Below are 121,417 nucleotides of genomic sequence, written 5' to 3' on the forward strand. Positions count from 1 at the left end.
TTTCTGATGCTGAGAAGAGCTTTCTTAAGAGAGAAACACAACTACACAGGCAGAGAAGAAAGGCTAGGAAGATCCTCTTTTGTAAATACCCAAGAGCCATAGGGCTCCTGGCTGTAGAATTGACATTTGTTCCTCAAATTACTGAAATGGGTACAGATCTGGACCTTCTGTTTTGTCTCCATACCTCTCAATGGCTGCATCAAGCCTGTCTGAATCTGAGCGAATCTCTCAGGGTCAATGCTTTTCTGCCACCAACTTTGAGGTCAGTAGCTCTACACAGGGGCAGGATAGAGTCCTCGTCTCAAATGGCCCAGCCTGGCCTTGTGGCTCAGGAGGTCTGCAGGGTGGCCATGAAGATGCAGTTTCCATAGAAACCGAAGAAGCGGAACTTGGAGCACTGGCTCAGGGTAGGCAGGATGCATAAGATCTCTGAATCAGTGATACAACATCACTCCTGGGCCAGAGTCTCAAGGGTGTGGGCTACATGCTCCAGCAGGGCTTGCAGGGGCTCAGGACTGACGTCGTCCATGAACAAATGCCTCAGACGCAGGTGCTTGAGCTGCCTGGTGTAGCGACAATGGGACAGAAAAAAAGTTTGGACTCCATCATCATACAATGACTCAGAGACAAGGCCTACAAACGTGGCAGGCTCCTGAGGGTGGAGGGCATGTTTTCATGACAGAAGATGGTAACTTGCACATGAAGCTCCTGTAGATGCTTCAGCGGCTCCAGATATGCCTCTGATTTGGGGCTGAAAGTGTAGAAACCTGCACCCATCATGGAGAATTTGAGGATGTGAAGCTATTTCATTTGACTCAGGTAAGCTGCCAATTTTTTCATGGCCATCTTTGCTAGTCAAGTCTATGGTTATGATCAAGGCTTGTTCTTCAGTCATCCCCGAAGAGCAACTCAGTGTTGTCTTCTCATTCAGATTGTCTGGATAGGATATTTGGACCATGGAGGTATATCCTTGTGTCCAGAACTCAGGGTACTCATTCCGCAGGTTGAACACTTTTAGTTTCAACCTACTGTGGCGCTCCTTCTTGGCAAGAAGCAGATGGAGCAGATGGAGCAGATGGAGCGCATCCGGGACAGCCTTGAAGGTTTCCAGTTCTGGTGACTGTTACAGGGCCCCCAGGAGAAGGCAGGGGAAGGGCCAAGCCTGAACCATGGCCTTCAGCACCTCTCTGTGGTCCCCTGTGTATACCTCCATGAAGAGTGAAGGAAAAAGCAGCACCAGCAAATCGTCCAGGGCAGAGATGGCCATGACTGGGTGGCTCAGCAGACTCTGTTTGGTGAGATGCTGGAGCGAGGGTGGGGTCTCCTCGGTCATCTTGGTTGATGAGATGTGGATCAGGTATGCAGGGCTCTCTGGATCCCAGCAGGGCCAGGCACTGGCTGTGAGCTCCAGTACTCTACTTTTGTTCTCTGATCCCTGGGCATCTTTATACCCCCAAGTCCCAGCCTCCCTATCCCATCTCAACCAATCAGAGAGCAGCTTCTGATGGGATTTCTGAGCGACACCTGGCCTGCATAGACAAGGTGTCACTTCTGGATTAATTCAAACTGAACTCCCAATGCAAGAGTGATAGGGTTAAGGGCATGTTCCCAACCTGCTCTTGGCAACGTACCTTGAAGCAAAAAGGGATTCCCACCCTATCCCTCAATCCCTCCATGCATTCCCATGATACTTCACTGCCCTGGGCCTGTGAAGGAACTGAAGATAGCACCCAGCCCAGCTCTATAGCATCCACAGAGCCTGCTGGACATTCCGTGTCTGTGTTTTTTCCCTTCAGTACCTAAGTTTTTCCTTCCTTTCTTCCTTCCTTCCTTCCTTCCTTCCTTCCTTCCTTCCTTCCTTCCTTCTTCCTTCCTTCCTTCCTTCCTTCCTTCCTTCCTTCCTTTTCCTTCCTTCTTCTTCCTTCGTTTGCTTTTCTTCCTATTCTATTTCTTCTCCTTTTCTTTTCCATCCTTCTTTCTTCTATTCCATCTTCTATCTTTTGTTCCTTCCTTCTTCTTTCCTTCCTACTGTTTTGTCCTTTCTTTTCCTTCCTACCTAGTTCCCTACATGCTTGCCAGCCTTCATACCTTCCTTCTTTCCTACCTTTCAGGTTTCCTTCCTTTCATTTATTTCCCTTTTTCCTTCTTTCTTTATTTCTTCCTTCCTTCATTCCTTTCTCTTTCCTCTTCCTTCTTTCCTCTCCCTCTCTCTCTCTTTTCTAAAATAGATTTATGACTTAATTAGTAGAGTGTGGTCATTTCCCACAAAAGTTCATGGATGGTACCCAAGTCCTGAGTTCCATCCCCAGGGATGGTTCAAAAGTAAAATTTGAACAATGACACATTTCCAAAGACAAAAATATCTAGATCAAATGTTGGAGAAAATGTGTGTGTGTGTGTGTGTGTGTGTGTGTGTGTGTGTGTGTGTGTGGTATGGGGGGAGGATTAATATCAAATAGGAAAGAACCTCCCACGAGAGCAAGAGAACTATTTCTTCATCTCCTACACATTTTAGGTTGAGATTCTTCCATTGTTCATGCAGTCATTGTTGAGATTTGGTGAAAATAGCATGAGAATGTGGGTAATACTTCAATTGCTTTTCTATAAGAAATATTCACTACCTATCTACCCAGGTACAGCAAAAGAAAGAAGGCAAGGAAGAAAAGAAGAAAAGAAAGAAAGAAAAAGAGAGAGAAAGACACAGAGAGAGAGAGAGAGAGATGGGGTTTGGGAAAGAGGGAGGAAGGGAGAGAGGAAAAGACACAGAGTTGCAATACCCTGAAGCCTGTGGATGCTGTAAATTTGGGCTAGGTACTCTTTTTGTTTTTTTTCAGGGTCGAGGCAGTGGGATGTCTGTGCAAATTCTGAAGAGATTAATGTATAAGAGTGGAAAGTCTTTTTGTGCACTGTATTTTGCATTTCAAAGAGAAGCTGGGCAGTGTGGTTGGAGCCCCTAATCTTATCTATTTGTATTGGAAACACAGTTGGAATTAATCTGGGGAGTGACACCCTATCTAGGAGAGTGACACCCTGTGTAGGTGTGCTGGGTGTGGCTCTGAATTTGTTGACTTGTTTTGTCTTTCTGTCTACCTATCTTGATCTGTCGCTGTATCTCTGTCAGTCTGTCATCTCCTCTCTCTGTCTGTGTCTCTGTCACTCTGTCTCTCTGTGTCTTTCTCTATCCATGTCTCTCTCATAACTTTCATGGCAAGGTTTTCAGCCAATGCATTTTGTTGAGGTTATTAATACCCAGATATAGTTCTTCCTTCCCCCAAATAGAAATTTGTCTTTCAGTAGTTTTTTGTCCACTTTCCGGCTGGTTGGTACACAGCTGACTCTACTAGAGAAACTGATTTTTGTTCACACATTTCAGTTTCGTGTATTGAATTAAAACCAAAATGAGCAAGGTCTTCGATTTTATTGGCTTAGCTCGTGAGTTGGCATTTCACTCATCCCTCTTCTGCTGTGAGGGAGGAATTACAGGGCTAGAATTATTGGTTAATGTGGTAGGACGTGAACAAAACATTCTAGAGTGGTTTTTGCAGCCTTAGATGGTCAGAATTATCCAAGTTTCTCCATCAGATTACAACTGGGTGCCTGGGAGTGTTTCTTAAATGTGGACATTATGAACAGCAGTGACTTAGGCAGGCGTTGAGGTCTGCACTAATGTAGTTTCAGGCTTTGCCCTCTTTGTTGAGCCAGAACTACATATCCCAGAATTCCCTTGTTCAAAATGACCTCCAGCTCCATGGGACTAGGATGGTAGAACAGACATAGTAGCTACTAGGCTCTGATGGAGCAGGTCACCAGGGCCAGTGTAGCTCATATCAGGTCTCCTGGCTCTCCTGGAGCAGAATCAATAGTTTTCTGGCATTCTGAAGTCTACATGCGGATCATAGGTGTGTGCATTGTCAGGGTGTAGGGCGCCATCTTCTCAGTGAGGTCATCACTTCTTAGAATTTGGAAGTAATGGAAGATCACTGCAGATTGCAGTTTTCCCTCCTGAGCTGTAGCTCATCCATGCTCTCCTTTCTACCCAGTTTATATATTATTTGTTCATTTATTTAATCTAATTTTTAACCATCTGCAAGTCCCACTGTGTGTAAGTGATGTTTGCCACCCTACTCCCCGGCCCCCAGGTAGGACAGAAGCCTTGAAATGCTCAAGTTGGGATCCCCAAAAGACCACCAGAAACCAAGACCAATGCAAGCCGCAAAAAGGGCGTTTATTTCTGGCTAGTTCAGTCTTCCACAAACTCAGTAAACTGAGGATGCTAAGAGGCCCTGAGCCTAGGGCTTCCAGCTGTTGTATACATTCTTTGGGAAAGGCAGGGACTTAGCGTACATCATAGCATTTTTTAATTAGATACCAGAAACCACACCTGGGTGGGGGAGTTCTGGAATAATTCCAAAACTTGATTCTCTTCTCTGCTGGTCAATCTTATAGTTGTTTACGGTTTTTCTGTGAACTCTCTGTAAGATTTTATGGTCTTTACTGGGAAGTGAGGGGTGGGGAGTAGGGCTTACAGTAAGGTCAGTCAGATACAGAATGGGGTCTTAGTACAATATGGAGTTACTCTGGTCCTTCACTGTGGCTCTATAGCCTTTCTGTAGAGCTGTGCACTCATCTCGAGCCTACTTGCGTACTATGCAAATCTCTGCAATAAGTATCTGTTCCAGGTTATCATGGCACTTTTGGATTTCCTGATAAAACCTTGACTTGTGGTTCACCTTTATGAAGCAGGGCCACATTTTAAGGTGCAGCAAGTTTTGGACTATCATGCTAAAAAGGAAGAATCATGATGAAACCCTGACTCAAGTTGAAAGAGATGGAAAAAGGAGTTACACAAAGGAAAAAATTGTCAAAGTGAAGCATCTAGAAAATAAAACCAAGCCAGATGCAGGGGTTCTCAGTGCAGATCTGAGAGAGGGATTATGAGTACCAACAGGTCCTATCATATTGCAGAAAAAAATTTTCCCACAACAACCAACACTACCTTCAGCTTCATTTTTATCCTCAGGACCAGAGATAAAGGAGTATGAAATGATCTCAGGAAGGTCCCCAACACAACACTACATGCCAGAATTTCCCAGTTGAGTCCTGTGCATTTTCTATGTGTATCAAGTGTATTCCAGTTGACTTAACTTTTTTTTTTTTTTGGTGCCCAAAATCTGTGGTGCTGAGGAGGGATAAGGAACAGAGGGGGGCGGCACAAGGAGGAGTTCTGGCTCAGGGCTTTGCCACATGAATCAGGCTCATAAGCAAGGCAATCTCAAAACACTCAGCTGACCAGAGACATGCAAAGGTGGTGGTCCTGGGAGGGAGGGGAACTTGCCATACTACGTTTGAAAAAAATGCTGGGCACGAGTAGCTCACAGTTGTCTTCATAGCAACTCAGGAAGCTAACATCGAAGATCAAGTTCAAAGCCAGCCAAGGCAGAAACATTCTACTCAGAGAAAGCTGGAAGTAGTGCTGTTGCTCAAGTGGTAGAGACATAGGCTTGAACAAGAGAAGCTCAGGGACATCACTCAGGCCCAGAGTGCCAACCTCAGTACTAGAACACACACACACATAGAGAAAGGCTGCAATTCACCATGTCACCTTGTGAGTGCAAGGCATCTTGGTCCATGACACCACTTACATCTTTCTCCCCCATCTCTCCCAACCCACCCTCTCATGTGTGATAGTTTCATTTCCACATTTAGGCATTGAATATGAGAAATTCATTTGCCCACCTTCCCTCTGTCCATTAATTTACCCTGATTCCCCTTGACCTCCTTCTTCTCCCCCACACCACAAGTAGTGGTATTTTTTCTCTCTCTCTCTCTCTCTCTCTGTTTGTGTGGGTGTGTTTGTGTGTGTGCCTGTCCTGGCGCTAGAACACAAGGACTGTGCATTATCATTAAGCAAGTATGCTTAAGGCTAGTGTTCTACCACTTGAGACACAGTTGCACTTCCAGCTTCTTGGTGGGGGTTTATTGGACATGGAGTCTCAGAGACTTTTCCTGCTGGGGCTGGCTTTGAACTGTGGTCCTCAAAGAGCAGTCGGCCACCTGATCAGCAAGGATTTGAGGATTGACAGTGTGCCAAGAGCTGATATACTTTGGTTTTCTTCAAATATCTCTGAACCATCAGAAAACTAGAACTAAGTTCATAGTAAATAGAAAGAACCAAAAATATATGAAACGAAATTCAAATTGACCTGTCTCTAGCTACAACTTCTCACTGTGCCATTACTAGAAAAATGAGTAAAAGCTGCTTATTTGTTGAAATGATTCCAACTATGTAAACTAATATCTAATGGCAAAAAATACCCGCTTGAACAAATATGTAAGATTCTTCTTAGGAGGGCTTAATTTGCCCAGGGAATTTTCTATCCCTAAAGCCATGCACACAATTTATATCAGGCCTTATCAAGATGATGTAGCACTTGGGGACAAAGATGCAGCCCAGAAGCCCTGCACTGGAGGCCAAGATGGAGAAGACCTCCACAGCCACCATGACCTTGCCCTTGGCACTGTGGTAGACAGGCAGGAAGGTGAGCCACACACTGCAGAATACCAGCATACTGAAGGTCAGGAACTTGGCTTCATTGAAGGTGTCAGGCAGGTTCCTGGCCAGGAAAGCCATAGTGAAGCTGGCCAGGGCCAGGGAGCCCAGGTTTCCCAAGACACAGTATAAGGCAGCAAGGGAGCCCTCGTTACACAGGATGATGATGTGTCCATGTTCAGAGTTTGCATCTGTGTCAATGAAGGGAGGAGAGGTTCCCAGCCAGAGTCCACAGAGAGTCACCTGGATCAGGGTGAAGATGGGAATGATGAAGTTAGGAGCCCCTGACACCAGCAACCACCTCATCTTTGTCCCTGGAGAAGTGACCTTGAAGGCTAGAACCACAGTTACAGTTTTGGCTAAAACAGCAGAAACAGCGACAGTGAATACAACCCCAAATGTGGTTTGCTGTAAAATGCAAGTGACTGTGTTGGGACGGCCAATAAAGAGCAAGGAACAGAGGAAACAAAAGATGAGGGAGAAGAGCAGGATGTAGCTGAGAGCCTGGTTATTTGACTTGACAATGGGGGTGTTGTGATATTTCACAAAGACCCCAAGAACAGCTACTGTGAGTGTAGATAAACCAAAGCCATGCAGGCCAAGGCCATCCCCAAGGGCTCCCCATAAGCCAGGAAGCTTACAGTTCTTGGGAGGCACTGGTTTCTCTGTGTGTTGGCATATTGGTGATCTGGACACTTCACACACTGCTCCATGTCTGGTGAGGAAGACAAATAACCATTAGTTCCTTTCCAGTGCTTAAAATTAAATTAGGAAATCGCTACCTAGAAAAAAAAGTCTGACATATTGATAATTACTAGCATCAACTTCATTTGACCAAGTATAACCAGACATGTATAGCATTATTTTTTCATCACTTCATCATGTTCCTACACTTGGCTCCAAATTATAGTTGAAACTATTAATTTGCAATGAAATTCATTCATTTTCTTCTTTGCCATTCCTAATGTCCTAATAGTTTTAGACATCTCTTCATTCTTCCATAATATTTTTCAGCCTTTTTTTTACACAACTCAAATTCCTTATTTAAAATGAAGACTAAAAGATGTTGCATTTTTTTCTGTCTCTGTGTCATATAGATAGGAGCAGTGTGGTCCTTCCTTGTAATTGTGATATTTGCTTCTCCTACTCACCTGTAAAGCACTAGAAAACAGAGAATATAATCATTCTTTGAAGTCAGGCCATGTACAAGAGTTGAACCAAACGAGTGCATTTTCTCTTCTTTAATAACAGTTCTGGACAACTAGGAAATAAAGATCTGTGTTTTCTTTATAATGTAAAAAATTTGCAAAACATAGAGGCCTCATTCTTAAAAGGATTTTGTATTTCATAAGATAGAAAATATGCTAACATTACTGAGTATTTAAATAAACATGCATACATTGTATAAGAAAAAGTTAATCCTATACACAATTCAGAGCCCATGTTTTTTTTTTTTTTTTTCAAGAAGCAGTATCATCCATTGTTGTAATTAAACTACTAAGTGAATGAAGGAAGACTTTGACTACAATTCCAATACATAACATTGGTAGTGCTTTTCATGGTTTTGGGGGCACTAGGATAAAACCTGTATTTCTCTCTCTGCCGTGAACTTACCTGTCTCATTAGCCATCTCATTCTCTGAGCAAGGGGTACAATCAAAGCAACAGGCAGCTTTTCCCTCCTGAAGGGATTTCCTGAATCCAGGACCACAACTCTCACTGCAGACAGAATGAACAGGCTGAGGAACATCAAATATGTGTCAGAAACTATTAAGGCTTTTCCTAACATTCCCAAAGTTTCCTTAGTTGAACGACTTTGATTCTTTAGAGTAGTATATCAATACACATAAATCCAGTCAGTGAATTGAATGCTGCTATGGATTCCACATCCTGTCACCACAAAAGTTTTATGTGTTACCTAATTCAATTATTCCTCTCATGAAAGAGATCTAAGTAGCAGCTCAATTAATCATTAAATGAAACTACCAGCAAAGGGAACTAAGTAAACCTTTCAAATACATAAAGAAATTCCTTTGGTACTTCGTTGGTGTTAGAACTCCGCTAAGAAACATGCAATGTGTATTTTATGACAATATTCAAAATTCACATTTAGAAACAAACTGAATTTTTCTTGGAGGGTGCTGATCCAGGGGCTTGAAGTCAGTGTCAAAGCAATGTCCTTGAGCTATTCTGTTTTCAAGATAAATGATCGTCCACTTGATCCACAGCTCTAGCTTAGTTTTGAGGTGTTTTAGTGACATAGATTCTCACATATTTTTTGCCTAGTGGGGCTCTAAAATGAGCTATAATCTGAGATCCGAGGATGTCAGCCTCCCAAGTAGAGAGAATTAGAATCATCAGCCAGCACCCAGGACCTCTTTTGTGGTGGTTAAATGAAGAAAAGGGTCTCACAGGTATTCCTGATAGGCCTGAATTCAAACCATGACATTCAGAACTGAAGAGCTACTATTGAGGTGCCAGACTTTGAAGTCAGGCCCCACCACGTGAACCCCATTTTAGAATCGAACCCTGAGCCAATCAGATTTGTACCTGTGTTCTAATCTTGCTTGCACAGCTGATTGTTGTAACCTTGTTCTTTGCCTTTATAAGCCCTGTGTAATCACAGCTCGGGGCTTCCTCCTAACCTCCGCTGTGTCGGTGGGTAGGACGAGGCCCGAGTTGGCAGCTCGTTAAATAAAGCCTTGCCTTGCTTTTGCATTTTGGAGTGTCTGAATCTCGGTGGTCTTCTTGGGGGTGGTCTTGCGACTTGGCACAACACTATTACAGGAGTCAGTGCTGGCATTCAATCAGGTATACAATTGACTTACTTATATGCTCTTAAAATCGTTACAATTAAGTAACAACTCACCTCTGTAGTTCCTATGGCCCACTCTACCAAATCTTCAGATAAAGATAGTTGATGATCATGTAGAGCAAATGGAGAAAAATGTCCTATTTTCACCTTAAGATCAAGACCTTGTGGAAAATTCCAAATGTTCACAATGTCATACTCTGCCTCCAATTTTTTTTTTGTTATCTAAAATCACCTGATCTCCAGCAGGATTCTGAAATTGGGTGTTCTTCAGAAAAGGGTGCAGCTACAAGAGACACATCATCTTATGTTGAAGTATATCCCAGTGGTTAGACAGAAACGCTAAATTAAGAAAAGCTCCTGAGAAGGTTGGGACTAGATTCAGATCCACTGCATCAGTGACAAGCGTGAGCCCAGGCTTAAGCTTGCAATAAAGACTCTAATGTGCTTTAAAAAATAGAAAAAAGAAAAGACATAGCAAAGCTCCTGAGTGTCTTTAATCTCTGATTCAGAATTCAAGAGAAGCACAGACACCTGATAACACACTCCAGAAGAAAGTCTTTGGAGGAATAAGAATAATTTTCCTGAAAGCTGGTCACACAGCAAAGTGCTAGAAGGCCTCTTTTCAAGAGTACCCTATTTCATTTAAATAAGCATAAATGCATCAATTTTCAGGTGCCTAGAGTTTTCCACAACAACTAATTTTATGGGTGTCAGTAGTTATAGCTTGAGCTTGTTCAGGTTATATAATACCTAAAGGAGAATGAATCTAGATAACTTATGAAAAATAGAGATACTTGTGCTCAGCAGGTCATCCTTAGAAACTCATAGGGAAAAGGTGATTATACTGTTTTCACAACATTACCTATGTGTATGTGGAAATTATTAGTTACTAGAATAAGGTATACAAGTATGGAATTGATTTCTTTCTTGCTACTGGCCTGTTTTCCATAAGAGCACAGGAGTATGTCTAGAAAACCTCACAGATATTTATAGAAATTTAATTTTTTTTACTTTGGGGAACATAACTAAAAGATTTATTTTCATGTGGTAAGGAAGTCCGCTAGGAATAGACTGTGCTTATTGTGCGTGCCATTCAAAATAGAAGGTCTTACCTGTGCAGGGGAAGGCACTGTCTCATTCCTGTTTTCTATTGTTTGTACTTCTGTTTCATGTAGTAGCATCTCATGGAGAGCCTGGGCCACAGCATACACAGCATTGTATATATTGTAACTGTCTCCAGACAGTCATGTCAAAAATGTGCCCTGGCAACCAATCCAAGGAGGCTTTGTGAGGACAGTTCTCCCATGTTACACAGTCAGACTCAGAATCTGAGCAATTAAAAGAGTGAAACCACAGCCGAGCAAGGAAAAAGTCTTCTCGGTATGTGGAAGGGTTCACTGCCTTGACAAAATCTGTGAATCCGGAAACATCTGGGTGATGGTGTGAAAAAGTGAAAGGGACATGGAATGAAACTCGCATGAAAAATCTCCTCCTCATGGGTAACTCCCACTGTGAGTTCAGGATACATACTTTACCTTTTATTAAATACTGCTCAATAAACTCCATGAAATCTAGTGCATATTCCTTATCACCGTATATGATGAGGACATTTGCTGAAGATTTGTTAATCTGGTTATACCGTGCCATGGTTTCAAATGATAAGCTATAGTTTTGGATTGCTAGCTCGAAGGCTACACAAACTCTGTTCTTGTCCATCTCTTCTTTCAGTAGATGAAGAATCCACAAGCCATTATCATCTAGAAAGGTTAACAGTCCCACCCAGTTCCATCTGAAGTAAAGCAGTAAGGAGACCATGGCAGTGGCTATGGACATGTCCTTTGAGGCCATCTGATAGAGAGCAGGGAACTTCCTGTGGTCATTCAAGGCCTGATCAAAAGGCCCAATGGTGAGCTAAAAGGCATGAAAATTGGATGCTCCATGAATGAGAATATTTCTATCCATCACAATCTCAGCCATGATGTATATTAAATAACCTGTCAAACTAGGTGACAGGATTTTCTTTTACTGTTTGAAATAACATTAAAAATTTTAATATATGTGCAACATGTCAATTTGTTACTAAATTGTCTCTTTATCTCTGTCACTACTTCCAATGAATCCTCCTTTCTATTACACTCCCAGCTATATATTCCTAGTTCCATTTTTCTATATGTACCTGGAATAGTATGTTGTATTTTGCCACCCATCTATTTCCTATTCATTTGGTCCTTTGCACATCTCCTTAACACCCGCACCCTTCAGACAATACTTGCTATATTTGTCTGGTGTTCATTTGTATATAATTTGTTATTTGATTAGAGAGATTGTAGCATGGAATTCCACATTTATGGTTTAACCTACTTCATAGGTTAATCATATATATATATATATATATGCAATCACCTATATAACTGATATGTGTTCTACCCTTATATCATATTTCATATTTGTATGTTAGATTTAATATTTATAAGTGAGAGAACAAATGCCTCCTTTCTCTTCCAGGGCCTCACTTTCTTCTTTCAACATAATATCTTTCACATTCTGCTGGGCAGGTGTGTGTGTGTGTGTGTGTGTGTGTGTGTGTGTGTGTGTGTGTGTGTGTGTGTGTGTGTGTGTGTGTGTGTGTGTACAGGACTATTAACTGTCAGAGCCCCATGCACTTTCTTGGATTTTTCCTCAAGATTTGAACCACACGTTACTTCCTGATTTTTGCAGGGTAATTAGATATATGTTTCCTAAGTAGCTAGGTTTACATGTGTGAGACACCAACACCCAGCTCAGCATACCTTTACACTTTAAAGTCATTTCCCATATCCTAAATTTTTAAAAACAATTATTCATAATTTAAAAAACTCCAAATAGTCCCTTTTTATGCTCTGAATTTTTAATCCTTTTCCAAATGACGGGAGCATAGATAGCCCATTTTCTTGAATACTTATTCCTTGATATCACAAAATTTGGTAGAATCATGAATGCAGTCACTATTTCTCATTCTCTTCTGAACACCTGAAATAGCACCAAATCAGACACTCCTCCCAACCTCACCTGTGGAAACCTGTAGAGGTTCAGCAATGTGCCTATCTGGGCAGATGTTACTCCTGATGGTCCTGTAAGTGCTCCTATAGATTTGCTGCCAATTATACACGAGTAGTTAGGAACAGTGTAATTCCCAAAAAAGCAAATGAAGGTATTTTTAAATGTTGTTAGCAATCCTTCTTCAATATTACAGATATCAAATCCCAGAGTTAAATTATGTAAAAGAGCAGGAGTTTTGTTGATCTCTTCCATAGCAAAAGTCAAGGCCAAAACAAACTGATAGTTCTTGAAGGTAAGCCTGTGTAATTAGCATAGAAATTTCAGAGTAGTTGAAACTTATTATTTTGGTGGACTGAATCCTTGCTTTTCTGCCTAGGAATATGTTAAAACACCACCCATAATGGAGATGGAAAGTGTATATAGTGTCTAATGATGCATATAAATTAGATAAGGATATACAGGTAATTTGTTATGAGATTCAGAAAGTCACTTATGCCAAGAATAAGAGACTATTTGTTCCCTGCTACTTCAGGTACAGCAGTGAAAACCTCTTGCACACTAAAGAAGGAATAAGCTATCATGAGACACCACATATTCATTTTTTGCTCATCAGACAATATATTTTTATTAATTTAGTTATTTAATTTTTATTATTATTATAGAGGTTATATAAAGAGGGATTATAGTTACATAGTTCAGGTAATGAATAAAGAGAATAATCCTTTTTGAACCATGTCTCCCCTTATGTCGTTTTCTCCTGGTATTTTCCTTCTGTCCCTACCCACAAGATATACACTTCATTTTCCATCTACTGTCTAGTGGGCACCACTATTGTACTTGTTCACCTTTCTTCAACCTTTTATGTACACTGCATTATCCACTCAAATACAAACAGGACAAAAGGAAAAGAAAACAAAAACAGCAACAATGGCAACTGAAAATGTCTCCTTTCCTTGGAGTTCATTTCATAGAGCATTATTTTCTATAACCATCTGCACATAGCTATTAAGGATTTGTCAACCACTCCTACGCCTATACTCTTTTGGCCTCAGTGTGTGAATGCCTAGAGTCCTACAAAATTATCAGAGACACCAAATATTCTGTTGTGGTTTTCTTGGAGTAACCACCTCCACCTGTCCCAGGGCCAGGCCAAGTAACAAATCCTCAGTTGAAGAGCATTTTTCAGAAGCATAGTGTCATTTAAAATTCCATAGCAAGCTCTGCTCACAGACCCAACGTATTGAACAGCTTCCTGTGACATTAACCAGGACAAAAGCTCAAATATGAGACATGGAATTTTATTTTCTCTTATCTAACAAAACAAAAGGGATGCATCCAACTTTGAGGACCTCATCTTGGAGAAAGGAGCCTCCAACATGGGGGATGAGGAGAAAATTGTAAGCAAGCTTTATGTTGAAATGCCAGTTCTAAGGACACCATTGTAAAATGCAATGATCACTACTCTCTTCCTAATACAGTTAGATTGAGAAACTGGAAAGCAAAAATACAGGGGAGTAAAAATGACCAAAGTAACTTTCTATCTGACATGTCTGTGAGTATAAAGGTATGTGTGTGTAAGCCCATACATTCTTATGAAATTAAAAACTTGTTGTTTTCAGAAGGAAACAATAGAGGAAGGGTGGAAATCCAAATGATAGGATAAAGTGATTAAAAAGAAGCGTTTATATAAGTGAAATTTCATAATGGAAGCCTATCATGTTAATTTATGTCTTCTCAGGGTGAGAAAATAGTGAGCTTGAAGAAAATCTAATTGAATGTACACATATGGAGGATATGTTGATAAGGTTTTGTGAAAAGTTGACAACAGTATTACAAAAAGCAAATAATACCATTTGGGGGCTTTAGTTCTGCTGATGAAAGGGATAGGAGGCCAGGGGAGAGGAAATAGAGAGCATTCATCTAGTGTGCATCTAGAGTTCCCTCAGAGATTTAAAATCCTGAGAATAAAACAGGACATGGAAATAAGATGACATGTTACTTACGGCTTGTCTTCATATTTGGAAGCATCGCTGTTACTGCGATCTGTTCCCAAAGTGTAGAGAGGGAAAAACGCAACAATCATCACATCTCCATCCATGTGTGCTTGTTGCTTCATGGTGGAAAAGCAGCTAGTGCCAGCCAAGGAATTGACAGGGAGTAGAAACTGGAGGAAAACGAGTATGAAAATCAAAGGGCACATCCCTGAAGCATCTGCCAAGCTGAAATTCTGGCTGGAACCGAGACAGACAGTGTCCAGTATGTATAGTCATATATCTTTGTACAGGTGCACATGTGTCTTTTTATTAACCGGGAGATACACTGTTATCCATCTTTCCCTGTAGCTACTTGTGAATCCCCAGGGACAATGTGTAAACCCTTCTCTGAGGCTCTTCATCTGAGGCCTTGCATCCAGGAGAAAAATATTATTTGGAAAATGTGTTTGCCATTCTCCTTCTTCATCGCAGGTGCTGTGATTTCTCTCACATCACAGATAGTGAGGCCCCGGGGATGAAGTTATTTTTGATATCTATGTTTTCACATCTGTGTCCAGAAACTTTTTGCATGAAAGCCATTTGGGATGAGCAACTGAATTGCAGCAGAGGCTGCATGGAAATGGCCAGAATATAATCTACGTCAAAGTTCCTAGTACATTGTACACACAGGGTCGGTTCACACACCCAATGTCCATTACAGCCACTAGATATTACTGGTGGATTCAAGCAGGTTTCAATAAGAATTCCATGTGCAAAGCCCGCCACAAAAGCACCCATTTACTAATGCCCAAGTAAGCAGCAAAGCCGCCAAAACCAGCAATTTCGCTTCAAAAATTCAAGGTCCATGCCCAAATTGAGTTGCCCATTTCCATTCTGCACTTTTATCTTCTAACAGGTCATGTGTATTGAACTTTCAAACATAGATCAATTATTCCCCTGATATACCTGTCTGAAAACATGTAGTGATGGATGAAATTCCTCTTTATCATAAGGCTTAATCCATATTGAAACCAAGTCTATGTTTTCTGCTTGTTAAAATATATTAGAACCAAATTCCATGCAGACTTTAGTGACCCTGGAGAAGACAGCTTGCGCAGGGCAGTGAACACACTCTGCATGCCTGCAGTGTTAGGTGTGTATTATGGTACACTTGTCTATTGACATGGAGTGGCTATCACAAAATACTTATCACAGTCTGCAGGAAGGACTTGGCAGTATAAGAAATTTAAAAATGAAGGAGAAAAAAAAACGCTTTCTAATGAGGTTGATAGTGGTCTATTATACCTGACTATTCATTACAATATACAGTATTTTATCACTGAATTTATAGATTCTTGGTAGCATATATATATAGAGAGAGGTCTTCTTGAGATATGAACATGTATGCATGCAACGAGCCTAAGCCTCAATGTAATAGTTGTGAATGATATCACAAATATATGTCTTGTGGAACAGACATACAGATTTGCCTAATGTGTCCATGCAACTAAATTCCCATGATTTGTGTGTAAGTGCACTTTTGTTCATTCTTGGCAGCGTTTGTTATTAGTCTTGTTGATGATAGATACTGTCACTGGAGTGAGATAAAATTCAATGTCATTTGGTTTTGCATTTTTTTTCTGCCAAAGATGTTTAGTATATCTTTGTATGCTTTTTTGAAATCTTTGTATACTTTTGTGAGCCATGTATACTTCTGTTTTTTTTCTATTTCCAGGAGTTTATTTTGATAAATATTGTTTTGTAAGATCAGTTGCACATAGGCATTGCACCTAGCTTTTTTTTTTTTAATCAAAACTATTTATTTCCAACTTTCTTCAAAGTCAGAGTGAAATTGCAGCCCCTATCAGCTTCACAAAATGATCATTCCCTCTTCAGTGAGGGAGATAAACAATCACTATTGGTAGAAGTCATGGCAAAAATTATTACTGGCCTTGGCTTAACAAAATTTAAGAAGCATTTCTTTTCATTTTGGAAAGCATGATGCTTTTCAAAGATATTTGTAGGTGTTTGGTCCATGGCCTAAGGATAGATGTTACATGGATTTTATTTTTTGTTTTATTTACTTATATTTTTGTACTGGACTAGGGCTTGAATTCAGGGACGGGGCACAAACCCGGAGGTTTATTTATTTATTTATTTATTTATTAAATTTTGTTGACAAGGTGTTGTGCAAAAGGGGTACAGTTACATAATAGGGCAGTGTGTACATTTCTTGTGATATCTTACACCCCCGTTTTTCTTTCCCTTACATAGATCAGGTAGATATATACATAAAATACACAGTGTACCAAAAACATATACAGAATCCACGTGGCATACGCCAAAAGAAATTCACCTAGAACTTTAAATATAACGTCAACAATAGAGTTTGCTTATCATTGTCTTATATGATCATACATACATAGCTTTTGAGCTATTGTGATCCACAGAGAGGTCTATTTTAGACCTTTTTATGTTTAGTAGTGGTTTGGTTTTAGTTACATAATGTAATGTCACTGACACAAACCTGTGGGAAATACCATTTGACAAGAAGTAATTTGTTTCACAGACCTGGTCTCTACTGTCTCCCCCTCCCCCTACCTTAACAGTCATATATCAAGGAGACCATGCCCCTTTGTTTGCTGTGTTCTACGCTTGTCTTGCTCAACATTATTTGTTCAAGTTCTTACCATATCCCTGTGAATACCAATATTTCATCATTTCTAATCGCTATGTAGTATTCCATTGTGTATAGGTACCACATTTTTTGGATCCATTCATCTGTAGAGGGGCACCTAGTTTGTTTCCCTATTTTGGCTATTGTGAATTGTGCAGCGATAAACATGGATGTGCAGATATCTTTTTGATATCCTGAGACCTGTTGTTCAGGATCGATACCTAGGAGTGAGTGGTATGGCTGGGTCTTTTTGAGGAACCTCCATACTGTTCTCCAAAGTGGTTGTACTGATTTGCACTTCTACCAACAATGGAGAAGGGTTCCTCATTCCCCGCATCCCCTCCAGCATTTGTTGATGCCAGAGTTCAGAGTATAGGACATTCTAACTGGAGTAAGGTGGTATCTCAGGGTTGTTTTTATTTGCATTTCCTTTACTGCAAGGGATGTTGAACATTTCCTCATATGTTTCTTTGCCATTTTTATCTCTTCTCCTGTGAAGGCTCTCTTTAGCACCTTTGCCCATTTCCTAATTGGTTTACTGGGCTTGGAGGGGGTTAGTTTTTGAGTTCTCTATAGATGACAGATATTAGGCCTAGTCTGTTGCTGTGCTGGTAAAGATCCTTTCCCATATGGTTGGCTGTCTTTCTGGTTTGGTGGCTATGTCTTTAGCTGTGCAGAAACTTTTTATTTTGTAGTAGTCCCATTTGTTGAGACTCTCCCCTATCTGTTGTTCCCCTGTTGTTCTTCCTGTGCCTATAAGTTCTAGCATCTTTTCTCCTCTGTCCTTCAGTAGTTTCAAGGATTCAGGTCTGATGTTGAGGTCCTTGATCCGTTTTGAGTTGATCTTCATGCATGGTGATAGGCTAGGGTCTACTTTGCGTTTTCTACATATGGCTGCCCAGTTATCACAGCACCAGTAGTTGAAAAGGCTATGTTTTTAACATTGTATGTTTTTAGTTCCTTTGTCGAATATCAAATGACTGTAAGAGTACGGCTTTATTTCTGGGTCTTCTATTCTATTCCATTGGTTTTCAAATCTGTTTTTATACCAATATCAGGCTGTTTTTGTTATGATGGCTCTATAATAGAGCATGAATTCTGGTATTGTGATACTTCCTGCATTGCTTTTTTTGCCTAGAATTGCTTTGGCTATTCTAGGTCTTTTGCTGTTCCATATGAATTTATGGATTGCTTTCTCTATTTCAGTGAAGAATGTAGCTGGGATCTTGATGGGGATTGCATTGAATTTGTATAACAATTTGGGAAATATGGCCATTTTCACTATATTGATTCTGCCTACCCATGAGCATGGGAGGTCTTTCCATCTCCTTGTGTCTTCTTTGATTTCCCTTTGTTAGGTTGATCCTTAAGTAATTTATTCTTTTTTAGCTATTTAGCCAAATTTATTCCTTAGGAGTTTATGTTTCTGTGCTTCCAGCATATTCTGGTTACTAATCCCTTACCATGTGTTTAATATGCAAAATCTGTAGGCCATATATTCAGTCTAATGACTCTTTACTTCATGTGCCAAAGGTTTTAGTTTGATATAATCCCCTTTGCCAATTCTTGCCTTTATTTGCTGCCTATAGAAAATTTTTCATTGTTGTTGTCATTTGTGCTGTAGTGCTTTACCTTAAGCTTGTACTCTTTAATATTTGGGGGCTCGAAAATCAAGGTAAAAAACAAACCCCAAGGTCATTCGCAGTTTAACGTTTCCTAGGAACATTATTTAGGAGAAGACGGCCACAAGTATGATCACAGAGAAAGAAACTCTGAGAAGGGAGCCATTCAATTAGCACATGAACTGGCCATGTGGGTCCCTGTGTGGGGCCTTTGCAGCCAGAGGGAACCTGGCTGGCTTATAAACCAGAAGAGCCTCTGTAGCCAGCCTCACTCACAGGACTGTGAGAAAATTCAGTTCATGAATAGACCAAGAAAATGTGGCATATGAACACAATGGGAGTCTACACTTACATCACAAAGAAAGATATTGTACCATTTGGGAGGAAATGGGAAGACTTGGGAAAAAAATTATCAAGCAACATAAGCCAGACCCAAGTAAATCCAAGGTTTCATGGCTTCCCTCATTTGTTGTAATGACAATTATGCCTGCAATTTTACAAATAAACACACTCAATAGTAAAAGTCAAAAGAATACACTTCCACAACATAAACAATACAGGATTCTAGGTAAGAGACTCACAATGGCTCAATTGCTATGTGCATGAGAGAAAGAAGACTTATTCAGGAAGGCAGTACCAGATTCTATATTGAAAGATAAGCCTTAACCTAGATACACACATAGCAAGGATGCTGAGATAAGGAGAGACTCTAGCCACACAGGATTATCTGACAAGGAGCTGGTTGTCCTTACACATTGCAGAATATAAGTGTGCAATGGCATTGCTCCAGCCACTGAGCATAGCACTCACATGCACGCACACATACACACACACACACACACAAACTAGGCTAAGCCTCTCTCTATCTCTCTCTCAGTATGTATGTATATACAGATATTAGTTGTGACAAAACTATATATGTATACATAGAGAATATATGTATGTGCATCTATATCTATATCTACATACATATATATGGCTCATATATATATATATATATATATATATATATATATATATATATATATGGCTCATGAAATTAGACAGCCATGTGGTTCAGGCAGAAAATAGTTTATTTGGGAAGGCCAAATTTCAGAGTTCTACTCCAGAGTAGGGTCTAGCATGTAGCAGCCTGACTACTCATGGAGAGACATGCCACAGGGGAAGGAAAGAAGTATGGCTCAAGTGAAGGAGGGAGGGACCTCAGAGGAGGTGGAAGTGGCCTCAGAGCCTGGAGGACCTCCACTGCCCTGCAGGCGGGCAGTAACCGTTTACCTTGGTTACAGGTACTGGGTGGAAGACCAGGTGCAGTCCTGAATGGAGAGGGAACAAATGGGATGGAGGTCTATATCTACTTATACATGGAGAGAAAAAGAAAAGAAGGGCTAATACTCCTGGGTGGACCAAAGTGTGTGTGTGTGTGTGTGTGTGTGTGTGTGTGTGTGTGTATGTGTGTATAGATACAGAATATGAAGGGGACATACACACACACACACACACACACACACACACACACAGAGCACCAAATAGAAATAATTCTGTCCTCTGATAATTTTCTATGAGCCCAGTGTGCCTTGGGCCTCTCTACCTTTCAAACTTAATTCAGCTTTTGGCCTACTGAAGCTTTTGGCCTACAAGTTGTTGTTGGTTTTCTTGGGTTATATTCTCACAAGTATTTCCTTGATTTTTTTTTCTAGAGACAGGGAGAATGAGGGCAAAACCACCCAATTATCTTCCCTTGAAATTGTACTAACATTCTGAGGCACCATATTCTGAGGCACTTCTTTTTCTAAGCTAAAGAGGAGTCACTGCTTTCCGTCCTCATTGGGTCAACTTTGAGATGTTTGAACTCGTTTTCATTTTCATCTGTGATAACTTGTTACCATTTTCCTTTGTGATCTCTTTGGTATTATTCTCTTTACTTGGTGAGAGGCTCTGCATAGTGTATTCTAATGGGAGATTCAGCTATTTCCAAATACAAGGTTGAGAGGAATAGTCTGGCTATTCCACCCTTTATATAGTTCACCATAATGGTTTGTGATTTATCCTCAAAACAATTTTTTTTTTTTTTTTTGGCCAGTCCTGGGCCTTGGACTCAGGGCCTGAGCACTGTCCCTGGCTTCTTCCCGCTCAAGGCTAGCACTCTGCCACTTGAGCCACAGCGCCGCTTCTGGCCGTTTTCTGTATATGTGGTGCTGGGGAATCGAACCTAGGGCTTCGTGTATCCGAGGCAGGCACTCTTGCCACTAGGCTATATCCCCAGCCCCTCAAAACAATTTTTAAAAGCATCTGAGTAGAATTTTACTATGTGATGTGGGGCAATATATTGGGACTTGAAAGAGGTCCTTCCTAAGAAGCAAGTGTAAATCAGGGGGTGTGATTTAAGAGACCCATAAAATGAGAAGTTTGAGGTGACATAGTAGCAAAATAGTCATGAAACATCAAGACTTTAATTACAGCATGGAATTAGATTTTGTACATTTACATTTAACTAATTACATTTTTAATTTTAAACAGAGTATGTGAGATTTGCGATAGTATCTCAAGTCTCCAGTAGAACTATATTCACAAAAAAATTTCATCAAAATCTCTGCATTACCTTAAGTTATTCCACTTCTTCAACATAAAAGCTATTTAAGTTGAAATAATTAAACCTAAAGTTTCCCCCAAAATATGAATAAAATCTAGATCAAACTCCTTTCTCTCTGAGACATTAATTGCTTAGAAAATAAAAATAAAACAAAAATGTTCTATCCATTGATTAAAAAAATATTGTATTTACACAAATGTGGAAAGGCTTAGCTCAAACTCATATAATGCTGGAGGCTCACTAAAATGAGACTTAAATTTTAAGAAAATAAAAGCTGTGCTATGGAAAATGCAGACTTTGGACAGCTCTCTGTCACCTAGCCAAAGAAGAGTGTGATATTCTACTGGAACTAAATTAAAAGGTGTGGCTGATTTATCATATCTAGTAGCATGTTGATAAAGCACAACAACTTCTGGTGAACAGATAAAAACGGGAAGAAATAGCCAGGCCACCACCCAGTGGCTCACGCCTATAATCCTATCTTCTCAGTAGCCTGAGATCTGAGGATTTCAGTTCAAATCCAGAATAAGCAGAATAGTCTGTGAGACTCTTATCTCCAGTTAATCACCAAGAAGTCTGAAGTGAATGTGTGGCCCATGTAGTAGAGTACTAGCCATGAGAAAATTTAAAAAAAAAACAAAACTCAGGGACAGTAAACAGGCCTTGAATTCAAGCTGCAAGATTGGCACTAAAAAAATAAAAAAGAAAAAGAAATTAAAGGAAGAGCCTATGTACTTTGTGACTAGGCATTCACAAAGAGTGAGACCGATGGAAGATTTTCTTAGGAGAGAAACATAAAGGCACAATAGCTATGTGCATCTCATGACATAAAATGCTGTTTATTGAAATGAATTCAAGTAAATGGAAACAAACTTTTGGGGTTTTTTGGTTGCTGTTTTTGTCTTCTTTCCCTTGGGTCTTGTTTATTCATTTATTGTCTCGAGGAGTGTAAGTGTGGGCACAGACATGGAGGGACCAAGGGTAAAGAAACTAAGTGGGAGAGCATGCTGGAAACTATGTTGAAAAGGAAGGATAAAAATTGTGGGTGGGGATGGGAGAGAAAAAGTGGCACAGAGAAAAAAGAAATGTACTGGGCTGGGAATATGCCAGTGGCAAAGTGCTCACCTTATAAACATGAAGCTCTGGGATGTATTCCTCAGCACCATATATATAGAAAAAGCTGGAAGTTGCACAGTGGCTTTAGTGGTAGAGTGCTAGACTTGACCAAAAAGAAACCAGGGACAGTGCTCAGGCCCTGAGTTTAAGCCCCATGAATGGCAAAAAAAGAAAAAAAAAGAAATGTACTCTTTCTATGACTTTTGTAATTGCAAATAACAATTAAACAATGCAAAGAAAGGAATAACATCTTCCTAGTAAAAGCAAAATTGATAAACATTTACTGTGAATGATCTGCCTTCTGTGTGTACCCAAAGTAACAATACATTGTGTCTCATTTCTCTCTTTCTCTTTGTTTCTGACATCTCTATCTCTGTCTGTCACTGTCTCTTCCTCCTCTCCCTCCCCTTCATTAATCTCTCCTATCTCTTTTTTTCTCTATGTTCTTCTTTTCTCCTTTTCCCTCCTCACTTTATTCACAGTAAACCTACTCTCCACAATCATTACGCAGGTCTTTATCCTGTGAAATGAATGGCCACCTCATCCCCCTCAGATTTCTTGAGGCTATCTTGGTAATATGATGTTGCTCTCCTTCTGGGTTCCCTAACACCCTGCTGGGATGAATGTACCACGAGAAGAGAATTTACCACTGTTATGTGTCACTATGTGTACACGTAGCTCTTCACCTAGGATTTAGTCCAAAATGCACTAAGAAGAGGGAATAAAGATTAAATACATATTAAGTAGAAGGAATGAAAAACTCACAAGAAAAACTGAAAGCAATAGTCCCTATTCATTGGAGTAAAACATCCATAATATAAACAAATATAGGACTGGAAATTTACCGTAGATTTAGTTCAGAAATTCTATATAGTAATCAAATATATAAGTTTAGTCTTACTGATGCTTATTTCTGCTTCCATGTCTTTTATCCAAGTAGCCATGCAGAACATTCCTATCTGGCCTTACCAAGATGATGTAGCACTTGGGGACAAAGATGCAGCCCAGGATCCCTGCACTGGAGAACAATATGGAGAAGAATTGCACAGCCACCATGACCTTGCCCTTGGCACTGTGGTAGACAGGCAGGAAGGTGAGCCACACACTGCAGAATACCAGCATACTGAAGGTCAGGAACTTGGCTTCATTGAAGGTGTCAGGCAGGTTCCTGGCCAGGAAAGCCATAGTGAAGCTGGCCAGGGCCAGGGAGCCCAGGTTTCCCAAGACACAGTATAAGGCAGCAAGGGAGCCCTCGTTACACAGGATGATGATGTGTCCATGTTCAGAGTTTGCATCTGTGTCAATGAAGGGAGGAGAGGTTCCCAGCTAGAGTCCACAGACCGTCACCTGGATCAGGGTGAAGATGGGAATGATGAAGTTAGGAGCCCCTTACACCAGGAGCCACTTCATCCTTCTCACCAGAGAAGTGACCTTGAATGCCAGAACCACAGTTGCAGTTTTGGCCAAAACAGCAGAAACAGGACAGTGAATGCGACTCCAAATGTGGTTTGCTGTAGAATGCAAGTGACTGTGTTGGGACGACCAATAAAGAGCAAGGAACAGAGGAAACAGAAGATGAGGGAGAGGAGCAGAATGTAGCTGAGAGCCTGGTTATTCACTTTGACAATGGGGGTGTTGTGATATTTCACAAAGACCCCAAGAACAGCTACTGTGAGTGTAGATAAACCAAGAGCCATGCAGGCCAAGGCCATCCCCAAGGGCTCCCCATAAGCCAAGAAGTTTACAGCTCTTGGGAGGCACTGGTTTCTCTGTGTTTTGGCATACTGGTGATCGAGGCACTTCACACACCGCTCCATGTCTGGTGAAGAAGTCAAATAATCATTACTTACTTTCCAGTGCTTAAAATGAAATCCTTACATAGAGCTGATTCTAACATGTCAAAACATATTAGCATAATATTACCGGATATGTTCAGTATTGTTTTATGCCTTCATCATATTCTGACACAATTTCCAAATTCTCACTACTTTAATCAAAGTGACTATGACACAGACTATTTCTTATCCTTTCTAACATGCCACCAAAATTTTTCTATACCTCTTCATGCTGTCATCATTATACTCACCCCAAATTGTTCACCATAAAGCTTACATTTCCCTGTATGTCTCTGTGCAATATAAGTAGGAGTTCTGTAGCCCTTCCTTGCCATTGTTACTTTTGTTTCTCCAACTTACCTGTGAGGTGTTGGCAACAGAAAATCAAATTGCTCTTTGAAGATCTAAAGTCATATTGTGCACAATCCCCTTGTGCCTGTTCTTACACAAAACTTAACCCAGAGGACTTGATCTGTTGCAAGAACATTTCTCAGCACTAGGAAATAAAGATATCAAAGATCACTGTGTTCTTTGTATGCTCAAGTTCATTTTTAAAAACATAAAACCTTATCTTTACAAAGGCTTTGTACTTAATATGACAAATATGAAACAAACATCAGTGATTATTTAAATAAAAATGCATGTAACAAAGTGGAAATAATTAATCCTTTATGTAATTCAGAGCCCATGATCTTTTGTTCAAGGAGCAGTATCTCCCATGGTCACAAGTAAATTACTATCTGAAGGCAGAAAAAAATATGATGCTTCAATCTCAAAACAGAAATATTACATTCTATGGATTTGGGGACACTAGGAGAGAGTATGAATTTCTCCCCGAGTCATGAACTTACCTGTCCCATTAGCCATCTCATTCTCTGAGCAAGGGGCACAATCAAAGCAACAAGCAGCCTTTCCCTCCAGAGGGGATTTCCCGAATCCAGGACCACAACTCTCACCGCAGAAAGAATGTGGAGGCTGAGGAAAATCAGACACGTGTCAGTCACTACCTTTAAATGTTGGAGATTCATAGTGAGAAAGTAAGTCCTAGAGGCCAATGCTATGAAGTTTTCTTTAATTCATGTCATTAATAATTACCTCCTACTCAGTTGTTACTGGGAGGAGTAGAAAGAATCCTCTTTGAAGCTTTAAAATGATGCTGGAAGGCAATACACAAGTCTCCCTTTTTTTAAGGTTAGTTGAACCCCAAGCCTATCATATCTTCTTACTTTTCCAGTGGCCATACTGTAAGAATTGTCTTGTGGCTCAGTCTCCTTCATTGATTCATCACACCAAGGATGCCTAATTAGAAGGCAACTAGCCATTGAATGGAACTTCCACAGTGGAGCAAAATAAACCTTTAAACCATGTAAAGTGATACCACCAATACCTTGTCACCTCACAGAAACCAGCTAAAAGATGTATTTTATATTGTATGATGACATCCTCAATAAGTATGGTCCTAGAAATTGAACTCAGAGTCTGAGGACTACCCTTGAGATTTTTTTTCCTTCAAGATTAGCATCTACCACTTGAGCAAAATTTCCTCTTGAGCTTCTTGGTAGTTAATGGAGATAAGTGTCTTCTGGACTTTTCTACCCTTTTGAGCTTTAAACTGGCCAGTAATCTTAGATGAGAGGCAGTCAGCTGCCCAAGTCGACAGGATTACAAGTATGAGCCACCAGAGCCTAGCCCTGTTCAATTATTTTGTTCCTTTCCTATCCAACAGTAAATCAATACAATTTCTTAAGTTGTAAATTCTTAAATGTATAACACTTGGTTGTTAGTAAGTACACAGGGTATGAATTTGTGTGTGTGTGTGTGTGTGTGTGTGTGTGTGCATGTGTGTTTGTGTGTTTTCATGTCTTAGTATTGAACTGAGAGCCTAGGCTGTGTATCTGAGCTTGGTGCTTAAGGGAACACTCTAATGCTCCACTTCCATGTTTATTGATTGTTAATTGGAGATGCCTCTTACATGCTTTCCTACTAGGACTGATTTGAGTATATGATGATATTCATATCTCAGCCAGCTAAGTAGCTAGTATTACAGGAGTAAATTGGTGGCACCCAATAAGATACTAATTTTAAGGGTAATGTTTGATTACTTATATGTCCTTAAAGTCATTACAAAGAAATCCAACATTCCTCTGTCAATTCTATGGCCCACTCTACCAAATCTTTAGATAAAGATCGTTGATAGCCAGAATGGGTATATGGAGAAAATTTTCCTACTTTCACTTTTAGATCAAGACCTTCTGGAAAATTCCAAATGTTCACAATGTCATACTTTGCCTCCAATTTCCTTTTCTCTTGAAAAATCACTCGATCTCCAGCATGATTGTGAAATTGGATGTTTTTCAGAAAAGGATGCAGCTAAAAGAGATACAACATATTGTGGTGAAGTACATACAAGGGTTAAAATGGAAAAGCTAAACTAAGTGAAGCTCCTGATTGGCTTATATTTCTGATCCAGAATTCAAGAATAGGAGAGACACTTAATGAAGTATCCCAAAAGGAAAGATATGGAGGAATAAAGATGTTTCTAAACCCTGGTCACTCAGCCAAGCACTAGAAGGCCTCTTTTTAACATAATCAGTTATAAATAAGAGAATTTTCATCCCACTAGCTAGATTTCCACATTTACTAATATGATTGTCTCTAGTTTAAGCTTGATACATTTTAATATGTAAAGTAGAACAAAACTTAATCACTTATGAGACATACATATAATTCCCATGCAGGAGGTCCTCATTTGAAATTATTTAAGAAATACAGAGGGAAATGGCAATTTTACACTTTTCAAAATATTAGTTATTGCCACGTTGAAGTTGTTTGTAAATAAGAGAAGTTTTAGAAAAGTGGAGTACATTTTGTCCTTGTTCATGGCCAGCTTTTCCTGAAGAAGACATGTACAGAGATCTCACATATAATTAAAGAAGTATAGTCTGGGGGTTTTGGGGAAAATACATGAAATGTTTAATTTCATACAGTAAGAAAGCCCTCTATGTACTGATGTTCTTCTTGGTGTGTGCCATCTAAAACAGAAGGATTTACCTCTATAGGGGAAGACACCATCCCTTTTCTTTTTCCCATTGTCTGTACTTCTGTTTGGTGAAGAAGCATCTCATGGAGCAACTGGGCCACAGCATACACAGCCTTGTATATATTGTAACTGTCTCCAGACACAGTCATGTCAAAAATGTGCCCTGGCAACCAATCCAAGGAGGCTTTGTGAGGACAGTTCTCCCATGTTACACAGTCAGACTCAGAATCTGAGCAATTAAAAAAGAGAAACCACAGCCTCGCAAGGAAAAAGTCTTCTGGGTATGTGGAAGGGTTCACTGCCTTGACAAAATCTGTGAATCCGGAAACATCTGGGTGATAGTGTGAAAAAGCGAGAGGGACATGGAATGAACCTCGCAGGAAATATCTCCTCCTCATGGGTAACTCCCACTGTGAGTTCAGGATACAAACTTACCTTTTATTAAACACTGATCAATACAAACTAATAAATGTAATGTGTATTTCTTATCACCGTATATGATGAGGACATTTCCTGAAGATTTGTTAATCTGGTTATACAGTGCCATGATTTCAAATGATAGGCCATAACTTAAGATTGCGACCTCAAAGGCTATACAAACCCTGTTCTTGTCCATCTCTTCTTTCAGTTTAGGAAGAATCCACAAGCCATTCTCATCTTCTAAGGTTATCAGTCCCACCCAGTTCCATCTGAAGTGAAGCAGTAAGGAGACCATGGCAGTGGCCATCGATGTGTCCTTTGGAGCCATCTGATAGAGAGCAGGGAACTTGATATGGTCACTCAGGCCATGATTAAAAGACCCAGAGGTGAGATAAAGGGAATGAAAATTGGATTCTCCATGAATGAGAAGATACCACCCATCATAATTCCAGTCATTATGTATATTGTATAAGCATGTGAAACTGGTGGAAACTAGATTTCTCTTTTCATTTTTGAAAGAAATAATCTTTTAAAAATTAATGTACAATGTATCAATAAGTTTGTACATTGCCCCTTGATCTCTGTCACCGTTTACATCAACTGCTGTCATCTTTATCAACCTCTCTTATTCCCTGAGCTTACTAGTTCTATTCTCCCATATGTACGTTGAATACCATGTTGTATTTGCCCAGCCATCCACAGATTTATTCCTCTGACTCTTACCACATCCCCTTAACATCTCTCCCTCTGTTCAGAGAAGATATGCTTCTGTTTTCTGATGTTCATTTTTTATACTGTCTGTTTTGCAGAGAGGGTACACCAAGGAATTCTATCCAATTTGTAACATAATTCAGTCAGATTGATTACGTATATTTACAAGTGGATATGTATATGTTCCATATATGTTTTGAATGGCTCAGGTTCCTATTTTCTACCCAACATTACCTAGAAGAGAAAATTTACCTCGTTTCTTTTCCTGAACCTGACTTACTTCATTGAATAGATCTTATTTTGAGTGTGTGTGTTCAGGGTAGGGGTAGTAGAACAGGGCCATGAACTTGGGGCATCATGCACCTCAGGGCTCTTTCTCTCAATGCTATCATTCTACTACTTGAACTACACAAAACTGTATGCTATTTTTCGGTTAATTAGAAATACCTCTCCTGAGTCACTGGGATTACAGGTGTGTGCCACCTGCATCCAGCTCAACATATTTTCTTATTTTAAAGTCATTTTCCTGACTTTTAAAATAAATATAAAGCTGAAAACTCCGGAAGTGTCAGGCTATCTGCTTTCAATTTTCCATGTCCTTTTCAAAACCCGTGGTACTATAGATACCTCATTACCTATGAATACTTACTTTTTGATATGGCAAAAGTTGATAGATTCATTAATCCAGCATCTTTCTACCATTGTCTTCTAACAGCTGATGTGATTCCAAATTAGACCTTTTTAATATCCTCAACCACTCCATTCTCACCTGTGGAAACCTGTAAATGTTTAGCAGTGTCCCGATCTGGGAAGATATTGCTCCTGACGGTCCTATAAGCACTGCTATAGCCTTTATCTCTCTCATACAGTTATAGTTTGGGATCTTGTACTTCCCAAAGAGGCAAATGAAGGGATTTTTAAATGCTGTCCAAACTCCATATTGAACATTAGAGACATCAAATCCCAGAGTCAAGTTACGTAAAAGGTCAGAGTTTTTGTTGATCTCTTCAACAGCAAAAGCCAAGGCCAAAACAAACTGGTAGTTCTTGAAGGTAAACCTGCATAACAAGCATAGAAATTCAGGAGGAATATTTCCAACTTACGAGTTTGATGGATTCAATCCTTGCTCCTCTGCCAATAAATATGTTAAAACATTATCATTAATTGGGATGGAATATGAATCTAGTGTCTTGTGCTTGTATATAGGATGATGTAAGGTCATGAAGGGAGACTGTCGAGAATCACATTCAGAAACTTACTTAAGCCGAGAGAGAAAGAGACAGACAGAAAGACAGAGACAGACAGAAAGACAGAGACAGAGAGAAAGACAGAGAGATTGTTCGATCTCCACTACCACGTACATGGAATGCAGCAAAATTTTCCAGTAAACATGGAGTAGGTTTTCATGAGACACCAAATTTCTGTTGCATTCACCTTGGGTAACTATCTCTACCTGTGTGAAAAATCTTGTTTTTCAGGACACCAGTTCATGTTGTGTGGTTACATTGTAGGTCAAACCAACAAATCTTCAATTGAATAACATCATTCTGATGCCAAGTGTCATTCAATGAAGATTCTATACCAAGCTGTGCTCACAGACCCAACAACATGAACAGCTTTTCCCGTACTGTCAAACAGAAAAATAGCTAAAATGTCTTATTTATGCAATGAGAAAGGCAGTCATCCAATTCCAAGTCATTCATTATTGAGAGAGTAACCTCCAAAATGAGGGATGAGGAAAGAATTGTGAGGAAGTTTTATATAGAAATCCAATTTTTCCTAGGCCAGCATGGGAACTTGCACTAATCCTACCCTCTAACCAATATAATTAGATTAAGATACTGAAAAAGAATAAAGAAGATCAAAGTACATTTCTTTTTTGGCATGTCTATGTGTGCAATGGTTTTGAGTTCCATTTCTAAAAACATTAGTATAATGTAATCACACCACATTGTTCAAAGAAGTAAATAATGGAGGCAACAAGGGAACACAAATGATAGCAAAATAGAAGGAATCCATCAAAATACAAGAAAAGTAGCAATTAAAGGAAGCTTAATTCTTACAGAAAATAACCAAGTTATAGGGCAGGCAGTGAAAGACCTAGAAATAGTTGTAAAAATGATTTAAAACACTGTGATAAATATGTTTATGAGAGAAAGAAAACATACACAATAAAATTCATGAGCATGATGAGAATAACTAAAGAGTATTAGAAGAATTCATGGCATTTACAAAGAGAAACTTAAATGAATACCACAAGATGGATAGGGGTCCAATAAAAATTTAGTCTCCCAGCAAAAGATATGAGGAAGACAAAGATAAATTGAAGAAGTAAAGGAGTCTTTATAAGATTAAAAAGAAAACTTCAGTAAAATGATAGAAGCCATAAAAAATGACCAATTAGAAGGGGAACAAAAAAAAAAAAAAAACAAAGTATGGACAGTCTGATTCTAATTTTTTCCTTTTACTATTTTTAAATTTTTATTCTAAAAGTGATGTAAACAGAGATTACACTTACATAAATCAGGAAATGAGTACATTTCTTTTTGAAGGATGCTACCTTCCCCTCATTTTCTCTCAGTTTGCACTCCAGACCCATTCCCTGAGAACTTATATATTTCAGTTTCAAAGCAGTGTCTAGTGAGTATCACTGATGCAATTGTTTGTCATTTGTACAACAATTTCTGTGGTTCCCCTTACCCTCAGAAAAACATACAAGATAGAAATCAAATACAATAACAAAGGAGAAGACAAACAATCAACAAGAAGCGAAATAACAAAAAAAAATTCTTTTTTCCATTTCTTGGTGGTTCTTTTTAATAAACATCAGCTCATTATCATATGTATATAGCTATTGAGCCTATGTTGTCCTCTTCTGTGAGAATATTCTTCTTTAGTTTCAGTGTGTAAATGTTTAGAGTCCTGTATAATTTGTATGCAAGGTTTTGCCATCTACTATCTGGTATGTTTATGTGTGTGTATGTGTGTGTGTGTGTGTGTGTGCAATGAATGAAATAGGCAGCCAAATGAGTGGCTGGAAGTACTGCTACCTATTCATCTGACAAAGGATTAATACCATAGTATAAAAAATTCTGAAATTTAAATACCAGTAGGGAAAAGTCCAGTTATGGACCATGCACATGAGTAGAAATTTTAAAAATTAAAAGTTGCAACTAGAAAATAAATATAGAACAAAAAGTTAAACCATTTAAAAAGAACAATAAATATGAAAGCTACAATGAGTTGCCCATCAAGACAGACAAAAATTGAAATTTCACGAGAAATGAAAAATGGGTGTGGGTAGGCAATGAGGAAATGGAAAACATCAGGCTGAAATTTTAGGGCCAGGAAAGTTTAAGTTGAATTGGAAGCTGGCAGTATGTGAAGAAGAAATATGCATTTTTAAATGATGATATCAAGCAAATAAAAACTCAGGAGTGAGGTCTGAATTGGATATGCATGCTAGAAACATGGCATTTAAATGCTGCTCCCTTGTGGTAGCCATTAAGAAGCAGTAACTTCATATATATCAATTTCATAATGAATTACATACCTGCAGATTCCAGTTTGAAAAGAAAAATAAACTTTTAAAGGAAAAATCTTGGCTCTGGGTGCCTTAAAGAGTGTCATTGAGATAGAATGAGTTTGCATTTTCTTTGCTTATTTCTGTCTTGGTAAATGTCTTCTCATAATGCTATGGGAACTAGGGGCTTCACAATTCAGTAATTACTTTTCCAGTATATTCACATGTGTATAGTATAGACTCCTATTTGTCATTCATGAATATTTGTACCTGGATCTACATCTGTATATATCAAATCATATAGTTATCCATGCAGATGACATGGATCCAAGACATAGCTTCTGAAATTTGCTGATTTTTTTTATTAGAACAACCAAACGTGGGAAGTAAACTTATTTCAAATGTTCTGTGTTCTTGTATAGAAGTATCACAGGGGATCCCCATGTCATTATTTTTTTTTACACATTCTAAACAAAATATTTTTAAATTCCCCCAATATTGCAGTGTTGGTTTTGGTATATAGAAATTAAGAGATGGGAGAGATCTCAGAAAATTAAAACTAAATCAATGAGCAACCAGTGAAGCTTGCTCATGCCTGAATTTTTAGCATATTAGGAGGGGCAGACCTGTGGATCCTGAATAAAAGGCAACTAGGGCAGAAAAGTCCATGACACACTTAAACAACAAAAAGCCAGAAGTCGTGTTGTGGCTCCAATCTTGAGCACCCGCCTTGACAGAAAAGACCATTCAAGAGTGCCAAGTAAGCTAAACAGGGATGGCTCATACCTGGAATCCTAGCTACTTCAGGAAGCTGAAAATGATCAGAAGAAATTAGAGAAACCATCTTGATATAACAACCAAAAAGTGCGCAGTGTAGAGCTGTGGCACAAGTGCTAGAGCACTAGCCTTGAGCAAACAGCTCAGGGAGAGTGCCAAGGCTCTGAGTTCCAAGGACAAGTACAAAAGAAAAAAATCAAAACTGTAAGCGAACATACTAGAGACTAGTTAGTGCTCCCATCTATGGGTAGCTGTCTTAGGCTACACCACTCATACCAGCAATTGAAAAGGAGTGCACATGATAGAGGCAATGACATTTTCTCTTGAAATGAGTATCCAATAGGATGCTAGGGTGCCTTGAAGGTTTGCATAGTAATTTTTCTTTTTTTTTGTTATCTTTTTTCTTGCATAGCCATTTATTAGTGAGACCATACAGACCATAGCCAAAGATCTGCAATTGCATGAGAAAAACACATCTCAGGTAGATAAAATTCTCCCATAAGGACTCTTTGACCATTCTTGGTAAACCTGGATTGTGGAGCATATGTGACCGAAAATAAAGACACGTTGCTTAATTTGGGTTTGTTAAAGTAAAAGACTGAGAAAGAAAGAAGAAACAGACAGAGGGTCAGAAAATGCTTATAAGGGTTTGAAATCAGATGCAGACACCGCAATGGCAGTGGAGAATAGAGCTACTTCAGGGCAGTGAACATAATTCACAGAAGGCTGCAAATGTAGATGCACATATATATCACAGTATAAACAAAGCAGCATCTGAACTTTAAAATTGTAAGAAAAAAAAACAACCTTCTAATGAGGCCTGCACTGGCCTTTTTTTTTTTTTTTTAAGTTTTTATTATAAAACTTATGTACATAGAGGTTACAGTTTCATACGTTAGGCATTGGATACATTTCTTGTACTGTTTGTTACCTTGTCCCTCATACCCCCCTCCCTCCCCCCTCTTCCCTTCCCCCCCCCCCCCCGGAGGTGTTCAGTTCACTTATACCAAACAGTTTTGCAAGTATTGCTTTTGTAGTTGTGTCTCTTTTTTTACCCTGTGTTTCTCAAATTTGGTATTCCCTTTGAATTTCCTACTTCCAATACCCATAAACACTTTCCAATATACTCAGATAAGATTACAGCGATAGTGTAGGTACAACCACAGGAAGGTGATACAAGAAAATCCTCAATAATAGAAGCTACAGATAAACATAGGATGTTGAAAGTAGTTACAACTGTGATATAACAATTGTTTCCACAAAATGGAGTTCATTTCTCTTAGCATCATCTTATGTGTTCATAAGAGTATAGCTATTGGGCCTTGTGATGCTCTGTTAAGAATTGCCTAAACCTGTACTAATTATTCCCAATAAGGGAGACCATAGAGTCCATGTTTCTTTGGGTCTGGCTCACTTCACTTAGTATAATTTTTTCCAAGTCCTTCCATTTCCTTACAAATGGGGCAATGTCATTCTTTCTGATAGAGGCATAAAATTCCATTGTGTATATGTACCACATTTTCCTGATCCATTCGTCTACTGAGGGGCATCTGGGTTGGTTCCAGATTCTCGCTATGACAAATTGTGCTGCGATGAACATTGTTGTGCTGGTGGCATTACTGTGATTTTGTTTGTGGTCTTTTGGATAGATATCCAAAAGTGGGGCTGCTGGGTCATACGGGAGTTCTATATTTAGCCTTTTGAGGAATCTCCATACTGCTTGCCAGAGTGGCTGAACCAGTTTACATTCCCACCAACAATGAAGTAGGGTTCCCTTTTGGCCACATCCCCTCCAACAATTGTTATTATTAGTTTTCTTGATATATGACATTCTTGCTGGGGTGAGATGGAATCACAATGTTGTTTTGATTTGCATTTCCTTTATGGCCAGTGATGTAGAGCATTTTTTCATATGTCTCTTGGCCATTCTCATTTCATCATCAGAGAAGTCTCTTTGTAGGTCTTTAGCCCACTTGATGAGGGGGCTATTGGTTCTTTGCGGTTTTGTTTTGGGAGAAGGTAGTTTTTTTTAGTTCTGCATATATTTTAGAGATGAGGCCTTTGTCTGTTGAATGTCCAGTAAAGATCTTCTCCCAGTCTGTGGGCTTTCTGTTTATCTTGCGAGCTATGTCCTTTGCCGTGCAGAAGCTCTGCAGTTTGATGCAGTCCCATTTATCCAACCTTTCTTTGATTTGTAGCCTTTCTCTGTCTTTGTTAAAGAAGTTCCGTCCTGCGCCAAGGAGCCCAAGTGTTTCTCCTACTCCTTCCTTTAGTGTTTTCAGGGTGTCTGTTTTGATTTCAAGGTCTTTAATCCATTTGGAATTGATTTTGGTGCAGGGCGATATATAAGGATCTAATTTTATTTTGTTGCATGTGTTGAGCCAGTTTTGCCAGCACCACTTGTTAAAGAGGCTATCTTTCTTCCATACTATTGTTTTAGCTCCTTTATCAAAGATTAAGTAGGAGTAGTTCTGTCGGTACATTTCTGGGTCTTCAATTCTGTTCCATTGGTCTTCAGGCCTGTTCCGGTGCCAATACCAAGCTGTTTTTATTACTATAGCTTTATAATACAGCTTGAAGTTGGGTATTGTAATTCCTCCAGTAGTGTTCTTTCTGCTTAGGATTGTTTTTGCTATTCTAGGTCTTTTATTGTTCCACATGAATTTCCGTATTGCTTCCTCTATTTCATTAAAAAATAGTGTTGGGATATTAATGGATATTGCATTGAATTTGTAGACAGCCTTTGGCAATATTGCCATTTTGATTATATTAATCCTCCCAATCCAGGAGCATGGGAGGTTTTTCCATTTCCTTAGTTCTGACTTAATTTCGTTTTTCAAGGTTTTAAAGTTCTCCTCAAAGAGGTCTTTCACTTCTTTGGTTAAGGTTATTCCTAGGTATTTTATGTTTTGGGGCCTATTGCAAAAGGAGTTGCTTTCCTGATTTTAGCCTTGGTCTTCAGGTCATTAGCATAGAGAAAGGCCGTTGATTTTTGAAGGTTTATTTTATATCCTGCAACTTTGCCAAAGTTTTGGATCAGCTCTAGTAGCTTGGGGGTAGAGTCTATGGGATTCTTTAGGTATAGGATCATGTCATCTGCAAAGAGAGAAAGTTTAACTTCATCTTTACCTACTTGGATCCCCTTTATATTTTCTTCTTGCCTGATTGCTCTGGCTAGGAATTCTAGTACTATGTTGAAGAGCAGGGGAGAGAGTGGACATCCCTGCCTTGTTCCTGGTTTTAAAGGGAATGGCTTTAGTTTTTCCCCATTTAGAGTTATGCTTGCTGTTGGTTTGTCATAAACTGCCTTGATTATATTCAGGAATGTTCCCTGGAATCCCAGTTTTTCCAGGGCTTTAAGCATAAGTGGGTGCTGGATTTTATCGAATGCTTTTTCCACATCCACAGATAAAACCATGTGGTTCTTTACCTTGCTCCGGTTGATGTGGTGGATTACATTAATTGACTTGAGTATATTAAACCAACTTTGCATCCCTGGAATGAATCCAGTTTGATCATGGTGTATGATTTTTTTGATAACCTGTTGAAGTCGATTGGCCAGAATTTTGTTGAGAATTTTTGCATCTATGTTCATCAGGGAAATCAGTCTATAGTCCTCTTTCCATGATGAGTCCCTGCCTGGTTTGGGATGAGGGTTATACTGGCTTCATAGAATGAGTCTGGTAGTGAACGTTCTCTTTCAATTTCATTGAAGAGTTTGAGAAATATTGGTGTGAGATCTGTTTTGAAGGCCTTGTAGAATTCTGCAGTGAATCAGTCTGGACCTGGGCTTTTCTTGGATGGGAGATCATTTATTGCTGTTTCTATTTCAATATTGGATATGGGTCTGTTTAGAAGGTTTAAATCTTCATGTTTAAGTTTGGGGATATGAATTTTTTCTAGGAAATCATCCATTTCTTCCAAGTTCTCGAATTTGTTGGCATAAAGGTTTGAATGAGAGGTTGGCTGGGGACAGAATTCTTGGTTGGTAGTTATTTTTATTTAGTGTTTGGTATACTTCATTCCAGGATCTTCTTGCTTTCATGGTCTCTGCTGAGAAGTCTGGGGTAATTCTGATTGCTTTTCCTTTATATGTGATTGTTTTCTTCTCCCTAACAGCTTTAAGGATTCTTTCCTTATACTCTACTGATCCTGTTTTGATCACAATGTGTCGGTGGGATGTCCTATTCTGGTCTGGTCGGTTTGAAGTTCTAAATGTTTCTTGTATCTGTATAGGCCTTTCCTTCTGGATATTTGGGAAGTTCTCAGCTAATATTTTGTTAAATAGGTTGCCTATACCATTAACCTCTTTCTCCAAGTTTTCCTCAATACCTATTATCCTTAAATTGGGCTTCCTGATCGTGTCTTGAATCTCCTGTAGCGATCTGTTTTGTTGATTGGACTGGATTTGTATTCATTTTTGATCTTTCTCCATAGAATCTAAGGAATCTTCAGCTCCTGAAATTTGATCCTCTGCTTCTGTTAGTCTGGGCTGTAGCCTAGCTACTTGATTTCAAATCTCTTTTCCTTCTGACTGGTCTTTCCTGATGGTTTCCATGTCATTTCTTAGGTCCTGTATGGACTTCTTTACTTCATTAACTTCATTACTTTGGTTTTGAGTGTTGTCTCTCAAATCTTTAAGCTGGTTAGCTATCTTTTCATTTCACTCTTGAAGTTCATTCATCTTTCTATTTGTGGATGCCATGAAATTCTCCATTAATTTTTGCTTTGCCTCCTCATGCTCTAGAATAATTGAGTGAAGAGATTCACTCTTTTCATTTATCATGTTTATCAGTAGACTTTGTAGAGCATTTTGGGGTTTCTCTTCTATGTCTTTGATTGACTGCTGTGCTTCCTGCTTGTTTTGAGTGGGGGATAAGACTTCATTGTTTGCCATCTTTCTTGTGTTCCTTCTGCCCATTTGGATTGGGAATGCCAGTCTACCAGCACCTGTGAGCACCGTTTAAGACCCAAAGCAGCCCTTACCAAGCACTGTTGTGTAAATCTTACAATTTCACAATTATATACAGATACCCTGTATGCCTGTCTATAAAATTATATTTGGTGTTCCTAAAGAATACAATTTCAATATAACAACCGATCCTGTGCCTGTATTCAGTAGTTACTTATTAACTGTTACAACCCTATAAGCAATTCTTTTTATTATATTACGTTCTTTTAGGACTGGCTTTCTCTATGAACCCCTTTGGTTCACTCGGATTAAGCAGGGATACCCTCTATCCAATAACCAGGAGTCGATGGAAACTGGAGGTCCAGGCAGTAAGTCAGGTGGATAAGTTGGAGGTAGTAAAGAGAATAGAGTAAAATGTATTGGGGAGGGGGCAGGTGATTTTGGTTTAGTTTCAGTGATGTGGAAATGTGGAGAAGAGTAGAATCAGTAAAAAGAACAATGTTAAAATGATAGACAATGGAGAGTTAGCAGAAAAGAGTGCAGGTGCTATTCATAGGAAAGTAATTTTTAAAGACAGAGAACGCAAAGAGAAAAATAAAGTAAAAATAGTTGAGGACAGATGCACAAAACAGAGAAAAATTATTTTAAAAAGAAAAAATAAATAAAAAGGATAAAAAAACAGAAAAGGAACAACCCAAACAAACAGAAAATAAAAACACTTGATAAAACAAACAGGTAAAAATGGAAAACAAAACAACTTAACAAACAAAAAAAAACGACTACGTTTCAGAAGTGAAAAAAAAAATGGAGTCCTCCTTGTTTGGGTGGTCTTTCCCCAGTCTCTGGTTTCCTCGCGATGGTCTGCAGTCTATTTTGCTGATTGGCTGTGTTTGACTTGATTTCAGTTTGAATGGGTTGTTCTGTTCTGATCCTTCACCCCTCTTGGTGCAATCCTGAGTCTCTGTCTTCTTTCTTTCTGAGCTTGACTTCATTCAACATAATATCATGCTTGAGTGCCTGTTTGTGCATATGCAAGCTAGCCAGTAGAGCTCAATGAACTCAGGGCCTCATGCATTACCTTGACTTTTTCCACTTAAGGCTAGCACTCTGCCAATGGAACCACACATTCACTGTCTGCTTTTGGCTGACTAACTGGACATAACATTTCTTGAGTTACTGGGATTAGAGGCGTAAGCTACCAGCACACTGGTCATCATATCTCCACAATTTAAAATCATTTCCTATTTCTTGCTTTAAAAAAGAATCACTTTGGTTTTTTTTTTCCTCTCTAACTTTTCTATCCTCTTTTCTACACATGGAACTATAAATATCCAATTATTTTGAACTCTATCTTTTTGGATATCACAAAATTCAATAGGCTCATAAATCTAGTATCTTCCTAGCGTTCTTTTCTCTCAAGTGAAATAGCACTAAATTAGACATTTATTTAATATCTGCCCACTTTCTCACCCTCACCTTTAGAAAACTGTAGAGGCCTAGCAACATTCCAATCTGGGCAGATGTTAATCCTGATGGTCCTGTCAGCACTGCTATGGACTTGCTCTCTTTCATACAGTAGTAGTTTGGACTCTTGTACTTCCCAAAGAGGCAAATGGAGGGATTTTTTAAATGCTAGCCAATGTCCAAATTGCACATCATAGATATCAAATCCCAGAGTCAAGTTGTGTATAAGATGAGAATTTGTTTTGAATTCTTCAACAGCAAAAGCCAAGGCTAAAACAAACTGGTAGTTTTTTAAGATAAACCTAAATAATGAGCATAGAAGTTTAGGATGAGTAATTAAAAACCTATGATTTGATGGATTGAATACTTGCTTTTTTTTGCCAGGGAATAGGTTAAAACATTGCACTTATTGAACATGAGGTAATACTTGGATTATGGACCATATCTGACATGAAATAATGATTTACTAATTTCTTGTCTACAATAAAAGAGACAGAGAGAGTGTGTGTGTGTCTCTGAGTATGTGTGTGTATTTTGGGGTTTGGAAACAAAGCCTGGACACTCTAATCGAACTTTTTCGCTCAAGGATAGCAGACTGCTACTTGAGCCAAAGCCCCACTTCCAGTTTTTGGCTGGGTAATTGGAGATAAAATTCTCAAGGAAGTTTCTGTCCAGGTTGGCTTTAACCCACAACACAGCTATCAGCCTTTTGCTTAGATAAGATTACAATCAAGAACCACCAGACTACAATAAGAATTTCAATCAATTTCCTCAAAATATGTGTCACAAAAGAAAATAATTTCAGACACTGGCCAGTTGGGAAGGAAATGTTTCTGTAAGCTTTGGTACAGAATTCATGCCACCGACACAGGTTGGGTCTAATAACATCCCTTCATTATCAACCATGATAGCTGGGATGCAAGAGATACAGGGATGTTCAAATAAAGTGAACAACTTACACCCTGGAAAGGAGAAGGTACACTGCATGAAACAAGAGTCTTCTACTGATAGGGAGAAAGTCACCCAGGAGTACTTGTAAAATAGAATAATGAAAGTGAGCTGTTTCTGGTACACTAATGATGGGAGAACAAGGTACAGAAGACAGAGGATATTGCTTTGCAGACACAAGTTACCTCAGCCACTGCCAATCCTGGAAACAAAACAATAAATGAAAATAAAATGATAAGTTTCTTACGGCTTATTGTCTTTTTTCCTGGGAGCATCACTGTTACTGCCATCTGTTCCTAAAGTGTAGAGAGGGAAAAATCCATCCATCAGCACATCTCCATCCATGTGAGCTCAGTGCTTCATTATAGAAAAGCAGCGAGTGCCTGCCAAGGACTTGAGAAGGGGAAGCTGGAGAAGAATGAGTATGAAGATCAAAGGGCACATCCCCGAAGCATCTGCCAAGCTGAAATTCTGCCTGGAAATAAATATTGCAGTGCCAGGTATGTATACTCTTATATGTCTGTATGTATGCATATGTGTCTTTTCATTGGCAGAGATTTACACTATAGCTAATGTTCTTTCATCTAAGCCTCTTGTGAATCTCCTGGGAAGAATGTGTAAAACTCTTTCCTGGGGCTGTGAATCTGTGGCCTTCTATCCAGGAGAAAAACATGAGTTGGAAAATATGTTTGCAGATTCTCCCTCTTCATGCAGGTGTTATGATTTCCTCCAAGAGGACAGATAGTGAAGCCCACAGGGAAGAAATTTTCTTGGATAGCTTTCATCCCACATCTGTGTCCAAAATCTATTTGAATGAACACCAGTTGGGATGATGCCACTGGATTGCCTCTGAGAATGCCATGTCAACTACAGATGAAATGGCAAGAAAAAATTACTGTGCCAATGAGATGACAACCAACGATATGAGGGTATCATGCTCATAGGGGCAAATCAAACACACTATATTCCTTAGAGCCACAGAGCATTGCTTGTTGACGCAAACAGGTTCCAGCACGTATTCCATATGCAGAGGCCTCTGCAAATGTACTCATTTCATATTGCCTAAAGAAGCAAGGGTGCTGCTGACACAAGTAATCAATCAATATCAAAATTGAGTCTCACAATTCCATTCTGAACTTTCACTTTCAAACAGGTAATTTTTACCTTACACTTTCTAGTATAGATGAAGTTATTTTCATGATGCGCTTGTCTGAGAACATGTGGTAATCATGGCATTCTGTATCCTATGCCTTAATCAAGATAAACAATTCTATGCTTCCACTTGTCAAAATATATTAGATCAGAATTCTATGCACAGACCTCAATGGCTTCAGAGAACGGGGCCATTGTATGTCATTTTTTGGCCATTTTCACCCAATTATCTCTTTTCAAAATACTGAACTCAGGGCCTTGGTGCTGGCCCTTAGATTTTTCTGCTAAAGGCTGGTGCTCTACCACTTGAGACACAGCTCTACCTCTGGCATTTGTTGGTTAATTGGAAATAAGAGTTTCATGAACTATTCTGCTCAGGCTGGCTTTGAACCTCAATCCTCAAATCTTAGTGTCCTGTGTACCTAAGGTTATAATTGTGAGTCATTACTTGCCATCTTGAATATTTTTTTTGGTATGCAACTGAAATTCGGCTTTTCCCTAGTGAATTTAATGAATTTCATGGTTCAACCACCTCCCTTCCCCCCTAATCATCTTCTATTTGTCTTTTAGTAGTTTTATGTGGCCAAGTTTCCTGGGTACACAGCTGACTCTACAAGAGAAGCTGGTATTTATTCACACATTCCAATTTCATGTATTGAACAAAAACCAAGATGAACATGCCCTTTGATTTTATTGGCTTAGCTCATGAGTTTGCTTTCACTCATCCTTATTCTGATATGGATGGAGAAATTCCAGGGCTGGAATTAGTGATTAATGCGGTAGGAAGAGTACAGACATTTCTAGAAGGGCTTTTGCAGCTTTAGATAGTCAGAATTAGCCATGTTTCTCCACCAGATTACAATCAGATGCTGAGAAGTGTTTCTTAACTCTGGACATTATGAGCAGCAGTAACTTTGGCAGGCATTGAGGTCTGCACTAATGTGGTTTCAGGCTTTTCCCTCTTTGCTGAGCCAGAACTACATTTCCCAGAATTCCATTGTCAAAAATGACCTCTAGCTCCATGGGACTTGGATGGTAGAACAAAAACAGTAGCTACTAGGATCTGAAGGAGAGGTCACCAGGGCCAGTGTAGCTCACATTAGGTCTCCTGGCCCTCCTGGAATAGTGTCAATAGCTGTCTGCCATTCTGGAATCTACATTCAAGTCAGAGGTGTGTCCAGTGTAATTGTGCAGGGTGCCATCTTCTTTGTGAGGTCATCTCTTCTTAGAATTTGGAAGTGATGGAAGCTGACTGCAAATTGCACTTTTCCCTCCTGGGCTATAGCTCATCCACGCTCTCCTTTCTACCCAGATAAATTATGATTTGTTCATTTAATCTAATTTTTAACCATCTGTGAGTCCCACTGTGTAACAGTGATATTAGGAACCCCAGGCAGGACAGAATCCTTTCCATAGAGCTGTGCGCTAAACTAGACCCTACTTCCATAATATGCAAATCTCTGCAATAACTATTTATTCCTGATTATTCTGGCAATTTTGGATTTCCTGGTAAAACCCTCACTGGGGGGTCATCATTATGAAACCGGGCCAAATTTCAAAGTGTGCATGGGGTCAGTGAATTTTTGACTACCATGCTAATAGGGAAGAATCACTATGAAGCCCTTGATTCATGTTGAAAGAGAAGAGAAAAGGAGGGACAGAAAGGATAAAATTGTCAAAGTGAAGCAGGCAGAAAATAAAACCAAGCCAGAAGCAGGTGTTCTCTGTGAAGATTTGAGAGAGGGATTATGGGTACCAAGCAGGTGCTGTCTCAGATTGCAGAAGATATTGCCACCTTCAATACTACCTTCAGCTTCAGTTTGGTCCCCAGGACCGGAGATAAAGGAGGATATGATGATCTCAGGAAGATCCACAATGCAACAATAATTGTGAGACTTTCCCAGTTTAGTCCTACTGACCTGAGAAATGAATCTCTGCTCCTATGCATTTTCTACCTGTATCAACGGTATAACAGGTGGGTTGACATATGCGTTTCTGGTGCCCCAAATCTGTGTTCCTGAGGATCGACATGGTACAGAGGGGCGTGGCACAGGGAGTTCTGGTGAAGTGTTTTGCCCTCATGAATCAGGCTCATAAGGAAGGCACCCTCAAAACACTCAGCTGTGGAGAGACAGTCAAAGGTTGTGGTTCTGAAGGGAGGGAGATCTTGCCATACTACATTAAAAAAAACCTATGCTGAGTACCAGTAACTGACAGTTGTATTCTTAATCAAATTGTATCAAGGATTTGGGGCATGCTGTTTACATTCTTAAAAATGCTTGCCTTTCCAGATGTTTTGAGACAGTGCAAAAATTTCTGTTTATTTTAGCATGGGAATTTTGAGGGAAGGGTGATCATGACAAATTATTGAATGTGCTACCTGATGCCTGTGTGCTGGCCTGCCTGACTGTCATGATCAGCCTTCCCTCAGAAATCTCAGGCTTCAATAACAGAAAAATTTCACAAGAAAACACAGCTAATATTACATCACAATGTACATTATTTGCTCAATGAATCTGATTGCCCTTAAGCACATATATAAAGGATTTGGAGGCATGTTGTATACAGCATTTAAGAGGTTTGGCTACCCAGATAGGTAGAGACCGCACAAAGTTCTGTTTATTATAGCCTGGGATTTCTGAGAGGAGGATAATCATGACAGGATGTTGACTGTACCTCCTAGTGCCTGACATTCTGCCTGCTTGCCTGACTGCCTGAGTACTTGTAATTATCACCATTCTCTCAGAAATCCCGGGCTGAAATAAACAAAATATTTTCAAGAAAACCTAGCTATTATTATGTCAATATTAACATTATTTGCTGAACCAATCTGGCTGCGCTTAACAAATGTATAAAATATTTGGGGGACTGTTGTTTACCTTATTAAAAACGCTTGCATTCCCAGATGTTTTGAGACAGTGCACGAATTTCTGTTTATTGTAGCCTGGGATTTTTGAGAGAATGTTGATCATGGCAGAATGTTCACTGTTCCTCCTAATGCCTGCCTGCCTGCTTGCCTCCCTGCCTGCCTTTCTGACTGCCTGCCTTCCTGTGATGCTCATCCTTCACTCAGAAATCCCAGGCAACATTAAAAAAATTACAACAAAACATAGCTACTATTGTGTCATTGTGGACATTATTCACTCAACCAAGCTGTCTGCCCTTAAGCACAATATATAACAAATTTGGGGGCATGTTGTATACATTATTATAAACACTTGTCTTTCCGGATGTATTGAGACAGTTCAGCAAGTTGTGTTTATTGTAGCCTGGGATTTCTGAAAGAAGGGTGTTCATTACAGGATGTTAACTGTACCTCCTAATGCCTTCCTGCCTGCTTGCATCCCTGCCTGCCTGCTTGCCTGCGCCTTCCTGTCAGTCACCCATCTTTCAGAAATCACAAGCTACAATAAACAGAAAAATTTTACAACAAAACATAGTGAGTATTATGTCATAATGGATATTATGTGCTCAACCAATCTGAATGACTTTAAGCACAATTTATAAAGGATTTGGAGGCATGGTGCATATATCATTTAAAATTCTTGCCATCCCAGATGCGTTAAGGCAATGCATGACGTCTGTCTAATGTAGCCTGGGATTTCTGAGGGAAGAGTGATCATGACAGGATATTGACTGTACCTCCTAATGCCTGCCTGCATTCCTACAACCTTGTCATGATAAAACTTCTCTCAGAAATACCAAGATACAATAAAAAGGAAAAATATAGAAAATCATAGCTACTATTATGCTATGATTGACAATATTTGCTCAACCAATCTGCCTGCCCTTAAGTACGAAGTATGAAGGATTTGGGGGCATATTGTATACATTATTAAAAATGTTTTCCTTCACATATGTGTTGAGACAGTGCACGAAGTTCTGTTTATTGTAACCTGGGATTTCTGAGAAGGGTGTTTACGAAGGCGATTGACTGTCCCTCCTAATGTCTGACTGCCTGCCTGCCTGTGATGATCATCCTCTCTAAGAATCCTAGGCTACACACAAGAGAAAAAATTACAACAAAACATAGTTATTTTATGTCATTGTGGACATTATTTTCTGAACCAATCTGGCTGCCCTTAACCCCAAGTTATAATGGATTTAAGGGCATGTTGTATACATTATTAAAAATGATTGCCTTCCTAGATCATGACAGAATGTTCACTATACCACCTAATGCCTGCCTGCCTGCCTTTCTGCCTGCCTGCCATGATCACCCATCTCTCAGTAATCCCAGGCTACAATAAACACAACACATTTATAACAAAACATAGCTACTATTATGTCATAATGAACATTACTTGCTTAACCAATCTGACTGTGGTTAAGCAAAATGTATAAAGGATTTGGGGGCATGCTGTATATATTATTATAAATGCTTGCTGTACCAAATATGTTGAGACAGTTTAGGAAGTTCTGCTTACTGTAGTCTTAGATTTCTGAGATAAGAGTGATCTTGACAGGATGTTGACTGTACCACCTAATGCCTGCCTGCTTGCCTGCCTGCCATGATCACCCTACTCTCAGAAATTCCATGGTAAAATCAACAGAGAAAATTTGCAAAACTACATAGCTACTATTATGTCATGATTGACCTTATTTGCTCAACCAATTTGTCGATCCTTAAGCAAAATGTATAAAGAGTTTGGGGGCATGCTGTATACACTATTAAAAATGCTTGCCTTCCAAATGTGTGCAGACAGTTCACCAAGTCCTATTTATTTTAGTCAGTGATTTCTGTGAGAAGGGTGATCATAAGAGCATATTGATTGTACCACCTAATGCCTTTCCACCTTTCTGCCTGCCTGAGATCCTGCCAGCATGCCTGCCTGCCTGTGTGCCATACATGCTCAACCTTCTATCAGAAATCCTACGCTAAAATAAACCGAAATAATTTACAAAAAACAGAGCTACTATTATGTCAACATGTCCATTATTTGCTCAACCAAACTGGTTGCCCTTAAGCACAATGTATAAAAAACTTGGGGGCATATTGTATACAGCATTTAAAAGGCTTGCTTTCCCAGATATGTAGAAATAGTGCACGAAGTTTTGTTTATTGTAGCCTGGAATTTCTGAAAGAAGGGTGATAATGACCAGATGTTTACTGTACCTCATAATGACTGCTTGCCTGCCTGGCTCCGGACCTGGCTGCCATGATCACCCATCTCTCAGAAATCCCAGGCTACAATAATCAGGGAAAATTTACAACAAAACATGGCTACAATTATGTCAAAATAGACATTATTTCCTCAACCAATGTGATTGCCCTTAAGCACAATTTATAAAGGATTTGGAGGCATGTTATGTACAGCATTTAAAGGCTTGCCTTTCCAGATATGTAGAGACAGTGCACGAAGTTCTGTTTATTGTAGCCTGGAATTTTTGAAAGAAGGGTGACCATCAAAGGATGTTGACTGTACCTCCTAATGCCTGTCTTCCTTCCTGCCTGCCTGACTGCCTGGGTGCCTGTAGTGATCACCCTTTTCTCAGAAATCCCTAGCTACAATAAAGAGGAAATATTTTCAAGAAAACCTAGCTATTATTATGTCAATATTGACATTATTTGCTCAATCTGGCTTCCCTTATGCACAATGTACAAAGGTTTTCCAAGTATGTTGCATACATTACTAAAAATGCTTTCTTTCCCAGATGTGTTGAGAGAGTGCAAGTCCTGTTTATTTTATCCTGGGATTTCTGAGAGAAGGGTGTATATGAAGGATGTTGATTATTCTGCCTAATGTCTACCTGCCTGCCTGTGATGATCATTCTTTTGTAAGAAACCCTATGCTACAATAAACAGAAGAATTTATAACAAAACATAGCTATTATTATGTCATTATGGACATAATTTGCTCCACCAATCTGGCTGCCCTTAAGCAAATGTATAAAAAATTGGGGCTCTGGTGTTTACATTGTTTGAAATCCTTTTATTCCCAGAGGTGTTGAGACAGTGCACAATGTTCTGTTATTGTAGACTGGGATTTCTGACAGCAGGGAGATAATGACAGGATGTTTACTATACCTCAAAATGCCTGCCTGCCTTCCTGCCTGCTTACCTTCCTGCCTGCATGCCTGTCATATTCACCCTTCTCTCAGAAATACCAGGCAACAATAAACAAAAAATTACAACAAAATATAGCTACTAATGTATAAGAATTTGGGGGTATATTGTATGCACTATTAAAAATGCTTGCCTTCCCAGATGTGTTGAGACAGTGGACAAAGTTCTGTTTATTGTAGCTTGGGATTTCTGAGAGAAGGGTGATCATGACAGGATGTTGACTGTACCTCCGGATGCCTGCCTGCTGTCTGCCTACCTGCCTACCTGCCTGTCATGATCACCCTTCTCTGAGAAATACCAGTCTACCATAAACAGAAAATGTTACAACAAATCATAGCCATTATTGTCATAATTGACATTACTGATCAACCAAACTGACTTCCCTTAAGCACAGTATATGAAGGATTTGGGGGCATGTGGTATACATTGTTAAAAATGCTTGCCTTCTCAGATATGTTGAGACAGTACACCAAGTCCTGTTTATTGTAGCCTGGGGTTTCTAAGAGACGGGTGTCCATGTCAAGATGTTGACTGTACCCTCAAATGTCTGTCTGCCTGCCAGCCTGCTTGCCTGACTGCCAGCCTGTCATGAGCACCCTTCTCTCAAAATTCCATGGCAACAATAAACAGAAAAAAATTACAACAAAGCACACCTACTATTATGTCATTATGGACACTAATTGCCGAAACAATCTAGCTTCCCTTAAGCACAAAATATAAAGGATTTGGGGGCATGTTGTATACAGTATTAAAAATTCTTCCCTTCCCAGATGTTTGAGAAAGTGCACAAAGTTTTGTTTATTCTAGCCTGGGATTTCTGAGAGAAAGGTGATCATCACAGGATATTGACTGTGCCTCATAATGCCTGCCAGCCTACGTGCCTGTCATAATCAACATTCTCTCAGAAATCACAGGCTACAATAAACAGAAAAATGGACAACATAACACTATTAAATCATTATGTACATTCTTTTCTCAACCATTCTGGCTGCACTTAAGCACAATACATGAAGGATTTGGGGACATATTTTAAAAATTGTTAAAAACACTTGCCTTCCCAGATGTGTTTTGACAGTGCATGAAGATCTGTTTATTGTAGACTGGAATTTCTGAGAGAAGGGTGATCATTACAGGATGTTGACTATACCTCATAATGTCTCCCTCCCTGCCTGCCTGCTTGTCATGATCACCCTTCTTTCAGAAATCCCAGGCTACAATAAAAAATAATTTACAACAAATCATATCTATTATTATGTCATAATTTACATTATTTGCTCAGTCAATATATCTGCCTTTAAGCACAAAATACATAGGATTTGGTGGCACATTGTATACATTATTAAAAAGGCTTGTCTTCCCAGATGTAAAGTTGGGACAGTGCCTAAGTTCTTTTTATTGTAGCTGGAGATTACTGAGAGAAGGTGATAATGACAGGATGTTGACTGCACTTCCTATGCCTGCCTGCCTGCCTGCATGTCATGATTACCCCCCTCTGATTAATCCCAGGCTTCAAGAAACAGAAAAAGTTACAACCACACACAGCACCATTTTGTCATTATGGACATTATTTGCTCAACCAATCTTGCTGCCCTTAAGCACAATGTATAAAGTATTTGGGGGTATGTTGCATACATTAATAAAAATGCTTGCCTACTGCTTTTGCTCAGAAGGTAGAGACAGCTGGAGAGACATGTCAACTTACCTTTTAGCTTAGAAAGTCAACTCCATTTCAGCTGTCCTTTCCCCTAATCCCTGCTGCTGGATCCCCAAGTACTTGCCACAGGACCTGGCTGGGCTGGCCTGGGCTGAGGCCTCTGATGAGTGTGCTGGCCACATGCAGTGTGAACTTCCAGCATGACTTGCTCCCACAGCTTTATGTGTACACGTCTTATTTCCCACACCCCGATGAGAGAAAGTTTCTGAGTTCTGCAACCCTTCTTGGAATAGCTGTGATCTTACCCTTCAGGCATTATTTTGGGGCCTTCACACAAAAGCAGAGTCTGTGAAGAATGGTGCCTATCCTGTCAGCCACTCTCCTCCAGCCCTGCCTAGTACTCCAGCTGGAGGCTGTGGCCTCCACTTGTGGCTGGCCAGAGGGAAGGGAATTCTCCTCTGCCTCACAACTCTCTAGCCTGCTCAACCAGCCAAAGAAAAACTGGTCCAAGATTCTGCTAGAACTGTAGCTAGGCAGGAAGCAGAAGGGAATGGCAGGCAGACTAGAAATTCAGACTCTCTTCACATGTGTTTGGGTGCCATCATTATCCCACTGAAATTCTGAGGATAAGCTGAAACTATTACGTTGTGTGGGTAACCTGGGTCTCCTTCATGGAGGGAGAGGGCTGGGGCGATGTTCTTCAGTAGTTGGGTATGGTGGTACCATCCAAGGCATTGTTCTCAACTCTGCAAGGTCAGCATTCTGTTTTAAGTTTTCTCTGATGACCATGCGGGTGCCCATGGCTTCATTGAATGCTCTGTGCTGTATTGCCTGTTGAGTCTCAGCTGCATTCTACCCCATGTCACACATGACTGCCACAATAATGGGGTGCAGCTTGCTGGGTACTGGCTAATCAGGACCCACGCCACATACCGTATCATCCAAGGGTGTTCCAGTATTTGTTCAACATGGGGCCTTTGACTGCAGTCCACAGTTAGAAGTGGGAAAGTAGGTCATGTCCCTTTGCATTTAGGTATAGTGGAGGGCTATTCTTGGACTCTATGACTAGGACCTGTATGTTAGCAAACTTCCTCCCCTCAAAGGGGAAATTTCGCTGTCATCACATACTAAATGATGCCCAATTTCCAAATGTCTATCTTGTAGGCATCATATATTTTGTGTAAGAACATATCTAGGGGTCATAATATCAAGGCTCCACAAGCTCCCTTTATCAACTGCCCTGTGGTCGTCCTGACACTCAGCCTAAAATCACTGACCTTGACATTGTGTTTAGCTTCCAACAGGATGTTGTTGGGCTGGAGGTCCCAGTGTGCAATTCCATTTTATTGAAGGTAGTGCACGGCACTCATGATCTGTTTGAACAGCCTCCTGGTTTTATTCTCGAATATGTGGCTTCAGCTGGATTTGCACATCGACCCCATGAGGTGTCCCCACGTGGCCAACTCCATGACATGAGATAGACAGTCTTTATCCTCCATGACCATAAAAACCAGATGATGTGTGGGTGAGGTATGCTGTTGACAATGTCCACCTCATTTTCTATGCCATGGCTCTTCAGGTCTCTCTTCAGGAGAACTTTCACAGCCAGCCTTTTGTCTGTGAGGCAGTGATGGGCCACCTTCAGATATACAAAGCTACCATGGCTGATGGTGTCCTTCCGTCGATACTGTAAGATGATAGTTATCTCCTCCTCCCCTTCTGAGGAAGAATTAAAGGAAACTTTGTTGTATTTTGACATCTCTCCACTGGGATGGCAAGTAGTCAATCTTATAATTATCTTTAATATTCTAAATGAAGATAACACAAGGAATTTTAACCAAAATGAGCTAAACTAAAAAACAAACAAGGAAATACAAACACCAGAATAATGAAAAGAAATACCAAACCCAAGCCAACCAACACAGCTCTCTCCCAAACCCCAACACAAATAAAGCGTTAATTCGAAGTTAGTCCAGCAGGTCACCAAGAAAAGCTCCCAGTGCTGTAACTGACAAAAGTGGATAGCAGCTTCTTATATACCCTACTGGGGATACCTCACAATGCCTGGTGATAACAGGGATCAAATTGACCAATCACAAGTGGGACCAGTGACGTCAGTGAGGAATGGACCAATCAGGGATCAGTAGGCACCCACTGATAAGTATGCTCTTGAGCCTGGAGGACTGTTGTTGCCAAGGAAGCCAGGTACATGGGATGATGCTACTGCTTCCATGGCAGCCATGTGGGAACCATAAGAGGACAGTGGCCACTACCTTATCATATATGATATGATTGCGTGTGATAAGATCACGCATTCTTTCATCCATCGAACATGCAACATGCGGCCCTGTATCTGAATTCACTACTGTGACATTATAGTGTATCATGACACGTCATAGGGTGATTGCACACAACGTCATGATTGCACCTTGTGTGTAGTGTTATATGTTTATGTTATATTTTAGAAAATAATATGTTATGTATTATGTTATTATATATTATGTATTATAATTATGTATTATGTTATATATTATATTTTTAGTATATATTACATATTATACAATATGTAATGTGTTATTTTATATTATATATTGCGTTTTGTATATCATATATTATGTACTACATATTATTATACAATATATGTCATGTATTATATGTTACTATACATTATATATTATATGTTATGTTATATATTATGTATGTTATATATTATATGTATGCTATATATTATATGATATTCTATGTATTATATCTTATGTATTAGGTTAAATATTATGTATTTTATGTTACTATATACTATATGTTGTATATTCTATGTTATTATCTTATATATTATGTATGACATATTATGTATTATATGATATCATATATTATATGTGATGTGTTATGGTATTACATAATATGTATTATATGAAATTATATACTATGTTATTATAAATTACTTGCTGTATTGTGTTTTTATACATCACATATTAGATATGTTCTTATATATTTTGTATTATATTATATATAATTGTTTATAATGTGTATTACATATGATTATATACATATGTAATTATATGTTATATATAGTGATATATGTATAATATATACAATTTTATATACATTATATTATTTTATGCATACGTGTAATGTAATAGTGACACATACTATGTTATAGGTCATGATCACGTGCATATAAAATGATATGTTGTGTAATGAGCATGTAGGCTTATGTTACATGATACAATGTATGGGATCATACACAACGTCATCATGTGATGCTTCGTGAACTCGTCACAATACACATACACACATATCTCAGATGGGCACAGGCATGTCACACACGAATGCCCACGTCTTGCACGCACTTGTCTTACACATGAACGTCTATCATGTGCATGCACACCCATCATGCATATGCATGCCAATCTCTTGCAGACGTACACCTATCTATCTTGCATATGCATACATATCTCCCCATGCACACATATCTTGCACATGCATACCTATGTATCTTGCTCATACACATCTATCTTACACATGCACATCTCTCTCGTGTATGGACACCTATGTTGCACACACTCACCTACAACTGCCATGCACACTCACAGTGTCCAAACACACTCATGCTTACCCCGTATATTCATACTCATACTTTTATATGCACACACATCATTTTTGCATGATGATCACCTGGATACACGCCTATATTGCACACTCCAGTGTACCATGCACATTCATACTTTCCATGCACACTCACACCAATTTGAACATTCACGCCCATGTCTGGCTTGCACTCCCATCTCATGTATACAAGCCTGTCATGCACCTTGCACACTCACATACATTGCACAGTCACACCTTCCTTGCAAACTCACACCCATTCTCTGCACGCACGCCCATATTCTAGTAGCCCCACAATGACTCCTGTGGGCACACCTGCTTGCGCACCCCCCTTTGCCCACACCCCTTGCTCGCTCACCCAAGGTTGACATTCTCCAGGTCAGCGGGCAGGGTGCAGGGCATGGTGCGGAGGCCGCGGAAGGTGCAGTGGAGCTCAGCCTGGGCATAGCAGGAGCAGGGTCGCCGGCAGCCGGGGGGCTGGTTGGCCAGTGGGGATGCAGACCAGCAGCAGCAGCAGCAGCAGGCAGAGCTCCGGCGCCACATCCTGGAGGCCGGGACTGAGAGGCCACGGATGACACGGAGGCCACAGGGCACCGTGGCTATGGCTATGAGAGGGCAGAACTGACTTGTGCAAGGCGGGAAGAAGAAGTGGAAGGTGAGTAGGAAGTGGAAGGTTAACAGAAAGGAGAAGGGGAAGCAGAAGAAGAAGGGTAATGGGAATGGGAAGGGTAACCAGAAGTGGAAGAGAAAATAGACATGGAAGAGGAAGTAGAATGGGAATAGAAAGTGGAATGATAACAGGAAGTAGAAGGGAATGTGGAAGTGGAAGGATTAGCAAAAGAGGAAGCGGAAGTAGATGGGAACTGGAAGTGAAGGGATAGCCAGAAGTGGAAGAGGAAGTTTGCGTGGATGTGTAAGTAGAATGGGAATAGGAAGTGGAAGGGAAGAGGAAGGAGAAGGGGAATAAGGAAGAGGAAGCAGAATAAAAATTTAAAGAGAAATTGAAAATAGAGAGGAACAGGAAGGGGAAGTGGAAGGGTAATCGGAAGCAGAAAAGGAAATAGGTGTAGAAGTGGAAGTAAAAGGGGAATGTGAAGTGGAAGGGGACAAGACAGTAGAAGGTGAACAGGAAGGAGAGGGTAAGCGGGAAGAGAAGAGGAAGCAGTAGAGAAAGCAGAAGGGGAATCAGAAGTAGAAGGGGAAGTGGAAGGGGAAGGGGAAGGTTAACCAGAATCAGAAGTGGAAGAGTGGAAGTAGACGTGGAAGCAGAAGTAGAAGGGAATGAGAAGTAGAAGAAGAATGAGAACAGGAGTAGAAGGGGAAGAGAAAGGGGAATAAGAAGCAGAATGAGAAGTAGAAGGGGAACAAGAACAACAAAGGGAAGGGGAAGGAGAAGTCGGAGGGGAAGCCAAAGCACAAGAGGAAGGGAAGAGAGAGTAAAAGGAGAACAGGAAGCAGTGGGGGAAGTTGAAGAGGAAGAGGAAATAGATAGGGAGGTGTTAGAGCAAGGGGAAGCAGAAGAAGAAGGGGAATAGGAAGGAGAAGTGAAAGAGGAATTAGAGGAAGAGGAAGCAGGAGTGGAAGGAGAATAGGAAGGGGAAAATGCAGGAAAAGGAGAGGAAGAGGGAGGCGATGAGGTTGAAGTGGGAGGAAAAGGAGAAGAGGAAACAGAATGATGAGAGCAAGTAGTTGGCAAGAAGAGGAAGACAAAAGGAGGGAAACAGGAACAGGAAGGAGAAGGATGGGAGAGGGAAGGAAGAGCATAGGAACAGGGAGGAGGAGACTCATAAGGAAAATTGGAAGAGGAATATGAAGAAGAGAAAGAGGAAGTAGAGAAAGCAGGAGGAAATGGAGAACAAGACAAGAAAGAGGAAGGACATGGGGAAGGGGAAGAGGAAAAGAAGGAAGAGGAAGAAGGAAGGAAAGAGAAAAAGAAATGAGAAGAGGAAGAACACGTAGAGGCAGAGGAAGAGGAAGCAGGATGGGAAGAGGGAGAGAACGAATAGGAAGGAGAAGACATAGAAGTGGAAAGAGAGGAAGAGGAAGGAGGAAGGGGATGGGGAGGAAGGAAAAGGAGAGGAAGAGGCAGGACAGGCAAAGGAGAGAAAGGACAAGAGGAACCAGGAAGACAAATACGGGGGAGAGGAAGAGGCAACAGCACAAGAACAGGAAGAGGAAGGAGGAAGAGCAGGGGGAGGAAGAGAAAAGGAAAACCACAAACAGCTCTGTCCATTCCGTTTACTTCCGCCCACGGCCACTTCCGCCATCTTCATCATCTTCATCTTCATTATCCTTATCCTCATCATCCTCATCCTCATCCTCATCTTCATCCTCATCTTCTCCCTCCTTATCACCATCCTCATCCTCATCTTCCTCCTCACCATGCTCACCATCCTCATCCTCATCTTCATCATCTTCATCCTCACCCTCCAGATCCTCATCTTCATCCTCATTCTCTTCATCTTCATTCACTTCTTGTTTATCCTTTCTCATCCTCACCTTCCTCATCTTCATCTTCATCATCTTCATCCTCACCATCTTCATCTTCATCCTCACTCTCATCTTCATCCTCACCATCCTCATTCTCATCTACATCCTCCTCCTCCTCATCATCATCCTTATCCTCATCTTCATCATCTTCATCATCTTATCCTCACCCTCCTCATCCTCATCCTCATCTTCATCCTCATCAATTTCACCCGCATCGTCCTGCATAACTAAATAATAATAAATAACAAATAATAACTAATCAATAACAAATAATGACAACAGATAATAAAATAAATAATAAATAACAAAATCAATAATAATACGAAGCAAAGAAGGATACATAAGAAATCATCAACCATAAAAATCAGAGCAATAAATAACCATAATAATAGCAATGAATAATAGCAATCCCTACCAATGAGGAATAATAATAATAAATGATAAAATAGTGTATAATAAAAAATGATTCAGAGTATAATAAAAACCAATAGGAAATAAATATTAGCAAGTAATGCATGGTCAGTAATAAAAAATGATACCACTAATTAATAATAATCATAAGGATAATAAATAATAATGATAATAAATGACAATACATAACCATAACTAATAATAATAAAATGAATAGAAAGAAACATATGATTAAATATATCAAAGAATCAGCCATGAGGGGCTGGGGATATAGCCTAGTGGCAAGAGTGCCTGCCTCGGATACACGAGGCCCTAGGTTCGATTCCCCAGCACCACATATACAGAAAACGGCCAGAAGCGGCGCCGTGGCTCAAGTGGCAGAGTGCTAGCCTTGAGCGGGAAGAAGCCAGGGACAGTGCTCAGGCCCTGAGTCCAAGGCCCAGGACTGGCCAAAAAAAAAAAAAGAATCAGCCATGAAAATTAGAGCAATAAAGAATAAAAAAGAATAAAAGTAAATCATAATAGCAGTCAATGATAATAATAAATAACAGTGGATAATAATAGCTAACACATAATCATAAGAAATTAATACTGAGAATCAATAAAAATCATAGCAATAAATAATAAAAAATAAATAAAAAGGAAAGTAAATACTCATAGCAATAAATAACAATAAATTATAATAAATAGCAATAATCAATATTAAGTGAAATAATAATAAATATTCAACAATTACATATTGAGACAATAAATAATAGCAATAATAAACAATAAATTATAATAATAAATAATAATACCTAATATAGGAGATTATAAAAATATTTAATTAATAATAATAAATAATCAACAATAAAATCACATCGATAAGTAATAATAATAAATAATGAGAATAATAATAAATAATAGCAATGAATAACCTTGGTTAATAAAAAAACAAGAAAAATAGAAGTACATAACTATAATTAATAATAAAGAAAATGGTAATAAGAAATAAGTAATAATAAGTAATATTTAATCAGCAAATAATAAAGAATAACAAAGACAAATAATCATAGCAATAAATGATAAAAATAAATAACAAATAATAACAGTATATTATAAATAATTGTTAACAAATAATAAGAAATAAATAATAATATATCAGCAATGAAAATCACATCAATAAATAATAATAAAAATAAATAATAAAAAGGGCAATAAGTCACAGTACATAATAATAAATAACAATAGATGATAATAAATAATAACTAAGAATGAAAGGAATAATTAGAAATAAATAATAATAACAGTAAATAATTAATAATAAAGTCATATAGCAATAATGATAATTAAAAATAATAAAAATATAAAATAATTATAGCAATAGGTAACAATGAGTAATAATAAATAACACTAAATAATAATAGACAATAAATAATATCTAAGAATAAAATAAATGGTAAGAAATAAATAATGAAAATTATACCAATAAGTAATAATAAAACACAGTCATAAAAAGAGAAAAATCACAATAGTGGTAAATAACAATAACAAATAATAAAGAATAAATATAGATGATCATAAATAATTAATAAAAATAAGTACAATAACAATTAATAAAATAATAGCAGTAAAAACAAAGGATAATAATAAACCATAGCCATAAATAATTACTAAAAAGAAGCAATGATAGGAATAACAATAAATAATAATTAATGATGAAATAAATAAAACTAGTTGATGAAAATAATAAAAATCGTAGCAATAAATAATAGTAAGTGATAATAATAAACCACCCTTAGTACATCATAATTAAATAAATAATAATAAAAAACGACAGCAACAAATAAAATTAAGCAGCAATACATAACAGCAACAGAGAATAATAGAAATAATAGGTAATAATAAAATTAATTATAAATATAATAAAATAATAACATTTGTGATTGCATAATAAATGATAGTCAAATAAATAATAGCAATACATAATAAAAATGGAAATAATTGGGTAATCGACTGACTCAATGATAATTATAAGATAATTGACTGAGTATTTGACGGTATCTATAATGATATGGTAATGGAGTGACTATATATAAGTATATAATTGACTATGATAACTGACAGATTCTATGATAATTATATGATAATTTACTCTTTGATGGCATATGTGATAATTGACTGTATGGCATAGATGATAATTGTATGGTAATTGACTGATTATGAGGCTATATATAATTGAATGACTATGATAATTATATGATAACTGAGGACTCTGTGACTCTATATATGATAATTAAATGATAATTGACAAACTCTGATGTTACCTATGATAATTATATGACAATTGTGTGTTTCTGTGGTGGTATAATAATTGTGTAATTGACTGACTGATAACTATATGATAATTGACTATTTGATTGTATCTATGATAATTACATGATAATTGATCCTATCATGGTATATATGAAAATTATATGATAATTGATGGTATATGTGATAATTGACTGTCTCTATGACAGTATCTATGATAAATGACTATTTGATAATTATATGATAATTAACTGTTTGATGATTTTTATAATTGACTATTATTGACAAAATCTGGGATATTATATGATAATTGACTCTATGACGGTATAATGAGAATTGACTTTCTGATGGTATAGATGATAATTATATGATATTTGACTCTATGATGATATCTATGATAATTTTATGGTAACTGACTGATTCTATGATGCTATGTATAATGATTGACTCTGTGAAGGTATCTATGATAAGTATAAGGCAACTGACTATTTTACAGTTTATGATAATGGTATGATAGACTGACTCTATAATAATTATATGATAATTGATGGACTCTATAATAATTATGTGTTAATTGACTGTCTCTGTGATGGTATAATGATAATTATATAATTGACTCTGTGATGTATCTATGATAATTATATGGTAATTTATTGACTATTTGACGGTATATATAATTGACTGACTCTATGATAATTATATGAAAATTGACTGACTCTATGATGGCATCTGTGATAATTATATAATAAGTGACTGACTATGATAATTATGTGATAATTCATCAACTCTGTGATTGCATATATGATAATTATATGGTAATTGTCTGGCTATTTGATGGTATCTATATTTGACTGGCTTTATGATAATTATATGATAATTGACTGGCTGTGATGGTATCTATAGTAATTATATGATAATTTACAGACCCTATGATAATTATATAATAATCAACTGACTAGTGTATGGCATACATGACCACTGACTGACTCTAGGACCCCAGTCTCTTCCTGAACTTTGCCCCCCTTGACTTTTTCCCTCCCCCAACCCCTCCTCACACCCACCCCAGGCTCCTTTGTTCCCCTCAAGGCCTCACCTTCCTCCTTAGGCCTTGGCTGCTTCTTCTTCTTCCTCTTTACAGGTTTTGTTCTCTTCCCCCCCAAGGAGGAGGGTGTCCATGAGCTTTTTCCAACAGCTTCAGGCTTCTGGGAGGAAGCAGGGGAAGGAAGTGGGAGGAAGTCCAGGAAGTGGGAAGCAGGGATCCTTTGATATTCACAGCTTAAGGCTTTTGGAGGGGCACAGGCCTTGGGCCAATGGCAGGCTGGATAGGAGTTTGAGAAGTTCCTTCCTTCAGGATTAGGGGGTGAAGAGGAGGGACAAGGGGTTGGGGGAGGAAGCCCAGGAAGAGGTATGGGAAGTTGGAGACCCCTGGGAAGCAGGGCATCCTTTAATATGCAGAGCTGAAAACTTCAGGAGGGGCTTCAGGTGGGAAGAGGTTCCTTAGTGACAATAGCACATGCATGCAAGGGTGAAGGGAGGAGGGGCGAGAGGAGGGGAGGGAAGTTGGGAAGTTGGGAAGGAGGGAAGTATGGAGGGAAGGAAGGAAGGAAGGAAGGATGGAGGGAAGGATGGAAGGAGGGAAGTCTTATTGCATTTATTTACCTAATTTATAATTTCAGCTCAGTTGATGTCATTTCCTTTATTTCAGTGTATTTTGTGTCATTTATCTATTTCATTAAACTAAAATAAAATGAAATGAACTAAACCAAATGAAATGAAAAAAATGAAATAATGTGACACAAAATGAAATAAAATAAGATGAAATGAAATAAGGTAAAATGACATAAAATGAAATGTGAAATGAAATGAAATAAAAAGAAATAAAGTAAAATAATGTGAAATAGAAATTAAATGAAATGAACGAAATAAAATGAAATAAAAAATGAAACAATGAAACAAATGAAATGAAATAAAGTGAAATAAACTGAAATGAAATAGAAGGAAATAATGTGAGATAAAATAAAATGAAATGAAATAAAATGAACTAAATAAAATGAAATGAAAAAAATGAAATAATGTGAAATAAAATGAAATAAGATGAAATGAAATTAAATAACGTGAAATAAAATGAAATGAACTAAATAAAATGAAATGAAAAAATGAAATAATGTGAAGTAAAATGAAATAAAATAAGATGAAATAAAACGAAATGCAGTGAAATTACATAAGATGAAATAAAGTGAAGAAAATGAACAAAATGAAATAAAATAAGGCAACTAAAATGATATGAAACAATAAAATAATGTGAAATAAAATAAGATTAAATGAAATAAAGTGAAATGACATAAAAGGAAACAAAATGAAGTAATGTGAAATAAATGAAATTTAATGAACTAAATAAAAAGAAATAAAATAATGTGAAAAAAATGAAATGAACTAAAAAAAATGAAATGAAAAATGAAACAATATAAAATAAAATAAGATGAAGTGAAATAATTTGAAATGATATAAAATAAAAGGCCATAAAATGAAACAAAGTAAAAAAAACAATAAAATAAGATGAAATGAAAATAAAATGAAATAAAATAAAATGTATATATTGAAAAATATATAAAAATATAACATGAAATTTGTAAACATATAATATGTAAAATATATAAAAGCATAAAATATATAAATTGTATATTACAAAATATATAAAAATATAATATATAGAATATAAAATGCATAAATATATAAATAAAATATACCATGTAAATGTATTACATATATTTACATACATTTTATTAAAATAGGACACATGCAATGCATATGCTATATGTAATATATGTTATAATATATATAAAATATAACACAATCTATGTCAACTATAATGTGTATGATGCCATGATAGAGGTAATATTTCTTAAACTATAATATATAAATACATAACACCAATAAAATGCATAAATATATAAAAATAGAACATATTAAGATATATTATCTATCTGTAAATATATCAGACTATACTACATATCATGTATTAAATACATCAGACTATACTATATATCCTATACATATAGAATATTATGAAGTATATAATATATAAGGCTATCTGTAGACATATTTATAAAACATACATGAGACAACATATGACACAGGAAACTATAAACTATATTAATATACTAAACCATAATATATTAAATTATAATATAAAAATATACACAAATATATAATACATACAATAAACTATACTATATTAAACTATAATATATATACATAAACATATAATACATATGAAATCACAAATATATTATATAAAATATAATACACTAAAATATGTTCTCTATCTAAAAATAAATATATAAATATTATCTATCTATAAATATATCAGAGCCTCCCTGGGGAGACTTGTTTGCCCAGCTGCTGCAGGGAAAGCTTTTTACAGTAAATAGGGAAGTCAATGGTCTAAGATAATTAGGCTCCAGAAAATAGTAGCTAGGTCACAGAGTTTTGCCTTGACTGGTTTGACCCTTTGTAATAGTGACACCCTTTGTTGTAGCCACATACTTTGTAGTAGAGACATCATCAACTTTTGTATTGATATGGATATCTTTCTGTATTAAATTTACTATGGAAGTTGTGAATTGATTTCTAACCCTATATAAACCCTGGCCCTCCTAAAATAAAGTGTGCATTGGTTCACTCGCCTCTGTATACCCCGTGTCCTGACTTTTGGCTGCAGTTATCTGGGTCCAACAAAATGTAACATATATATGTATATATGTATATATATGCATATATGTATCTTATATATGTATCATATATATGATATATATATCGTATCATGATATCATATATACATAAAAAGATTTTAAGAAATAAAACAGATGGAAATAGTGCATGTCAAAACATATAAAAACACAACAAATAAAATATAATCTGTACGGAATCTATGAAAATACAATATATGAATGTATTGTGTCCTTAAAACCTGGAGCAGGTTACAATGCAATGCTTGCAGAATCAATAAAACACGAAGAACCATATAACACACATGAAATCATATGGAATGTAACGTATGTGAGTATATATAAAATATAAATATATAAATATAAAACATAAAATGTATAAATATAAAATATAAGCATATATAAAGATAAATTGTAAGTATATAAACATAAAATGTATAAATATGAAATATGAGTATAATATAATATAAATATACATATAAAATACAAATATACATAAATATAAAATATAAGTGCTTATAAATATAAGTATATATAAATATAAAATATATATAAATAAAAATTATAGATAGGAAATATAAATATAAAATATAAATAAATATAACTATAAAACATAAGTATATATAAATATATGTAAATATAAAACACAAGGTATATAAAATATGTTAAAATACAGACATATGCATATATTTTACTACATTTTATATTTGTATACATGATATTTTTATATATTCTGCCCATATTTAGTGAAGGGACAGGGATGGGACTCAGTTTCCCCAGCTGCTTTTGGGGCGGGGGGAGGACATAGCAATCGGCACCCTCCCAGGCAAATGGACAAGCAGACCCCATAGATAGGCAGACAGACAGACACATAGACATAGACAGGAAGACGGACAGACAGACAGAGGGATCACAACAGGCCTGTCTACCCATCTGTCTGTTCGTCTGTCTGTCCCTCCACCTCTGTGTCTGTCTGCCTGTCTGTCTGCCTGTCTGTTTCTGTCTGTCAACCTGTGAGTCTGTCTCCTTGCCTGTATGTCTGTCTGTCTCTGTGTCTGTCTGTCTGTCTCTGTCTCCCTGTCTATCCGTCTTCCTGTCTATCTGTCCATCTGCGTCCACTTGTCTGTCTTCCAGTGTATCTGTCTGTTGTCTGTGTACCTGTCTGTCTGCCCTGTCTGTGAGTCTGTCTGTCTGGTCTCGTTGTCTGTCTCTGTGTCTGTCTTCCAATGTGTCTATCTGTGCATTTGCCTCCATTTCTGCTTGTCTGTCTCAGTGCCTGTCTTTGTCTACCTGTGAGTCTGTCTCCTTGTCTGTCTGTCTTCCTGTCTATGCCTGTATCTCTCTGTTTGTCTTCCAATGTATGTGTTTGCCTGTCTGTCTCCTCATCTGTTTATCTCTGTGTCCATCTGTCTATGTGTGTCTGTATGTCTGTTGCTATGTGTTTGTGTGTCTCTGGGCCTCCTTTCTACACTTACCTCTCTCTGTGTCTGTCTTCCAATGTATGTGATTGTCTGTCTGCCTGTGAGTCTGTCTCCTTGTCTGTCTTCCTGTCTATTCCTGTGTCTGTCTGTCTGCATCTGTGTCAATCTGTGTCTGTGTCTATTTGTGGTCCAATATATGTGTCTGCCTGTCTGTCTGTCTCCTTGCCCATCTATGTGTCTGTGTGTCTGTCTGTGTGTTGGCCTGCCTCTCTGTCTGTCCCTCAGCCTTTCTGCCTGTGTGTCTCTGGGCCTCCTCTCTGCATCTGCTTGTCTGTGAGTCTCAGTCTTTGTGTCTGTCTGTCCACCTATGTCTGTCTCTGTCTGTGTCTACCTGGAAGTCTGTCTTTCTGTCTCCTTGTCTGTCTGTCTTCCGGTCTAAGCCTGTATCTGTCTGTCTCTGTGTCTGTCTTCCAATGTACGTGCCTATCTTTTCTGTCTGCCTGTGAGCCTATCTCCCTGTCTGTCTGTCTCTGTGTCTGTGTGTGTCTATGTGTCTGTCTCTCTGTCTCCTTGTCTGTCGCTGTCTTCAATGTATGTGTCTTCCTGTCTGTCTTTCTTTGTCTGTGACTTTCAGTATGTCTGTTTGTCTCTGTGTGTCTGTCTCCATGTCTGTCTCCCAATGTATGTGTGTCTGTCTGTGTTGGCCTGTGTCTGTCTCTGTGTCTGTCTTCCAATGTGTGTGTCTGTCTTTCAGTGTGTCTGTCTACCTGTGAGTCTGTCTCCTGGTCTATCTATCTGTCCCTGTGTCTGTCTGTGTGCCTCTGGGCCTCCTTTCTGCGACTGCCTGTCTGTGACTCTCTCTGCCGGTGTGTCTGTCTGTCTGTCTGCCTGTCTGTCTTCCACTGTGTGTGTCTCTGTGTCTGTCATTTCTCTATTGGTCTGTGAGTCTGTCTTGCTGTCTGTCTGTCTGTCTAGCTGCGAGTCTTTCTGTATCCTTGTCTGTCTATGTGTCTGTCTACCTGTGAGTCAGTCTGTCTATGCCTATGTGTGTGTGTCTATGTGTCTGTCTCTGTGTCTGTCTGTCTCTCTGCCTGTCTCCATGTCTGTCTCTGTCTGTGTCTGTCTTCCAACGGATGCATGTCTATCTTTTCTGTCTGTCTGAGTCCGTCTCCCAGTCTGTCTGTGTCTAGCTATTTGTCTTTCTGTCTCCTTGTCTGTATACCTGTCTGTCTCTGCATCTGTCTGTGTATATGTCTGTCTGTCTATGTATCTGTCTACCTGTGAGTCTGTCTCCTTGTCTTTCTCTCTGTCTGTGTGTCTGTCTGTCTGTCTACCTGTGAGTCTTCCTGTCTCCTTGTCTTTATGTGTGGCTCTGGGTCTGTCTTTCTGCTTGTCTGTCTGTCTCTTTGTCACTCTGTCTCTGTGTTGGCTTTGCTGCCTGTCCATCAGTCTGTCACATCAGCCCTGGGATCCCATATAATGAGGTGACTCTGCACTGATGATGATGGTGATGATGATGGTGATTGTGAGAATGATGGAGAATGTTCCAGAGGAGAAATTCCCTGGGCCAAGCACAATTCTGGAAGATTCCAGGACACCTGCCGTTTGGTGCTTAGGACTTGGCATCTGTTCTGGAAGCTTCCAGGGCTGGGAAGGAGAGCATATAGAATAGAATAAAATGAAATAAAAATAAAATAAAATAATAAATCAGGATGAAATAAAGGAAAATGAAATAAAAATAAGGGAAAATGAAGTAAAATAGAATAAAGTAAAATAAAACAAAGCATATCAAGATAAAATAAAAATAAAAAATGAGTTAATATAAAATTAAACATATCAAGATGAAATAAAGGGAAATAAAGTAAAATAGAATAAGTTAAAAAAAAGAAAATGAGCAAATTAAGGTTAAAAAACCAAAATGAGGAAAAGTAAAGAAAAATAGAACAATAAAAAATGCAAAATAAAAGGAGCAAAGGAGCTAAAGAGAGACTTCACAGGAGAAGAAATAAAAATGGCAAAGAAACATGAGGAAATGTTCAACATCTCTGGCAGTAAAGGAAACGCAAATAAAAACAACCCTGAGATACCACCTCACTCCAGTTAGAATGGCCTATACTCTGAAATCAGCCAACTGCTGGAGGGGATGCGGGGAAAGAAGAACCCTTCTCCACTGTTGGTGGCAGTGCAAATTAGTACAACCACTTTGGAGAACAGTATGGAGGTTCCTCAAAAAGCTCAACATAGACCTACCCTATGACCCAGCCATACCACTCCTTGGCATCTATCCTGAACAACAGGTCTGAGTATATCAAAAAGACATCTGCACATCCATATTTATCACTGCACAATTTACAATAGCCAAAATATGGAAACAACCCAGATGCCCCTCTACAGATGAATGGATCCAAAAATGTGGTACCTATACACAATGGAATACTACATAGTGATTAGAAATGATGAAATATTGGTATTCTCATGGAAATGGTCAGAACGTGAACAAATAATGTTGAGGAAGACAAGCCTAGAACACAGAGAACAAAGGGGCATAGTCTCTTTGATAAATGACTGTTAAAGGAGGGGTGGGGACAGTAGAGACCAGGTCTGTGAAACAAAAAACTTCTTGTGAAATGGCATTTCCCACAGGTTTAGGTCAGCGACCCTACATTATGTAACTAAAACCAAACTACTCAATATATAAAGGTCTAAAATAGACCTCTCAGTGAATCACAATAGCTCAAAAGCTATGTATGTATGTTCATATAAGACAAGGACAAGCAAACTCTATTGTTGATGTTACATTTAAAGTCCTAGGTGAATTTCTTTTGGCGTAGGCCACGTGTACTGTGTATGATTTTGGTACATTGTGTAATGTATATATGTCTAAATGATCTAGGGAAGGGAAAGAAAAACAGGGTGTAAGCTATCACAAGAAATGTACTCATTGCCGTATTACGTAACTGTACCCATTTTGCACAACACCCTGTCAAAAAAATTTTAATTAATAAATAAATTTTTAAAAAGTGAAATTCTATCTGCACATGATTAACAAATGAGGCAAATATTGGAGTTAAGAATGTAGTTCAGTGGTTAGGGGATTGATCTAACATGAAAGACCCTGCCACCAAAGGAGTAGTAGTAAGGAGGGAGGACTGGAGGAAAAAAAGAAGAAAAGAAGAGAGAATGATCAGAATATGCTATATCTTCAATAATGCTTAGGAAAAAAAAGAAACAAAAAAGTCATAAGATAAAATTAAACATGAGAATAAAATAAGGAAGTAAAATAAATTAAAATTAAGTATACCAAAATAAATGAAAATAAGACAAAAATAAAGTAAAATACAATTTAAAAAATAAAGTGGAAAGCCAAGTAGGGCAAGAGACGAGAGTGAAAAAGATTAAGAAAAATGAAATAGAGAAAAGTAAAATAGGGGGGAATGAGGGAGGAGGTAACAAACAGTACAAGAAATGTATCCAATGCCTAACGTATGAAACTGTAACCGCTCTGCATATCAGTTTGACAATAAAAATAAAAAAAAATCCTCAGTCGTTAAAAAAAAGTAAAATAAGAAAGCAATAGAAAAATAATGGGAAATAAAATCAAAATTAAAATTAAGAATTACAGGGAGGGAAATAAGGCAAGATAAAAAAGTAAAATAAAAATTAAAATATATTCGGAATGAAGGAAACTAAGGTTTAAAGAGGAAGAAGCTAGAGAGATAAAAATAAATTAAATTAAACGTGGTCGCCAGACATTTTGTGACATGATGATCTCAGAGCCTGGAGAAATAAATAGAAATAGAGGGGAAAAAAAGGAAATGCAGACCAAATTCAGCTGAGTTCTGGTTGTTTACTCTTCATGTTTTCCACAGACTTCCAGAACTTTTCAACTCCTAGAAAATAAATAAAAAAATATGTCACAATATTAAAATCAATTACCAATAAAAAAATTATAAATGATAAACACGGTAGATGATGAATACTATAAATCACAAGTAGATGATAAATAAGTGTTATAATAAATAAGTTATAAATAAATACAAATATGTAAATAAAAATAAATATAATAAATGATAAATATTATAAATGGTAAACACTGTAAATGATAAATACTATAAATCATAAGTAAATGATAAAGAAGTATTATAATAAGTTATAAATAAATAAATACGAATATAAATGAAATATGAATCAGTAAAAATAAGCAATAAATGATAAATATTATAAATGATAAACAATTTATATGATAACTATTATAAATTATAAGTAAATAATAAATAAATGACATAGATAACAAATATAAATGAGTATTATAAATGGTAAATACTGTAAATGAGAAATACTATAAATCATAAGTAACTGATAAATGTTATAGTAAATAAGTTATAAATAAATAAATACGAATGTAAACGGGATAGAAGTCAATAAAACTGTAATAACCAAGGCCACGCCCCCAAGGAGCTCAAGGACAACAGGCCAGGCCCAACGGAATGCAGGGACGCCAGACCACGCCCCCTGATGCAGGGCCACGCCCCCACGGATGCCAGACCACGCCCCTGAAGAGCCAAGGGACTCCAGGTCACACTGAGGAAGAGTGAATGAAAGGCCATGCCCTCAAAGAGAGCAGGGAGGCGAAGCCATGACCCCAGAGGAGCACAGGATGCCAGAGCACAGGATGCCAGGCCACAGCCCTGGACGGCAGACCATGCCCATGAATGACAGGCTATGTCCCCAAGGAGCACAGGGATGCCAGGCCATGACCCCACCCAGAATCATCATATCTGCCAGGCCACGCCCCCAGTGACACCAGTTCTGCCACCCATGCCACGACCCCAAGGCCTCACATCCGCCAGGCCACGACCCCAAGGCTTCACCTCCAACTAGGCCATGCCTCCAAGCCCTCAAACCAGCCAGGCCAGGCAACCAGCACCACAGCCTCCTCACTCCAGCCAGGTCTTGGCCCCAAGAGCCACCCCTTGCTAGGCCACGCCCCCAAGGCCTCACGTCCTACCAGGCCAAACCCCATATACCCCACTTCCTACCAGGCCATGACCCCTAGGCCTCAGGCAGGCCAGGCCATGGCCATGCATACCACGACACCACACCAGGCAGATCACGCCCTGCAATACCTCCATTCCCGTTAAGCCCGGCCCACCACATCACAATGATGTCTCCTAGGTCCCACCCCGGAGGTGCTAACGCCCCAGTTGGCCAAGTCAGGATGCCCCCAGGACTCCACCTGGAGCCTCCCTTCACCTAGGCCACACCCCGAGTCGCTATTGCACACCTGGCTCTGCCCGCCACGTCAGGACGTCCCTAGGACCCCAGCCGGCTGGAGCCTCACTTCCCCTGGGCCCTGCCCTTAATTTGCTAAAGCACAGCTGGCTTTGCCTGCCACGTAAGGACGTCCCTTGGGTCCCTGCCAGAGCCTCACTTCCCCTAGGCCCCGCCCCTGAGTCTCTAATGTCTGCAGGGTCCCGCCCACCACATCACAATGATGTCCCACCCGGCCCCGCCCCCAGACCACGCACGGACCCTAGACCAAGCCCCGATGTGCCTCACCTAGGCCCTGCCCACTTAAGGCTTCACATCCTCCCGGCCCTGATCCCCCCCCCCCCACACTCAAAGGCAGTGCTTCCTGGCTTCTCGGCTCCCGCCCCTCTGCTTAAAGGCGCCTCGCACCAGCCTGGGCGCCCACCTCCAGGTATACGGGGATAGGGACGGGCGTCCACTTCCTCTGTGGGGCCCTACACCGCCAGTCGCCACTGCCGCCACAGCTCCGGACAGTGAATGAAGTGCTGCTTGTGGCATCATCAAGCGGTGGGTGACTACCTCGCTCCCCACCAGCCTGCTGCGCATGGGCCAGCAGGGCTGGGCACGCCACACAGCCAAGGAGGCCTCACTGCGCATGCCCAGCAAGAGTGGCCAGGATGTCACTGCACATGCGCAGCAGGCTGGACTGCTGCTTGGGGAGCTTCCGGGCACCACTGCATGCACAGTAGCCTACACTGTGGAGAAGGGAGCTATCAGGTGTTAGTACACCATGACAGGCTGCACACCCGATTGGTAGCCTCTGGGTGCCACTGCGCCTGCGCAGCATCCTGAACCACCCAGCAGGGAGGCACCAGGCAAAGTGCACTTGTGCAGCTGGTTGGACTGCTGAGCACAGAGGGATGGGGCACCATTGCTCATGCACAGCAGGTTGAACCACCAGGCTGACAGTGACCTGATGCTTCTGCATGCACAGCAGGCTGTACTGCCTAGCGGAGAGCCTCTTGGCACCAGTGCCCATGTGCAACAGGGCAGGGGATGGATTACCCACAATTACGGGTGGTGACATCATCGTCCTCCGTCCTGTAGGTCGTCTTTCTATGTATTTTATATTAGTAATTATGATTTATAATAATTTATAATTATATAATTTATATATAATATATCATAATTCACAATATAATTATTTATAATTTATAATTTATATATAATTTATAATACTGTAGTTATAAGTTAGGTATAATTTATAATGTTTGTAATTATTTATAATCAATATTAATGTAGGATTATAATTATTTATAATTTATCTATAACATACAATTTTATTTGTCATCATAATGATTATTGATAATTTATGATCAGTTATTATTTGTATATAATTTATAATGGATACAATCAAAATTACTCATCATTGATATGTAAATTATGATGATCCTGATTTACAGTGTGTATATAATTTATGGTCATTTATCATTATGATGTGTATATATTGCACAATTACAATTATGTAGAATTTTAATGTTATTTAGAATCATGATTTTTTATAACTATTAATAATTTACAAATTATGCATAATTTATACTAATAATTATTTGTAATTAATGTATAATTTTCTTATAATGATTTATAATATGTCCTTTTAATGATTTATGGTTATTATAATTAAGAATATATAATTATTTATAATTATTTGTAATTTATATATAATTTGTAATTATTGTTATTCTAAGTATAATTTGTAATGTATAATTATAATTATGTATATTTTAATGTGATTATAATTATTATAATTTAAAAATTATAATAATTATAATTTTCTAATTTATGATTACAATTATTATAAGTTTTATGTAATTTAGAATAAACTTTTAAAATTATTATAATAATTCACATTATGATTATTATTATCAATACTAATAATTTATAATTAATATAGTCATGTATAATTTGTATATAATTTATAATTGTTATAATTATTGTAAGTTTTCATAATTAATATATAATTTATAATTGTTATAATTTTGTATAATGTATATATGTTATCCATATTGTAATTTTCCTAAATATATTATTAGTATAAATATTGTGCCCTGCGATTGATGACACATCATTGTTCAATATCTTTTATTTTTAATTATACATATCATATGATGTACATCTTCTATTATTCTTTATATATACATAGATTTATTCTGTCCCACATTGCACGTAGTATATTATGTATTTATGTACATCTTACTTTCATATATTTATATGTGATATCTCTTATTTGTACGTTATTTCATGTCTATTACATATATTATCATATGTAATAAATTCATGTTATTTTATACCTATTATGCATATATTGTCACACATAGTATATATGAATTATAAATCATTGATAATTTATATAAAATTCATGATTATTACAATTATTTATAATTTACATGTAATTTATAATTCTGTTTATTTATAATTTTAATGTAATTTAGATTACACTATTATTATTATTGTATAATATTTCTCCTTTCTTTTTGTTTCCTCTTTTGTAGATTTTTCCCTCGGTGAGTCAATCATCAAACCCTGGTGTCGTCAGGTTTGGATCAGCGACCTTACATTATGTATCTAAAACCAACTACTAGACAGTGCTCAAGCCCTGAGTCCAAGGCCCAGGACTGGCCAAAATAAATAAATAAATAAATAAAACCAACTACTAAATGTATCTACTAATGTATCTAAAACAACTACTAAATATAAAAAGGTCTAAAATAGACCTCTCAGTGGATCACAATAGCTCAAAAACTACATATGTATGATCATATAAGACAAAGATAAGCAAACTCTATTGTTGACGTTATATTTAAAGTTCTAGGTGAATTTCCTTTGGCGTATGCCACGTGGCTACTGTATACGTTTTTGGTACACTGTGTATTGTATATATGCCTACCTGATAGGGAAGGGAAAGAAAAACGAGGGTGTAAGATATCACAAGAAATGTACTCACTGCCCTATTATGTAACTGTACCCCTTTTGCACAACACCTTGTCAACAAAATTTAATTAATAAAAAAAAACACAAGGAGAAGTGTCAAATGGCAAGGTAAAACAGAGAAAATAATGCTCTTTCCACCTTCTCAATAGATGTCCACTTGGAGATTGAGTGGACCCAGTGGCCTATTGAAAACTGAGAGAAGTCCAGTGATAGAAAAAGAATGTCACTTTGCCTTACGTGAGTCTCAGCATTTCCTGAGCAACTTTGATCAGACAATCTCATTTTCTCTGTGCACAGACTATTCCCCAGGAGCTCAGGACATCTGATTTTGAACAGAGAGGTGACCCTAGAATGACAAGGGACCTTTACTACAGTATGGCTGCCACCACCTGGATTTTGTCCATAAGGAACCTGTCCCCTTTCCTACTAGAGCCTCAGTTGCCTTCTCTGCAGGATATAAGGTCAGAATCATTGGATGTTCATGTTGCTTTCTGTGGTCAAATTGGTTTATGGCAGCCTGTGTTTCTGTCCATTCTTGAGGAGTAGATGCTTTAGATGAAGTTGCCAACTTAGTTTAAAAGATAGCTTTGTACTACAGATACAAACCACTTTTTATCTGTCTTAGAAAATCATGACTTGCTCTTTCATAACCTGTGAGCTTTTTAAAAACATTTTTTTCACTTGCAAAGAAAGCAGTTAATAGTTGATTCAGAAATGTAGGTTTATAGCTTTATACCTTGTTTTTTGCTTGTAAGTAAGGTAATTAATAACAGGGTTGGAACTGTAAATTATGTTACTAGGTAATTGTCTGCTGTGGGATGGAATATTGATACTTGCAGGTTCCCTGCAAGTCCATTTGCTTCAAATCTCCAGGATTTCATTTCTTTTTAACATTTTTTTTAAAAAAAAAGTTTGACAAAGAATTCTCTTAGTTTTCAAAACAACTCTGGCACCAATGAAAACACAAGCCATGTTTCTGCATGCTAAGTACTGCATTAGCTTTATTGACCAAACCAGAATTCCAAAGTCCATGGAATGAAACCCTTCATTTGTAGAGGTGACAGAAAGGGATTCCAGTTTCAGGATGACCTGCTTTGTGTGTCTATGATCTATGCAGATCATTTGATCTCAGGTCCCGCTCATAATGGATCTTGTAAAAGTAATGGTGATCCCGGTGGTGATGGCTCATCTCTGTAATCATGGCTACTCAGCGGGTTCAGATCCAAATGAAAGGGTCTTAAAGCTAGCCTGGGAAGATTAGTCTAAGAAACTCCACTCCAAACTAGCCAGCAAAAAGCTAGACTAAAGACATGACTCAAGTGAGCAAACCAGATAAGCATATCTGAAGCCATAAGTTCAAACTCTAGTACTGGGGGTGAATAAAGTAATATGTGGATTTGTATGTGGCTGGGCAGGCTTGTGTCAGGTCAGTAAGTGAAGGTGTGTGTGTGGGGGGGGGGGTCATTCAGAGGTGGTAGTAGGGAGTTGCTCCATAATCTACCGTTACTGATACCTCTGCTTCTCATTTTAATCTAGAAAGGCATAAAATTTGATCTTCACACTGCTGCAGAACACACAGAATTCTGACTTCACTTTCATTGTTCTTTTGTGTTCTTTAAAAAATTAGGCCCATTTCATGTTTTCACATTTCCCCATCCTTTAGCATATGCTTAGGTTTCATGTTAAATCATTGGGAGGAACACATGAGGACTCCTGCAACCCCATGCTGACAGTACAGTCCGTATGTACAGGACAGTCACATTAAAAAGAAATATAAAGAAAACTTTCTTCCCAGAGGAAAGAAGGGTAAAGTAGGAAGGGAAAAACAAATACAGAGAAAAGGAAGAGACTTTTGCTACAGAAGCCTTTATTTTATCTCTGTCATAGATTTCTCAAGACATAAAAGCTACATTTTCACATCTGTGCTCTGAACATGGAAGTTAAATTAGAATTACATAATGCCAATATCTCTGTATATGTAAACGCAAGGATAAAAGTGGTAGAATTTACCACGTGTGTGTGCCAGTCCTGGGATTTGATCTTTGGGCCTGGGCTCTGTCCCAGAACTTTCATGCTCAGAGCTATTATTCCATAGCCACAGGTCTATCTATGGCTTTTTTGGAGATAAGAGTTTCATGGATTTCCTGGGCCAGCTTCAAACCTCAATCCTCAGATCTCAGCCTTTTCTGAGTAGCTAGGATTAGAGCTATGAGCCACCAGTGTTTCAAAACATTTGATAAATGTTGCCATCATTTAATTCTCCCATTAGTTATACTTACAGAAAACAGAATCAAAAGTAAAAGGCTAATAGTAGAATCAGAGCAGCATAGAAGTCAGTGGGATTACAGTAGCACTCCACAATGCACTCTTCCAAGCGAAGTGTGTGTTTCACAAATCACTGAAGGTAGGAACACAGATGGCTCTAAGAAAAATACTGATGGATGGAGGATTGGGAAAAAGTGGTACAGATTGTCTGGTCTTCAGACAATTTATGGGTAACTGTCCATCTTCCTTCTAGACTCAAATGGTTAAATGGAAGATGTGTGCACAACTTGGAATTATGTTCCTTTTATCTTTTCTGTTATGAAAGGCAATATCCTGCTTGATTTCAGGAGAGAAGGTCACTCAGGTAATCTGAATTCAAGTCATCATGTACAGAAGATTCTTAAGGCAAGTGCTAACAGCTGGGAGCTGCAAAGAGAAAAAGAAGGTGGAAGGTTTCATCTCATGTTGTTTATAGTACTAGCAGCCTATGAGTTTAAACTTATAAGATTTTCCTCAGTCCTCTGTGATATTTGACAACTCGAATGTCAATTGAACTATCACTCTGATCTGGATTGTATTTCTCTGTTGTGTGTTTTAATCAATTATCTAACTATGGACATTTTCTTTTGTTGTCATGGGGCTAGCTCTCTTATCACTTTGAGCCATAGCTCAACTTCCAGTATTCTCATAGTTAATTGGAGGTAGGGTTAGCTGTGAACCACAATCTGATCTTCAGATCTCAGATTCCTGAGTAGCTGGGATTGCAGGCAAGAGCCCTCACCTCCAGGCTTCCCTTGTCATTTTAAATAGGATTCACTGAATTACAGAAGGCTTTGAATTGAAGTTGATTCAAAGTCTGCTGGATGGCAGAATTGCCCACCTTAATGTCAAGAGCTACAGGGTCCAGATTCTCCTTTGAGAACTACACAAGTCAGCATAAAGCAACTTAGCCCTGACTGTGAGGATTTCATCAGCCTCTCTGACCACTCCGGAATGTCCACTTGATTTTTAAAAATTCAAGTGTTCCTCATATAATGTAATAGCTATAGTCATTGCTCCCAAGGACTATTGAAGCCTTTTTTCAGATGAATATACTTGAACGTAAGCTGTCTCATCAAAACTGACAATTTATAAAATACATATTGTATATACCTAAGTGTAAACTGAGGTGCAAGTAAGTTCAGTAACAAGGCCCCACATATTTGGGAACTAGACAGTGAATTTAATAATCTATGGACTACAACTGAAGTGTAGGCCATGAGTCTTTGATGTAGAGAGGGTGACTCACATGACCTCTGTTTTATATTTCTCACCATTTCAGTGGCTTGCCAGTGTAGGAAATATTGTTGAACACCAAGCATCTATTCTCACTCAGTTTCTAGGGGTCAGAAGTCCAGGAGAGGCTTGCAGGGGGGATGTAAGTAAGAAGCTCAGGAGACAACTGAAATTTTCTGTTGGGGCCATGGTCATCACCAGGCTTGACTCCTTCCCAGCTCATGTACCTCAGCCATCATATGGAAGCTGTATCTCCTTGTCATGGGGCCTTTTCCATAGACTGCTCACTAATGGAGTTGTTTCACCAGGAGCAAAGTGTGAAAGAGAGATAGAGTTATAGAGAGATGTCACAGTGAGAGTAACAGCCATTTATAACTTCATATCAGAAGTGATACTTCATTTCTGTCCCTTTCTATTCATTAAATGCACAGACTAGATCTGTCCACATCTGAAAAATGAGGCAGGTGATTGTCAGAATTGGTGCAGTTTTGACCTGCGACTTCCTTTTAGAGTACTTCCTGATAAAGGGACCTGCTCAGCTAATGACTTGCAGTTCTGAATTGAAGGAAAAATCTACACCTCACCTAAGCTCTGTCATATCCAGTGCCTGAATAGGTCTGTGCGCAAGACACGTGGTCTTGGACAATGTTTGGTATGCCTGGCACTGGCTGGCAATGCCCTGAGGCTATGGGCTCCTGAATGGGACAGAAAAGAAAGGAAATTGAGAAAATAGTCTAAGAGACATCTAGGAAGGGAAATAGTGTAATCTGTGTGAAGAGTCTAGGGAATAGAGAGAGCACTCTATGATAAAAGATAATGGCCATGCCAGTCATGGCCATATACTCCTGTAGCCCTGCCATTCAGAACACAGAGGCAGAAAGATCATGAATCAAATTCAGCTTGGCAACATCATCCTCTTCTATATAAAAAAGAAGGAAGATAGAGACAAAGGGAGGAAAAATATAACAAAGGAAAATAAGAGAATGGGAGGAGATGGTACAGAAGACAGAGGGGTAAATAGAGGAAAGTAGGGAGGGAGAGGATTAGAAGAACCAGTGTTACAAGGGAAAGTATAAGTTTGGATGTGTAAGTAAACCTCATGGATAAATCAACAATGGTAAATGACACCAACTAATTATGGAGACTTTTAAAGGAGGAAGAATAAAGTGGTAGGTCACGATAACTAACAAAATGAAATACGGTTATGGAAGTATGGCTCTCTCAGATTGTTTTGTGAGTGATCTTTCTGGTATAGTTTTTGGAATTAAGTCTTGCTATGGTAAGTTGGACTGAAAACAATTATACAGGCCAAGCTGGCCTCAACCCCCCAAACCTCCTGCCTCAGCCTCTTCTGCCTTCTGTGTTTGTGACTATGGTATTATTATGCCCAGCCCATGTTTAATACTGTGTTGTTGTCAGACCTAGGGCTGGAACACAGGGCCTAGGAACTGTCCCTCAGCATTTATGCTTAAGGGTAGCCCTATCATACTTGATGTGACAGGGCCACTTGCAGTTTTCTGATAATTAATTGCTGAGAAACGTCTCATGGACTTTCCTGCCCAGGCTGGCTTTAAATGAGATTCTCAAATCTCAGCCTCCTGAGTAGCTACAATTGCAGATATGAACCACCATTGCCCCACCCATTTTTATTTTCCTTGAAAACAATTTAAAGTGGGCACCAGTGGCTCACACCACCAGAAATCCAGAAGTGGTGCTGTGGCTCTAGTGGTAGAGAGCTAGCGTTGAGCTTAAGGTCAGCTCAGGAACAGCATCCAGACCCAGAGTTCAACAGCAAGAGCAAAAACGGCCTCTCAAGTAGAATAACTTTCATGTACATGTTGTGCCTTTACTTGATTTTGGTGTCCTGGTTATTGTGTATATGTTTATCTGAATTAGAGAAGGGAAGGGAAAACATCAAAATGTTGAGACAAAAGAGAAAGGGCAAACCAATGCAACAGTGATACTCACAAGAAAATATGTCGTTAAGTAACTGTACATCTCAGGCAAGGGGAAATTTTAAAGGAGGGGAGAGGGGAGAATGAAAGAGGTGATAAGTGTGACAAGAAATGTATTTACTACCTTAGGTATGTAAGTAACCCCTCTATATGTCACCTTGACAATAAAATTAAATTAAAAGAAAAGTAAAAGTGATTAAGCTAATCAAAAACAAAAGCAGGACAAAGAAGCATAGAAAATGGTACAAACAGGAAACTCAAACTAGAATGGCAGATGTGGACAAAACTATGATATAATCTTGGATGTCTGCTCTTCCTTCTCAGGTAGAAACAGAATATATGATTCAAATTGTTGTATTCTGAGAGCAAGAATAATCCACAGAGGCACACTTAAGGTCTGAAGGAGCTTTACTTACAAAGGTATTTTATTTACAATCTAAACCCCGGAAGCAGATCCACCTCCACCTCCTTATGCTCACCCGCAATTACCTTGTCCTGAGTTAGTTACCCAGAACTCAGACCTGAGACCTGTCTTAACCTGGACTCTGAACCTCCAACCTAATTTCTAATCACCTCAGCCTCCAGGCCTGGAAATGTCCAAAACTCCAGACGTCCAGAGGAGCAGGATTCCTTCCTGTAGGCCTCGCCACTCTTCAAACTTTAAGCCTCAAGCCTCCCCCACAGGCTTTAGTCTTATCTGCCATCATCAGGATCTGGACTCCTCCCTCAGGCCTCAGGCCTAAGATTTCTGCTCAGGCCTTAGGCTTGGGATTCTACCTCAGGTCTCAGGCCTAAGTCTCCTCCTCAAGCCTAATGCTCCAGTTCAGCTTCGCCCCCCTCCTCCAGCTGGCCTGGTTTGGCTCTCCCCATTCCTATGGCAGGCCTGCTATGGATCACTGCTCCACTCTTCTCCTCAGACATGCTCTGTTCTCCTCTCTGCCCTGCTCTCCGGCTGGTCTCGTTCCTCTTTGCACTGCTTCACACCCCTCTTCTCTCCTCCTGCTCTTATCCTCTTCTACAGAAATACTCCCCTCTTTTATTTCCCCGCACCAGAAGTACAGGGGTGGAGTTTCTGGTCCCTCCAGAGTTGGGCTTGATTTCCTCTTTCTTATGCAGTGGGGCATGGCAATCACACCAACATGGGGAGTGGCTTCTGTCCTTCAGGTTATTACAAAATCGTTGCAATATCCCATCTCTTGGGCTCCTTTGTAATTAGATATAGATAATGCCATAGGACAAGAACACTGTTGCAATTTCTGTAAAAGGATTGAGTACACTGGGTGATGTTTCCCCCTGCAGAAAACCTAAGGTACCCTGCCCTCCTTACCCCCACCAGACAAAGATTAGGAGCCACTGGCCAGTGTCCTCTTCTTATGATTCCCACATGGTTGCCATGGAAGCAGTAGCATCGTTCCATGTACCTGGCTTCCTTGGCAACAGTCCTCCAGGCTCAAGAGCATACCTAGCAGTGGGTGCCTACTGAGCCCTGATTGGTCCATTCCTCACTGATGTCACTGGTCCCACTTGTGATTGGTCCATTTGCTCCCTGATGTCATCAGGCATTGTGAGGCATCCCAAGTAGAGTATATAAGAAGCTATTCTCCACTTTTGTCACTTACAGCACTGGGAGCTTTTCCTGGTGACCTGCTGGACTAACTTCGAAGGACTCTAAGGCTTTATTTGTGTGGGGGTTTGGGAGGGAGCTGTGTTGGTGTGGTTTGGGTTTGGGTATTTCTTTTCATTATTCTGGTGTTTGTATTTCCTTGTTTGTTTTTTAGTTTAGTTCATTTTGGTTAAAATTTCTTGTGTCATCTTCATTTAGAACATTCGAGATAATTATAAGATTGACTACTTTCCATTCCAGTGGAAAAATGTCAACATACAACAAAGTTTCATTTAATTCTTCCTCAGAAAGGGAGGAGAAGATCCCCATCATCGGACAGTATCAACTGAAGGGGACATCGGCCATGGTAGCTTTGGATATCTGAAGGTGACCCATCACTCTCTCACAGACACAAGGCTGGCCATAAAAGTTCTCCTGAAGAGAGACCTGGAGAACCATGGCATAGAAAATGAGGTGGACATTGTCAAGAGCATAGGTCACCCACACATCATCTGGATTTTCGAGGTCATGGAGGATAAAGACTATATCTCATCCTGGAGTTGGCCACATGGGGATACCTCATGGGGTGGATGTGCAACTCCTCCTGCAGCTGCATATTCAAGCATAAAACCAGGAGGCTGTTCAAACAGATCATGAGTGCCATGCACTGCCTTCATGAGAATGGAATTACACACTAAGACCTCCAGCCCAACAACATCCTGTTGGAAGCAAAATACAATGCCAAGGTCAGTGATGTTAGGCTGAGTGTCATGACGACCACAGGGCAGTTGATAAAGGGAGCTTGTGGAGCATTGATATTCTGACCATCAGAAATGTTCCTATACAAACTGTATGATGCCTACATAATGGACATTTGGAACTTGGGCATCATTTATTATGTGATGACAGTGAAATTTCCCCTTGGAGGGGAGGAAGTTTGCTGACATACAGGTCCTAGTGATAGAGGCCCTTCACTATACCTAACTGCAAATGTACATGATCTACTTGCCCACTTCTGACTGTGGACTCCAGTCAGAGGCCCAATGTTGAACAAATACTGGAGCACCCTTGGCTGATTGGGTATGTGTCCTGGGTCCTGATTAGCCACTACCCCGCCAGCTGGACCCCATTATTGTGGCAGTCATGTGTGACATGGTGTAGAATACAGCTGAGACTCAACAGGCAATACAGCACAGAGCATTCAATGAAGCCATAGGCACCTACCTGGTCATCAGAGAAAACTTAAAACAGAATGCCGGCCATGTGGAGTTGAGAACAATGCCTTGGATGGAACCACCATACCCAACTCCTGAAGAACATAACTCCAGACCTCTCCCTCCATGAAGGAGACCCAGGTTACCCACACAACTTAATAGTTTCAGCTTATCCTCAGAATTTCAGTGGGATGATGATGGCACCCAAACACATGTGAAGAGAGTCTGAATTGCTAGTCTGCCTGCCATTCCCTGCTTCTTCCTGCCTAGCTACAGTTCTAGCAGAATCTTGGACCAGTTTTCCTTTGACTGGTTGAGCAGGCTAGAGACTTGTGAGTCAGAGTTGAATGCATTTCCCTCTGGGCAGCCACAAATGGAGGCCACAGCCTCCAGCTAGAGTTCTAGGCAGGGCTGGAAGAGAGTGGCTGACAGGATAGTCACCATTCTTCCCAGACTCTGCTGCTGTGTGAAGGTCCCAAATAATGTCCACAGGGTAAGAGCACAGCTATTCCAGGTAGGGGTGCTGAACTCAGAAAATTTCTTTCACTGGGGTGTGGGAAATCAGAGAGGTGTTCACATAAATGCTGCGGGAACAGGTCATGCTGGAAGTTCACACTGCATGTGGCCAGCACACCTATCAGAGGCCTCAGCCCAAGCCAGTCCAGCCAGGTCCTGTGGCAAGTGCTAGGGAATCCTGCAGCAGGGATTAGGGGGAAAAGACAGCTGAAATGGAGTTGACTTTCTAAGCTAAAAGGTAAGTTGAATAGTACCTCCAGCAGCCTCTACCTTCTGAGCAAAAAGAGTAGGCAAGCATTTTTAATAATGTATACAACATGCCCCAAATACTTTATACATTGTTCTTAAGGGAAGCAAGATCGGTTGAGCAAATAACGTCCATAATGACATGCTTGTTTGTAAATTTTTTCTGTTTCTTGTACCCTGTGATTGATCAGAGGAAGGTAATCAAGACAGACAGGTAGGCAGGCAGGCATCGGAAGTACAGTCAACATCCTGTCATGATCACCCTTCTCTCAGTAATCTCAGGCTACAAGAAAAAGAAGTTAGGCACTGTCCGAACACATCTGGGAAGGCAAGCCTTTTTAATAATGTATAAAAAGTGTCACCAAATACTTAATATATTGTGCTTAAGGGCAGATAGATTGACTGAGCAAATAATGTAAATTATGACATAATAATACATATGATTTGTTGTAAATTATTATTGTAGCCTGGGATTTCTAGAAGGAAGGGTGATTATGGTAGGCAGACAGGCAGACAGGCAGGGAGACATTATGAGGTACAGTCAACATCCTATAATCATCCCCTTCTCTCAGATATTCCAATCTACAATAAACAGATCTTCATGCACTGTCAAAATATATCTGGGAAGGCAAGGATTTTTAAAAATTTTTAGAACATGGTGCCCAAATCCATCATGTATTGTGCTTAAGTGCAGCCAGATTGTTTGTGAAAATAATATCCATAATGACATAATAGGGTTATGTTTCTTTGTCCATTTTTTCTGTTTATTGTAGCCTGTGATTTCAGAGAGAATGTTGATAATGACAGGCAGGTAGGCTGGCAGGCATTATGAGGTACAGTCAATATCCTGTGATGATCACCTTTGCCTCAGAATTCCCAGGTTATAATAAACAAAACTTTGTGCACTTTCTCAAACATCTGGGAAGGGAAGAATTTTTAATACTGTATACAACATGCCCCCAAATCCTTTATATTTTGTGCTTAAGGGCAGCTAGATTGTTTCAGCAATTAATGTCCATAATGGCATAATAGTAAGTGTGCTTTGTTGAAATTTTTTTGTTTATTGTTGCCATGGAATTTTCAGAGAAGGGTGTTCATGACAGGCTGGCAGGCAGGCAGGCAGGCTGGCAGGCAGGCAGACATTAGGAGGTACAGTCAACATTTTGTCATGGACACCGTCCCTTAGAAATCCCAGGCTACAATAAACAGGACTTGGTGCACTATCTCAACATGTCTGAGAAGGCAAGCATCTTTAACAATGTCTATCACATGCCCCCAAATCCTTTATACATTGTGCTTAAGGGAGGTCAGTTTGATTGATCAATAATGGCAGTTATGACATAATAGTAGCTATGATTTGTTGTAACGTTTTCTGCTTATGGTAGACTGGTATTTCTCAGAGATGGGTAATCATGACAGGCAGGTAGGCAGGTAGGCAGGCAGGCTGGAAGACATTAAGAGGTACAGTGAACATTGTCATGATCACCTTTTTCTCAGAAATCCAAGGATAAAATAAACAGAACTTCGTGCACTGTCTCGACACATCTGGGGAAAAAAAGCATTTTTAGTAATGTATACAACATACTCCAAAAACCTTTGCAAATTGTGCTTAAGGGCAGGCAGATGGAGCAAATAATGTCAATATTTTCATAATAATAGCTAGGTTTTCTTGAAAATATTTTCTCTTTATTGTAGCAAGGGAATTCTGAGAAAAAAAGATGATCATTACAGGCACCCAGGCGGTCAGTCAGGCAGAAAGGAAGGAAGGCATTAGGAGGTACAGTCAACATTCTGTGATGGTCACCTTTCTCTCAAAAATTCCAGGCTACAATAAAGAGAACTTCGTGCACTCTCTCTACATATCTGGAAAGGAAAGCCTTTAAATGCTATACACAACATGCCCCCAAATCCTTTATAAATTGTGCTTAAGGGCAATCAGATTGGTTGAGGAAATAATGTCTATTTTGACATAATTGTAGCCATGTATTGTTGTAATTTTTTCCTGATTATTGTATCCTGGGATTTCTGAGAGATGGGTAATCATGGCAGGCAGGCCAGGAGGCAGGCAGGCAAGCAGTCATTATGAGGTACAGTAAACATCTGGTCATTATCACCCTTCTCTCAGAAATTCCAGGCTACAATAAACAAAACTTCTTGCACTGTTTCTACATATTTGGGAAAGCAAGCCTTTTAAATGTTGTATACAATATGCCCCCAAGTCCTTTATACATTGTGCTTAAGGGCAACCAGATTGGTTGAGCAAATAATGTACATGTTGACACAATAGTAGCTCTGGTTTTTGTAAATTATTTCAGTTTATTTTAGCCTGGGATTTCTGATAGAAGGTTGAGCATGTATGGCACGCAGGCAGGTGGGCATGTTGGCAGGATCTCAGGCAGGCAGAAAAGCATGCAGGCATTAGGTGGTACAATCAATATGCTGTCATGATCACCCTTCTCACAGAAATCACTGGCTACAATAAATAGGACTTGGTGAACTGTCTGCACACATCTGGAAGGCAGGCATTTTTAATAATGTATACAACATGCCCCCAAATTCTTTGGACATTTTGCTTAAGGATAGACAAATCAGTTGAGTAAATAAGGTCAATCATGACATAATAGTAGCTATGTATTTTTGTAAATTTTCTCTGTTGATGGTACCATGAGATTTCTGAGAGTAGGGTGATCATGGCAGGCAAGCAGTCAGGCAGGCAGGTAGGGAGGCAGGCATTAGGTGGTACAGTCAACATCCTGTCAAGATCACTCTTATCTCCGAAATCTAAGACTACAGTAAGCAGAACTTCCTGAACTGTCTCAACACATTTGGTATGGCAAGCATTTTTAACAATGTATACAGCATGCCCTCAAATCCTTTATACATTTTGCATAATGGCAGCCAGGTTGGTTGAAAAAATATTGTCAATCATGACATAATAGTAGCTATGACTTGTTGTATATTTTTTTGGTTTATTGTAGCCTAGTGTTTCTGAAAGAAGGGTTATCATGACAGGGATGCAGGCAGGCAGGCAGGCATTAGGAGGTAAGGTCAACATCCTGTCATGGTCACCCTTATCTTAGTAATCCCAGGCTACAATAAATATACTTTGTGAACTACTGCACACGTCTGAGAAGGCAAGCATTTTTAATAATGTATACACCATGCCCCCAAATCCTTTATACATTGTGCTTAAGGGCAGTCAGATTGGTCAAGTAAATAATGTCCACTATGACATAATAGTAGCTATGTTTTGTTTTAAACGTTTTTTGTTTATTGTAGCCTGGGATTTCTGAGAGATGGGTGATCGTGACAGGCAGGCAGGCAGGCAGGCAGACAGGCATTAGGAGGTACAGTCAACATCCTGTCATGACCAAAATTCTCTCCGAAATCCCTGTCCACAATAAACAGCACTTCCTGCACATTCTCAACACATCTGGTAAGGCAAGCATTTATTATAATGTATACCACAGGCACCCAAATCCTTTATACACTGTGCTTATGGACTGACAGATTGGTTGAGCAAATAAGGACATTATGGTAGCTATATTTTGTTCTAAATTTGTTCTGTTTATTGTAGCTTGGGATTTCTGAGAGAAGGATGATTATGAGAGGCAAGCAGGCAGGCATTAGGGGGTACAGTCAACATCCTGTCATGTACACCCTCAGAACTCCCAAGCTCCAATAAAGAGAACTTCGTGCACTGCCTAACACATCTGGGAAGGCACGCATTTTTAATGATATATACAACATGCTCCAAAGCCGTTATAAATTTTGCTTCAGGGCAGTCAGTTTGGTTGAGCAAATGATTTCCATTATGACCTAATAGCAGCTATGTTTTGATGTAGATTTTTTTCTCGTTATTATAGCGTGGGATTTCTCAGAGATGGGTCATCATGACAGGCAGTAACGCAGACAGGGAGGCAGGGAGGAAGGAAGGCAGACCTTGGGAGGTACAGGCAAGCATTTTTAATAATGTATACAACATGCACCCAAATCCTTTATACATTGGGCTTAAGAACAGCCAGATTGTTTGAGCAAAAAATGTCCATAACGACATATTTGTAGCTATATTTGTTGTAAATTTTTCTGTTTATTGTTGCCTAAGATTGCTTAGAGATGGGTGATTATGACAGGTAGGGAGGCAGGCAGGTCTTCGGCAGAAAAGTCAACATCCCGGCTTGATTACCCTGCTCTCAGAAATCACAGGCTGCAATAAGCAGAACATCATGCACTGTCTCAAAACATCTGGGAAGGCAAGCATTTTAAATACTTAATAAACAACATCCCCAAAAATCTTTTACATATTGTGCTTAAGGGCAGCCAGATTAATGGAGCAAATAATGGCCATAATGACGTAATAGTAGTTATGTTTTGTTGTAATATTTTTCTCTTTATTGTAGCCTAGGATTTCTTAGAGAAGGGTAATCCTCACAAGTAGGCAGGCAGGCAGGAATTAGGTGGTATAGTCAACATCCTCTCATGATCACCGTTCTCTCAGAAATCCCAGGCTACAGTAAACAGTACTTCCTGAACTGTCTCAATACATCTGGGAAGGCAATCATTTTTAATAATGTATACAACATTCCCCCAAATCCTTTATAACTTGTCCGTAAGGGCAGCCAGTTTGGTTCCTAAAATAATGTCCACAATGACATAAAATAGCTATGATTTGTTATAATTGTTTTCTCTTGTGTGTAGCCTAGGATTTCGTAGAGAAGAATGATCATCACAGGCAGGCAGGCAGGCAGGCAGACATTAGGAGGTACAGTCAACCTCCTTCGTAAATATTGTCAAACATGGCTAATAGTAGCTATGATTTTGTATATTTTTCCTTTTTATTGTATCCTGGGATTTCGGAGTGAAGTTTTATCATGACAAGGTTGCAGGAAGGCAGGCAGTCATTAGGAGGTACAGTCAATATCCTGTCATGATCATTCTTCCCTCTGAAATCCCAGGTTACAATAGACAGATTTCATGCATTGTTCAACACATCTGGGATAGCAAGCATTTTTAACAATATATGCACCATACCTCCAAATCCTTTATAAATTGTGCTTAAAGGCATTCAGATTCAGATTGGTTGAGCACATAATCCATTAGGACATGACTCACTATATTTTGTTGTAAATTTTTTCTGTTTATTATAGCTTAAGATTTCTGAGAGATGGGTGACTATGACAGGCAGGAAGGCACGCAGGCAGTCAGGCAAGGATGCAAGCAGGCAGGCAGGCATTAGGAGGTACAGTTAACATACTGTCATGAACATCCTTCTCTCAGAAATCCCATGCTACAATAAACACAACTTGGCGAACTGTTTCAACACATCCAGAAAGACAAGTGTTTATAATAATGTATACAACATGCCCCCAAATCCATTATACATGGTGCTTAAGGGCAGCCAGATTGGTTGAGCAAGTAATGCCCACAATGACACAATAGTAGCTATGTTTTGTTGTAATTTTTTAATGTAGCTGGGGACTTCTGAGAGAAGAATGATCATCGCAGGCAGGCAGGCAGGAAGGCAGGCAGGGAGGCAAGAAGGCAGGTAGGCATTAGGAGGAACAGTGAACATCCTGCCATGATCAACATTCTCTCAGAAATCCCAGGCTACAATAAACAGAAATTCGTGCACTGTCTCAAAACATCTGGGAATGCAAGTGTTTTTAATAATATAAACAACAGTCTCCCAAATATTTTATACATTTCCTTAAGGGCAGCTAGATTGGTTCAGCAAAAAATGTCTATATTGACATAATAATAGCTAGGTTTTCATGTAAATATTTTGTTTATTGCAGCCAGGGATTTCTGAGAGAAGGGTGATCACTAAAAGTACCCAGGCAGTCAGGCAAGCAGGCAGAATGTCAGGCACTAGTAGGTACAGTCAATTTCCTGTCATGATCCACCACCTTTCAGAAATCCCAGGCTACAATAAACAGAATTTTGTGTGCTGTCTTTACATATCTGGGCAGCCAAGCCTCTTCAATGCTGTATACAACATGTCTCCAAATCCTTTATAAATTGTGCTTAAGGGCAATCAGATTCATTGAGCAAATAATGTACATTGTGATGTAATATTCCTATGTTTTGTTGTGAAATTTTTCTGTTATTGTAGCCTAAGATTTCTGAGGGAAGGGTGATCATGACAGAGAGGCAGGCCGGCATGCAGGCATAAGGTAGCATATTCAATAATTTGTCATGATCACCCTTCCCTCAAATATCCCATGCTAAAATAAACAGAACTTCATGTACTGTCTCAAAACATCTGGAAAGGCAAGCATTTTTAAGAATGTAAACAGTATGCCCCAAATCCTTGGTACAATTTGCTTAAGAATACAACTGTGATCTACTGGTACCTGGCATAGGTTTTATAATGTAGTGTGGCAAGATCCCCCTTCCTTCAGAACTACAACCTTTGCCTGTCTCTGGACAGCTGGGTGTTTTGAGGGTGCCTTCCTTATGAGCCTGATTCATGAGGGCAAAACACTTAACCAGAACTCCCTGTGCCACTCCCCTCTGTACCATGTCGATCCTCAGGAACACAGATTTGGGGCACCAGAAACCCATTTGTCAACCCACCTGTTATACAGTTGATACAGATAGAAAATGCATAGGGGCAGAGATTCATTTCTCAGGTCAGTAGGACTAAACTGGGAAAGTCTCACAATTACTGTTGCACTGTGGATCTTCCTGAGATCATCCCATCCTCCTTTATCTCTGGTCCTGGGGACCAAAATGAAGCTGAAGGTGCTGAAGGTGGCAATATCTTCTGCAATCTGAGACAGGACCTGCTTGGTACCCATAATCCCTCTCTCAAAGCTGCACAGAGAACACCTGCTTCTGGCTTGGTTTTATTTCCTAGCTGCTTCACTTTGACAGTTTTATTCTTTCTGTCCCTCCTTTTTTCTTCTCTTTCAACATGAATCAAGGGTTTCATAGTGGTTCTTCCCTTTTAGCATGGTAGTCAAAAATTCACTGACCCCATGCACACTGTAAAATTTGGCCCGGCTTCAAAAGGATGACCAACCAGTGAGGGTTTTTTATCAGGAAATCTAAAATTGCCATAATAACCAGGAATAAATATTTATTGCAGTGATTTGCATATTATGGAAACAGGGTGAGGATGAGCGCACAGCTCTATGGAAAGGATTCTGTCCTGCCTGGGGTTCCTAAAGTCGCTGTCACACAGTGGGACTTACAGATGGTTAAAAATTAGAGTAAATAAATGAACAAATCATAAATAAGCTGGGTAGAAAGGAGAGCATGGATGAGCTGTAGCCCAGGAGGGAAAAGTGCAATTTGCAGTCAGCTTCCATCACTTCAAAATTCTAAGAAGAGATGACCTCACCGAGAAGATGGTGCCCTGAACAAATAACATTGGACACACCTCTGACCTGGATGTAGACTCCAGAATGGAAGACAGCTATTAACTCTACTCCAGGAGGGCCAGGAGACATAATGTGAGCTACACTGGCCCTGGCGACCTCTCCTTTAGATCCTAGTAGCTACTGTTTCTGTTCTATCATCCAAGTCCCATGGAGCTAGAAGTCATTTTGAACAAGTTAATTCTGTGAAATATAGTTCTGGCTCAGCAAAGAGGGAAAAGCCTGCAACCACATTAGTGCAGACCTCATTGCCTGCCAAAGTTACTGCTACTCATAACGTCCACACTTAACAAACACTTCTCAGCAACTGATTGTAATCTGAAGGAGAAACTTGGCTAATTATGACCATCTAAAGCTGCAAAAGCCCTTCTAGAAATTTCTGTTCTCTTCCTACCATATTAATCACTAATTCTAGCCCTGGAATTTCTTCACCCACAGAAGAAGAGGGATGAATGAAAATCAAACTCTTGCACTAAGCCAATAAAATCAAAGGGCATGTTCATCTTGATTTTAGTTCAATACATGAAATTGGAATGTGGGAAAAAATCAGCTTCTCTAGTAGAGTCAGCTGTGTGCCAATCGGCAGGAAACTTGGCCACATAAAACTACTAAATGCCAAATAGAAGACGGCAAAGAGGGAGGGAAGTGGAGGAACCAAGAAATTCATTAAATTCACTAGGAAAAAGCAGCATTTCAATTGCATAACAAAAAAATATTCAAGATGGCAAGTAATGACTCACAACTATAACCTTAGTTACTCAGGACACTAGGATTTGAGGATTGAGGTTCAAAGCCAGCCTGAGCAGAATAGTTCATGAGACTCTTATTTCCAATTAACCACCAAAAGCCAGAAGTAGAGCTGTGTCTCAAGTAGTAGAACACCAGCGTTTAGTTGAAAAATCTAAGGCCCAGCACCAAGGACCTGGGTTCAGTATTTTGAAAACAGATAATTGTGTGAAAATAGCCAAAAACTGACATACAATGACCCCGTTCTCTGAGGCCATTAAGGTCTCTGCATAGAATTCTGATCTAATATATTTTGACAAGTGGAAGCATATAGTTGTTTCTTTATCTTGATTAAGGCTTAGGATACAGAAGAATGACTTGATTACCACATGTTCTCAGACAGGAGCATGATGAAAATAACTTGATCTATACTAGAAAGTTTAAGGAAAAAATTACCTGTTTGAAGGTGAAAGTTCAGAATGAAATTGTGAGACTCAAATTTGGTATTGATTGATTACTGGTGTCAACAACACCCTTGCTTCTTTAGCCAATATGAAATGAGTACATTTGCAGAGGCCTCTGCATATGGCATACCTGCTGGAACCTGTTTGCATCAACAAGCAATGCTCTGTGGCTCTAAGGAACATAGTGTGTCTGATTTGCCCCTATGGACATGATACCTTCATATCATTGGTTGTCATCTCATTGGCACAGTATTTTTTTTCTTGCCATTTCATCTGTAGTTCACATGGCATTCTCAGATGCAATCCAGTGGCATCATCCCAAATGGTGTTCATGCAAATAGATTTTGGACACAGATGTTGAACCTCTTGGAGGAAATCATAGCACCTGCATGAAGAGGGAGAATCTGCAAACATGTTTTCCAACTCATGTTTTTCTCCTGGATAGAAGACTACAGATTCACAGCCCCAGGAAAGAGTTTTCCACATTCTTCACATGAGATTCACAATAGGCTTAGATGAAAGAACATTAGCTACAGTGTAAATCTCTGCCAATAAAAAGACACATATGCATACATACAGACATATATGAGTATACATACCTGGCACTTCAAGCTTTACTTCCAGGCAGAATTTCAGCTTGGGAGATGCTTCAGGGATGTGCCCTTTGATCTTCATACTCATTCTTCTCCAGCTTCCCCTTCTCAAGTCCTTGGGTGGCACTAGCCGCTTTTCTACAAGGAAGCACTGAGCTCACATGGATGGAGATTTGCTGATGGCTGGATTTTTCCCTCTCTATATTTTAGGAAGAGATGGCAGTAACAGTGATGCTTCCCAAAAAGAACACAATAAGCCATAAGTAACTTATCATTCTATTTTCATTTCTTGTTTGTTTTCAGGATTGGCAGTGGTTGAGGGAACTTTTGTGTGCAAAGCAATATCCTCTGTCTTCTCTATCCTGACCTACCATCCCTAGTGTACCAGAAACAGCTCAGTTTCATTATTCTATTTTGCAAGTACTCTTGGGTGACTTTCTCCCTATAAGTAGAAGACTCTTTTTTCATGCAGTGTAGCTTCTCCTTTCCAGGGCTGTATGTTGTTCACTTTATTCAAACATCCCTGTATCTCTTGCATCCCAGCTATCATGGTTGATAATGAAGTGATGTTATTAATGACAACCTGTGTCAGTGGCATGAATTCTGTACAAAAGCTTACAGAAACCTTTCCTTCCCAACTGGCCAGTGGTCTGAAATTTTTTTTCTTTTGTGACACATATTTTAAGGAAATTGATTAAAATATTTATTTTAGTCTGGTGGCTCCTGATTTTAATCCTATCTAAGCAAAAGGCTGATATCTGAGTGTTGTGGGTTGAAGCCAACCTGGACAGGAACTTCCTTGAGAATTTTATCTCCAATTACCCAGCCAAAATATATGGGGCTTTGGCTCAAGTAGCAGACTGCTAACCTTGAGCCGAAAAGTTCTATTCGAGTTTCCAGGCTTTGTTTTCAAACCCAAAGACACACACATATACTTACAAACACTCTGTTTCTCTGTCTCTCTCTCTGACTGTCTCTCTGTCTCTCTCTGTCTCTTTTATTGTAGACAAGAAGTTACTAAATCATTATATCAAGTCAGATATGGTCCACAATCCAAGTATTACCTCATGTTCAATAAGTGCAATGTTTTAACCTATTCCCTGGCAAAAATAAGCAAGTATTCAATCCATCAAAGTCATAGGTTTTTAATTACTCTTCCTAAATTTCTACGCTCATTATTTAGGTTTATCTTCAAAAGCTACCAGTTTTTTTTAGTGGTGGCTTTTACAATTGAAGGAATCAAAACAAATTCTCATCTTTTACACAACTTGACTATGGAATTTGATATCTATGATGTGCAATTTGGACATTGGCTAGCAATTAAAAATCCATTTGCCTCTTTGGGAAGTACAAGAGTCCAAATTACTCCCGTATGAAAGGGAACATGTCCATAGCAGTGCTGAATGGACCATCAGGATTAAAGTCTGCCCAGATTGGAATGTTGCTAGGCCTCTACAGTTTTCCACAAGTGAAGGTGAGAGAGTGAGCAGATATTAAATAAATGTCTAATTTAGTGCCATTTTATGTGAGAGAAAAGAATAATAGGAAGATACTAGATTTATGAGCCTATTGAATTTTGTGATATCCAAAAAAATAGAGTTCAAAATAATTGGATATTTATAATCCCATGTGTAGAAAAGAGGACAGAAAAGTTAGAGCAAAAACACCCAAATGATTCTTTTTTAAAGCAAGAAATAACAAATGATTTTAAATTGTGGAGATAACATGACCAGAGTGCTGGTAGCTCACGCCTCTAATCCCAGGAACTCAAGAAATGTTTATGTCCATTTAGTCAGCCAAATGCAGACAGTGAATGTGTGGTTCCAATGGCAGAGTGCTAGCCTTGAGAGGACAAAGTCAAGTTAATGTATGAGGCCCTGAGTTCATTGCACTCTACTGGCTAGCTTGCATATGCACAAACACGCACTCGTGCAAGATATTATGTTGAATGAAGTCAAGCTCCGAAAGAAAGAGGACATGTGTTCTCTCATATATGAAAGTTAGATCTAAAACATGACCATGAATTATGAAATAAGCATGAAATACATACAAAGCCTTTTGTGTATGTGCATCATCCATCTAGCTAGTTTATGCTACATATAGGGATTGAAGTCCATGATGTATTGTCTGACCAAATAACTGACAGTATAAAAATAAATGAACGATAGAAAGCTGAAGCCTATCCTCTCTGAGGGTGATAGACATTAAAGATGTCTGAAAAAGAGCAGAGGAATGGGGAATAGAAGTAGAAGGGTTGGAAAATACAAGATAATACTCAATGTACCTATTTAAAAACTGACTTAGGAAAGTTGGAATGAGTGTAGTTGGTTGTGATAGGAGTTATAGATAGAAATAATGACAGAGATCAAAGGCATTGTCTGAGTACATTTCACAACTATTAAAAACAATGAAAATGTTTACATGAAAAAATGACTTTCCATCTAATTTTACTGGTTACTTAATATACTTCACAATAGTGATTGTGATAGATAGTAATATTCTCATTCATGGGCTGTGCATTTTTTATTTTTTCAGCTTACCTTTGGGCCTCTTAATCAAGGCCTGAGTGACCATTACAAGTTCCCTGCCCTGTATCAGATGGCCCAGAAGGACACATCAATAGCTACTGCCATGGTCTCCTTACTGATTCCCTTCAACTGGAACTGGGTGGATCTGTTTACCATAGATGATGAGAAAGGTTTGTGGATTCTTCCTGCATTGAAAAAAAATGGCCAAGAACAGAGTTTCTATAGCCTTTGAGCTAGCTATTCCAACCCACGGTTTATCATACACACTCAAAGTCACGTCCCTTTATAACCAGATTAATAAATCCTCAGCAAATGTCCTCATCATCTACGGTGATGATGAATCCCTACTAGATTTAATGAGGTGTGTTGAGCAACTATTAGTAAAAGGCAAAGTTTGTATCTTGAACTCACAGTGGGATTTAACCATCAGAAAGAGATATCTCATGCTAGGCTCATCCCATGTACCTCTCATTTTCTCACAACATCACCCAGATGTTTCTGGATTCACAGATTTTGTCAAGGCAGTTAACCCTTCCACATACCCAGAAGATTATTTCCTTGCTCATCTGTGGTTTCTGTCTTTTAATTGCTCAGATTCTGAGTCTGACTATGTAACATGGGAGAACTGTCCTCATGAGGCCTCCTTGGATTGGTTGCCTGGGCACATTTTTGACATGTCTATGTCTGGAGACAGTTACAATGTGTACAACGCTGTGTATGCTGTGGCCCATGCTCTCCATGAGATGTTTCTTCATCAGTCAGAAATACAAACAATGGGAAACAGGAAAGGGACAGTGCATTCCCCTGCACAGGTAAGGCCTTCTGTTTCTGATGGCACACCCTGTCAGAACAGTCAATTTGTACAGGACTTTATTACCACATGAAATTAATTATTTTAGTTAGGTTCCCCAAATTAAAGTAATTATATTTCTGTAAATGTCTGTGAGGTTTTTCTAGACATGTATTCCTGTACTCTTAAGGAAAACAGGCCAGTAACAAGCAATAAATTAATTCCATATTTCTATACATTCTTCTACTGACTAATAACCAGAACGTACACAGAGATAATGTTTTGGCAACTTATTAGCACCTTTTCCATAGGAATTTGTAAGCATGAGCTGATGAGCAAAAGTATATTTTTAATAAGTGACCTAGTTTCATTCTCCTTTAGATATTAAAACTTGAACAAGCTCAAACTATAACTCTAGACACTAATAGAATTAATTGTTGTGGAAAACTCTAACTAGACATCTGAGAATTTCTGCCTTTATGATTATTTAAATGAAATAGGTTTCTCTTGAAAAGAGGACTTCTAGCACTTTGCTGAGTGACCAGCATTCAGGAAAATTATTTTTACTCCTGCAAAGATTTTCTTCTGGACTGATTCATCAGGTGTCTGTGTTTTTCTTGCATTCTGAATCAGAGATTAAAGACACTCAGGAGCTTTTCTTAATTCTTAATTCTAATTTTCTTAATTTCTGTCTAACCACTGCGATGTAGTTCACCATAAGATGATGTATCTCTTGTAGCTGCACCCTTTTCTGAAGAACACCCAATTTCAGAATCCTGCTGTCGATTGAGTGATTTTTAGATGATAAAAGCAAATTGGAGGCAGAGTATGACATTGTGAACATTTGGAATTTTCCAGAAGGTCTTGATCTTCAGGTGAAAATAGCAAAGTTTTCTCCATTTGCTCTACATGATCATCAACTGTCTTTTTCTGAAAATATGGTAGAGTGGGCCTCAGGAACTACAGAGGTGGGTTGGATTTAATTCTAGTGATTTTAAGAACAAATATGTAAGTAAAATTCACACTTAAAATATATACCTGATTGAATGCCAGCAACTGTCTCCTGTAACACTAACTACTCAGTTCTGAATATCCTGATTTGAAGTCAGGCCAAGCAGGAACACCTGTGAAATTGTTATCTTCATTTAACCACTGCAAAAGAGATCCTGAGTGCTGGCTGATGCTTCTAATCCTATCTACTTGGGAGATTAACATCCTCAGTTCTCAGATTAAAGCTCATTTTAGAGCCCCAGCAGGCAAGAAATCAGTGAGACTCTTTGTCATTAAACTAACAAAAACTAAGCTGGAGCTGTTGATCAAGTGGCCCATTACTCATCTTGAATAAATACAACTCAAGGACATTTCTTAGACACTGAGTTCAAGCTCCAGGATCAGCATCATCCAAGAAAAACTCAGTTTGTTTAAAAATGTTAATTTTGAACATTGTCATAAAATACAAATTGCACGTTTCTTAGCAGGATTCTAACACCGATAAATTACCTAAGGAATGGCTTCATGTGTTTGAAAGGTTTATTTGGTTCTGTACTCTGGTTGCTTCATTTAATGATTAGTTCAGCTGTTACTTAGGTGTCTTTCATGAAAGTAATCATTGAATGAGGTAGCATATAATCCTTTTGTGAATCTAAGTTGTTCAAATAATGGAACTTTTGGAATGTTAGGAAAAGCGTAAACAGATTCTGACACATGTCTGATTTTCCCCAGCCTGTTCATTCTGTCTGCAGTAAGTTCTGTGGTCTTGGATTCAGGAAATCTCCTCTGGCGGGAAAGGCTGCCTGCTGCTTTGATTGTACTCCTTGCACAGAGAATGAGATGGTCAATGGGACAGGTAAGTTCACAGTGGTGGGAGAAATACTTGTTCTCTCGTAGTGCCCCATAAACCATGCAAAGTACTACAAAAGTTGTGTCTTGGGGTTGCAAAGTCCTCCTTCATTCACTTAGTAGTGATTTACTTGCAGCAATGGATGGTGCAGCTTGCTGAAAAAAAAAACAAAAACTAAAACAAATCATGTGCTCTGAATTGTGTATAGGATTAACTTTTTCTAGTATATTGTATGCATATTTATTTAACTACTCAGTAATGGTAGCAAATTTTCTATCATATGATGTGGTCAAGGATGTGGTCTACAACTTTCTCAAAATTGCTTTTACATTATAAATCTTTATTTCCTAGTGCCATAGCTGTTCTAAAAACAAAGCAAGTGCTCTGGTTTGGTACAAGCATTGTGCATGGCATTACTCTATAACTTCAAAGAATGATTATATTCTGTATTCCCATGTGCATTACAGGTGAGTAAGAGAAGCAAATATCACAATTACAAGGAAGGACCACAGTGCTCCTAGCTACATTGCACAGAGACATAGAGAAAAATGCAAGATCCACTAGTCGTTTTAAATAAGGACATTGAGTTATACGCAAGAATCTGAGAATTATTATGGAAGCACGAAGAAATGTATAAAGTCATTGTTAGGACATTAGGAATGCCAAGGAACAATATGAATGGTATTCATTGCAAGTAACTAGTTTCAACTAGACTTCTGGAAACAAGTGTAGGAACATGATGAAGTTACAAATAATAATGCTAAACATATCTGGTAATACTTGGTCAAATGAAGATTATGCTAGTCATTATTGATGTATAAGAATTTTTTTCTAGGGAGGGATTCCCTAATTTCCTTTTCAGCAGTGAAAAGGGAATAATGGTAACTTGTCTTCCTCACCAGATATGGAGCAGTGTGTGAAGTGTCCAGATCATCAATATGCCAAGAGAGAGAGAAACAAGTGCCTCCTAAGAACTTCAAGTTTCCTAGCTTATGGAAAGCCTTTGGGAATGGGCTTGGCCTGTATGGCTCTTGGTTTATCTACACTCACAGCAATTGTTCTTGGGGTCTTTGTGAAACATCACAACACCCCCATTGTCAAGGCTAATAATCCGGCTCTCAGATACATTCTGCTCATCTCCCTTATCTTCTGTTTCCTCTGTTCCTTGCTCTTTATTGGCCATCCCAGCACAGTCACCTGCATTCTACAGCAAACCACATTTGGAGTTGCATTCACTGTAGCTGTTTCTGCTGTCTTGGCCAAAACTGTAACTGTGGTTCTGGACTTCAAAGTCACTTCTCCCGGGAGAAGGATGAACTGGCTGCTGGTATCAGGGGCTCCTAACTTCATCATTCCCATCTGCACTCTGTGCCAGGTGACTTTCTGTGGACTCTGGCTGGGAACCTCTCCTCCCTTCATTGACACACACACACACACACTCTGAACATGGCCACCTCATCATCCTATGTAACAAGGGCTCCCTCACTGCTTTCTACTGTGTCTTGGGATACCTGGGCTCCTTGGCCCTCACCAGCTTCACTATGGCTTTCATGGCCAGGAACCTGCCTGACACCTTCAATGAAGCCAAGTTCCTGACCTTCAGCATGCTGGTGTTCTGCAGTGTGTGGCTCAGCTTCCTGCTTATTTACCACAGTGCCAAGGGCAAAGTCATGGTGGCTGTGGAGGTCTTCTCCATGTTGGCCTCCAGTACAGGGCTCCTGGGCTGCATTTTTGCCCCCAAGTGCTACATCATCTTGTTAAAGACAGACAGAATTTGTCTGCCTGGCTTCAGGGATAAAAGACATTGAAGTCGAAATAAATCATTGTTAAGACTAAACTCATATATTTGATTACTACATACAATTTCTGAACTAAATCTAGAGTAATTTTCCAGTCTTATGTTTGTTTATATTATGGAAATGTTACTTCAATGAATAAGGGTGAATTGCTTACATTTTTTCTTATATATTTTTCATTCTTTCTATTATGTACTTAATCTTTATTCCAATTTTTGGTGTCTTTTGAGCTAAGTCCTAGGCGAAGGGCTAAGTGTATACATAATGACACATAAAACTGGTAAATTCTCTTCTTCTCCTACATCTATCCAAGAAGAATGTTCAGGCACCCAGAAGGGGAGCAGCAGGATATTAACAAGATAGACTCAAGAAATCACAGAATGGGAGGAGGAAGCCCTTCATCTTAGAGGATAAAATCCTGGGTGATGATTCTTTTTCTTTTTCTTTTTCTTTTTTTTTTTTTTGGCCAGTCTTGGGCCTTGGACTCAGGGCCTGAGCACCCTCCCTGGCTTCTTCCCGCTCAAGGCTAGCACTCTGCCACCTGAGCCACAGCGCCCCTTCTGGCCTTTTTCCATATATGGTTCTGGGGAATCGAACCGGGAGCGTCATGTGTAGGAGGCAAGCACTCTTGCCAATAGGCCATATTCCCAGCCCTGGGTGATGATTCTTGAGAGTAGTTTTACTGTGACTAAAATGAGGGGAAAAGGCAAAAGAACAGCAGAGAGACAAGGAGATGGGGGAGGGGAATGAAAAAGTGGAGAGAGTGGAGTAGGAGAGAGGGACAGACAGAGATGTCAGAGCAGAGGGAAATGGATTCAATGTATTGTTACTGTGGGTGTGCACAGAAGGCAAATTGCTGACAATAAATGTTTAGGAATTTTGTTTTTTACAACCACATGTTATTTCTTTCATTTTCTTTTTTTTTTTTGCATTGTTTTATTATTGTTGTAAAGGTGATATACAGAGGAATTACACTTACACATGTCATAGAAATATTACATTTCTTTTTGGACAATGTCACCCCATGCATCTCTCTGTCCCAGTTTTTCCTTCCCACCCCCACCCACAATTTTTATCCTTTCTTTCAACACAGTGTCTAGCGAGTACCACCGCACCGCTTCATTTGTTTACACTCCATTTGGTTCCTCCATTTCTGTGCCCCCACTCACACACCTAAAGACAATAAATGAACGAACAAGACCAAAGGGAATGAAAACAAAAATAACAACCATGAAAAACAAACCGTTGTTTCCCTTTACTTGAATTCGTTACAGTAAATAGCATTTTATATGATAGGATGCACATAGCTGTTGTGCCTTTGTGTTCCTCTCCTAAGAATATCTTCCATTGGTCTCACTCTGTTGGAATGCCTAGAGACAAAGTGTATAGGGCTCATCCTTTAATGTTTTAGTGTCAATCTTGCAGCCTGAACTCAGGGCCTGTTTACTGTCCCTGAGCTTTCTTAAAAATTTGCTCATGGCTAATACTCTACTACTTGAGCCACACATCCACTTCAGGCTTCTTGGTGATTGACTGGAGATAAGATTCCCACAGACTATTATGACCATTCTGGCTTTGAACCAAAATCCTCAGATCTCAGTCTCCTGAGAGAAGATAGGATTAGAGGCATGAGTCACTGTGTGCCTGGCTATTTCTTCCTGTTTTTATCCACACCCCAGAAGATTTTGTGCTTCCTCAAAGTGCTGCTAAACACTTTTAATTTAGTTCCAGTAGAATATCACACTCTTTTTGCTAGGTGACAGAGAGCTGTCCAAAGTCTGCATTTTCAATAGCACAGCTTTTATTTTGTTAAATTTTAAGTCTCAGTGAGATGCCAGTATTGTATGAGTTTGAGCAAAGCTTTTCAAACTTTGTATAAATACAATATTTCTTTAATCAGTGAATAGAATATTCTTGTTTTATTTTTATTTCCTAAGCAATTAATGACTCAGAAGGGGGGAGTTTTATATAGATTTTAATTATTTCAACTTAAATTGCATTTTTGTTGGTTAATTGGAATAAATTAAGGAAATGCAGAGAATTTGATGAAATTGTTTTGTGAATATTGCTCTAGTGGAGACTTTGCACAGTATCCCAAATCTCATGTACACTTATTACCATGTCCCTGTGTAAAATGAAAAATGTTATTTATTCAATGTAAAAGCACAAAATATAATTCCATGTTGTACTTGACAGTCTTGATGTCTCATGATTATTTTGGTACTAGGTCACCTCAAACTTCTAATTTTATGGGTCTCTTGAATCAAAACATCTGATTTACACTTGCTTCTTATAAAGGACCTCTTTTGATTTATTTATATATTTTTTTCTCTTTTGATTTGTGATTTACCGGCCCACATCACATGGTAACATTTAAACAGATGCTTTAAAGAATTATTTTGAGGATAAATCAAAAAGCATCATGGTGACCTATATATAGGGGGGAAAGCCAGACTCTCCCTTTCAGCACTGTATTTGGAAATAGCTGATTCTCCCATTAGAATAGAGGAGACAATGTGGAGCCTCGCACCCAGGGAAGAACACAATCTGAAAGAGATCTAAAAGGAAAATGACGAGTTCAAACATTTTAAAGACGACCCAGTGAGGATGGAAAACAGTGACTCTTCTTTAGCTTAGAAAAGGAAGTAAATGTATCTGGCTCCTCAGAATATGAGTACAATTTCAAAGGAAGATAATTTGCTGTTTTCCTCCTCATTCTCCCTGTCTCTAGAAAAAAAAATCAAGGAAATAATTGTAATAAAATCACTCCAAATAACTTTTAAAATCGCTAGGCCAAAAGCTGAACTGAGTTAGAAAGGTAGAGAGGTCCAAGGCACACTGGCCTCATAGAAAATTATCAGAGGACAGGATTATTTCTATTTGGTTCTGTGTGTGAGTGTGTGTGTGTGTGTGTGTGTGTGTGTGTTTGTGTGTGTCCTTCTCTATCAGTCTATCTACCTATATAGCTATAGTAAATATAGTATGTAGATATACATATGTATTTAGTATATACATATATGTATATATGCATGTGTATATGTGTGCATATATATGCACGCACACACACATGCACACATACATATATATGCACATATTTTAGGTCCATCCAGGAATATTGGCCCTTTTGTTTGTTTTCTCTCTATCTATATCCAGACATAGACTCCATCCGCTTTATTTCCTCTACATTCAAGATTGCACATGATCTTCCACCAGTACCTGTAGCCAAGGTAACAGGTCACCACCCACCTGCATGACAGTGGAGGTCCTCTAGGCTCTGAGATCACTTCCACCTCCTCTGAGGTCTCTCCCTCATTCACTTCAGTCATGCCTCCTTCTTTCCTTCCCTTATGGAATCTCTGTCCATGAGTAGTCAGGCAGCTATGTGCTAGGCCCTATTCTAGAGTAGAGCTCAGATGTTTGGCCCACCCAAATAAACTATTTTCTACCTGAACCACATGGCTTTCTACTTTCACCAGCCATAGATAAATATACATACACCTATGCATGTGTGTATATATATACATACATATATTCTCTCCTTCTCTTTCTCTCTCTCTCTATGTATATATGTGTGTGTGTTGTGTCTTTGTTTTGTCATAATTAATCTCTTTATATATACATACATATGGAGAGAGAGCCCTAGCCTAGTTTGTGTGTGTGTATGTGTGTGTGCATGTGTCTATGCTCAGTGCCTGGAGAAATGCCATTACATGATTATTTGATGTAATGTGTAAGGAAAACCAGCTCCTTCCTAGATAATCCTCTGTGGTTAGTCTCTCCTTCTTTCAGAATCCTTGCTCTGTCTATATCTAGGTTAAGGCTGTTCCTTCCAGAAGGAATCTGGTACTCTCTTCATAAATAAGTCTTCTTTATCTCACGTACATAGCAATTGAGCCTTTGTGGTCCTCTTATCTAGAATCCTGTATTGTTTATCATGTTGAAGTGTATTTTTTCACTTTTACCATCCAGTGTGTTTAATTGTAAATTTATAGGCATATTGTAGTTACAACAAATGAGGAAAGTCATGCAACCTGGGATTTACTTGGGTCTGGCTTACTTTGCTTAATATATATTTTTTTCCAAGTCCTCCCATTTCCTCCCAAATGGTACAATATCTTTCTTTGTGATGGAAGTGTAGAATTCCATTGTGTACATAGGCCACATTTTCTTGGTCTATTCATCCACTGAAGGGCTTTTCTCAGAGTCCCAGAAGCAAAGGCTGGATGCAGAGGCTCTTCTGGTTTATGAGTGAGCTATGTTCCCTCTGGCTGCAAAGGTCACATGAGGACACAGGAGGTCAAGGAATGTGCTCAGTGAATGGCTCCACTCACAGAGTTTCTTTCTCTGTGATCATACTTGCACCCATGTTCTCCTAAATACTATGTCCAGGAAGGCTTAAGCTGCCAATGACCTTGGGTTTTTTTTTTAACCTTGTTTTTCAAGCCCCAAAATATTAAAGAGCTAAAGCTTAAGATAAAACACTACAGCACAAAGAACAACAACAATGAAAAATTTTATACAGGAAAAAATAAAAGCAAGAATTGGCAAAGGGGATTATATTAAACTAAAACCTTTGGCACATGAAGTAAAAAGCCAACAGACAATATATGGTGTACAGATTTTGCATATTAAACATATGGTAAGGGATTAATAACCATAATATGCTGGAAGCACAGAAACCTAAACTCCTAAGGAATAAATTGGACAACTGACTAATTGGAAAATAAACTTAAAGACATTTCTCAAAACCAGAAGTATACATGCCTCACAAAAGTATACAAAAATATACTAAACCTCTTTGGGATAAGGAAAATGCAAAGCCAAATGACAGTGAATTTTATCTCACTCTAGAGACAATGTCTACCTTAGTATCTAGTAACAAATGCTGCCAAGAATGAAGAGAAAGAGCATACTTACATGTGAATCATCATCCATTATGAAAATCTGTATGTATTTTCACTAAGAAACTATAAAAATATTTATGGTATTAATCACTGCCATTACCTTGTGAGGCTGAGGCCCATTGCATGCATACATGTATATATTTCAATAAGACCTCTGTACATATGCTAACAAGATGCATCCCTTTTGTTTTGTTATATAAATAAAAATAAAATTCCAATTTTTGTCAGTTCTGGTACTTGAACTCAGGGCCTGCACACTGTACCTGTGCTTCTTTTGCTCAAGAATGACACTTCTGGCTTTTTCTGTGTATGTGGTATTGAGGAATCAAACCCAGAGCTTCATGCATGCTAGGCAAGCCCTCTACCACTAAGCCAGATTCCCAGGAATAAGAGAATATGTTGGAGATGAGCTGCACAACTTGGGGAGGAAGGCTAAGGGGGAGGGAAAGTGGGAGAAAAAGGAGAGAAGGGGTAACAAACTTGACAAGTAATTTACTCATGACCTCACATATTTAACTATAGCTCCTTTGTATATCACCTTTAAAATAAAATAAAATTTCAAAAGTAACTAAAATTCCCTCACCTGATATTTGAGCTCTTATTCTGGTTGATGTTGCAGGAAGAGCTGTTCAATATATTTGGTCTGTGAGCAGAGCTTCTGATAGAATCTTGCTTTCATTACACTATGCTTCTGAAATATGCTCTTCAATTGAAGATTTTTTAGTTAGCCTGGCCTGCCACATAACCACATGACATAAACTCTGACTTAAAACACAAAGTTTTTCACACAGGTGGAGCTCGTTACTCCAAGATAAAGAAAACAATGTTTGGTTTCTGTGGTAATTATATAGGACTCTAGACATTACACACTGAGGCCAAAGGCTCATTTGCATAAGAATGGTTAACAATGGAATAATAGCTATGTGTAGATGATCATATAAAATAATACTCTATGCAATGAACTCCAAGAAAAGGAGACAAGAGACATTTTTAGTTGTCATTGTTGCTGTTTTCATTTTCTTTTCCTTTATTCTTGTTTGGTTGTATGGGGGGGATTGAGTTTACAAAAAAAGTCAAAGAAGGTTGATAAATTACAACAATGCTACTTACTAGACACTATGTGGAAAATGAAATGTTATATCTTGTGGGTAGGGACAGGAGGGAAAAATAATGAGAGAATGACAGAAGAGAAGACATGGTTAAAAAGAATTGTACTCATTATTCATTACCTGAAGCAGGTGACTGTAATCCCTCTCTGTATCAACACCACAATAAAATTAAAAAATCATGAAATAAATGAAAAATGAATTAGCTGCAGTGCAAAAATATATATTTGGTGTCTCATAAAAGCCTATTCCATCTGTAAAGGACAAGAGGATTTTGCTGTGGTGCCTGAGGTAGCAGGGAATGAACAGACTCTGGTTATTGGCACAAGTAAGCTTCTGAATCTTGTTCGTAGCAAATTACCTGCAAATCCTTATATAATCTGATATGCAAGCTTAAGGCACTACATACGCCTTCCATTCCAATTGGGTGTAATTTTTTTTAACATATTCCTTGGCAGAGAAGCAAGGATTCAGTCCAGCAAAATAATAAGTTTTGAAATACTTTGAAATTTCCGGGCTCATTACACAGGTTTACCTTCAAGATCTACCAGTTTGTTTTGGCCTTGACTTTTGCTATTGAAAAGATCAACAAAACTCCTGATTTTTTACATAACTTGACTCTGGGATTTAATACTTCTAATGTTGAATTTAGGTTCTCAACAACATTTAAAAAAAACTTCATTACAATTTTTGGGAACTACAGTTCCAACTACTCTTGTAGGAGCAGCAGCAAGTCTATAGCAGGCCTTACAGGACCATCGGGATTTCATCTGCCCTGATAGACTCATTGCTGGACCCCTACAGATTTCCACAGGTGAGTGTGGGAGGAGTGGGGGGGGGGGAATATTTTAAAATGTCTAATTTGGTGCTATTTCAAGTGTTGGAGGTGAATGAGAATAAGAGGCTGCATTTGGGGTCCTATCAAGTTTTGTGATATCAAAGAGTGGGTATACAAGAAAATGGGCTTCCCATCATTTGGAAAAGATTCAGAAATTTAGGGCAGAAAAGGAGATTATTTGGAGTTTTCAAAATTATCAATAATTTTTTGTAAAAAAATCAGGAGATGGATAATGACTTTAAAGTGTAAAAGTATGCTGAGCTAGGTGTTGGTGTTTCACACCTGTAATCCTGTGGTTCAACGTTTGAGGAAAAAAGCCAAGGAAGTGCATGGGGCTCTGAGAGTTAATACCCGTATGATATCACACACACACACACACACACACACACACACACACAAACACACAGGCACACTCATGCAGACACACAGACATACCTGCTGGCAAGTGCAAGATATGTTGAATGAAGTAAGTCACTCTCTGAAAGAAAAAGGAGGCTTTCATTCTCTCCTCTCTAAATAATTACATCTAAATAGCATATAAATGTAGAGCACATACACACATATATATGCACATTTGTATGTGATATATTTATCTCCTATGTAATAAACTAACAATCAGTTCATAAAAATGAACACCACACAAATATAGCATATATTGTCTGATGGGGGGTAGGTATTAAGGGAGTGTGCAAAGGAGCAGATGCATAGGAAATATATGGGTGGGAAATTACAACATAATATTCAAGGTACATATGTGAAAATGGAGCTAAGAATATATTGGTGGGATTGTTATAGGAGGAAGGATTTGATGGAAATAGTGACAAAGATCGAGACAATTTAATGACAATTGATATGTCATATGCATATTAATTTTTTATTTTTTCAAAAACTGAAAGATAATCCCGTCACCTCATTCAGTGAGTTATTTAATATGCTTTCTGGCTGAGATTGTGATGAATAGAAATCTTCTCATTCATGGAGCATACAATTTTCATTCCCTTAAGCTTACCTTTGGGCCTTTTGATCATGTCCTGTGTAACCACAAGTTTCCTGCTCTTTATCAGATGGCCTCAAAGAACACATCAATAGCCACTACTATGGTCTCCTTACTGCTTCACTTCAGCTGGAACTGGGTGCAACGGTTAACACGACAAGACATGAATGGCTTGTGGATTCTTCATGAATTTTTTCACACCATCAGCCAGATTTTTCTGGATTCACAGATTTTGTCAAGGCAGTGAACACTTCCACATACCCAGAAGACTTTTTCCTTGCGTGGCTGTGGTTTTTCTCTCTTAATTGCTCAGATTCTGAGTCTGACTGCATAATGTGGGAGAACTATCCTGATGAGTCCTCCTTGATGTTACTATACCTGCAAACAGTTAAAATATATATAATTCTGGGTATTCTGTGGCCCAGGCTTTCCATGAGATACTTCTTCATCAAACAGAAGTATAAGCAATGGGAAACACAAAAGGGACATTGCCTTCCCCTGCACAGGTAAGGCCTTCTGTTTTATTTAATTATTTATTGAATTTTGTTGACAAGTTGTTGTGCAAAAGGGGTACAGTTACATAATAGGGCAGTGTGAACATTTCTTGTGATATCTTACACCCTCGTTTTTCTTTCCCTTCCCTAGATCAAGTAGGCATATATACAATACCCAGTGTACCAAAATCATATACTGTAGCCTCATGGCATACGCCAAAGGAAATTTACCTAGAACTTTAAATATAATGTCAACAATAGAGTTTGCTTATCCTTGTCTTATATGATCATACATTTGTAGCTTTTGAGCTATTGTGATCCACTGAGAGGTCTATTTTAGATCTTTTTATGTTTAGTAGTTATTTGGTTTTAGATACATAATGTAAGTTTGCTGACCCACACCTGTGGTAAATACCATTTGACAAGAAGTTTTTTGTTTCACAGACCTGGTCTCTAGTGTCCCTCTACCCCCACCTTAACAGTCATATGTCAAGGAGAACATGCCCCTTTGTTCTGTGTTCAAGGCTTGTCTGACTCAACATTACTTCTTCAAGTTCTGACCATTTCCCTGTCAATACCAATAATTTATTGTTTCTAAGACCTATGTAGTATTCCATTGTGTATAGGTACATTTTGTGATCCATTCATCTGTAGAGGGGCATCTGGGTTGTGTTCATATTTTGGCTATTGTGAATTGTGCAGCGATAAACATGGCTGTGCAGATGTCTTTTTGATATCCTGAGACCTGTTGTTCAGGATAGATGCCTAGGAGTGGTATGGCTGGGTCATAGGGTAGGTCTATGTTGAGCTTTTCGAGGAACCTCCATACTGTTCTCCAAAGTGGTTGTACTAATTTGCACTCCCACCAACAGTGGAGAAGGGTTTCTTTTTCCCTGCATCCCCTCCATCATTTGTTGTTGCCTGAGTTCAGAGTATAAGGCATTCTAACTGGAGTGAGGAGGTATCTCAGGGTTGTTTTTATTTGCATTTCCTTTACTGCCAGGGATGTTGAACATTTCCTCATAGGTTTCTTTGCCATTTTTATCTCTCCTTCTGTGAAGTATCTCTTTAGTTCCTTTGCCCATTTGGAGGGGGTTAGTTTTTTGAGTTCTCTGTAGATGATGGACATTCGGCCTTTGTCTGTTGCTCTGCTCGTGAAGAATCTTTCCCATATGGTTGGCTCTCTTTCTAGTTTGGTGGCTATGTCTTTAGTTGTGCAAACCTTTTTATTTTGTAGTAGTCCCATTTGTCGAGACTCTCCCCTATCTGTTGTGCCCCTGAAACTCTATTCAGGAAGTTCCTTCCTATACCTGTAAGTTCTAGCATCTTTCCTACTCTGTCCTTCACTAGTTTCAAAGATTCAGGTCTGATGTTGTGGTCCTTGATCCATTTTGAGTTAATCTTGGTGCATGCTGATAGGCTAGGGTCTACTTTGAGTTTTCTGCATGTGGCTGCCCAGTTTTTACAGCACCAGTAGTTGAAGAGGCTATGTTTTTCCATTGTCTTTAGCTCCTTTGTCAAATATCAGCAGACTTTAAGAGTGCGGCTTTATTTCTGGGTCTTCTCTTCTATTCCATTGGTCTTCAGTCTGTTTTTATACCAATACCAGGCTGTTTTTTTTTATGGTGGCTCTATAATAGAGCTTGAAATCTGGTATTGTGATACGTCCTGCACTCCTTCTTTTGCCTAGAATTGCTCTGGCTATTTTCGGTCTTTTGCTGTTCCATATGAACATATGGGTTGCTTTCTTTATTTCAGTGAATAATGTAGCTGGGACCTTGATGGGGATTGCATTGAATTTGCATAACATTTTGGGCAATATGGTCATTTTCACTACATTGATTCTGCCTACCCATGAGCATGGGAGCTCTTTCCATCTCCTGTGGCCTCTTTGATTTCCCTTTTTAGATTTTTTATAGTTCTCATTAAGTAGGTCATTCAGGTCTTTAGTTAGGCTAATCCCTAGGGATTTTGTTCTTTTTTAGCTATTGTAAATGGTATTGTTTCCATAATTTTCTTTTCTGCTTGTACGTTGCTGGAGTGTAGAAAAGCTGCTGATCTTTTTGGGTTGATTTTGTATCCTGCTACTTTGTCAAGATGGCTTATTAGGTCTAGGAGTTTGGGGACTGAGATTTTTTTGGGCCTTCAGATATAAGATCATGTCATCTGTGAATAGGGAACATTTTATTTCTTCTTTGCCAATGTGGATCCCTTTGATGCACTCCTCTTGCCTTATTGCTATGGCTAGGGATTCCAGCCCTATGTTGAATAGAAGTGGGGAGATTCAGCATCCTTGTTACTGAGCTCAGGGGAAATGGTCTTTGTTTCTCTTCATTTAATATGTTATTAGAATTTGGTCTGTTGTATATGGCTTTTATTGCTTTAAAGAATGTTCCCTCTATTCCTGTTCTCTCCAGGGCTTTTAATATGTATGGGTGTTGTATTTTGTCAAGGGCTTTTTGGGCATTGGCTGAGATGATGATGTGGTTCTTGGTCTTAGCTCTGTTGTTGTGGTGAATTACGTTTATTGATTTGCAGATGTTGAACCATCCTTGCATCTGTGGGATGAAGCCTACTTTTTGTGATGTACGACTTTCTTGATCAGTTCTTGGATCCTGTTAGCTAATTCTTTGTTGAGGTTGTTTTGAGTTTTTATTTTATCTGTCTCTCCCATTATTTAGGAAAATGGAATTGCACATTTGAAGGGGAGCGAGAAGACTGAATGTCATGGAATTTGAATCTTTCTTCATGTCATGCTGCAAAGGAGGAGGCAGAAGAGTTGAGGAGCTAAGACTGTGTAGCTCCTACACATTCGCAAGTGCCCAGTGTAGGGTTGGAGCTTATCAGGATGCTTGTAATTTTGTTTCCCCCTTGTGGTTAAAAAGTAATCAGAGCTTTTGAAAGTTCCTCTAATAAATTATACAGTGGCCTTTTTATATCTGGCAGTGAGGCTTTATTAGAATGTCTGCTCAGGAGCAGAGAGCCCTGATTTGGAATGCCTAATCTTAGCGTTAAAATAAATCTGGGTTCTAAGAAATTAAGGTGTGTGTGTGTGTGTGTGTGTGTGTGTGTGTGTGTGTGTGTGTGTGTGTGTTAAAGTAATAGAGAACTCTGAATGTCAAAAATATAAGGTTAATATATCCTGGAATTGGAAATGCTGATGTTTTCTTTTCTTTTTCAATGTTTTAAATAAAGGATGAGTCTAAACAGACGAATTAACAGTCCTTATGTTCAGCTTTTGAAGAGTGTCTTTCATAGAAATTCCAAAATAAAAATTTAGGATGAAATCAGTCGGTTGTTTTTGCTTCGTGTTTGCATTTCCTTTTAGTTATTATTGGTTGAACCTGCTTTTTCATTCCAAACTCTGGAGTAGGTTGGAATACTAGGGTCTAAGAAGCCTGAATTCTGCCTCTGACACAGAGAAAGAAGCACAGCTCCACAAGGCCACTGCAGAGTGACTTACAGTCTGTGCTTCCTGCTCCTTCAGTTTTCAGGTTGCTGTAGGGCCAGCATCTGAAGATTTCATCATTTGTTTGCTTATTTATTTATAGTGATTGATTCTTGTGGACCCATGGGCTCCTTGGCACAGGACGGAACTTCCTTAACAAAGACCCAGAAATGCTACAAATCAAGGAAAGGATGGAAAAATGGGACTGCATCAAACTAGAGAGCTTCTGTAGGGCAAAGGATATAGCTCGCAGAATAAACAGAAAGCCCACAGATTGGGAGAAGATCTTTACCACCCATTCAACGAACAAAGGCCTCATATTTAAAATATATGCAGAACTAAAAAAAATTACCTTCATCCAAAACAAAACCGCAAAGAACCAATAGCCCCATCATCAAGTGGGCTAGAGACTTAAAAAGAGACTTCTCTGATGAGGAAATGAGAATGTCCAAGAGACATATGAAAAAGTACTCTACATCACTGGCCATAAAAGAAATGCAAATCAAAACGACATTGAGATTCCATCTCACCCCAGTAAGAATGTCTTATATCAAGAAAACTAATCATAACAACTCTTGGAGGGGATCTGGCCAAAAGTGAACCCTACTTCATTGTTGGTGGGAATGTGAACTGGTTCAGCCACTCTGGCAAGTGGTATGGAGATTCCTCAGAAGGTTAAACATAGAACTCCCCTATGACCCAGCAGCCCCACTTTTGGGTATCTATCCAAAAGAACACAAACATAATCACAGTAAAGCCACCAGCACAACAATGTTCATCGCAACACGATTTGTCATAGCTAGAACCTGGAACCAACCCAGAAGCCCCTCAGTAGACAAATGGATCAGGAAAATGTGGTACATATACACAATGGAATTTTATGCCTCTATCAGAAAGAATGACATTGCCCTATTTGTAAGAAAATGGAAGGACTTGGAAAAACTTATACTAAGTGAAGTGAGCCAGACCCAAAGAAACATGGACTTTATGGTCTCCCTTATAGGGAATAATTAGTACAGGTTTAGTCAAGTCACAGCAGAGGATCACAGGAGCCCAATAGCTATAGCCTTATGAACACATAAGATAATACTATGTGAAATGAACTCCAAGTTATGGAAACGATTGTTATATCACAGTTGTAACTACTTTCAACATGCCATATGTAACTGTATCCTCTATTATTGATGATGATATTCTTGTATCACCTTCCTGTGGTTGTACCTACACTATCTCTGTATCTTATCTGAGTATATTGGAAACCGGGTATACTGGTATTAGAACTAGGGAATTGGAAGGGAAAACCAAAATCGAGAGACAGGGTAAAAGAAGACAAACAACTACAAAAGCAATACTTACAAACTGGTGAAAATGAACTGAACAACTGAACAACTCATGGGGGGAAGGAAAGTGGGAGGGGGGAGGGGGAATGAGAGACAAGGTAACAAACAGTACAAGAAATGTATCCAATGCCTAATGTATGAAACTATAACCTCTCTGTAATTCAGTTTGATAATAAATATATATATATAAAAGAGGAAACAAAAAGAAAGGATAAATATTATGCAATAATAATAATAATGTAATAATATAAATTATATAATTATAAATTATAGGTAAATTATAAATAGTTGTAATAATCATGAATTATATATCTATCATTTATAGTTCATACATATACAATGTGTGATAATATATGTAATAGGTATAAAATAACATGAATTAATTACATATGATTATACATTCGTAATAGATATGAAATAATGTACAAATAAGAGATATTACATATAAATATACATGAAAGTAAGATGTACATAAATATGTGCAACGTAGGACAGAATAAATCTATATAAGGAATAATAGATGATATACATCATATGATAATAAATAATACTGAACAATGATGCATCATCAAACACTGGGCATAATAATTATACTAATATTTTAAGGAAAAAAATTATGACAACGTACATACATCATACATAATTATAACAATTATAAATTATATATAAATTATAAATAGTTCTATTTATAATAATTTTATATACAAATTGTAAATAATTATAATAATTATAAATCATTAGTATTGATAATAATAGATAATTATAAAGTATGAATAATTATAATAATTTCAAAGAATTATATTTCTAAATTACATGAAATTATAAATTGTAATCATAAATTATATAAATTATAATTATTTAAATATAAATGATATTTATATTTAAATAATTATATTTACAAATCACAGTAAAGTATACATAATTATAATTATACATTACTAATAAATTATACTTAGAATAACAATAAATAATTACAAATTATATATAAGTTACAAATAATTATATATAAGTGTACATTCTTAATAATTATAATTATAAATCATTACAAGGGTATATTATACACTGTAAATCATTATAATAAAAATTATACATTAATTATAAATAATTATGATTATAAATTATGTATAATTTGTACTTTAATTATAAATAATCATGATTCTAAATGACATTAAAATTATACATAAATGTAATTGTACAATATGTACACATCATAATGATAAATAATCACAAGTTATATACACACCATAAATAATGATCAACATAAATTATGTATCAATGATGAATAATTATGATTATACCCATTAAAAATTATATGCAAATTATAACTGATCATAATGAATAATCAGTATGAAGACAAATAATTACAATTATGTTATAGATAAATTATTAATAATTATAATCCTACATTATATATTGATTATAATTACAATAATAAATTATACATAAATTATAAATAATTATAGTAATAATAAATTATATATAAATTATAACTATACATTAATAATTATAATGGCTCTGAATAATTATGATATACTATACAATTATAAACATACATTACATATAAATTAAATGATTATAAATAAATAATGATATTAATCCTAATTAAGAATAATTACCCTTATGAATTACATAGAAAGGATGAACCACAGGATGGAGCACGATGACGTCACCACCCAGAATTGTGGGTAATCCATCCCCCCCCTATTTTGCATGTCATATTGCGCATGTGCACTAGTGCCTCTCAGCTCTGTGGTCCAGCCAACTGTGCACAAGCACGTTTGCTTCCTTGGCCCCACCCGGCGATCCAGCCTGCTGCAAATGTGCAGCAGTGCCGGATTGCTCCCCGTACTGCCATGCTGTGCAACCCTAGCGGCACCCGGGTCCCTCATCTACCGGTGCAGCCTATTGCATATTTCCACTGGCGCCTAGAGGGTTCCCGCTAGGCAGGCCAGCCTGCTGTGCATGCGCTGAAGCATCTGGTCGCCCTCTGTCCCGCAGCTCAACCTGCTGTGCACTTCCAATGGTACCCGGTCAGCCGGCTGTGCATGTGTAGTTTGCCTGGTCCCCCGCTGGGCGGTCCAGTGTGCTGCCCACGTGCAGTGGCATCAGGAGGCTCCCTGCTTGGCAGTGCATCCTTCCATGGAGCACTAACACCTGGTTGCTCCCTGCTATGCGGTGTAGGCTGATGCGCATGTGCACTGGCTCGCAGAAGCTCCCCACGCTGTGGTCCAGCCTGCTGTGCATGTGCGGTGACACTTGGTCCGCTCCTGCTGGGCACGCACAGTGAGGCCTCCTTGCCTGTGTGGTGTGCCCTGCCCCGCTGGCCCATGCGCAGCAGGCTGGTGGGGAGCAGGGTGGTCACCGGCTGAGGACGCCACAAGCGGGGCAATGTTCGCTGTGATGACACAGCTGGGAAGTGAAGCAGCCAAAGCTGTGGCTGTGGTGGCGGCTGGAGGCTTAGGGTTCCACAGAGGAAGTGGAAGGTGCCGCAGCCATGACAATGCCCCCTTCTTGTTCCCGGATACCCGGAGGTGGGCACCCGGGCTGGTGCGAGGCACCTTTAAGCGGTGGGGCCGAGAAGCCAGGAAGCTCAGCAGAGTTGGAGTGCATGGGGAACCTGGGGCCTGGAGGATGTGAAACCTCTGGTAGGCGGGGCCTAGGGGGAGGCGAGGCGCTTGGGGGCGTGGTCTAATGGCGGGGAATCGGTATGGGGGTTGAGGCCAGGTGGACCTGGTTGTAGTGTTGTGGGCAGGGTCTGGCTAGCATGGAGACTCAGGGCCGGGCAGGCAGGGCCCGGTGGGCTTTAGCGACTCGGGGGCAGGGCCTAGGGGAAATGATGCTGGTGGCAGGGCCGGGGGACTTCACTGTGACCTGGTGGGCCAGGCTTAACGGGAATGGAGGTGCTGGGGGACTGGTCTGCCTTGCTTGGTGTCGCGGTGGGCGTGGCCATGGAGCTGGACTGCTATTGGGGGAATGGGTGGCCTGGCCTGCCTGAGGCCTAGGGGTCATGACCTGGTAGGAAGTGGGGTGTAGGGTGCTTGGCCTGGTAAGTGGTGAGGCCTTGGGGGTATGGACTACCAAGGGGTGGCTCTTGGGGCCACGACCCATCTGGAGTAAGGAGGCTGTGTTGCTGGGGGCGTGGTCTGGCTGGGTGAGGACTTGGGGGCGTGGCCTAGTTGGAGGGGAAGCCTAGGGGGAGTGGCGTGGAGGGAAGTCTTGGGGGCGTGGCCTGGCAGGGGTGAGGCCTTGGGGGTGTGGCCTGGATGGTGGATGGTAGAAGTGGTGTCACTGGGGCATGGTCTGTCAGATGTGATGAGTGTGTCAGTGGGGTCATGGCCTGGTGTCCCTGTGCTTGTCGGGAGCATGGCCTGGCTCCATGGGCATGGTCTGACGTCCAGGCGTGACATACCAGGAGTGTCCTGGTATCCTGTGCTTTTGGTGGGCAAGGTTTGGCCTCCCTGTGCTCATTGAGGGTGTGGTCTTTCTTTCTGGGGCGTGGCCCGATGTTCTCTTGCTCCTCATCAGCATGGAGTCCATTGGCTCCTCAGGGGCGTGGCTTGGCATCCTTATTCAATGTGTGGGAGTGGCCTGGCGTCAGGAGCCATGGCCTGGCATCAGGGGGCGTGGCCTGGGGTCCGTACACTCCAAGGGGGACTGGCCTGTTGTATTGTTTATTGACTTCTATCCCATGTACATTCGTATTTATTCATTTATCACTTATTTATTATAGCATTTTTCAGTTACTTATGATTTATATTATTTATCATTTACAATGCTTACCGTTTATACTACTTATCATTTATAATATTTGTTATTTATTATGTCATTTATTTATTATTTACTTGTAATTTATAGTAGTTATCATTTAAAGTGTTTATCATGTATAATATTTATCATTTATTGCTTATTAGTTTACTGATTCATATTTCATTTATATTCATATTTTTTTATTTATAGTTTAATACTTATTTATCATTTACTTATGATTTATAGTATTTATCATTTACAGTGTTTACTGTTAGTAATATTAATTTTTATTTACATATTCATATTTATTTATAACTTATTTATTATAACACTTATTTATGATTTATAGTGTTCATCATCTATAGTGTTTATCATTTATAATATTTTTATTTATTGATAATTGATTTTAGTATTGTGACATTATTTTTTATTTATTTTTTAGGAGTTGTAAAGTTCTGGAAGTCTTTGGAAAACATGAAGAATAAACAACCAAGAACTCAGCTGAATGTGGTATGCATTTCCTTTGTTTCCCCCCTCTGTTTCTATTTATACCTCCAGGCTCTGAGATCATCGTGTCACGAAATGTCTGGCGACCACGTTTAATTTACTTTATTTTTATCTCTCTAGCTTCCTTCTCTTTAACCCTTAGTTTCCTTTATTCGGAATATATTTTAATTTTAATTTTACTTGTTTTAATCTTGATTTATTCCCCCTGCTCATAATTTTTAATTTTGTTTTCAAATATTTATTATCAAACTGATGTACAGAGAGGTTACAGTTTCATATGTTAGGCATTGGATACATTTCTTGTACTGTTTGTTACCTTGTCCCTCATACCCCCCTCCCTCCTGCTCCTTTCCCTTTCCCCCCCTGAGGTGTTCAGTTGACTTACACCAAACAGTTTTGCAAGTATTGCTTTTGTAGTTGTTTCTCTTTTTTTTACCCTGTGTCTCTCAAATTTGGTATTCCCTTTCAATTTCCTACTTCTAATACCAGTATACATGGTTTCCAATATACTCAGATAAGATTACAGAGATGGTGTAGGTACAACCACAGGAAGGTGATACAAGAACATCATCAATAGTAGAAGCTACAGATACAGATAGGACGTTGAAAGTAGCTACAACTGTGATATAACAATCGTTTCCATAACATGGAGTTCATTTCACTTAGCATCATCTTATGTGTTCATAAGGGTATAGCTATTGGCCTCTTGTGAAACTCTGCTATGACTTCCCTAAACCTGTACTAATTATTCCCAATAAGGGTGAGCCAGACCCAAAGAAACATGGACTCTAATTTTTTAATTTTAATTTTATTTTCCTCTTATTTTTCTATCGCTTTCTTATTTTAATTTTCTGTGCTTTTTTTTTTTTTTTTTTGCCAGTCCTGGGCCTTGGACTCAGGGCCTGAGCACTGCTTCTTTTTGCTCAAGGTTAGCACTCTGCCACTTGAACCACAGTGCCACTTCTGGCCTTTTCTATATATGTGGTGCTGAGGAATCGAACCCAGGGCTTCAAGTATATGAGGCAAGCACTCTTGCCACTAGGCCATATCCCCAGCCTCTTATTTTACTTTTCTCTATTTCATTTTTCTTAATCTTTTTCTGTCTCATTTCTTGCCCTACCTTGCTTTCCACTTTATTTTTTAATTGTATTTTACTTTATTTTTGTCTTATTTTCGTTTATTTTGGTATATTAAATTGTAATTTATTTTACTTTATTCTCATGTTTAATTGTATTTTATGACTTTTTTGTTTCATTTTTTATTTTGATTTGCTTTTCGTCCTATTTTTCTTTACTTTTCCTCATTTTGGTTTTTTAATCTTACTTTGCTAATTTTATTTTTTTTAATTTATTCTATTTTACTTCATTTCCCCTTATTTTCTTTTGTTTCATCTTGATATGTTTAATTTTATTTTAACTCAATATACTTTTTTAAGTTTATCTTAATATGCTTTGTTTTATTTTACTTTATTTTAATTTATTCTATTTTACTTCATTTCCCCTTATTTCATTTTCCTTTATTTCATCCTGAGTTATTATTTTATTTTATTTTTATTTTGTTTTTTCTGTGCTCTTTCCCAGCCCTGGAAGCTTCCAGAACAGATGCCAAGTCCTAAGCACCAAACAGCAGGCGTCCTGGAATCTTCCAGAACTGTGCCTGGCCCAGAGCATTTCTCTTCTGGAACATTCTCCATCATTCTTACCATCACCATCATCATCACCATCATCATCAATGTGGAGTCACCACATTATATGGGATCCCAGGGCTGATGTGACAGATGGATGGACAGACAATAAGGCCAACACAGAGACATACTGACACAGAGACAGACAGACAAGGTGAAAGACAGACACACATACAGACAAGGAGACAGACAGACTCACAGGTAGACAGACAGACAGACACACAGAGAGACAGACAAGGAGAGAGACAGACTTACAGGTAGACAGACAGTCATATACACACACAGACACAGAGACAGACAGACAAGGAGACAGAAAGACAAACTCACAGCTAGACAAAGACAGGGAGAGAGACTCACAGACAGACAGAAAAGACAGACATGAATACATTAGAAGACAGACAGACAGAGACAGACATGGAGACAGATAGGCGGACAGACTCACAGACAAACACAGAGACAGACACATAGATAGACACAGACACATAGGCATAGACAGACTGACTCACAGGTAGACAGACACATAGAAAAGGAGACAGAAAAACAGACTCGCAGCTAGACAGACAGACAGACACACAGTGGAAGACAGACAGATGGACAGGTGGACAGACAGACACACTGGCAGAGAAACTCATAGACAGGCAGGTGCAGAGAGGAGGCCCAGAGGCACAAAGACAGACACAGGGACAGATAGATAGACAAGGAGACAGACAGGTAGACAGACACACAGACAGACACACACAATGGAAGACAGACACAGAGACAGACACACACATACACTGGGAGACAGACAGACACACAGAGACAGACAGACAGAGTGAAAGAAACAGACACAGAAAGACAGACAGGCAGACACATACATTGGAAGACAGAGACAGACAAGGAGACAGAGAGACAGACACATAGACACACACAGAGACAGACAGGGAGACAGACTCACAGGCAGACAGAAAAGATAGACACATACATTGGAAGACAGACACAGAGACAGATAGACACAGGCATAGACCTGAAGACAGACAGACAAGGAGACAGAAAGACAGACTTCCAGGTAGACACAGACAGAGACAGTCATAGGTGGACAGACATACATAGAGACTGAGACTCACAGACAGGCAGATGCAGAGAGGAGACCCAGAGACACACAGACAGACAGGCTGAGGGACAGACAGACAGGCAGGCCAACACACAGACAGACACACAGACACATAGATAGGTGAGGAGACAGAGAGGTAGACACATACATTGGACCACAGACACAGACACATACAGACACAGACACAGACAGATAGGCACAGGCATAGACAGGAAGACAGACAAGGAGACAGACTCACGGGCAGACAGACACACACATACATTGGAAGACAGACACACAGACAGGTAGGCATAGAGAGAAGGTACAGAGACACACAAACACACAACAACAGACAGACAGACACACACAGACAGATGAACACAGAGACAGACAGATGAGGAGACAGACAGACAGGCAGACACATACATTGGAATACAGACAGACACAGAGGCACAGGCATAGACAGGATGAAAGAAAAGGAGACAGACTCACAGGTAGACAAAGACAGAGCTTCTTTTGCTCAAGGCCAGCACTCTACCACTTTGAACCATAGCACCACTTCTGGCTTTTTCTGAGTAGTTTATTGTAGACAACAGTCTCATGGACTTTCTTGCCCTGCTGGCTTTGAACAGCGATCCTCAAATCTCAGGTTCCTGAGTAGCTCGGATGACAGTCGTGAGCCACCAGTGCCTAGCTAACAGCTTTAATTTTTTAGATGGCCTCTCCCTGCTCTTCCCCAAAATGAATTTTGGATAGGCGGAAGTGGGGAGAGAGGGTTAAGAGTGATTGATTCATAGCGGTGGTGATTACCAGGACCCAGGTATCATGGCTTCTCTGATGCAAAGACCACCACAACTTACTCAAGTGGCTGAGAACAAGGATTGCAGTTCAAAGCCATCCCAAGTAGGACAGTCCAATTCACTAACAATAAGTCAAATTGATCTTTGGCTCAAGTGGTACAGTGTTGGCCTTCAGCAAAAATGCTACTGACAGCTTCTCAGACCTGAGTTGAAGTCCTAGAACTGTCACATACCCACAAAAATAGACAAAACAACAGCAACAACAAGATATCAATTTCATAAACCCTGAAGCGTTATCAAAGCCAGCTTCAGAATGTCTACTCAAGGGACATTTGAGATAACAATCTAGATGGCTTTTGAGAACAAGAAAATTATTGGTAAATTGTTAAGATTTTGTTGAAGGGCAAAACTCGGTGCAGTTGAAATTATGGAAAGGTAATGTTCTCAGGCCTTAGCTATGCCTTTAGAGTAGGCCTCTGCACTTATCTAACTAGTTACACTAGCAAGGGCTCAAGGCTTAGCCATGCTATTAGAGTAGACCTCAAGCCTTAGGTACTTAGCTAGCTATTAGAGTAGCCCTCAAGCCTTACCTATGCTATTAGAGTAGGCCAGAAATATTATCTACTTAGCTAGCTACTAGAGTCAGTCTCAAGCCTTAGCAATTCCATTAGAGTAGCCCTCAAGCCTCATCTAATTAGCTAGTTATTAGAATAAGCCCAAAGCCTTATCTACCTACCCCAAGGTAGGCACCAAGCCTTATCTTATCTACACCATTAGACTATGCCACAGGCCTTATTATCTACAGCATTAGAGTAGGCCTCAAGCCTTAGCTATGTTATTAGAGCAGGCCTTATGCCTTATCTATGCCATTAGAACAGTCCTTCTGACTAGGAAGACAGGATGTGAAAAAGAAGAGTACTTCACACAGGAAAAGCATATTGTATTTGTTATGCCTAGATTTCCGGTCCCTAAAGGCATAAGTGCCTTTTTATAAGTGCCTATGTATTGTAGAATACCTTTCTTGGAAAGCTCTTGTAAGTCCCCTGGAAGAATGTGCAAAACTCTTCCCAGGGGCTCTGGATCTGAGGTCTTGTGTCCAGGAGGAAAACACAAATTGAAAACATGTTTGCAGGTTCTTCTTCTTCATTGCAGGTGCTATGCTTTCTTTCAAGACGACTAATAGTGAGGCCCTTGGGATGAAGTTAACTTTGATAGATTTTTGTCAGACATCTGAGTCTTGATAGTATTTGTATGAAAACCTTTTGGGTTGATGCAACTGGATTGCATCAGCAGAGCTATGTCACATGCATGTTGAAATGGCCAGAAAACAATATATGCCAGTGGGATATCAACCGAAGTTCACTTCACAAACTCACTATGCAGAACACTGACAGAACATTGCTGGTTGATCCAGGCCAGTTGCCCTAAATTTTCATGTGCACAGGCCTCCACAAACCACCCCTACCTCTTCAAGGACATAAGCAGAGATTGAGAGATAGATAGAGGAAAAGAGGGAGGGCCTGAATGCTCCCAGAAATTATGTCAGTTCCATAAAATATTGGGGGTCCAGTGTCCCATGAAGGGGCCACGTGGAGCTACTATCCAGTGAATATTGGGGCCAAATTTGGTTGTATAGGAGTATGAGATTATGAGGTTTAAGGTTGGAATCAAACTCATGCCATTGTAGTTTGTGTACTGAGGAATTTTATACTGTGTCCAACCCATGATGAGTGACCAACAGAGCTGACACTGGAGCTACCACAGGCAACCCCAAGAAGCAGTCTATTTAGCCAACACAGAGAGAACAGGCACAAGAGGGGTCATCGCATGGATCTGTCTAGTCCCTTGACCTATGGCCTGGTGACTTATTCCTCTGGGTTAGGGCTCAGACCTTGGCACCAAGATTCTTCTCCCTGTTTTGGCATGGTGGCCTTATGTAAAATGGACTCTGAGCCCCCAGCTTACTGTGAATGTTCACTCACCCAGGGAGAGGGGCAAATCGATCTCTGGAATGGTGAATGGAAGTAGAACCCTGGATTAGGATTGGCAGTTCTCTGGGTGGCCCTGAAACCAGCACAATTTACCAGGGTCAGCTGGAACTCCCAGTAGTGTAAAACAAACTCACCAGGGGAGCCTTCATCCTAGTCATGGCACCAATGAAAGCACCCATCCCAAAAGACCACATGGACACAATCATTTCCAGAGAAACAGCTTATTTGTTGGCCAGGATGATGAGGCCACCTCACCCACTGGAGAGGGAGAAATGTGGCTTCTCCCTGTTCAGGACCATCCTTAGAGCATTGGGGGTGGAGGTGGGAGTTAGTTTGCATGTGCAGGTCACTGAAAACAGCGCATAGACAGGGTGGAGTCGAGGTCTTGATGGACAGTGGGAATTGGGACTGATCCCGGAGAAAGCAGTAGGAGCCCAGGGAAGAGTTCTCTTTTGACTGTGAAGGGCACAGTAAAGTTCATTTCTGAGTGGAGGGTGTCGGGAACTGAGCTAGCAGCTAAGTTCATCCTGACCTCTGGCTGTGCTGATGTCGCCAAGATGTCGGGAGCCAAACCTGCAGCTAGGTTCATTATCACCTCTGGCTGCGCTGTTACTGCCAGGATATGCTAAAGGCAAAGATATTTGTCCACAGCCACTGTGCAGAATTGCTTTGTTACCTTGTGTTTACTGTAATCAAATGTTGCAAACTTCTAAGCCTCTTTGTGTTCTGGAATTTTAACAACCCTATGCTATTCCCTGGTTCCAAAACTGCATATAAGCTGGGAGTTGAAAATAAACTGTCGCTGCAGTCTTGAGTCTCAATCTCGAGATGCAGACCGCCCGTACCCCATCTTTGCTACTTGTCTTTTTTCTCTTGTCTTGTATTTTTCGTTTTTCTTAATCCTCACCGCCCTCAGTCAGGATTCCTGTTCACTGCCGGCTGGCTAGGCAGGTGTGGCGCCTTGGAACAGGGACCTGAAGCCTGGGATGATGGCCGAGGACCCCCCCGCTCAGGTAAGGATGTCCGATTACTTGGGAAGGAGAGCGGGAGAGAGTATTGTCGGGAGTAAGAAATTATGGGATAAAGTATAGGCTGCATGCTATACGTGTAGGCCCCCAAAGGCATGCTTAATGCCTGGGCAGTGAAAGTTGGCCAAAGTAACTTAGAACGTTTCTTTTACTTTATTGAGGAAGCATGCCCCCAGTTCCTGGAGGAAGGAACCAATAACTTAGAAACTTGCTAGAAAATTGAAAAAAAAAGAAAAAGGGAACATTATGATGCAACTGGCCCTGAGAAAACCTCAGTGGATGCTATTATTCTTTGGTATCTGGTCCAAGATTGCTTAGATCTTAGACATGAACAGATTAAATTTGATCAGTCGATTGGAGAAACTGAACAGGGTCCTGATGAGTGTTGCCCAGCCCCGGGAGTGTATTCTGCTGCTGCCCAGGAAGAGCTGAGAAAATTAACAAGACCTGAACCCACTGGGCAAGATAATAAGGAAGACTCAGATGGCTCAGACACTGAGGAGAAATTATGCAATGAGCCTACTAATGATAGATTGACTCATGTTGAGAATATGTTGAAATCAGTTATAGCTCTATTGTCACAGCTTCATCCAGAACAACAAACTCCTTTAAAGGGAGTCCTGGCAGACTTACAGCTCTCCTAGGTGCAGGCTGCTAGCAGGGGGGAGGAATCTGAGGCTAGGGAAATGCTAACACCACCAAGGCAACTTCTCATGACCGAGCGCTCTATTTCCATCCACCAGGACAGATTTGAAACCCCAACCAGGGTGAGTGACCATTAGACTGGAGCTTACATTTTCCATAAATCCATTGGGCTAGGTCAAGGAGATCAGCAATTGTGGGTGTTTGGAGACAACTGATCTCTAGTTCAGCTCAGCTGGTTACTCCTCAAGTCTAAATTGTTTCAGGAAAGCTGCTCAAGTTTGAGCCCAATCATATATATTTGGAATATTTTGCAAGAATTACCTAACTTCTATGAGCGCTCAGGCAGATGAAGTTCTCTCTGTCTCTTTTTCTGCCTCCCTCTAAACTCTGCCTGCCTGCCTGTGACATAGGATGGGTATCGATATTTGTTTAACATCTGCCTTAAAAGACTCAAAGAAAGGGTTTCTATTCTTGTTATTGATGTTAAGTTTGGAGACTCAGTTAAATTCTGCTTGTTTGGCTAAATCATAAGCTTTCTCTAGCATTGAGCACA

The 121,417-nt window shown here is 39.1% G+C and overlaps 3 pseudogenes; 1 reads left to right on the forward strand and 2 right to left on the reverse strand.

Moving 5' to 3' along the window:
- Positions 1 to 6,343: 6,343 nt before the first annotated feature.
- LOC125366932 lies at positions 6,344 to 11,011 on the reverse strand (annotated as a pseudogene).
- Positions 11,012 to 23,278: 12,267 nt separating this feature from the next.
- On the reverse strand, positions 23,279 to 54,814 carry LOC125366933 (annotated as a pseudogene).
- A 39,610-nt stretch (positions 54,815 to 94,424) lies between these two features.
- On the forward strand, positions 94,425 to 96,278 carry LOC125366934 (annotated as a pseudogene).
- Positions 96,279 to 121,417: the final 25,139 nt, after the last annotated feature.

Source organism: Perognathus longimembris, chromosome 18, assembly GCF_023159225.1.
Source record: "Perognathus longimembris pacificus isolate PPM17 chromosome 18, ASM2315922v1, whole genome shotgun sequence".
NCBI lineage: Eukaryota > Metazoa > Chordata > Mammalia > Rodentia > Heteromyidae > Perognathus > Perognathus longimembris.